This window comes from Rhinolophus ferrumequinum, chromosome X (assembly GCF_004115265.2).
Source record: "Rhinolophus ferrumequinum isolate MPI-CBG mRhiFer1 chromosome X, mRhiFer1_v1.p, whole genome shotgun sequence".
NCBI lineage: Eukaryota > Metazoa > Chordata > Mammalia > Chiroptera > Rhinolophidae > Rhinolophus > Rhinolophus ferrumequinum.
This window is the reverse complement of record NC_046284.1, coordinates 19,852,405-19,996,583: the sequence shown is the minus strand read 5'-3', so window position 1 is coordinate 19,996,583 and position 144,179 is coordinate 19,852,405. Positions and strand designations below refer to the sequence as shown.

General features: G+C 39.4%; 2 protein-coding genes, 2 non-coding genes and 1 pseudogene across 4 annotated transcripts; 2 read left to right on the top strand and 3 right to left on the bottom strand.

Annotated features, from left to right (window-relative positions):
• Window positions 1-15,644: 15,644 nt before the first annotated feature.
• TRNAI-AAU (transfer RNA isoleucine (anticodon AAU)) lies at window positions 15,645-15,718 on the bottom strand. Its single transcript has one exon. It is a non-coding gene; the product is annotated as a tRNA-Ile (tRNA).
• An 11,643-nt stretch (window positions 15,719-27,361) lies between these two features.
• On the top strand, window positions 27,362-136,062 carry ADGRG4 (adhesion G protein-coupled receptor G4). The gene is made up of 23 exons (XM_033125427.1): window positions 27,362-27,431; window positions 42,833-43,447; window positions 68,234-74,233; window positions 75,222-75,316; window positions 77,051-77,115; window positions 78,577-78,616; window positions 79,888-79,931; window positions 81,448-81,611; window positions 83,142-83,274; window positions 85,316-85,434; window positions 94,641-94,857; window positions 95,950-96,112; window positions 100,918-101,052; window positions 105,756-105,875; window positions 107,104-107,149; window positions 109,275-109,378; window positions 120,004-120,125; window positions 122,342-122,610; window positions 125,735-125,813; window positions 128,190-128,470; window positions 133,941-134,042; window positions 134,952-135,119; window positions 135,866-136,062. The coding sequence occupies exons 1-23, from the start codon at window positions 27,362-27,364 to the stop codon at window positions 135,991-135,993; spliced, it is 9,279 nt and encodes a 3,092-aa protein (XP_032981318.1). The 3' UTR covers window positions 135,994-136,062.
• TRNAV-GAC (transfer RNA valine (anticodon GAC)) lies at window positions 27,883-27,956 on the bottom strand. Its single transcript has one exon. It is a non-coding gene; the product is annotated as a tRNA-Val (tRNA).
• LOC117026240 (NADH dehydrogenase [ubiquinone] 1 alpha subcomplex subunit 5-like) lies at window positions 64,610-65,022 on the top strand. The gene has a single exon (XM_033112861.1). It carries the CDS (start codon window positions 64,617-64,619, stop codon window positions 64,965-64,967), a length of 351 nt encoding a protein of 116 aa, XP_032968752.1. The 5' UTR covers window positions 64,610-64,616; the 3' UTR covers window positions 64,968-65,022.
• Window positions 136,063-142,283: 6,221 nt separating the features above from the next.
• LOC117025794 (40S ribosomal protein S4, X isoform-like) lies at window positions 142,284-143,073 on the bottom strand (annotated as a pseudogene).
• Window positions 143,074-144,179: the final 1,106 nt, after the last annotated feature.

Here is a 144,179-nt window from a genome sequence, read left to right as displayed (position 1 = left end):
TGTGCTGTATCCTTTCCCATGGTCCTCTCCCTCTCCCCGATGGAATCCCCAAACCCTAGAAGGTCTGAGCAGGAAGATACCATTCGCAGAGAATTTCTAGGGCAACCCATTTCACAGTACAGAGGAAAAGTCTTTTGACCAACGTCACACAGGTAGTTAACACAGGCAGGGGTGACAGTAGATGGGTGCCAGAACTCTGAAAGCTCACCCAGAATGGTGCTTTGCAAAATCATCTTCAGAAGCAAATAAGAGCTCCTTGCTTCTGCCCAAGGAGCTGTAATCAATATTTCCATATTTAAGTTTTTTTTTAACTTTTATTTATTTAATGTGTTTTTCCAGGACCATCAGCTCCAAGTCAAGTAGTTGTTTCAATCTAGTTGTGGAGGGTGCAGCTCACAGTGGCCCATGTGGGGATCCAACTGGCAACCTTGATGTTAAGAGCACCGCGCTCTAACCAACTGAGCTAACCGGCTGCCCCTGATATTTTCATATTTAAAGGAAACCTTAGTCTTTCCGGTGGGGGAAGGAATGGCTGGTCTGTCCAGAAACCTTGAGGAACTGCTCTTGGGAGCTGTAAGCACTAGAAGGCGCTCTGTGGAGGGATGAAGAAAGGGCTCACTCACGGGGACGCCTGGAGGCCCCCAGCCAGGGAATCATAATCTTCCTAAAAGACATGCCCACCCTTGGGGAGCGTCCAGGGCTCCCAGTGCACCAGGTGTCATCATCTTACATGTTCCTCTAACAGCAGGAAAGAATATCAGAAGTGAGAGTGAAAGCTAAGGTTATTGTGGGTTATTTTGCATCTGCTAGAATGTATTTTTAAACATCAAAAGCTTTTACTACCGCGTTTCCCTGAAAATAAGACCTGCCCTGAAAATAAACCCCAGTTAAGATCGTCAGCCAGACGGACACATTTAGTATGAATGACAGAAGAAGACGACATGACTGTATTTGAATAAATGTAGATTGTTGTACATGAAAAAATAAGACATCCCCTGAAAATACGCCCTAATGCGTCTTTTGGAGCAAAAATTGGTCTAAGACCCGGTCTTATTTTCGGGGAAATACAGTATTACAATAAATCACTTGCAACAAACTCACAGCCTGTAGTTGAGATGATCCACTTATTCTTGTAATGATTCTTTGTAAGTCAACAACCTTTTATAATAATAATGGTTGACATCACCAAGGGCATCCATTGAGTCAGGGGCTTTACATTCATTATCTGATTTACATCTGACAAAAGCCCAATGAGGGAATCATTATTATGACCCTCATTTTACAGCTGAGGCTGGAGATCAGTTTACCCAGAGTCCCACAGCTCCCCCTGACTATCTCAGCCCTTAATCACTACCATGTACCACCTCCTCCCTGAAAGCTTGGCCTCCCAAATATTCTAATATTGGGGAGCAGGTGGTGCGTGTGTACACCCCTGCTAGTGGACAGGTACATTTCTATCGCTAGGAAAGGATTTCTGCCTCTTCACCACAGACCCCATTGTTAATGGGTACAGAGGCATTCTAGTAATACCACCGCTCCTTGGGGAACTCATCTACCAGCTTGGCAGGCTTGTTGCCTGTAGGGGGAGAGATTACCTCAGGAAAACATTTTCCCTAATTTACAAGAAATTGTTTGCTGGGCTGGCGTGGAGGGGGAGACAGACTGTAGGAGGACAGGTGACTAATTAAGGGGAAGAATTTTTGATTATGTGCTGTTTCAGCTTATCAGAGCAATTGCTTCTCTCTATTAACATGGATAATTGAGAATTGGCTATGTAGTTAAGTGATTCAAAGTTTCCTCTCACACACAAAATTCTCTTCAGTAATAAACAAGCATGTGCAGAATTATTCACTGAAAGGTATGAACCTCTTAACAGTGTTTGTTGTCAAATATGATCTCCTTTTCCTCCCATTAAATTATCAATTAAGTGAAGAGCTTCCTTAAACAAGGATCTATATCTATCTATCTATCTCCTAGCATCTATTACATATATATCTATGTAATAGGAACAGAATATACACAACAGTAATTTTACTCTTGCCCCAACCTTTTCCACTTTTGACATTTTTTTTGGTTTCTGAGTCTAAGAATACATGGTAAGGCTTATATAAAATTTTATGCTGTCTCTTTACAGTTTTTTTTTTAAAGATAGAGAATAATAAACAAGGACATTTAGAAAATGTGGACAGGAAATAGTTGAATACAAGCTGAGAATGCTGCTAAACAAGGGGAAGTGAGTCGGGGACTACAGGAAGTTTTCTGTTCCGAGAGTCATCAAAAAGGAAAAGGCCTATTTAAAAAAAAAAAAAAAAAGCTTCACCTCATGCCTAGACTCCAGGCACCAAGTCTGAACTATAGGCAGCTTTTTCAGCTGTGTCCCGAAATAATCCCAAGGCACAGGAGACCATAAGTTTCAATCTATGGCTTGAGATTCTATCTTATATATCATTAAATCCCCCCATGTTTTAGATACTCAATATTTAGTGAGTCAAATGGATGTTGTAATGAGGTTCCAGGCTTTAAGAATCAAGTCTTTTTTTTTTTTTTTTTTTTTTTTGGGTTAAACAGCCACAGAAATGTGAGGCTATGGAAACTATTTCAGAATGTGAAGGGGAGATTATAAAGATAGTAAATGTTCTCCTCTCATTTTATATGAATCATAACTGTAATAATGCAACCAAGCAGTACATATAGGCAGTTCTTCAGAGACTTGGTGCAGCCACCTTCTAATCTAGCTGTCTACCTTTCCAGTATAATTTACCGACACAATTTTTTAATTAAAAAAGTAAGCTCTGTGTGTGTGTGTGTGTGTGTGTGTGTGTGTGTGTGTGTGTGTGTGTGTAACCCAGAGAAGCTGGTACTGAAAAGAATTTTTAGAATTAGGGCAATTCTTACTATCAGAAATATGTGGTCTCTTACATGGTGTGGTGTGTGAGAAGTTCCCAAGTTCCCTCAGACACCCCCTTTGTTTCTGTAGCTCACGACCCCCGTGCCTTTAACCTCAAGTGTGTGACTGCTACTTAAAATCCCTGGGAGGAGGGGCGGCCTGTTAGCTCAGTTGGTTAGAGCGGGGTGCTCTTAACAACAATGTTTCCGGTTCGATCCCCACATGGACCACTGTGAGCTGTGCCCTCCACAACTAGATTGAAACAACTACTTGACTTGGAGCTGATGGGTCCTGGAAAAACACTTAAAATAAATAAAAGTTAAAAAAAAATTCTGAGAGGAGAGGTAAGGTTTTGTGTCTCAATGTCCTTTGTTATATTTGGGAAGAAGGGAGAAGAAACCACCTGAAAACTTGGAAGGGAGCAGTTGTTATATGTCAGGCAAAGATGCATATGAAAACATGCTCAACTTCATTAGTCACTAGGGAAATGCAAATGAAAGCCACAGTGAGACACCCCTGCATACCCATTAGGATGGCTAAAACAAAAACCAAACCAAACCAAACCAAACCAAACCAAACCAAACCAAACCAAACCAAACCAAGGCTGGCTCGGTGGCTCAGGCGGTTAGAGCTCCATGCTCCTAACTCTGAAGGCTGCTGGTTCGATTCCCACATGGGCCAGTGGGTTCTCAACCACAAGGTTGCCAGTTCAATTCCTCGAGTCCCGCAAGGGATGGTGGGCTCTGTCCCCTGCAACTAAGATTGAACACGGCACCTTGAGCTGAGCTGCCTCCGGATGGCTCAGTTGGTTGGAGCGCGTCCTCTCAACCACAAGGTTGCTGGTTCGACTCCCACAAGGGATGGTGGGCTGCGCCCCCTGCAACTAGCAACGGCAACTGGACCTGGAGCTGAGCTGCGCCCTCCACAATTAAGACTGAAAGGACAACAACTTGAAACTGAATGGCACCCTCCACAACTAAGATTGAAAGGACAACAACTTGACTTGGAAAAAAGTCCTGGAAGTACACACTGTTCCCCAATAAAGTCCTGTTCCCGTTCCCCAATAAAATCTAAAAAAACAAACAAACAAAAAAACCAAACAAACCAAACCAAAGCTAATGCTTTCAAATGTTGGCAAAGATGCTGAGTGTTTGGACCTCTCACATATTGCTGCTGAGATGAGAACTCTTCAAGGAAAGCAAGGTGAAAATGTGTAATAATTTGGTCTCTTTTCTAGAACGGAGTTTTCTTGTCAGGCACCGAAATAAAGTATTGTTATAAGCAGGTCCTGACAGGGGCAGGAGCTAAAACCAGTAGTGACCACATGTTAGATGGTGACCAAACCACTCCAGAGTAAAATGGAGAACCCTGGAGAAAGGCTAAGTTCTTCATCTCAGCTGGAAGCCTGGTCCAAAGAGGAGGGTTTGTTTGGCATTCTTTCTATTAAAATTACATATTTCTGGAAACCTACTTTCCACCACTGAGAGAATATACATCTTTCAATTTTAAGAAACTGATCACCTCTCTAGATCTTTCCTAGTAGAGAGGAGTTTGTAGAATGAGAGAGAGAGAGAGAGAGAGAGAGAGAATCCTTGGTGATTATGTGGTGTAACTTTTGTAGACAGACCTACTGTGCTTCCCCGAAAATAAGACCTAACCAGAAAATAAGTCCTAGCATGATTTTTCCAGGATGATATCCTCTGAACATAAGCCCTAATGCATCTTTTGGAGCAAAACTTAATATAAGACCCCGTCTTATTTTGGGGGAAACACAGTAGTGAGGCCCAGAGGAGAGGAGAAAGGTCTTGCCTAAGGTTACACTGTGGTGGAGGAAGGACCAGCTCCTGGGCCTCTGGGAGCCCAGTCTCATTCAGCACTTCCGCTAATGACTGCATCATGCTGCCTTTTAGTCCTCAGGTTTGTGTACAGATTTGCTGTGTTCCAAATTAGTCCTAGCAACCTGAGAGTCCCAGGATTGGCGACTCCTGCAGAACATCTGATAAGGGGATGCATGTGCTCACAGGATTTACTGTACCTTTCACAATTGATACTGATTACTTTTCTTCATTAATGGCTTCTGCTTTCAGCAAGAGTAGCGCACCTCCCCAGTTCTGTCATTTCCCTGACAATTATGAGTTACAACCATGGTTACCCTCTTATCTCCACCTGACTCAAATCACCCTCCTGGCTTGGGAGCTCTGGGCAGCTTACCAGACATATATTGCTATGTTTATGTTTGCCAGACTACCCACCAATTTGGTTAATGTAGGCAAATAAACTTCTGCTCTTTGCTTTTACTTCTGGAGAGGACCTGTCTGGAGTTCATTGAAACAGAGAGTATCAAATAATTTAGAATAAATATACATCATGTTACACAGGCAACTAAATCAACCTACAGACTAATCTAAAGTGATGAGTACTATGTGTAAGCAAGAGTCCGTGTTGTTATTACGTGCCGTAATTGCTCACGTGGAGGTCATTTTTTGGACTAGGAAATGACCGATGATTGTACAATCAACGGGACTGCCATCTGGTTGATTTCATTCCGGTTAGTTTGACTGAATACCATCCACTAGAAAACAATCCAGCCGACTGTGGTCATTTCTAATTTTTCTGACAGAATTGATTGAGGACTTTCTCACCCGTGGAAACAGACTTGTTTTTGTATGGTTTTGGTATTTGGGAATGTGGATCCCTTTCCCTTGATAAATGATTCAAAAGTTCCATTCTTTTTCTTAAATAAAACACACATCTGCCTGAAAGCTGAAAGTTTATAATATGTCACATGTTATTTGTATAATTAAATCACTAAACACTCTGAAAATGATCTTCCTTTAAAGTCCTGCATGATCTTGGGGGTGACTATATATCTATCTCATTCCCCATCGAGAACACTCTATGACTCCCAACAACTCCCAGAACTTATAGGGGCCTGTTCAAATGAGGGGCCCTGAAGTTTACCCGAAGCTTCACTAGCTTCTTTAGCTTTATATTAAAACTCTCGCTACAGAGCACCTATCTTAGTTTTTTAAGTTATGAAATCATTAATGTATCTATTTTATTAATATCTTCCTTCCCAGTAGACTAAGTTCCATGAGAACAGGGACCATGTCTAATTTTGCTCATTATTAAATCTTTAGTATTTAGTGTGGTGCCTGGAATAGAACAGGCTCTCAGTGAATACTTCTTTGCCTAGCACAGTGCCTGATGGGACTCAATGCTGAGCTGAGAAGCCCTACCCTTTCCAAACTTTCTGTAGGCAGAATACCAACATCAAAATAGTCGATGTAAACAAAGGTGTATGGGCATATTTATGAGAATGGGGGAATGGGGTAGGAAGCAAATAGCATGCTTAGGCTGGCCTAGACCAGCCTAGACTAGGAAGCCAGGTGTATTAGCATGAGTGGGGCTGGACCCATCACACTTTAGTGCTATCATTATCCCTCTAAGCCTCATGGGGGATGGGCAGAAGGCTATGCACAACAGCAAATAGAAGGGAAAAGGAGCAGGGAAATCGGAAAGCAGTCAGTGAGCATCATTAGAATGAGCTAGTAATAATCATAATAACTTCCATTTACCAAGTTTCAGGCCCTGTGCTTGATACTTTCCCATATATTATCTCATGTCTTCCTCATAATGTGTCGGTGAGAGGGATATTATCTCTATTTCATGCTGTGGAAACTAGCACTCAAGTTGGCACAGAATTTGGCAGTGTTCCCACAGAAGTCCAAGGCAGTCTAACCCTGGTCTTTCTAAATTCAGAGCCAGAACTCCTTTTTAACCACTACTGGATGAAGACACTGAAAACATGCAGAGCCTCCTGTGAGTGGGGGGCAAAGTAGCTTCTAGGGTGCACTTTTGTCAGTTGCTAAAGAACCAGACAGGAGAGAGAGATCTCATGCTCACTGGGCAGGGGACCTGTGGAAGCTGGATTTGGCTTGAATTGTGACTAGGATTGTAAGAAGGGTGGCACCAGGGAAGGACAAGGCCAATAATAAAGGGAAATATCCAGCACCTAGGAGAGCTCCAGGTTTGCTTCCCCTCAGTGGAGCAAAGCTGGACCTGGCAATGGTATTGACCCTCTCATTTTCCCAAGGAACTTTCCCAGGTCAAGCAATCTATTCAGCGATGTGACTGGGTGGCATATGCTACTGCTGCATGCAGCTCACAAGTGGGAGCTGTGTGTTAAGATGAGATGCATGCCAGACTTCTTGTGTAGCCCAGCTAAACCCCGGAACTGGGACCCTGGCCCGAGTTCTTGAGCAGCAGAAAAAAGCAGTGAGAGCTGCAGAAACAAGCAGCCCTTCTCACCTCGGTATTGAATTATAGAGCACATCATCATTGCAGAGGGAACCAGCAGCATTTGCTTTTCCTGGCCCTTACTTTACTTGTTCTAGTTATGCAGCCTTTCCATGTTCTCATTCTGTAACTACTGTATATGATGCAAAAGGGGAGTGAGAGACAGAGACAGAAAGAATGAGGGAGAATTAATTTACCACTGGGTGAAATGAAAATGCACTGAAGTGTAATGGAATTTCATTAACTTCGGAAATGATGATGAATGCTGTCCAAATAATTCTTACTAATGCATAATTCATAGCTGAAAATAGAGTCAAACTCTCCTAAAAAGCACATCCATTTATGCCCCCAAATTAATTTGGTGTGTTATTCAGGAAGGTTGACAGGATAAAAGATCTACGATGAAATGTAATCATCTATTAAGATTGGGAATCTATGAGTCTTTCTAGTTTAGTAGATGATGGTAGCTGATAGCAAGTGGCATCTTGAGAGGCAGACACCCACAGCCCTCATTCTCATAATTTAAATCTCCCCAAAGACATCATTTCAGACATAACCACAGAGAAGTTAGGATGAGCTTTGAGATCTCCATAGCAACCATGGCCCAATTCATATATATATCCCAAAAGCAAATTACAATGAGTTTAAAAAGATTCAACTGGGGTCAGGAAAAGGCCCATACATTTTCTGATAGGCAATGTTTTTACATTACATTTTTATATAGTATGTACATTATATAGATCATATATACATTTACATACAATTACTCAGAAAGATTTAAAAATTCCTTTCTTACTTTGTGTAATACTGTCTATCCTATTCCATAAACTCTCAGCGACATTTATCACTTAATGTCTCAAGACATAATAATCCCTTCATTAAAACTTGCTTATGCTTTTCATATACTCAAGAGAGAGGTAATGGGGAAGAGACCTTTTCACCTTTAGATCTAACACGAACCCCCACTGTGGTTGGCAGAGAAAGACTATTATTAAGTAGAAGGGTAGCTATTGGCTCAGCTTCCACCAATGGGAATATGTAGCTTCAGAGGACAGTTAACACCTCAGAATGGAGGCATCATGGCTCTTCTGCCCATGGGCCACTTCAGGCAATTAGAGAACACCTTGGTCAGATATGTGAATAGTAATGTCAGGGATGACTTCTGGAATACTCTGAACCACTTCCCCAGGGTGGATTGCACAAGGTGGAGGTGTCATAGGGGAATATTACTTTTCAACACCACCTCTAATTGTTTTAATGGTGAAATCTGATGATTTGGGGTGCTGCGGTAATAAACAAACACCTTGGCTTCTGATATTGTGAATGTGATTAAGTAGGAGGCAGCCACTGACCAGTTCCTACCAATGAGAGACCTTAGTTTGCCAGGCCGTGCACTCTTCGCAGTGGAGGAGTCATGGCTCCTCCTTCCTCTCTTATCACCCCCTCATGGGTCCATCAGTGACTCAGAGAACACCTTATGCTGACATGTGAATAGTGATGTCAGGGATGTTTTATGCCTCCCCCTATCCCTTTCCCTAAGTCAGGGTGCAGTATGCAAATATAGAAGTTATAGGGACCAGCACTACCTTCTAGGGCCATCCCTACTCCTCTTAACTGCCACATCTTATGATATGGATGCTGAGGTGTGAATGAAGTACATTGAATGCTGATAAAGAGGGTGCGATTAAGTAGGAGGCAGCCATTGGCCAGCTCCCACCAATGGGAGACCTTGGTTTGCCAGGCCATGAGCGCCTCACAATGGAGGCATCATGGCTCCTCTCTTCTCCCTCCTCCCCCTTTACGCCCCTCTGAGGGTCCCTCAGCCACTCAGGGGGCACCTTGTGCTGACATGTGAATAGTGATATCAGGGATGACTATTGCTACCCTCTCGGGTCCTTTTCCTAGGACAAGTCTGTTGAGTGGAATTAGATATATCATGGGGGAATACTAGCTTCCAAGGTCACCCCTATTGCTCCTAATGGCGTATTAAATGGGGTGATGAGATTGGAATCAAGCACACTGGCTACTGATGTAGAGGCCTTGATTAAGTAGGATGCACCACTGGGCCAGCTCCCATCAATGGGAGACCTTAGTTGGCCAGACCATGAACGCCTCACAATGGAGGCATCAGGGCTCCTTTCTCCTCACCCCCCACTTAAACACCCACGTTTGGGTCCCTCAGACACTCAGGAAGCATCTTGTGCTGACACGTGAATAGTGATCTCAGAGATGACTATTGCTACCCTCTCAGGTCTTTCTCCTAAGACAAGTTCTAGTGAATGGGAGTGGATGTGTCATGGGGAGCTGCCTGCTTCCAAAGCTACTCTTATTTCTCCGAATGGTCAGATCCTATGATTTGGGGCGCTTGTGTAGAAAATGAGCACATTGGCAGCTGATAGATTATGTGATTAAGTAGAAGGGCAGCCATTGGCCAGCTCCCACCAATGGGGGACCTTAGTTTGCCACAGGCCATGAACGCATCATAATGGAGGCATCATGGCTCCTCTCTCCTTTCTCCTCCTCCCCCATTAAACCCCCACCCTGTTGGTCTCTCAGCCACTCATGGGGAACCTTGTGCTGACATGTGAATAGTGATGTCAAAGATGACTATTTCTACCCTCCCAGGTCTTTCTTCTAAGACAAGGTCTAGTGAATGGAAATAGATGTGTCATGGGAACCATCTTCTTCCAAGGCCACTTCTATTGCTCCTAATGGCCTGGCTATGAAATGGGGTGCTGCTATTGGAAACAAGCCCATTGGCTGCTGATATAGAAGTCTTCATTAAGTAGGAGGCAGCCATTGGCCACCTCCCAGCAATGAAAGATCTTAATTTGCCAGGGCAACAATACCACACAATGGCAGCATCATGGCTCCTCCCTTCCACGTAACGGAATGTTCCTTTCCCTCTGAACCGCTCCCCTTGGCAGAAATGCAAATACAGAAATCTGTTTTTAGCTAGATGGTCCCTGGTGTCTCTGTTGATCCCATTTCCTCATCCTTGTCCCCTTGTATCTCTACCCAGTCTTTCTGCTGCTATTTTGTGGTGTCATCACCTCCTTACATCGCAGTAACCAGGTAACCCTTGTTAAAGACACTTGTCCTTGTTATTCCCATACGTAGGGATTTATGTGCAGTTCCACTGAATCGTAATACTTGTCTTTTTACCCAACATAGTTTCTAAGATATATTTTTAAGTTTTTCACATGCCAGAACTTTTGAAACATGAAGGGTGATTGCAAAGGATAATTTTAAAGGACGCCCATCTTCCCACCCATTTCCCATGGCTCCTCTCCATCGTCTCCACTCTAGCTACTTTACCCAGGCCTAGTATAGGCATGAATGCTCGCCCTTGGCCAAAATGTGTGATCTGTCACCCCCACCCATACAAATGCCACTTATCTTTCAAAGTCCCAGTTCGTTTTCTCCTTTGAATCCTTCTCCCTCCTAGTTTAATGCTTTCCCTTTGTTGCTGGTTTGAATTGGGACCCTGTATCAGAACTGGACCTTTACCTTGTTTCTGGATTAGATTACCTACTCTTATCCCTTTGCCCTCTATTTCTTACTTTATTTAAAATTTGTTTAGATTGTTATATTGAATGGATCCTATATACTGTCTCTAATTCTTTTTGGAGCAAATAAAATTAAATAAACAAACAAACAAGTAAATAAATAGTCTCTCTCAAAGAGTTTCACCTCTAAGCCCTAGCTTGGTGGCCACTCTACTACTTGTTCTATGTACCCCATCCACTGCACCTCCCATTACCTTGTTCTTTTTCTCTTTTTAGTCAAGCCTGTTACTTCTGATGGGACTTGATTGATATCAGGTGAAAGCACTGACCTGGTGGGTGGATGACTGTTGGTAATTCTCTGGATGTGAGCCTTGCCACGGAGGTGGGTTTCTGATGTCTTTATCTAGGTTCTTCTTCAGTGTCTGAGCTATCCCAGGGAGTGCCTCTGTATTTATACCCTGGCCTCACCCAAGTTGCCCTATTGTGTGTTAATCAACCTACTATGATGTGGCATGAATTATGACATAAATGTGCTAGGACTAGGTTATGCATTAATATATTTCAATGATTGATGACTATTCAAGGTAGAAGAAACATATTTATGTATAAGTACAAAGACTGGTATAGTAACTGTTTGCCACAAAATTTTTCCAGAACTCTAGATTCACAAGGTTACATCCCCTTTTGTTCATAATGTGTGAACAGGCACTAGGAATCCTGCCTTAGTTATGTGAAAACCATCAGAGGCCTATTGCTTATTTCAGTCTTTCATTAGACCCCGTAGCCAAAACATACCCCCCTTATTTAAGAGCTATATAACAGCAGTGACAAAACCTGTGAAACCTTTAGTTAGTTTAGTTATAACTAAACTTAACAGTTCTTCATGCTGTCAAACCTCTTGTATATAACAAACAATGCTTATCACTTGTTAACTTGTTAACTACCTCCTATAAAGTATTTTCTTTTGAACATCACCGTCCACTGCTGCAACACTGTAAACCCAACCTCTTTCTTTTGCCTGAAAAACTCCATAATTTGCTTACCTCTTTAAAAAATCCATACACTGCACAGACCTTCTAGAGACTACCTTGAGTAATGCTAATTTAATTGTGCTTATGCTTGTTCATTGTTCATACATAAAAAGTAAAACCAAAAATTGACAAACAGGATATGCTATCACAAATTTAAATTTACTCTTAAAATACAAACTTACAGAAATTAAATCAGTTTAGGTGGCTTAATTGATTGCCTTTGCCTAAGCTTACCAACTGACAAAAGATAGAAAAATAAGTATTTATGTTGATAGTAAGTACACAGCTTTAGGTTAATCAAAATGCTTTGAAACAAAGAGATTTTCTGACCTTGATTCAAACACTTGTAAAAATGGATAAATTAAAGAACTTTTAGATGTTGTTACCTTAAGGAAATAGCTATAATAAAGCCGGAGCATCATTCAAAGCACAAGGACCCAGAATCTCATGATAAAACCTTAGCTGACCACTATGTTGAACAAGCAACTTTCGCCAAGATAATTGCTCTTGTAATCACTCAGAAAGGAGAACTCTCAGAGGAATTGATAGATTCTTCTAAGACTGCTATTAACTGTCCATGATTATTGTTGACTGTCAGAGATAAGGCCCTAATTTGGAAAATAGATATCTGGAAAAAATTTGAAGGCATAAAAATAATATTTAGCACTCTCAGTATGGCTAATTGGTAGTGCGAAATCTTTTAAAATGGATTTTAGCAAGAATTCTTCATGATATTATCCACAACAGGGAAGATAAATTGGCTATGATATTACACTAACATTGTTGAGTAATTTTAGAAGTATTGTCAAAGATGTTTCTAAAACCTGGCTTACCTGCTAATGACACAATCCTGGTTAAACTATCAAGGTGGGTCATGGACAGAACCAAAGCCTGGAGGACCCTTTGAACACCTCCAAATAGACTTGAAAATGTGGGGGAGGAAGAAACTTTCTTCTACCTACCTCGGTTCTTTCGGCTGGTCTAATCATTATATCTACATGAGACAGATTAGATTAATAAGACAAAATGACCAAATTTAATTACATACATATGTATGGGAACCCCATGTAATGAGAGAATGGAGACCCCACATACATGAGAGAGGTTCAGAGACAGAGAGGGAAAATGAGGTGTATATAATATTCTGAGCTAAGGATGAGATAAGGCACATCGAGGCTTCAGAGGAGAGACAGGTCATTTGCAGGATGATAAGAAGAGCAGATGTTCAGTAATTAGAGGTTTGCCCTACCCTATAGATAGGTCATAAAAAGTTATTTCTGGTGATAGCTCTTTTTATGGGCAAGACCTCTAATTTAAATTCTTTAAGGGAGAGGTGAAAGTTTTTCATGAGCCCACAAGGTCTCTGTGGAGACAGAGCCCCAGAGAGCAGTTTCCAGGCTCTCGGCCTCACGGGAGGGGTGCTGGCTCGGGTAGTAGATGGCCGTCAGCTGTGGCTGGTTGGCCGTCAGCTGTAACCATTGAGCCATTGGCCACTAATATAACTGCTGCAGCTATGGAGGAGAGAGGAGGAAAGAGGAGGAGACTGAAGGAGAGTGGAGGAGAGTGGAGGAGAGTCGGTCAGTTGGCAGCAAAGCGGACAGCAGGTCACACGTCGTGTGAACCCAGCCTCCAGTGAGACCACAGTGGTATGACTCCCCTATCTACGGCTCCGTGGGTGTTCCTTTTTGGCCTAGCCATATCCTGCGTTCTTATGTGGGGAGCAGGAGCAGAGATCCCACAGGCTGCCCCGCACGACAGTCTCAGTTGCCTTCAGCTCAAAATAATTCACGTGCCAAAGTGGCACATCTTGGGGAGGCCTGTTCTGAAACTCTTCAGTACAAATGTCTCCTCAATAAGCTATAAATATGTCTGGTTATTGTTTGTTTTCAGAGCGGGTTAAAGCTTTTCCTGTCAGAGGGCTACAACCCTGCATTTGTTTGCTAGGATTGCTGTAGTAAAGTACCACAAACCAGGGGGCTTAAACAACAGAAATTTATTGTCTCACAGTTCTGGAGGGTAGAAGTCCAAAATCAAGGTGGGGGCAGGGTTGCTTCTTTTCTGAGAGTTGTGAGGGAAGGATCTGGTCCAGGCCTCTCTCCTTGGCTTGTAGATGGCCATCTTCTCCCTGTGTTTCTTCACATCAATTTCCCTTTCTGTGTCCGAATTTCTCCTTTTTATAAGGACACTAGTCATAGTGGATTAGGGATCACTCTAATGACCTCATTTTAATTTAACTAATTACATCTGCAAAGACCCTGTCTCCAAATAAGATCACATTCTGAGGTACTGGGGGTTAGAACTTCAACATATGAATTTTGGGGGTACATAATTCAACACATAACAGGTCCTAACTGTGGCAAAAATAAAATCTTGATTTTTTTTTTTTACCCTCTTTCTTGGGAATTCTAACTTATATCTCTACTGACAGGGTAACTCATTTTACCAGCACTGTTATGAACAAGCTCTGGAAGCTTCTCTCTTTTACCCAGAAACCCCACTGTCCTTATCCAGAAGTTTCATAAAAAGTAGAGAGAATTAATGGAATTCTGAAAGTAAAACTAGCAATGCTCCTAGAAACCCTAAAATTTTTATGGCCCAAAGGATTGCCATTAGTTTTAATGTCTGTAAAATCAATCCCCTCTGGGACACACAAGTTATGTATTAATAAGGGTTGACGAAATAAACTTATGTGTTCCTTTGTGGTTGGGAATTTCACCCTCAGCCTTAGATTCTACCCTATCACAAGCAGATATGATTAGTTAATACAAGAGACTCATAATATCTCCGGGTTTATCATCAACAGGTACAAGCCACATTTCTAAAATATCTACTTAAATAGCCTGTGCATGTTGCACTCTTGAGATTTTATCTTCTGGAAAAGACACTAGAGAACTGCTCTTGAGCCCCAACGGAAAGGACCATATCAGGTACTGTTAACTGTCACAGCAGTACAGCGCCAAGGTACATATCCGTGGATTCATAGTTCCCAACTCAAAAGATATATGCCACTTCACTTGATTACTGACATCTTTGGGGACTTTAAACTTTGGATTGTTAGGAATCCTCCAGAGGCTGCTGATGTCAGAGGTGAACAGCTTCTGCTCGAGGTGACAGAAAAAGCCACTGACCTCAAAAGTGAATGACTTCTGCCCAACATGACAGAACAAGATTAATTTTCTGATTGTTCAACACTTTTCTGTTCCTTTACTCTTCCACTAATCTTGCCTATTTTTCTACTTTGAAGCCCTCTAGAATACTAATGTGACATCCCATATCTCCTTCCAATTATTTTTGTCTCCCTGTGTTTCCTTCTACCACTTAAGAAGAAGCAAAAGTCTCTTATGTGTTTTTCGTGTAACCACTGCTTTGAATTTAACTGACTGCCACAGCTGTTACCCCTTACCTAATCTTGGTGACAAAAATTTAATAGCTGTTCGTTTAAACACTTCAGGAGGCAGCTTCCCTTTTACAGGTCCCTTCTGGTACTTGTTTCCCTCACAGAGTTAACCCCCACCTTTAGTCTTGTAAAAATTGGACCTTGACCTCACATCAACAAAATGCTCCTGCTGAAGTCATTATAATACTATCAGCAAGACCTAGTCAATCAGGAGTAGACACTAGTATTGGGGATATCCTGGTTGCAGTGGTCTGTTTGTTCTCTTCAACCTGCTTCACAGGAACTGTTTAACTCCACTAATGGGATTTGTCCATCATGAGAGACACAAATTAGCTCGCTGCTATTGTAGTAAATAATAGTTATATTTCTAACATAATCTGTACTCTAAGGGTACTATTTCTTATGTGGACATCAGCCTTATACCTTGAGAAGCCTCCAAGATGAGGTAAACACAGGTTATTCAAGAGAACTTCCAAAAGGGATAACTGATTCCTTCTTTTTTAGGAGGGCGCAGCTCACAGTGGCCCATGCGGGGATCGAACCGGCAACCTTGGTGTTATTAGCACCACGCTCTAACCAACTGAGCTAACTAGCCTGATTCCTCCTTTATGCCTGTACTATGAGCTGCAGTTCCCATGATGGAGATAATGCAACTAGAAAAGTGGTCTGAAATTTGTCTCTGCCACTAATAGGAGTCATGAGTGACAGACTTGTGCTCTGGAAGCCCAACAAACTAGTCTAAATTCATTAACTAGAGTTGTCATGGACAATAACATAGCCCTTGATTTCCTCTTAGCCAGCTGAGGGGGAGCTTGTGCTAAAGCAAATATTACTTGTTACACTTATGTAAGTACTGACTACAGGGAAAGCAGAAGAGTTTGTGACTAGGATATAACAAAAAGCCACCTCTTGTCTAAAACAGACCTGTTTGGATACTGACATGTTTTCGTTACCTGGGTTTCATAATCTAGGCCTCTGACTTTAAGACCTGTTACTAATGTATGTTTATGATAATTGCTTCTGTTACAATTGGTTGATGCAAACTGCCCAGAGTCTTTTTTTATTGACTTCTTACTGTGCAGCCATTTTCTTATTAGAGAATGCAACAACTCATCCTGCAGCAATCAGGAAAGACTACCCTTAGTCCAAGCACAGACTAAGTTTTCTAACTTTTACTTATTTTAAGTGTGTTTTCCCAGGACCCATCAGCTCCAAGGCAAGTAGTTGTTTCAATCTAGTTGTGGAGGGCGCAGCTCACAGTGGCCCATGTGGGGATCCAACCGGCAATCCTGGTGTTCCGAGCATCGTGCTCTAACCAAGTGAGCTAACTGGTCACTCCCGGACTACGTTTTCTAAACAACCTCCTGATCAGCAATGGGGAAATTTGAATATCATGGAGTAATGTCTTGCAGTCTGACTTCATCTGTCCCTGGCCAAAAGAGACTGAAAAGAAGCAGCCCTGACATCCAGGAAGTGGTCTGATGCTCACAGACAGGTCTCAGTGTTGGTAAAAGCTGGCTTGGTACTCACAGCTAGATCATGTTATATCTGTGTTAGACATAAACAGTGATACAGAACACCAGTGTCAGACAAGATTACTCCAAGACCATGATAAAGTAAGACAAAGCAAGGTCACTTCATAATTTTGTTAAGTTCAGACAAATACAAGGTCATCGTGCAGCCCACAGAATGCCAAACATCTCCCTCTCCTGGTTAATATGAGTGACTGCTGCTTTTCTACCAGTTATAGCTTTATCCTCCTTCTAGTCTGTTCTCCCTATAGATAAGATTTACTGAGATGCCCAATGATAAAATTGCCCTGCTTTCTGCCAGCACCTAATCTAAAGCAAACCCTTGCTTCCTTAAACCCTCTCCAAATTACCCAGTCAAAGCCCAAATCCAGTCATAAGTAATAATTTCCTCTTTCTGAGATACCTCATGGTTTCCCATGGTGTGTGTTCTCTTTTGTTGTAGCAAGTAATAAACTCAACTTGTTCAACTATAAATGTATTCCTGGTGCTCTTTGACTGGAGGGTGTTGACACTAGAGAACTTTGATGGGACCCAAGAGTTGCTCATGAGACTCATCTCCAAGACCCTGAAGGAAATGTTTCAGAAAGCTAGACCTTTGCAGGAGGACTAAGTTAAGGTATCTTATACAGTGTTCCAGCTTAAAGGGTATGACCTACTTGGACTACCTTAGCTCACTGTCAGACAAGAAAAAAGAGATTATTGTCGGGCTCCAATAAGATTTGGAGGGCACTAAGGGAAGGGGCACATTCTTATAGAAGCCTCAAAATTCAACTTAGTTGTGTCTTCTAGTTAGTAAAGCCTACCTCCCTCTTCCCTTGCCCCAGGTTCTTTGAATTCTGGCCTACACATATCCCCAGGGTTGTCTGGGGGCTTCTGCTCTCCCGGAAGTTCTACCACCCCTGTTTAGTCTTAAGGACTCCAGTACTTCAACCTGGGGGCTTCCTTGTGTGATGGGGACAGGCCTTAGGGAACCTGAGCTTCCTAGGGCCTCATACCAACAAGGCCAATCATTATCCTTGACACATTAGGACAAAAGGAAACTGAAAGGTGATTTTATCTCTCTTAGGAATCCAGAAAGGTGACTGAAGGAGAGGTACTATGTTCCCATGATGAAGGAGAGGTGATATCTTCCCACAATGGCCTGAATGATGACTTATACTTGGGATGGGATGTAAGTGTAAGGAATTGCTCAGGGAAGTCTTCACAGAGGAAACAAAGTAGCTGTGTTGAGTCTTGAACGATGATTAGAAAATTGTGAGATAGTCAAGGGATGAGGGGCAGTCTGTGGAAAGAATATTTTAGGGAAAAGGAAGAACATTTGCAAAAGCACTGAAGGATGAAACAGAATGGTGCATTTTGGGAACTTGAAACGGTTCACTATGGGCAAAATATAGAGGTTTTTTTTTCTAGGTTGAGTTCGCGAACTTTTTTTTTTTTTAATTAGTTATTGGGGTGACAACTGTTAGTAAAGTTACATAGATTTCAGGTGTACAATTCTGTATTACATCATCTATAAATCACATTGTGTGTTCACCACCCAGAATCAGTTCTCCTTCCATCACCATGTATTTGGTCCCCTTTACCCTCATCTCCCTCCCCCTTCTCCCTCCTGATAACCACTAAACTATTGTCTGTGTCTATCAGTTTTTGTTTCTTATTTGTTTGTCTTGTTTTTTTTTGTTGGTTTTGGTTTATATACCACATATCAGTGAAATCATATGGTTCTCTGCTTTTTCAGTCTGACTTATTTCGCTTAGCATTATACTCTCAAGATCCATCCATGTTGTCACAAATGTTCCTATATCATCTTTTCTTACTGCCGAATAGTATTCCATTGTGTATATATACCACAACTTCTTTATCCATTCATCTACCGAAGGACATTTTGATCAGTAGGGTATGTAAAAGAAGTCTGCAGGGACCAGGCCATGGAAGAGCTTTCTTTGCAAGGCAACAGGGTTTTAACTTTATAAATGATACTATCTGTTTAAAAGTTTTGGCAGAAGAGCCACATGATTAGATTTGCAGAGAAAGAACTCAACTCTGTCAACACTGATGCATCTTCCTACTTTCTCCTCAGTCCTTTTAGAGTCGATTTTTAGCACGGCAGCCTGAGTGAGCCTTTTAAAACATGTCAGATCACATTATTCTTATGCTCAAAACTCTATCATGATCCAGATCTTGGTTTCCAGATGCTATTATCCACTGAATAGAACCAGGGATCCTAGGAGAAAAAGTGGATTCTAGGTATGAGGAATGGAAAATTCAAGATAAACCTGGGCTATCTTGTGCAAGAAAGTAAGGAAGTACTCAAAGAATCATGGGGATGTGACAAAAGGACATGGAAGCCAGCTTGAAAGGACTCTTGTTGGACAGTTTGTTACATCTAAGACAGTTTGAGCATAAAAATAATAATAATAGATTGTAACCCACTGAATAAAATAAGAATCCCTGTGTCCATACTGACAAAAATGCATGAACTAACAAATGTGGGAGAAGGGAAAACTCTTTTTTGTAGAAAGCTGACTAATAAATGTAGGAAAACTGATAGAAACAGATAATTGCCATTTGGCAACCATCAGGCAAAGGTTGGCAGTGACTACTAAAACTATTATTAGTTCAAGGTTTGAGGAGTGCTATACACTGAATATTTGTGTACACCCAAAATTCATATGTTGAAACCTAGTCTCCAATGTGATGGTATTTGGAGGTGAGGTTTTTGGGAGGTGCTTGTGTCATGGGAATGGAGCCCTCATCAGTGGAGTAGTGCCCTTGGAGAGCTTTCTCACCACTGCTGTCATGTGAGGACACGGAGAGAAGACAGCCATGAATCAGGAAGCTGGTCCTCACCAGACACCGAATTGCCCGGTACCTTGATCTTAGACTTTCCAGCCTCCAGAACTGTGAGAAATAAATGTTTGTTGTTTAAGCCACCCAGTCTATGGTAATTTGTTATAGCAGCTCAAATGAACTAAAACAAGGAGGAAGAGGATATTTACACAGACTTTAATTATTTTCCCACAGATCACTTATGAATTACAAATGGAAAAATTGTATCTTTACAGTGAAAAAATCTGGTGGACATCACCTTAACCAAGTGATCAAAGTTAACATTTGCAATAATGGGACAAACTGACATCATGTGTATCCCGATGTGGTGAGAGTTCTTTGGACTTTTCTTACAACTCTTCTGTAAGGTTGATGATATTTCAAAATTAAAAGAGTTTTTTAAAACCCTGCAATGGCTCCCCATTTCTCCAGAGTATGGCCAAATTTCTTAAAATGGTCCACCAGACCCCGTGTGATTCAGCCCTTCATGAAGTCTCATACCTCTTCTCTCACTGCCTTCCCCTTAGCTCTGTCTGCTCCTGGCACATTGACGTCAGTACTGTTTCCAGAAAGGTTTCACGTGCTCTGTCTGTAGTACTCTGGGTATTTCTCCCTGTCTGGAATGTTCTTTCCTCAGGTGTTCCCCTGGCTCACTCCCTCGTTTCCTTCAGGTCTCTGTTTAAATGTTATTTTGTCTAGGAGAATAATGAAACACTAATTACTGAACATAAATTTATCAACTTTTTGCTATTGTAGAGGAACTAAATATATTTGGGTGTATTAGTAAACATGTCTTCTGCCACATTTCAATTTTTTGTGTGCTATGGGGAAACATATTTCTAGAAATTATTAGATATGTTTATAATTATATCAATGTAAAGAATCCTGGTGTCACTGCACAATTGCTTGCTTAGTTTTCACTACAGATTAAGATGGACATTTGGGTTGTTTATGTGTCTTTGCTGTTGTGGACAGCATTGCTGCAGATTCAGGTATTAGCTTTTCACCCCTGTTTTCAATCTGTGTCTGGGGGGTATATTCCTAGAAGTGGATTTATTGAACCACATTGTTTTTGGTTTTTTTTGGCGCGGTGGACATTTCAAAGTATTGTACGCAGAAGCCACACCATTTTAATTTTTTTCAAGCAATGTTTTAGGGTTCTAATTTCTCTACATTGTTGCTGTGCCTTGTTAGTTTTAGTTTTCTGGATTTATAGCGACAGTAGTGTGTGTGAGGGTGTATCACACTGTGGTTTTAATTTGCATTTCCATCATGACTAAGGATGTTTAACATCTTACTGTGCTTGTTGACCACTTGTATGTCTCATCTGGAGAAGGTTCTCTTATTCAAGTCTATTTTAAAATTTTTAAAAAAAGAATGTTATTTTATCAGTGAGGACATCCCTGATCACCTTATTTGCAGTTGCCTTCTCCACCCTCCTTCTAGAAACCCTTTCCAACTCCATTTTTCTCTATGGCATTTATCACCTTCTAATATATGTTTTATTTTTCTTGCTTACTGTTTGTCTTCTTCCATCAGAACATGAATTTTATGAGGAGAGAGAGTTATCTGTTTTGTTCACTGCTGAATCCCCAACATCTTAGAATTATCAAATATTTCTGACGAAATAAGTTGCAAAAGAACACCTATTAATAGCTAATACTTATACATTTATTATGTACTATGCAGTGTTCTAAGTGCTTTACATATATTATCTTATTTGTACCATAAAATCACTATGGGTGGATACCTTTATCATCATCATCATCATCATCATCATCATCATCATCATCATGCCCATTTTCCAGATGAAGAAGCTGAGACATTGAGCCATGAGGGAACACAAACCATCTGGCTTCAGAGTCTATCTTATTAGCTACTATGCCGTGCTGCCTCTCTTGTAGTATGATATCTTTTATATCACATTTAAAAGCATGCACACTTATGTGATATTTAAGAACATGTAGTATTATTATACAAAATATTGTTAAGGGATGCCCACATATGCAGCAAAGGTATGAAATTATGCATGGTAATGACAACCAGCAAGAAATTGGATGGTTGGGGGTCAGCCCGGTGGCTCAGGCGGTTAGAGCTCCATGCTCCTAATTCTGAAGGCTGCCGGTTCGATTCCCACATGGGCCAGCGGGCTCTCAACTACAAGGTTGCCAGTTTGACTCCCGCAAGGGATGGTGGGCTGCACCCCCTGCAACTAGAAACGGCAACTGGACCTGGAGCTGAGCTGCACCCTCCACAACTAAGACTGAAAGGACAACAACTTGACTTGGAAAAAAGGCCTGGAAGTACACACTGTTCCCCAATAAAGTCCTGTTCCCCTTCCCCAATAAAACTTTAAAAAAAAAAAGAAAGAAATTGGATGGTTGGTAGAGTTTAAGCTGGCAATCAAATATAATCAAAATTGTCCTTAAAGATCTCTTAGGAAGTCACCAACACAGATGAATTTCCCTCTAGCATCAGATCCTTTCACTGAATTCACATTGATCTCTGCATTCAATAGTGGGCTTGCAGTTGGAGGCCATGTTGCGTGGAAGTCATCAGACTCCCAGTTGGCCTGGTGGGATGCTCACACCAGGAAAGAGAAGAGGGAATGGTGATAGCCTGGACTGTCACCAGGTTAAGGGTTTCTTCTAGTGTCAGAAAGCAGGACATAATCTCGACAAGCTCAGCCCCCTCTCTCTCTGTGGGAGAACACATCAATCAGCAGAGCCATATGGCTATCTAGACCTTTGAGTTTCCAGGGCTGGATGGCTCATAACATCCCGTGATAGCCTTTTCTGGTGTTTACCAGCTCCTATCGTCAATAATGACTTATTTATGTTTAACTCACATCTCTCATTGCAATTTCAGTCCATTTCCTATTACTCTGTAGATATGGAGACCAGATGGTCAACATTCTCCTTATGACCTTTCAGAGAATGGAAGATACCCATTGAAGCCCTCACTCTTCAGGTGGTATTTTTTTTCCTGACCAGAATTCCAACCTCTTCATTTTTCTGCACATTTCATTTTCCAATTATTTCACTTATACTACATTGGATTTTAAAAAATAAACACAGTGCTTTTCTTTGAAAAAGTAACACATGCAGATAATTAAAATTCGAACAGTACAAAAGCACATGCAGAGAAAAGTAACTTTCCTTCCCATCCAAGACCTCTCAGTGTCTTTTTCTCAAATGAGCTATTCTCACCAGGGTCTCATTCCAGAAGATTTTCCTTTTTCTAAAAATTAAAGTTTTGACCCAGCAATCCCTCTCCTGGGTATCTACCCCAAAAATCTGAAAACATCTACACATAAAGACACATGTGCTCCAATGTTCATTGCAGCTTTGTTTATGGTGGCCAAGACATGGAAACAACCAAAATGTCCTTCGATAGATGAATGGATAAAGACGTTGTGGTATATATACACAATGGAATATTATTCGGCGGTAAGAAAAGATGATATAGGAGCATTTGTGACAACATGGATGGATCTTGAGAGTATAATGCTAAGCGAAATAAGTCAGACAGAAAAAACAGAGAACCATATGATTTCCCTGATATGTGGTATATAAACCAAAAACAACAAAAGAACAAGACAAACAAATGAGAAGCAAGAACTCAGACACAGACAATAGTTTAGTGGTTACCAGAGGGTAAGGGGGGTGGGGGGTGAGAGATGAGGGTAAGGGGGATCAAATATATGGTGATGGAAGGAAAACTGACTCTGGGTGGTGAACATACAATGTGATTTATAGATGATGTGATACAGAATTGTACACCTGAAATCTATGTAATTTCACTAACAATTGTCACCCCAATAAATTAAAAAAAATTAAAGTCTATTGGGGTGACAATTGTTAGTAAAGTTACATAGATTTCAGGTGTACAATTCTGTATCACATCATCTATATATCACATTGTGTGTTCACCACCCAGAGTCAGTTCTCCTTCCATCACCATATGTTTGACCCCGTTTACCCTCTTCTACAATCCCCTTCCCCCCTTACCCTCTGGTAACCACTAAACTATTGTCTGTGTCTGTGAGTTTTTGTTCCTTCATTTGTTTGTCTTGTTCTTTTGTTGTTTTCAGTTTTATATACCACATATCAGTGAAATCATATGGTTCTCTACTTTTTCTGTCTGACTTATTTAGAAGATTTTTTTAATGTATCCACCTACATATGAATATATTCTACTCTATATTCTTTTTCTATTCAGCAAATATTCACTTAGCACTTACTGCATGCCAGGCATTGTGTTAACTCCTGGGGCAGGGCATGAGGAGAACAGAGATGTGTTTCCCTGTCTTCAGTAAGTGCACGCTTTAATAAGGGAGAAAGGCATAGCCATTCATTTATCAAATATTGATTGAACACTCTCTATTTGCCAGGAATTGTGTGAACTACTGACTAACACCAAGCTCCTGCTCTTCCAGAGCTTATAGTGTTATGGAGGGTATGGGCAGACCAGTGAGCAGGCGTGGTGAGAAATATAAACCAATGCCAGGAAAGCGACAAGGTGATTCTTGGCAATTGCCCCATATCTCCTTGTAATTTGTGTGACCCCATGAGGGGAGCAGGTCACAAAAGCTAAGCCTGGCACCTAGTGGGAAGGGGAAGCAGTGGAGTTCTAGGCAGGAGCAGTGGCATTGGAACCTGTGCCAGGCCCTAGGCTAAGTCGTTTATGCACACTGTCCCATGTAATACTCACAGTGATATGAAGTGAGTGTCATTATCTACATTTTACAAACGAGGACACTGGGGGCTCCAGAGATGTTAGGGAACTGGCCCTAAATCACACAACTGAGATTCAAACTCAAATACATCTTTCTGTAAAGCCTGGTCTCTCATCCGCCATACTGATGACAGTTTCTGGGCTTAGGGTTGAGTAATGGGTGATTCTGATACACCTCCTCCATCCCCCCTCCCCCCTGAAAAATCGCTGGCCTACAGATAATAGTTTCACTCTCAGCCTTTTATTAGGCTGAATTTTTCCACTTAAGATGTGACATGGAGAGGAAATCATATTGGTCTGGGAGTTAGGAGCCCTCAGCCCTACTTTCTGCTCTGTCTCTCATAAGCTCTATGATCTTGAGCAAGTCGTTCTACCCTTGGGACCTCAGGATCCTGCTCTTGGAAATGCAGAGGCTGGTAGGGATCATCTCTGGATGCTTGATGGGATTTGATGATATTTCAATCATCCCAAAAGGGCTTTAATGACACTTTCTGAGGCTAAAACTACACCCCCCTCCTGAGAATGACACAAAACCAGTTTGATAACTATTTATTTTGAAAGCAATTTGAAGAATGGATCTACAGGGAATGTAAACAGCTGGCTTCACCTTGTTGACAGTGTGAGATGTGAACATGTTAATACTTCCTTGGCCTCTGCTTTTTATTCTTAGTTCTGAACACTCTCCTCCTCCCCGTTTTCTCAATAAAGTGAAATGAGCCTTAGTTAATTGAGCAAGTACCCACTTAACACATCCGATTGAATTAAAGTGATAATCAGCTAGCAACCGAAGATAATTCTTAATAAAAACTGGGCAAGAGTCCTCAAATTAATGGGTTATTGCAGGTATGTAATAACCTGAGGACTTTGCTCATGCTGATTTCATGCTCGGCAGAGCAATCTCATGATGTGCTGCAAGCCACAAAAAGAGGATCTGCCCTGGTCAATAAGCCCCATAAAGCAAAGAGCAGAGAGGCAGGTTTGATCCAGAACAGGAGGTGACTGAGGCATGGCCAGCAAATAACGAGCCTCCTGCTTTTCACTCGTTCCATTTCACATCAAACCTAGGGGTTTAGAGACCAGATCTGCTTATTGTAAAGCAAACTCTTCTTCTGGATCCCACAGTGACACGGAGGCGGGAAGTTAAAGGAATCCAATTCTCAGGTGAGTGCCTTACTTCTTCCTCCCTTTCTCCCATCCTTTCTGCTTCCTTCCCTCCCTCTTTCCTTCCTTTTTTTCTTCCTTCCTTTATTTTTTTTAAATTATAAAAGTAACAAATAGTCATCATGAAAGGACCAAATTGCATATAATTGTATGCGATATAATATAAAAGTTCTTAATACCTACTCTTCTTTCTCTCTTTCTTTCTTTTCCTCCTGTCCTTCTTTCTTTCGTTTCTTAAAAATTATAAAAGGAATGCATGCTCATTATAAAATAATCAAACAGTACAGAATGGTATGAGGTGTAAAGGAAACTTATTTAATTCCCATCCTTCCTTCCTATGTCTCTTGTCCCCTTCCTTACTGTCTCCTGTCCCCTCCTCCAGCCCTCCCTTTATTCCTTTCTTTCATTTTTAAAAAATTATATAGGTAACATATGATAATTTTAAAATAATCAAGAAATAGAGAATTGTACGGCACAAAAATGAAAGATCCTCAGTACCCACCCCCCTTCCTCAATCCACCTTTTCATGCCTGACAGGTATATGGATTTACCTTATTCCTTTTAATGGCTGCATAGTATTCTGTAGTGTGATTGCCCCATGATTTATTTATTAAGTGCCAGGTAACTTTCTGAAATATACCTTGCAATTGTTATAAAAGTTTAGAGAAAATGCAAGAAAATATAAGTTGGATCGTTTGCTGCTGAAAATTCCATTTTATAGATAGTAATCATATCCATTTCTATAGCACTTTATACTTTGAAAATTACCTTTGAAATCACCTCATTTGATCCTCTTCTATAGCAGTTCTGGGAAATAGGCAGATTATTATCTCCATTTTTACAGATAAGGAAACTGAGGCCCAGGGAAATGAAGAAACAGAAATACAGTCTCAAAGCTAGTTACGGATTCTCACTCTGGCCTTCTTACAGCAGTGTAAATTTAAGGTGCATTTCATCTTGCAACTCGCAAAAGATTTAGACATCCCTTTACTTTTAAGCTTGTAGTTTAGAAAATCCATCCAAGTCATATAAATTCCTTATTATTCTAATGAGAATGGCAGTTGAAGGCTTGGTAAACGTGAAGAGCCTTATTAATGGCTGGTGCTCATAGCAAGTCCAAGATTCATTTGGTTTCCTAATTGGCTTCTGTTACTTTAAATGTAAAGTGAGTCTATTCACTCCAAATCTCACTTAGAAGTGGAAAGAAATACAATATGTTGCATTATCCTATAGGAAAAGAAATGTTTAAATCAGTAGCAAATCATCAGAAGTATATTTTATTTAAAATCAGAAAATGCCCATTAGCACCCTACTGCCAAGCTTCTGTAATATATTTCCATCAGATTTGGAGTTTAAACACTGCTTTGGATAGAGAAAGGGGGATTTGAAGTGTGTTTTGCAAAAAAGCAGCTTTCGTTACAACTATTTAAGGGGAGAAGCTAGGTGAATGTAATGCATTGGTCAGGTTTCTCTAAACAGATCTGCTTTAAAAATAGAATAATTTGATGGGTTAGTTTTACCAATAAGGTCTTCTTGCATAGCGCTTCCTTAAAAAAGTTTAGGATAGTTAAAGCCAAAGGTTGAATTGAACTTGTGTGCATTAAGGTTGAATGCATCACATTTTGCAATTATGCATTTAATATTTGTCTTCCCTTCTGGGCTAACTGCCCCATGAGGGCAGGTATCTCTGTCTTGTCTTCCCAGCACTGTATTCCCAGTGTGTAACACAGTATCTTTCACATAGTAGTCAATCAATAAAATTTGTTGGACAGATATGCAAATAAATCAATCAGTGAGGTTTCACCCAGGCTGCATAACTCACTCAAGTGTCTAGGTTATGGCTGGCTGACATGGCTTTAAGAATAGCAAAAAACCTTGAGTGAAATGTGAAGGAGAAGTATGGTCACATACACTTAGAAATTGTTTGTTCTGAATCTGAGCTGGGAATATTTCTGACTTTTTCAATACAGGTTTAGACAATGAAAGGACATATCATATACCAGAGGCTTTATGGATTGATTCTCATGTCAAGTTTTATCTTTCTCTCAGGTAAGAAAATGTGTTCTTATTATCTTTCAATGTCTCATGTAGGTTACAGAAATAACCCATTTGTAAAATTGCTGGGATGCCTCTCAATGACTTCCTTTTGGTCAATATGGCTGTAGGACAAGCTGGAGCTTTAGTAAATGAATCCATTCACTCAGTATTATGCATGACTGATGGAGAGCTGGCCTCAAGTAGACTGTAGTAGCTTGGACTACTATTTTTTACCTTTCTTTCTTTTTTTCTTTCCTCCTTTCCTCCTTTCCTTCCTTCCTTCCTTCCTTCCTTCCTTCCTTCCTTCCTTCCTTCCTTCCTTCCTTCCTTCCTTCCTTTCTTCCCCTTCCTTCCTTCCTTCCTTCCTTCCTTCCTTCCTTCCTTCCTTCCTTCCTTCCTTCCTTCCTTCCTTCCTTCCTTCCTTCCTTCCTTCCTTATTTTTTAAGGAGGGCATAGCTCAGAGTGGCCCATGTGGGGATTGAACCGGCAACCTTGGTGTTGTCAGCACCAAGCTCTAACCAACTGAGCTAACCGGCCACCCCTGTTTTTTGACATTTCTTAATGCAACTCTGAATTGCAATTTGGTGGTTAATGGACACCTAACACAAACTTTGGGTTTTCTTTTGGGTCACTTTCTTTCATGCATAATGCTTTATTTAAAGCTCCCTGGAACATTATGCGACCATCTTTCTGTTTCCATTATATATACATGGCAACAATCACAGAATATAGACACAGAAATTGAGGTGTGCCAAACACTGGTCACTAATTCACAGTGACACACAGGCATGTGTTCTGGGGAGGTCCAGACCTTACTTTGACTCTGTGACAGGTATGGAGATAGATTCTGTCTTTGTTTCAATTCTGCAGCAAACAGATGATTAAAACAGTTCAACTGAAGTAGCTGGTAATTTGGAGACTTAAGGAAAATATTGTCTTGGAAAACTGCAATTTCATCCATATTAAGTAAACTCAATGGTTATCATTGCTTATTTAGCTTATCAGTCTTTAGTTAAAAGGTCATCCACGCCAGTGAGTGACAATTCGTGATGAAATAGATCTGGGGTTTAATTTGAACAGCTCTCAGATTTGAGAGCTAATCTTCTGCAAAAATACCAACTCATCATCACCATCAACAACAAACACTGACTGGCTTCCTGCTGTGTGCAGGGCCTGATGGGAGACGATGTTTCTTACACTAAAGCTTGAAATGGGACTTATGGGGCACACTGGCAACTCTGTCACCTGGCCTTGACTACCCACTAAGATGTTGATTTATCTTTTCCCTGTCTGTTTCCTCAAAGGCAAGAAACTGTGTTTACTCCATTTCTTTATCCAAAACATCCAGCATAGGTCTTGACACATAGGTTAGACATTCAGTACATATATGCTGATTTAATACATTAATTTAATTTGCAATTATAAAACTTTTTAAATTAAAGATTATTGGGGTGACAATGGTTAGTAAAGTTACGTAGGATTCAGGTGTACAATTCTGTATTACATCATCTATAAATCCCATTGTGTGTTCACCACCCGGAGTCAGTTCTCCTTCCATCACCATATATTTGATCGTTAAACACCTGTAAGGTGGTGGTGTATGTGACATAAACTCTAAGTGGGTTTTTTTTTTATGTGTGTGTTTGTGTGTGAGGGGTCATGGGTCATGGAATAAAGGGATCTAGGAATAGAGGGATCCAGGAGTCTTCAGTAGTCATGGAAGAAAAAGTGGAAGAGTCCGTGGTATTGGGAAGTTGGAATGGGTTTTGTGAGGAATGCTATTGGTGAGTGATTTTAGCCCTGCAGAGGTCACTTTAAAGCAGCCACAAGGTTTTCCAGACTCAGTTTTAAATCCATGAGTCAAAGTAATGATTCTTTTAGGTAATCAGTTAGTTCTAATTGTCCTTCAGTTGGTGAGAAATTCATCATATTCTTCTTGGAAAAAATATTCTATCCTTGAAACAATGGTTCAGCCCCCTTTAGGCTCTAGACAAGTCCCCAGCCTCCTAACTGTGTGGGTCATTGTGGTAGATGGGCGCTGGGGCCAAGCCTAGATTAGGCAGAGGGTGATTCAGATCTTCTAACTGGAGGGAGCCATGCACAAAACCATGTGCATGGAAGAATACTAAGGGTGAAACAGAAGAAACCAAATCTGTTATAAGGTCTAAGGGGTGAGAGTGGAGCTAGCAAGGAGTGAAGACTGAGGTCAGGAACTGAATAGTTGCAGAATGGAGCAGGAGGTAAGGAATAAAGCAAAAATAGCCTCCTAATGGGTTTCCCTGCTTCCACTCTTGCTCTGTATAGCCTGTTCCAGGCTATAGCAGCCAGAGCAATCCTTTAATGTATTAAGTCAGGTCATTCACTCTTGCCAATAAGTTTCCATCACAATTAGAATACAATCCAAATGCTTTAATAAAACCCAAAAAGTACTGCATGATCTAGTATCCCACTGCCTCGTGGGCCTCATTTACTACCATGCTTTCTCTCTTTCACTCCAACCTAGACACTCTGGCTTTCTTCCTATTCCTTAGACATGCCAAACACAGCCCTACCTCAAGGCCTTTGCACATGCTATTACCCATGTCTGAGTCGGTCTTTCTCCACATCTCTGTAAGCCTGCTCTTTTTCATCTCGTAGGACTAAGTTAAAATGGTTCTTCCTCACAGAGGCCTTCCTTAACTATGTTATCTAACGTAAACATTCCCATCTCTCCCATCCCTATCCCTCCCATCATCTAGCTCATCAGCCTGTGAATTTCCTTTAGAGCACTTTTCACAATTTGTAATTCTTTTCATTGCTTGTTTATTGACTGCCTTTCTCTCTGGAATGCAAACTAACTAAGGCCAGGGACCTGGTGTGAACATGAGTTCACTCTATCACTGTATTCTAGCACACATAGTCAGTACTCAATGACCACCATTGTCGAGTAAATGAATTTCCCAGGGTGCTTCTGGATTTATGATTAAGGACATCCATTTTGTTGGATAAGACATGGGCCTCGAACCCAATATTTGAAAGAACAATCACATTACCTATATGAGGGTAATTCCTCTGCCTCCAATTCTAAGAAGGGCTGTTGGTAGGCCACATACATGGTCAGCAGCCTGGGTACTGGAGAAGGGAATGTGTTGGATAACTCTGTGGCTCGTGACTGGTGACAGAAACAAGGCTCAAAGTTGGATATATGGCAGATCTGGTTTATCTAAAGATTAGTTGGTTACTCACAATACCAGTGGGAATTGTAGGCAGTGGGTGACAGATAGTAACTCCAGTTCTCTGTGGTTGTCCATATTATGTCCACAGTGATGTGGGAAATGGAGCTCCCCTGTGTCAAGCACCTATCTATTATATCTGTTCAGACTTGGTCTACAAAGGTTTTCAATGTTCCTGAACACTTATTTGCAAGACTTTGTGATACTAAGAGCCAGAAGAGCCCTTGCTGAGGTACAGCTTTCATATACTATGGGAATGAGTATCTTCCTTCTTCTCTTTTCTGCATGAGTAGTGACATTTCCCAGTTGAGGCAGGCATGCTGTATCCTCACTCTCAGAGTGGCTAAATTTTCCACAGTATAGACATAGCCAATGCCTCTGGTGGGCCCCTTCCACCAAATCTGTTTTGCCTCCTCTCCCTCCACTGATAGGAGGTATTGCCAGGTGGTTAACTAGGCCTTGAGCCTCACGCAGTATTATGAGTTGAATTGTATCCCCACAAACGTCATATATTGAAGTCTTAAACCTCAGCACCTCAGAATGTGACCATATTTGGATATAAGGTCATTACAAATATAATTACTTAAGTAAAGATAAGGTCATACTGGAGTAAGGTGGGCCCTTAATCTGATATGACTAGTGTCCTTATAAAAGGGGCAAATTTGGACACTGACACACACACAGGGAGCAGGCACACAGGTAGAGATTGAGATGATGCAGCAGAAGGCATGGAACACCAAATATTATAAATAAACAATCAGAATATAAGAAAGAGGGGTGGAACAGATTTTTCCCTCAGAAAGAAGCAACCCTGCCAACAATTTATCTCAGATTTCTAGCCTCCAGAACTGTGAGACAATCAATTTCTGTCGTTTAAGCCCCCCAGTTTGTTGTTCTTTGTTATAGCACCTTAGTAACTAATATACTCAGATACGGATGGTCAGTCAGGCGCTCTGGATCAGAAATCTTGGGTACAGTAGAGGAAAGCAGGTCATGTTATGGGGAAGAACCAGTGACCAGGTCACGCCCACACTGCCTGAACTTCATTTGTCTACTCTTCCTAAGATGCCTAGGATCTCAGTTCCCTAACCTTTGAAACACTTCAGCATTTCAAGGAAAAATTTTGCCGAGACAAAAACAGACACACACAGAAACCAAGTACAGAATACATCTGATGATTACTTAATGCTGTCTTCAGAAAATAAAGGGAAAAATCATTCAGAGTTTCTATCTCTTAGAACTCTAAACCTTTTACTCACTGACTTTTAAAATAAGTGTATTTATTACTTTTGGGGCCTGACAGAAAGAGGGAACTCTCACCTGATCTTTCGCCAAAAGTTCTCTAAAACAGAGGGCAGGGCACAAGTTCAGTTTGCAGTTTAGAACTTCTCATAATATGCCAAATGCTTCACCCACACCCCTGATACTTTTGCACAAGGGACAGCCCTCCATCTGCCCACCCATTGGCTTCCAACTCAGTGCCCTAATACATTTATTCAGTCAATAGCTATAAAGGACCTACTATGTGCCAATCATTATGCTGGGCACTGGAAATGGACAGTAGGCGCCAAGACCATTGTCCATTGACCATGCCATTGTCCTGAAAATCAGATAATACAAAAGTTGGAGTATTCTGGGGAAAAACTGTCATTGTTTAATGCTCAATGAATTCAATTCTGCTTAAAAGTTTCTTAAACATGGCATCACCAGGCAAAACATCTTTGGAACTTAGCAAAAAGCAACATAAAATTATATGAATCAAAAAACCCATTGTGGAAAAAGTTTTATTTCCCCCCAGGCTATGTCAGAGAAAGACGTGGGGCACAATGTCTTGCTATATCAATCTGCTAGAAAGTTAAAAAATGGTAGCTGGCAGACAAAGACATCACCAGAAAAGGAAACTACAGACTAATATCTTTTATGAATATAAATGCAAAAATTTTCAACAAACTACTAGCGGACTGAATCTGGCAGTATATTAATTAATCCAGCAGTCTATATGCCCTGACCAAGTGGAATTTATTCCAGGAATGCAAAGGTGTTTCAACATATAAAAACCGATCAAGGGAGCCAGGTCAAGATGGCTGAGTAGGTGAATGCTGTGCTTGCCTCCTCTTACGACCATGTCAAAACTTCAACTAAACTATAGAACTACCACAATTGAGAATCACCTGAAGTCTAGCTGAATAGAAGTCCTACAACTAAAGATATACAGGAGAAGCCACCTCGAGACCAGTAGGAGGGGTGGAGATGCAGAACAGGCTAGCCCCATACTCATGTGTGGTGGTTTAAAAAAATTCAGAGAGATATCTCAGCTGTGGAGACCCCCTCCCCGGGAGTGAGGGGTCCCAGCCCCACACTAGGCTCCCCACCTAGGGTTCCAGTGCTGGGAAATCTCCACAATTTCTGGCTGTGAAAGCAGTGGAGATTGTGGCTGAGTGAGACAGAGGGCTGATGGACTCCCAGGCATTCTTATTAAAGGGTCAGAGAATGGACATACTCACTGTTGGATTCTCTCACTCTGAGCTCCAGTGTGGGAGCAGCAGCTCGAAAGGCACCAGGGAAATATGGGGAGGAACTGAATTGTCTGGCTTTAGGGCAAGGGCAGGAGGGGTAGCTTTCTCCTAGACAGATGTGTTGGCAGAAGCCATAGTTTCTTTGTTGAGCCCTCCCCACACCCAGCATGCAGACACAGGCAGCCGCCATATCTTAGTCTCCATCAACCTAACTAACAGCATTGGCCCTGCCCTGGAGATTCTCTGAGAACCTGCCCCACCCAACTTGTGGGCCTATCAGTGGCTTTTCCACAAAAATGGCCTGCTGTGGACTGTCCTAAAACCTCTCAAAAATCCACAAACCCCAAACAAGTGTCATCTGGCCTCACCATGCTCCATACCTCTTGCTAAGCAGCCCCAAGTTCGGCACTAGCAGCAGCTGGCCTAGGATCCCAGCGTAGCCTCTCCCAGGCACCTCTAAGCCCAGCACAAGTGGCAACCATCTGCAGATCACTTTATAACTCATACCAAGTGGCCCCTGGCAGGGCACAAGCAGCAGCTGACTTGGCATGCAACCCCCGCCCCCCAAGAAACCCTGGTGTCCAGCTTCAGACCACACCAGACCACCACCCTTAAATGACACACCCAAAGGGCAGAATGGGCAGGCACCAGAGCCCCATTAAAGTGAATCCTGCTTGGTAGGGTCAGCTGCTGCACACCAGCTCCCCTATTGTAGTCACAGCCAGTCCTCAAAACCAATCAGCCTGAAGGTCAGGCCCTCCTATTGACGTGCAAACCTCAACCAAGGCTCAACTTCAACAGGAGGGCACACACAACCCACACAAGGGACATACCTGGAGCAGCCTGCTCAGGTAACCAGGGAGACTGTGCCATTGGGCCCCATAGGAAACCTACTACATAAGGCCACTCTACTAAGACTGGGAAACATAGCAGATCTACTTAATACATAGAAACAAACACAGGGAAGCAGCCCAAATGGAGAGACAAAGAAACATGTCCCAAATAAAAGAACAGAACAAAGCTCCAAAAAAAGAACTAAACAAAATGGAGACAAACAATCTACCAGATGTAGAGTTCAAAACACTGGTTATAAGGATGCTCTATGATCTCAGGGAGATCTTCAACAAAGAGATCGGAAACATAAAAATGGAGATAGAAAACATAAAAAAGATCCAGTCAGAGATGAAGAATACAATAATCGAAATAAAGAATACATTAGATTATTCTTTAGGGAATAATTAGGGAACCAATAGTAGATTAGATGAAGCAGAGGATCGAATCAGCAACATAGAAGATAAGGTAGCAGAAAACACCCAATGAGAACAGCAAAAAGAAAAAAGAATCCAACAAAATGAGGAGAGTTTAAGGGGCCTCTGGAAAAACATCAAGTGTACAAATATTTGCTTCATAGGGGTACCAGAAGAAGAGAGTGAGCAAGGAATTAAAAACCTGTTTGAAGAAACAATGACGGAAAACTTCCCTAACTTGGTGAAGGTAATAGACATACAAGCCCAGGAAGCACAGAGAATCCCGAACAAGATGAACCCAAGGAGGCTAACACTAAGACACATCATGATTAAAATGCCAAAGGTTAAAGACAATGAGAGACTCTTAAAAGCAGCAAGAGAAAAGTAGTTATCTACAAGGGAGCTCTCATAAGACTGTCAGCTGACTTAAGAAGAAGAAGAAAAAAAGTTCAAAAACATGAATAATAAAATGGCAATAACTACATATCTATCAACAGTTTCTTTAAATGTAAATGGATTAAATGTTCCAATTAAAAAGCATAGGAGGGCTGAATGGATAAGAAAACAAGACCCTTATATATACTGCCTACAAGAGTCTCTTCAGATCCAAAGACATGTATAGACTGAAAGTAAAGGGATGGAAAAAGACATTTCATGAAAATGGAAATGACACACTCACACACAAAGTTGGGATAATAATAGTTATACCAGACAAAACAGACTTTAAAACAAAGGCCATAACAAGTGACAAAGAAGGACTCAGTAATCATACTTCTGGGTAGTTATCCAAAGAAACCCAAAACACTGCTTTCAGGGGACATGTGCATCCATATGTTCATTGCAGCATTATTTCCAATAGCCAAGATATGGAAGCAACCTGGGTGTCCATCAATGGATGAATGGACAAAGAAGAGGTGGTGCATATACATAAATGGAATATTACTCAGTCATAAAAAAAAGAATGAAATCTTGCCATCTGCACCACATGGATTGACCTAGAGGGTACTGTGTTGAGTGGAGCAAGTCAGACAGGGAAAGAGAAATACCATATGATTTCACTTATATGTGGAATCTAAAGAACAAAATAAATGAACAGACAAAACAGAAACAAACTCATAGATACAGAGAACATTTTAATGATTGCCAGATGGGAAGGGGTTGGGGGACAGGTGGAAAAGGGGAAGGGATTAAGAAGCACAAATTGGTAGTTACAAAATAGTCATTTGGATGTAAAGCATAGCATAAGGAGTATAGTCAATAATATTGTAATAACTATGTATGGTGTCACATGTGTACTAGATTTATTGAGGTGATCACTTTGTAAGTTGTATAAATATCTACTAACTATGTTGTACACCTGAAACTAATATAATATTGTATGTCAACTGTAATTGAAAAATAAAAATAGTTTAAAAAATTGATCAACTAATGTAATACACATTAATAGATTGATGGGGAAAATACAAATGTATATCTCAATTGATGCAAGAAAAGCATTTAACAAAATCCAATACCTTTTCATGATAAAAACACTCAACACACTAGAAATAGAAGGGAACTTCCCCAACCTGATAAAGGGCATCTACAAAAAAACAGCCATGAATATCACACTTAATAGTGAAAGTCTAAAAGCTTCCCTCTAAGATCAGGAACTAGACCAGAATGACCACTTTCATCACTTTTACTTAACATTACACCGGAAGTTCTCGCCAGAACAATTTGGCAAGAAAAAGAAATAAAAGACATTGAAACTGTGTGTGTGTGTGGGGGGGGGGAAGTAAAACTATCTCTATTCACAGATGATACGATCTGACATAAAAACATCCTAAAGAATCTGCAAAAAAGATAGTTAATAAACAAATTCAGCAAAGTTGAAGGATACAAGATCATCACACAAAAGTTAATGGTATTTATACGCACTAGTAATGAAAAATCTGAAATTAAGTTAAGGAAGCAATTTTATTTATACATAATAACATCTAAAAGAATAAGATCTAAGAATAAATTTAACCAAGTAGGTGAAAGACTTCTACACTCAAACTACAAACATTGCTTAAAGAAATTAAAGAAGACCTAAATAAATGGGAAAGATTCTGTTCCTAGATTTAATATTAAGATAGCAAGATTTAATATTATGATGGCCAATATTCCCCAAAGATCTATAGATTCAATGCAAACTTTATCAAAATCTCAATGGCCTCTTTTTTTTTTCCAGATATGGAAAAGTTGATCTTATAATTCATATGGAATTGCAAGGGACCCTGAATAGCCAAAACAATCTTGAAAAAGAACAAAGTTGGAGGACTCACACATTCCAATTTCAAAACTTGCTACAAGGCTACAGCAATCACAACAGTGTGTTTTTGGCATAAGGATAGATATAGATCAATGAAACAGATTAATAAGAATCCAGGAAGAAACCCATACAAGTATAGTCAATTAATTTTCTACAAGGGTGCCAAGACCATTCAATGGGGGAAAAATAGTCTCTTCAACAAATGGTATTAGGACAACTAGTTATGTACACACATATCCATGTATCCATGTATGCATATGTACACATGTAAACACGTGTAAAAAATGAAGTTGAACCTTCACTTCCCGTCATATACAAAAATTAACGAAATGGATGAAAAACCTAAATATAAGAACTATAACTATAAAACTCTTAGAAGAAAGCATAGAGGTAAATCTTAATGACTTTGAATTTGGCAATAGATTCTTAGAAATGACACGAAAGAATAAGCAGCAAATGGAAAAATAAAGTGGACTTTATCATAGTTAAAAACTTTTGTGCATTAAAAAACACTATCAAGAAAGTGAAAGACAGCCTACAGAATGGGAGAAAATATTTGCAGGTCATATATCTCATAAGGTCCTATATCCAGAATATATAAAGAATTCCTACTACTCAACAACAAAAAGACAAGCAACCCAATTAAAAAATGGGCAGAGGACTTGAATAGACATTTTTCTAAGGAAGATATGCAAATGGCAACATGCTCATGAAAAGATATGCAAAGTCTTTAGTCATTAGGAAAACGCAAATCAAGATCTTGATGAAATATCACTCCACACCCTCTGAGATGGTTACTAATTTTTTTTAAAAAAAGGGTTTGAAGAGGAGGTAGAGAAATTGGAACCCTCATACATTGCTGGTGGGAATGTAAAATGGAGCAGCCACTGTGGAAAACAGTTTGGCTGTTACTCAATAAGTTATACATAGAATTACTGTATGACCCACTCCTAGGTATATACCCAAAATAAATGAAAACATGTTCAAATAAACAGAATGGCACAAATGTTCATAGCAGCACTGTTCATAACAGCCAAAGGGTAGAAACAACCCAAATATTCATTAGCTGATGACTCAATAAACAAAATGTGGTATGCCGGTATCCATAAGATGGAATATTATTCAGCCATAGAAAGGATTAAAGTACTGACACATACTATAGCATGCATGAACCTTGAAAACACTATGCTAAGTGGAAGAAGCCAGACACCAAAAACCACACAGTGTATGGTTTAATTTATATGAAATGTCAGAATAGGCAAATCCACAGAGACATAAAGCAGATCAGTGGTTGCTAAGGGCTGGGGAGAGGGGCAAATGGGGGAATGACTGCTTAATGGGTACAGGGTTTCCTTTGGGGTTGATAAAAATGTTCTGTAACTAGATAATGGTGATGGTCATACACCATTGTGAATGTACTAAACGCCACTGAATTGTATGCTTTAAAACGATGAAAATGGTGTCTTTTATGTTATATAAATTTTCTGAATACAAATAAAATGGTGCCTGGCATTCCTGAGGCTGTAACATAGCATTTTTTTCATTTACTGGGGTGACAATTGTTAGTAAAATTACATAGATTTCAGGTGTACAATTCTGTATTACATCATCTATAAATCCCATTGTGTGTTCACCACCCAGAGTCAGTTCTCCTTCCATCACCATATATTTGAACCCCCTTACCCTCATCTCCCGCCCCCCACTCCCCCCTTACCCTCTGGTAACCACTAAACTATTGTCTGTGTCTATGAGTTTTTGTTTCTTATTTGTTTGTCTTGTTCTTTTGTTGTTTTTGGTTTATATACCACATATCAGTGAAATCATATGGTTCTCTGCTTTTTCTGTCTGACTTATTTCGCTTAGCATTATATTCTCAAGATCCATTCATGTTGTCACAAATGTTCCTATTTCATCTTTTCTTACCACCGGATAGTATTCCATTGTGTATATATGCCACAACGTCTTTATCCATTCATCTATCGAAGGACATTTTGGTTGTTTCCATGTCTTGGCCACCGTAAACAAAGCTGCAATGAACATTGGAGCACACGTGTCTTTATGTATAAATGTTTTCAGATTTTTTGGGTAGATACCCAGGAGAGGGATTGCTGGGTCATATGGTAATTCTGTTCGTAATTTTTTGAGGAACCTCCATACTGCCTTCCATAACGGCTGCATTCCCACCAACAGAGTATAAGGGTTCGTTTTTCTCCACAGCCTCTCCAACACTGTAACATAGCCATTTAAATGAGGTTTATGGTAAGTTTTTCCTAACATGGAAAACACTTATGTCATAATGTTAAGTGAGAAAAGCAGGATACCCCATTTTTTGTACAGTATGGTTTTAGCTACATAGAAACAAGCAAAACCCATGCACAGAAAAAAAAGCCAAAGGAAATATACCAAAATGTTAATGGTGGTTGTCTCTGGGTAGTAGGACTTTGGCTGACTTTGTTCTTATCTTTTTACTTTCTAGTACTTTCACTTCTTCTAAAATGCATGCACAGTATCATTTTTATAAAGGAAAAAAACATTTTTTAAGTGGGGAAAACAATAAATGTAATTAAAAATAAAAGGAAACAGGATAGAGGCAAAGAGACACAGAGGAGACAAATAAAGAAAGAACATGCTTCAGGGGAGCAATCATGCAATTTGGACTTAAAAATTGCCAGGGAACAGATGGCAGCATCCAAGCAGACATCTGCAATGGATAGTTAAATCATGTGCAAAGACACAAGTGGTCTTTGAAGCAGACCCTAGAGAGGCCCGTCAGAGAATGCAGCTTGCCTGGTCAAACAGAAGGGCAAAGCCCCTGTCCTGCCTCATAACTGTGCAGCCTCCTCCGAGCCCTGCTGGGGGCATGGAGGTTGCAGCAGGGCTCAGTGCAGACGTGCTTGCATGTATGAGGGTGCAAAAGAGTTTGTTGGAGAAGAAAGAGGCTTCTAAGAATGACTATGGCAAACTTGGCAGCCAACATTTACATGGGGCTTTACAGTTTATAAACACTCTCACATACATAACCTAAACGTGAGTGATTATTGCATCATCTTTCCTAACGGCCTGTAAGGTAGGTAATTATTATTCCTGTCAAACCATAGAGGAATGAGACACAGAGAGAAGTGACGTGGGTTTATTTATTTAACATTCATATAGTACTCACTATATGCCAGACACTGCCCTAAAAGGTTTTCATGCATTAATTGTCCATGTTCACATAGCTAGTAAGGGGCAGAACTGGGACTCAAATATTGATTTTTGGACTCCACTACACCACACTTCTGCTCATATCTAAGCAGAGCTCACAGATATGCCCGCAGAATCTCAAATATAGCCACAAGTGGTTCTATCTATCTATCTATCTATCTATCTATCTATCTATCTATCTATCTATCTATCTATCTATCTATTTATCTAGCTAATCTATCTATTTTTTCTGGTTGTAAGTGTAACATATGATTGTATCAAAATACAAATATTACTGAAATAAATAACATAGAAAGTAAAAATCCTCCTAAATCTCACACCTAAAGATACTCATTCTTAACTGTTTTATGTGTGTTCTACCAAATTTTTTCTATACATATGCTAACAGACATATTTTTCTCTTATTTTACAAAATAGGATAATACTATATCTACACTTATGTAACCCCCATTTCATGTAATATAAAAACTTGAAAATCTCTTCATAACTATATAGATCTACCTTGTTTGTTTTAATATTCCATTATATAGAGGTAACGATTGCTTAACTAGTCACTTATTGATAGATGTATAGATTTTCCTATTTTCTCAATTATAAACAATGCTGCAATAAATATCCTATACTTGTGTCTATGTATACATGTACATTAGTTTAGAATGAAGTGATAGAAATGGAATTGCTGTATCAAGTATATATGCAGTTATACAAAATTAAAATTTTCATAAATATTGGCAAATTGCCCTTCAAAAAAAGAGAGACTGTATTAATTGGTACTCCCACCAGCAGTGTATTAAAATGACTTGTTTTCCCACAGGCCCATCAAAACTTCCTATTCTGTCTAAAATGTTGTCACTTTAAAAGGCAATAATGGTGTCTTATTATTGTTCTAACTTGTATTTTAAAAATAGTGAGAGGCCGTCGTTTTATATTTCTGATTTTGTAAGTTGCTGTTCATGTCCTTTGGCAACTGGTTTTGTATTAATGTTTTATATTGCAGAGAGGAAGGGCCTTTGTAGACCACATAAAATTATGGTACATTCTCTTTTAAGGGACAAATAAGCCCCGGAGATTTATGGTAACCATAAAACTCATTATTAAATGTTGTATTTGACGTCATTTTGGAGGGCTGAACAGAAAAGCAATATTAACATAATCAAGACTTGGGTTTCACAGCAATTGTCGCTTTGTGGGATTAACTCTTGATTTATTAGCCACAAGAAAGATGATAATATAATCATATAAGCCAGAGACAGAAATAAGCATTTGCTCATCCACCATGGGCAGTTCAGAAATAGCTCCCTGGCAGGTGGATGGTATGAGTTCTGGCACATAGGAGTGTGTGCGTGTGTGTGTGTGTGTGTGTGTGTGTGTGCATGCACGCGCACGCAGGCACATACTTCTTTGCTTTTGGAAGATATTCAGTGGAGGAATAGAGGGAGAGAATACTGTAGGGCTAGAGAATATCTAGAAGATTTTATTTGCGAACATCTCCCAGAAGCAAGGAAGTTGTCATTCCCTGCCAGCCTCTCTAGTGTGCTGTATGGCTGTCAGTTTTAGAGTGGTGGTCTTAATGTTACACTCTAATTTAGAGAGAGGTTGGAGTTCCGTTTTGCCATAAAGCTTTTTTGTTTTTCTTTTCTTTCTTTCTTCTTCTTCTTTTTTTTTTTTTGCCTTAGGCTGTGTGGGGACTGGAATTAGGCTGATGTTCAGCAATCATGATATTTACCTATTGGCCTGGGTTGTGAGGTTTGTAATGATGACAGTATCATGATTCATGAATAGCTTCCTATGAAACAAAGGATGTACTCAATTTAAATCTTCATAGATATTGTCAAATTGCCCACCAAAAAAACTGTACCAATGGACATGTCTTTCAGCAATGTTTGAGGGGGCTTTGCATCCATCATCTTTAAACATACTTAATCTTCAAACAGTCATGTAAGGTCAGTGGGTAGGGGTACCACCTGGCATAGACTGTAATGTGAATGGTGGCCCCTAGAGTTGTACACACATATAACACTGTGGCCCTGAATCCCCATTTTACTGAAGCAAATGTTGAGGTGTCAAGAGGTTAAGTTACTTGCTCAAGGTCACACAACTGATGAGTGTCAGGGCTGAGATTCCAACCCAGTCTGCGTGACCCCATAGCCAGTGATACGCGGGTCCATGACAATCTAGGGCCTCTTAAAGCTGCTGCAGCCCCCTTTGAGGAGATGGAAGGAGGGAATCAGGATACACTCAGGGAAGTGCCATTTCTCCCATTTTAGAGTGCAAACAGAAGCCCTGGCACTTTCGTATTGTCCAGCTGGTCATCCTCAGGCCCCTGTCATTCCCTTCCGTAAGAAACAGTCTTCAGAGACAGAAAAATAAAGCAGGTATTAGGTTGGTACAAAAGTAATTGTGGTTTTTGCAATTATTTTTAACCTTTTAAACCGCAATTACTTTTGCACCAACCTAATAATTTGGCTCAGGGAAAGGCACTGGAGGAATAAATTGCTGTTGCACCAGAAATTAATGAAGCAGTTGGGTAGATGGAAATAGTTATCTTTTGATTATATGATTCGGGATCATGTGCAGTAAATTTTAAGTCCAAGCTGTCTTCTCCTTGACTTCCCCCCACACCCACAACCACACATTTCTAACTGTCTCCTCAAACTGTTCAACTTGTATGTCCTCGGGGAACACTAATCTAAGTTTTTATATCAGCCCAGGCAAAATAGAATTAGGAAGAAACTTCTACCAAAATAGTCACACGCCAATGTCAAATAGAGATGACTTTTGTATGCCTACTATTTGGCTTATTTGTACCAGTATTGACTCATAATAGTATTGTATAATCTGTATTCGACTATATGGCTAATGTAGATGACAAAAATTTTTTGTGTGTGTCACTGAAATTTCACTTGTTTTCTCTTTCCCCTTCCCAAAATTTGGGCAGATGCACTTTCACTAAAAGGAAAAAGGCTGGATTTTTATGGAAGAGCTGACACATATGTAAGCCTGACCAACATCATTCCTGAACTCAGTCGATTCACAGCATGCATTGACCTGGTATTTGTGGATGACAAATCAAGTGATTGGATGGCCTTCTCCTATGTTACTGATAACACATTCCTGGGCAGAGAAGACATAGACCTTGGACTTGCAGGAGACCATCAGCATCTGATACTACACAACTTGGGCAAGACCTTTTATGTCCGCTACCACCTGACTCCATTTCAATGGCATACAGTATGCTTGATATGGGATGGTATGAAGGGCAGATTAGAGCTCTTCCTGAATAAGGAAAGGATACTGGTAATGATGGATCAACCACAAAACCTGACACCTAATGGGACTCTGGTTCTAGGACATTTTCTCAAGAACAGGGACAGCCAGTTTAAAAGCGTGTTGCCTCGCTTCATTGGCAGCTTGTACTACTTTCAACTCTGGGACCGCATCCTGGAAAATGAGGAGTTTATGAAGTGTTTGGATGGAAACGTAGTTAGTTGGAAAGAAGATGTTTGGCTCGTCAACAAGATCGTTCCAACTTTTGACATGAGACTGCGCTGCTGTGAGTAACTTATGAATTGTCCTCCTTAGCAAGGGTAGCAACGATGCAGTGCTCTTCCGCTCGCTACTCCAATAACCCACTCCAAGGTCAAGGCTCTGCCTTCTTTAGAGGGGCCCGAGGTTGTCACAGTTTTTATTTTATTTTATTGGGGAACAGTGTGTTTCTCTAGGGCCCATCAGCTCCAAGTCATTGTCCTTCAACCTAGTTGTGCAGGGCGCAGCTTAGCTCCAAGTCCAGTCGCTGTTTTCAAACCTAATTGCAGGGGGTGCAGCCCACCATCCCAAGTGGGAATTGAACTGGCAACCTTGTTGTTCAGAGCTCACGCTCTAACCAACTGAGCCATCCGGCCGCCCCCGGTTGTCACAGTTTTGTCATTTACTTTTTAATGTAGAGCAAATACTAATTTCTTTTGTCTTTTATTTTGATATGATTTCAGACTTACAGAAAAATTGCAAGAATAGGACATAGAACTTCTATATATTCTTTACCCAAATTCACCATGTGTTATATTTTCTTCATATGTTTTGTGATTCTCCCTCTCTCCTCTTTCACCCTCCCTCCTACACACACACCACACAATTTATTTCTTAATGATTGGAGAGTAAGTTGCAGGCATAATGCCTCATTATCCCTAAATATTACCTATAAATATCTCAGTGTGCATTTCCTAAGAATAAGTCCACGCTCTTACATAACCACAGTGTGATGATCAAAATCAGGAAATTTAACATTGATATAATACTAATGTCTAATTCATAGTTCATATTTAAATTTAGCCAATCATCTTAATAATTTCCTTTATAGCTATTTTTTGCTTGGTCCAAGATCCAGTTTAAGATCATGCATTGAATTTAGTTATCATGTCTCATTAGATTCTAATCTGGAACAGAATCTTAGTCTTTCCTTGTCTTTCACGGTGTCAATTTGTTCCATTACTAGTGATAACTTAGATCACTTGATTCTGATTGCTAGATTTCTCCACTATGTAGTTACTATTTTATTCTTTGTAATTAATAAGTAATTTCTGGGGAAACATTTGGAGGCTATGTAAATATCCTGTCCTTATCAAACTTTCACCCAGAGTACTTTTACATCTATTGATGACTGTGGCCTCAATCACTTATTACTATGATGGTTGCAAAATAATGATTTAAAAAAATATCTTTATTTCACCTTCATTCTTTTCTTGGGGGAAAGGGAACAGCACTTTTATTGGGGAACAGTGTGTACTTCCAGGACTTTTGCAAGTCAAGTTGTTGTCCTTTCAATCTTAGTTGTGGAGGGTGCAGCTCAGCTCCAGGTCCAGTTGCCGTTTCTAGTTGCAGGGGGCACAGCCCACCATCCCTTGCAGGAGTCGAAGAATAGAACCGGCAACCTTGTGGTTGAGAGCCTGCGCTCCAACCAACTGAGCCAGCAGCTCATTGACTTCATTCTGGTTGTGGAGGGCGCAGCTCGCTGGCCCATGTGGGAATTGAACTGGCAGCCCGTTGCCCAGAGCTCACGCACTCTAACCAACTGAGCCACCCGTCTGCCCCAAAATGATGATTTTTAAAACTCAATTTTTTTCTACACTTATTAGTTAGTATTCTGTTGTAAGGAAGAGTGTTCTCTTCTTCCACATTTCCTTATTTTTTCAGTTGTTTATGTGTTTATATCAGCATGAACTCATGGGTTCTTACTTTATTCAATGGGTCACAATCTGTTGCTATCATTTATTTTGATGTTCAAATTGGTCTAGGTGTGGCCATTGGGGGTCCTTTGCTCTGGCTCCCGTGTCCTTTTAAGGTGTTCCCATCATTTTTTGAGCACTTCCTTACTTTCTAGCACAACAAGATGTTACAGGATCATGCTGTACTTTCTCTGCTCAGTCCAAGAGTGGGCCATTTTAATTAAAGACCCTCAGTTCCCTTTAGTGGGAAACGGTATTTATAAGTCAATTCATTTTTCTTTTGAGAGTAATAATGATGTTGGAGAACTGCTTGAATGGAGTTCTTGTAAGAAAACTGGCTTTTTAGAATTCCACATGTATTTGTCCCCTTCTTTCCAGTTTTGAAGAGGAAATATATCATTGTTTTTCTCTGTAGAACCCTACTGTCCATGCAAATTCAATCTTCTCCACCATCAATAGCAATGAGCTAAACTGGGTAAAGTCAATGGTAACGGCATCAAGATAGAATTTTTTCCTCATTTCCTGAAATGTTCACTATTCTTAGATGAGTATTATTTACTGCTCTTATAGATTTGGGGTGGGGGGGTAGTGAAGGAATGGGGGCTAGATCCATGGCTAATAGTACTCTCACAGAATAGAGAGATATATTTTCACCAACAGTCTGGATGTTTGAGTTAATGGCACAGGCACATTCTAGGAGGTTTCGGTGTTTCTTTGAGATCAGACTAATGCAAAGGAACAGGACAGCTATTCCTTTGAGTTACCACCTGAAGGCATTTGTTTTTTTCTCTTCTTTGAAGCCTTGAAAATAAAAGAGAGTTGTCCTAGCTGGCTCTGATTACAAAACCAAAGTAGGGACAAATAGGTTAAGCCTGAACAGCTCACACAAAGCAGTTTAAACTAACTCTCTCTTTTTAGAAAAGTTTGTTACTTATTTAATTTTTCAATTATAGTTGACATTCAATATTATTCTATATTAGTTTCAGATGTACAGCACAATGATTACACACTTATACAATTTATGAAGTGATCCCCTTGATTAGTCTAGTACCCACCTGGCATTGTGACATAGTTATTACAAAATTATTGACTATATTCCATATGTTGTACTTTATATCCTCATCACTATTTTGTAACTACCAACTTGTACTTCTTAATCCCTTTACCTTTTTCAGCCAGCTCCCCAACCCCCCTCCAATCTGGCAACCATCAGTTCATTCCCTGTATCTATAAGTCTTTCTGTTTTGTTTGTTCATTTATTTTGTTCTTTAGAGCCCATGTATAAGTGAAATCATGTGGTATTTGTCATTCTCTATCTGACTTACTTCACTTGGCATAATACCCTCTGGGTCCATCCATGTTGTCACAAGTGGTAAGATTTTATTCTTTTTTTATGGCTGAGTAATATTCCATTGAATATATGTACCACATATTCTCTATCCAATCATCTATTGATGGGCACTTAGGTTGCTTCCACAACCTGGCCACTATAAACAATGCTGCAATGAAATAGGGGTGCAAATATCTTTTCGAATTAGTGTTTTGGATTTCTTAGGATAAATACCCAGAAGGGGAATTGCTGGGTCATAAGGTAGTTCTATTTTTTTATATATATATTTTTGAGGAACTTCCACACTATTTTCCATAGTCACTGCACCAATTTGCAATCCCACCAACAGTGTATGAAGGTTCCCTTTTCTCTGCATCCTCACCAACCCTTGTTGTTTGTTGATTTATTGATGACAGCCATTCTGACAGGTGTCAGATGATATCTCATTGTGGTTTTAACTTGCATTTCTCTGATGATTAGTGATGTTGAGCATTTTTTCATATGTCTATCTGCCATTTGTATGTTCTCTTTGGAGAAATATCTCTTCAGGTCCTCTGCCCATTTTTCAATTGGGTTGTTTGTTTTTTTGTTGTTGAGTTTCATAAGTTCCTTGTATATTTTGGATATTAATCCCTTATCAGATGTATCACTGGAGGATATCTTCTCCCATTCAGTAGGTTGTTTTTTCATTTTGTTGGTGGGTTCCTTTGCTGTGCAAACCTTTTTATTTATTTTGTAAATACCCATTTGTTTATTTTTCTTTTGTTTCCCTTGCCCAAGGAGATAGATCAGACAAAAATATTACTGATTAAGAGCTCCAAGATGGCAAAATAGATAAATACTATGCCTGTGCCCTTCTTTGAACACATTAAAATTACAACTGAATTACAGAACAGTCAACCTGGAGAACCATCTGAAGTCTAGCTGAACAGAAGTCCTATAACTGGAAATATAAAGAAGAAGCCACGCTGACGGGTAGGAGGAGTGGAGTTGCAGAAGGGTCCCCAAACCTCTATGTGCTGGTTGAGAATCAGGAGGATATCTTAACCATGGAAGTTCCCCCCAGAGGAGGGAGGGACACCAGCCCCATACCAGGCTCCCCAGCCTAGAGTACTGGTGCTGGGAAGAAGAGCCTCCACAACATCTGACAGTGAAAAACAGTGGGTATTCTGACCATATGGGTGGGACAGAAAACTGCAGGAAACCCAGACGTCCTGTTCACAGATTCACTCACTCGCAGGCACTCACCCTGGGCTCCGATGGAGTGATGGGGACTTGGGGGTGTTGGAGGCATACGGAGGGAAGACTGAGGTGTGTGGTTTTGGTGCAAGGGCTGGAGGACAGTTGCCATTTTCCCTGTGAGGAGTCTGCCTCCCATGCAACTGGGAGGCAGGCACCATTTTCCTGTGTTGAACTCTCCTCCACAGGCCAAATATGAATCTGAATTGGTCTGGTGAGCTCCACTGGGACCCCACCCTACCCAACTCCCCCAACACCAGAGGCACTTTCTTGGTGAGCAGCCAGCCGCACCCACACTGCACTCTTTCTTGGAAAACTATTGGAGTCTGGCAGGCTTCAGGTGGGTGGTGACTGGCCTCAGTGTGCTCTGAGACTTTTGCTCAGTCTCTCCAGGCTCAGCACTGGTACCAAACCAGAGTTTGCTTTAACCTGGAGACCACAACTCTTGTCACTCTAGTGATTCCTTGAGATCTGCCTCACCCAACTTGCATACTGCATGAGGCTCTATCAGTGGCTGAACCTTAAGGGAGCCCGCCGGTGGCAGCAGATCTCTGGGTGTCCTGGCTTTTTGTGGAGATATCCCAGGCCCAGTACTGGTGGCAGACATCTTTGGATCGCAGTGTGGCCTCTCCCACATGCCTCCAGATTTAGCACAGGCAACAAACAACTGCAGATCGCTTTGTAGCTCCTACCAGGTAGCCCCTAGCCATTCAGAGGCAGTGGCTGAACTGGGTCTGCAGTGGAGCCCCTCCCAAGAGGCCCCAGAACCAAAATACTTGGAGGATGGCTTCAGACCATAGCAGAACACCACCCAGTTAACCCCACAGATGGCATACACAACAGACACCAGAGCCTGCTGGGGCAAATTCCACTCTGTGACATAACCCTCCTCATACAGCAGACCTTAAACTGTGGATATGACCAAACTCCACAGCCAATCAGCCTCAGGGTCAATTTTATCCACTGATGTGCCAATATCAATCAAGTCTCAACTATAAAAAGAGGGTACCCACAACCCACACAAGGGACACTCCTGGAATACCCAGAGAAAGTGACCAGGGAGACTGTGCCAGGGCCCCACAGGGCACCTGCTACATAAGGCCACCTGTCCAAGACTGGAGACAAAACAGATCTACCTAATACATAGAAACAAGCACAGAGAGGCAGCCAAAATGAGGAAACAAAAAATGCATCTCAAATGAAAAAAAAGGAGAAAGCTCCAGAAAAAGAACTAAACAAAATTGAGGCAAGCAAACTACCAGAGACAGAGTTCAAAACAATGGTTATAAGGATGCTCAAGGAACTTAGTGAGAACTTCAACAAAGACATGGCAAGCATAAAACAGAACAGAGAAACCATTAAAAAGAACCAGTCAGAAATGAAGAACACAATAACAGAAATGAAGAATGCACTAGAAGGAATCACCAGCAGACAAGATGAAGCAGAAAATCAGTGATTTGGAAGACAAGGTAGCAGAAAACACCCAGTTGGAACCGCAAAATGAATCCAAAAATTAGGATAGGTTAGGAGACCTCTGGGACAACATCAGTCTTTACAACATTTACATCATAGGGGTACCAGAAGGAGAAGAGGGAAAGCAAGGGATTGAGAACTTATTTGAAGAAATGATGACTGAAAACTTCCATAACCTGGTGAAGGACACACACAGACAGAAAGTAAAGGGATGGAAAAAGATATTTCATGAAAATGGAAACAAACAAACAATCAAAAAGTTAGGGTAGCAATACTTATACCAGACAAAATAGAATTCAAAACAAAGTCTATAACAAGAGGCAATGAAGGACCCAGTAATCCCAATTCTGGGTATTTATCTGAAGAAACCCAAAACTCTACTTTGAGGGGACATGGGCAACCATGTGTTCATTGCAGCTTGTTTACAGTGCCCTAGGTGTGGAGGCGGCCTGGGTGGCCATCGATGAAGGAATGGATAAAGAGGAGATGATCCATATATACAATGAAATGTTGTGCAGCCATGGATGGGAATGGGTTCTTGACATCTCTGGTGGCATGGATGGGCCTGGAGGTTATTGTGCTGAGTGGAGTGTCAGACAGAGAAAGGCAGAAGCAATGTGATTTTGCTTATATGTGGAATCTAAAGAACAAAATGAACAAACGAAACAGAAACAAACTCATAGATACAGAAAACATTTTAATGGTTGCCAGGTGGGAAAGGCATTGGGGCTGTGGATAAAAAAAAGGGAAGAGATGAAGAATTACAATTTGATTGTCAAAAAGTGGTTATGGTGATGTACGGAATATAGTTAATAATATTGTAATAACTATGTATGGTGTCAGGTGGGTACTAGATTTGTTGAGGTGATACATGGGACAGGGTTGGGGGCAAGGTGAAAAAGGTGAAAGGATTAAGATGTACACATTGGTAGTTACAAAATAGTCATGGGATGTAAAGTAAAGCATAGGGAATATAGTCAATGATATGGTAATAACTATGTATAGTGGCTAGGTGGGTACTAGACTAGTCAGGGGGATCACTTCTTAAATTATATAAATGTCTAACCACTGAGCTGTACACCTGAAATTAATATAAAATAACACTGAATGTCACCTGTAATTGAAAAATTAAAAAAGAAGGAGAAAATAAAGGGGAATAAGAGGTCCAAATTTCCAAGTATAAAACAAATAAGTCATGGGGATGTAATGTACAGCATAGAGAATATAGTCAATAACGTGATAGTGTGGTACGGTGTCACATGGACTTATCATGGACTTCTTTAGATGTCTACATGTTGATAACTATGATATACTTTTGAAACTTATATAATATTATCTGTTAGCTATATCTTTAATTAAAATCTTTAAAAAATAAAGTAAAGTTTTATTGGAAAAAATGTTACAAAGAGTAATGACAGAGTTTACTGCCAATGTTTTCTTGTAGAAGTTTTATAGTTTCAGGTCTTATATTTAAGTCTTTAATCCATTTTGAGTTTATTCTTGTATATGGTGTAAGAAGGTGGTCTGTTTTATTTTTTTCATGTGTCTGTCCAGTTTTCCAAACACCATTTCTTGAATAGATTGTCTTTACCCCACTGTATATTCTTGCCGCCTTTGTCATAGATTAAATGACCATATAGACGTAGGTTTATTTCTGGGCTCTCTATTCTGTTCCATTGATCTAGGTGTCTGTTTTCTGGCCAGTACCATGCTGTTTTGATTACTATGGACTTGTAGTATAATTTGATGTCAGGTAGTGTGATACCTCCAACTTTGTTCTTCTTTCTCAAGATTGCCATTGGTATTCAGGGTCTTTTATGGTTCCACATAAATTTTAGGATTATTTGTTCTAGTTCTGTGAAAAATGCCATTGGTATTTTGATAGGGATTGCATTGAATCTATAGATTTCTTTGGGTAGTACGGACATTTTAATGATGTTAATTCTTCCTATCCATGAGCACAGTATATGCTTCCATTTATTTGTATCTTCTTCAATTTCTCTATTCAGTGTCTTACGGTTTTCCAAGTACAGGTATTTTACCTCCTTGGTTAAGCTTATTCAAAGGTATTTCATTTCTTTTGATACAATTGTAAATGGGATTGTTTTCTCAATTTCTCTGTCTGATAGTTTGTTATTGGCGTATTAAAATGCAATTGATTTCTGAATATTAATTTTGTATCCTGCTACTTTACTGAATTCATTTATCAGTTCGAAATTTTTTTTGGGTGAAATCTTTGGGGTTCTCTGTATAGAGTATCATGTCATCTGCAGATAATGACAGTTTTAATTTTTTCCTTTCCAATTTGGATGCATTTTATTTCTTTTTCCTGTTTTAATGCTGTGGCTAGGACTTCTGATACTATGTTGAATAAAAGTGGTGATAATGGATATCATTTTCTTGTTCATGATCTTAAGGAGAACACTTTTAGCCTTTCCCCTATTGATTGTGATATTAGTGTGGGTTTGTCATATATGGCCTTTATTATGTTGAGATATGTTCCTGCTCTTCCCACTTTGCTGAGAGTTTTTATTATAAATGGATGCTGGATTTTGCCAAATGCTTTTACTGCGTCTATTGATATGATCATATGACTTTTGTCTTTCATTTTGTTTATGTGGTGTATCACGTTAATTGATTTGCAGATATTGAATCAACCTTGATCAAGTGGGAATATATCCCACTCGATCATAGTGTATGATCTTTCTCATGTATTGCTGAATTTGGTTTGCTAATATTTTGTTGAAGATTTTTGCGTGAATGTTAACCAGGGATATCGGCCCGTAATTTTCTTGTTTTGTAATGTCTTTGTCTGGTTTTGGAATCAGGGCAAAGCTGGCCTTGTAAAATGAGCCTGAGAGCCTTCCCACCTCTTGAATTTCTTTGAGTAGTTTGAGAAGGATAAGTGGTAATTCTTCTTTGACTGTTTGGTAAAATTCACCTGTGAAGCCATCCGGTCCAGGACTTTTGTTTGTTGGGAGTTTTTTGGTTACTGATATAATTTCGTTAGTAGTAATCAGACTGTTCAGATTTTCTGTTTCTTCTTGATTCAGTCTTGGAAGATTGTATCCAATGGATAAATGGAATTTATCCATTTCTTCCAGGTTGTTCAATTTGTTGGCATATAATTGTTTGTAGTATTTTCTTATAATTCTTTGTATTTTTGTGGTGTTACTTGTCACTTCTCCTCTTTTATTTCTGATTGCATTTATTTGGGTTTCCTCTCTTGCTTTCTTGATGAGTCTGGTTAAAGGCTTATCAATTTTTTTTTATCTTTTCAAAGAACCAACTCTTGGTTTTATTAATGTTTTGTATTTTTTTAAAGACTCATTTATTTACCTTCTGATGTTTATTATTTCCTAACTTCTACTCACTTTGGGCTTTGTTTGCTGTTCTTTTTCTAGTTCCTTTAGGTGTAAGGTTAGATTGTTTATTTGAGATTTTTCTTGTTTCGTGAGGTAGGTCTGTATTGTTACGAGTTTCCCTCTTAGAAGTGGTTTTGCTGTGTCCCATAGATTTTGGGTCGTTGTGTTCTCATTTTTGTTTGTCTCAAGCTATATTTTGAGTTCTTCCTTGATCTCATTGTTGACCCATTCATTATTCAGTAGCACATTATTTATCTTCCAAGTGTTTGTATGTTTTTCAGGTTTTTTCTTGTAATTGATTTCTTGTTTCATACCATTGTGGTCGGAGAAGACACTTGAAATGATTTCAATCTTCTTAAATTTATTGAGACTTCTTTTGTGTCCTAACATGTGGTCTATCTTGGAAAATGTTCCCTGTGCACTTGAAAAGAATTTTTATTCTGCTGCTTTGGGTGAAATGCTCTGAAAATATCAATTAAATTCATCTGGCCTAATCTATCACTTAAAGCTGCTGTTTCCTTGTTGATTTTCTGTCTAGAAGATCTTTCCATTGGTTTCAACAGGGTGTTAAATTCCCCTACCATGACTGTTACTGCTGATCTCTCCCTTTATGTCAGTCAACATTTGCTTTATATATTTAGGTGCTCCTATGTTGGGTGCATAAGTGTTTACAAGCATTGGATTGACTCTTTTATCATTAGGAAATGTCTTTCTTTGTCTCCTGTTATATTGCCTTTGTTTTAAAGTCTATTTTATCTGTTATAAATATTGCTATCCCAGCTTTATTTTCATTGCCATTTGTATGAAATACCTATTTCTTTCCCTTTACTTTCAGTCTGTGTATGTCTACTTTTTTTTTTTTTAAGGAGGGTGCAGCTCACAGTGGCCCATGCAGGGATGGAACTGGCAACCTTGGTGCTACCAGCACCATGTTCTAACCAGCTGAGCTAACCGGCCACCCCTGTGTGTGTCTTTTGATCTGAAGTGGGTCTCTTGTAGACAGTGTAAGTATGGATCTTGTTTTCTTATCCATTCAGCTACCCTTTTTCTTTTGATCAAAGTATTTAGTCCATTCACATTTAAAGTGATTACGATTACTAAGTATGTAGTTATTGCCATTTTGTATTCATAATTACGTTTTTTCCCTTCTTGTTCTTAAAGAAGTCTCTTTAACAGTTCTCGTAATACTGGCTTCGTGGTGATGAACTCCTTTAGCTTTTTCTTGTCTGGGAAACTCTTCAGCTCTCCTCTAATTTTAAATGATAACTTTGCTGAGTAGAGTAGTCTTGGTTGCAGGTCCTTGCTTTTCATCTAAAGTAACTTTATCTTTGATCTAAGGAACTGAAAGCATGGCTCTACTGAATTTATATGTTTAGCAGTGGTCTTTGATAACCTAATTTGTCCAGTGAATTGCCATGACCTTTCCTACCGCTTTGCTGGTAATGTGCTAGATCTAACTATGTGTTAAAGTGTTAGACAACACTTATTTATTTTGCTCTTTTGTATACTTCTTAATTTACAATCTATCCTCTTGGTCTGATTAAGTCCTGGTGGGCATAATACACAAATAATACTACAAAACAAAAAAGTAAAACAAAATACAACCTGAAATGACGATCAACAAAAGGAGCAGAAAATATTACTCCTACTATTCTAGTTTCTTCTAATGTTCTTTCCAGACCTTAGGCCAGTGGCTTCTAACCTGATATCCAAAATGGCCTTAATGGGTGGGCAAAGCCCTTGAAATTGTATGCAGCATCCTAAAAATGCAAGGTGGATTGTTTTTCCTGAGGACAGAGTCTATAGTTTCCATCCTATTCTAAAATAATATGATAATTGCTACCTTTTGCTAAGTTCTTGCCATGTGTCAGGCATTTTATAGATGAAGAAAGAGAGGCTCAGAGAGGTTAAGTAAATTGCTTAAGTTCACCCATCAAATAAGTAGTGGAGCTGGGATTTGAGGAAAGATTTGTCTAGTTGCAAAGCCCATGTTCTTTTCACCCCCACATCATCAAGACTACCTTTAGGGAGTCTGTGGTTCACCTAAAAGGTTATGAATCACTGTCTTAGAAGCTGGTACTGATAACCTATCTGGGGAAATTAGGCTGCCAACTGCAGTCACTGCTTGCTCACCACTGAAGGAACTGTAACACCATAGAATTTCTTCTACCTCCATCTTGTCTGTATGACATCTGAGAAAAAGGGGGCAATTATATGAATCAATAGGAATGCTCACAACATATCTAGCTTCAGCTTTTCCCTAATAAATTGTTATTTATGGTCCATAGAAAGATTATGAAAATAAATTTTAATGAGCACATTACTATGTTACAAATCTCAATAAATCTATTTACACATAAATTATATATGTATATATTTATGTATTTATGAGAACAAAGCTTTTGGGGAACATTTGCTGAAAACTATGAAACCTTACCTGGGTTTACTAAACAAGTATTCACCGTAGTTGGAGTTGTCTCAGGAATATTTAAATAGCACAATGATAAATAATAGTAAGAGCAAAATTGCTAGTCATTAGCAATTTAGTTTTGGAATAGTTTTTAAGCACCTTTTCTTTAATTTTAAAAAATTACAAATATAATACATTATGATTGTGAATAAAATAAATTCTAATTATACAAAAATACATGATGTATAAAGTAAAATCTATCCCACATCCTCTCCATAGAGGTATCTTATATTTTCAGATTTTTCCTATGAATTTATAATAAGTGTGTATATATATGTGCATGGATGTGTATGGGTGTGTATAGTTAAACAAAAAGCAAAAATAATGTGTGCATAAATACATATTGTTCTACAATTTGGTTTGTTTTAATTTAATATTATCACGGACACATCAGTACATATAGCTCCACCTCATCCATTTTCGGGGCTGCATTTATCCATTGTAGAGATATACTATAATTTATTTAACTAACTCACCATTGATAAGCATTTAAGTCACTTTCAATTTTTTGCAGTTATAAACAATACTACAATAAATTTCCTTGTATACACATCTTGGTATCTGTAGACATGTAATTTCATAGGACACATCCCTTTTCATGGGAAAAGGATATGAGCTTTTACAATTTAGATTGATTTACCATTATTACTAGTTATTTTATTAATTTAACTATTCGTTAAGAGTTGATTTATTTTTTAAGTTAAAAGTTATAGATACACATGGTAAAAGTTCAACCAATGCATAAAAATATAAATTACAAGTAAAAGACTTTCTCTTCAACCCCTTACTTGACTCTCTCTAAAGGTAATGATTGTTAATAATTTCTTATGCATCCTTGTAGAAACAATTTAAAACTTGAATTTACATGTACATGTTCTTTGTTTTTCTTTTTCACAATTGGGATCGTCATTACTATATGCATAGTCTTCTGTATCTTTTCTTTACATTTAATTATATATTTTAGAGATATTTCCATATCAGAAAATACAGAGCTGATTATTGGAGTGATGCTGATTAGTATGATAGAATAAGGGTATACTATAATTTATTCAACACACTCAATTTGAAGGGCTTTTGGTTTTTTATCAGTTTTTAGCTGTGACTAAATTCTACAGTATTATTAAAAGGAATGTATGGTGATAGCAATTTCTTGAAGTAACTGTTAGGGACTGATCATGAGCTAAAATTCCTCTCTAGGTATGTTGAACATAATTTCCTAATCTCAGCTCAGACACATGATACAACAAAGGATTTGTTCTGACTTGTGAATATATGAAGATGAAGAGTCTTCCTAAAGATATGCAGATTAAATTATTCTTAGTTATACACCTACTGTGTTTCCTGAAAATAAGACCTAGCCAGACGATCATCTCTAATGCATCTTTTGGAGCAAAAATTAATATAAGATTGGGTATTATATTATATTATACCCGGTCTTATACTATAGTAAAATAAAACCGGGTATTACATTACATTACATTACATTACATTACATTACATTACATTACATTATATTATATTAAAGACCTGGTCTTATGTTATAGTAAAATAAAACCGGGTCTTATATTAGTTTTTGCTCCAAAAGACACATTAGAGCTGATTGTCTGGCTAGGTCTTATTTTCGGGGAAACACGGTAAGAAATCCCCTCTTTGAAAAGAACGAAATAACATGAATTGAATCCATCCGGAGAAATCTATTATACAATATATCAAACCACAGGGTCTCTCTATCTGTGGAGCTATTGATTTGCTAAGATTTATTAATTGATCTAATCCTCCAGCTGCTTTGAATTACTTTATGAACTCAACATTTAAAAAATGTGTAGAGATTGATTACATAGTTTATGTACTCTCTAAGGCCTTTGGTCCACTATTAAGCCCTCTATCCAATTATCAGCTCTGATAGGAAAGGTTTGAAAAAAATTTTTTCTCATCATTTTAAAGATGCTCATTTCATATTTCTTCTACCCCACAGGCAGATCTGTCTGTGGCAGTTTCTGGTCACCATTATCTCTTATAAATCTAATAAACACACTCTGAATTATATTTACAGAGGTCGTGATTGAAAGAAAAACCAGATGTGATATGTACGCTAGAAAAACACAAAGATTTCATATGAGGTGATATACCCAAATCACAAGCAGAATTTGGTACCTTAGCAAATGTTCTACTTAATATTCTGCTGGCAGGTACATCTGCAACAAAATGCCTCATAAATATTCAACTACTCTATACCTCTGTTCTCCAGCTCCCAATGATTGCAATAATACAATTTTGTCTAGAGTGAAGGAGCAAATGGCAATTAAGCCCAAAGGCCCCTGTGAATTAGCATGGATTATCCCCACTTTAAAATACAGAGACAGCAAAGCTCATGCAAATCATTTGTGCAAGTGATCACTTGTTCACAAATGGGAACAGATTGAATGTGGCAAAACATGTTTGTGAGCCCTTCAAAAATGGAGGCCACATTCCATGGCTTCTGTGGTCCCTCCAGTAGGAATGGACACTTAGTTGTTGCTCAACTACCTACAAAGTGTGGGCTTTTGCATTTGCTTTTTTAAATTGAATTTTTATTGAGATCATTGTAGGTTCACACGCAGCTAGAGATCCATTGTACACTTTGCCCAGTTTCCCCCAATGGTAACATTTAATAAAGCTAGAGTATGACAATTGGAATATTGACATTGATAACATTCACCAATCTTATTCAGATTTCTCTAGTTTTACTTATAGTCATTTATGTGTGTGTATTAAGTTCCATACAATTTTCCCATCTGTGAAGGTTTGTGTCTCCACCACCACAATCAACATATTGAACAGTTTCAACACCACAAGGATTCCTCATTTTGCCCTTTTATAAACATACCCACATCCCTTCTATCCTTTCCCCCCACTCTACTCTGCTCCCCACATCCTAACTCTTGACAACCACTAATCTGTCCTCCATTTCTAAAATTTTGTCATTTCAAAAATGTTAATAAGTAGAATCATACAGTATGTAACCTTTTTGGATTGGCTTTCTTTTTACTCAGCATAATTCTCTGGAGATCCAGCTGGGTTGCTGCTTGCATCAGTAGTTTATTCCTTTCTATTCCTGACTGGTATTCCATGGTATGGATATATTAGAGTTCGTTTAGCCATTCACCTGTTAAAAGACATCTGGTTGATTCCAAATCTTGGCTATTAAAAAGAAAACCTGCTATGAACATTTTTGTATGGAATATTGTGTGGACATAAGTTTTCATTTCTCTGGAACAAATGTCCAGGAGTGCAATTGCTGGGCCATATGGTAGTTTCACATCTAGTTTTATATAAAACTGTCTGTTTTCCAAAGTGGTTGTACCATTTTATATTCCCAGCAGCAATGGATGAGTGATCTAGCTTCTCTGCATCCTTGCTAGCATTTGGTGTTGCCACTATTTTTTATTTTAGCTATTTTGGTAAGTGTATAGTGATCTTTCATTGTGGTTTCAATCTGCATTTTCCTGATGCTTAGTGGTGTTGAACATCTTTTCCTGTGATTATTTGCCATCCATATATCCTCATTAGTGAACTGTCTATTTATATCATTTGCCCATTACAAAAAAAAATTTACTGTTGAATCTTGAGAGTTCTTTATATATTCTAGTCCTTTGTTGGATATATGTTTTGCAAATATTTCGTCCTAGTCTGTAGATTGCTTTTTTTTCCTGATTTCATACAGGGATATTTATTTGAGTGTTGGGAGAAGGAAGTATTAAACTTGCTTCTGGCCCTTAAAGACAGTAAAAAATATTATTATTGTTTTTTAATAAAAAATGTAACACCAAAAAAAGACCTTAAAAATTTCCAACTTCAAGTTTTAGTAAGGATTTCTATATTATTCTAAGTAAAATAATTCAGGGAACAACAAGGAAAAGTATGAAAGAAAATCATTTGTCTTAGAAAGACATTCTTCCTTTTTTTAAAATTAAAGTTTATTGGGGTGACAATTGTTAGTAAAGTTACCTAGGTTTCAAGTGTACAATTCCGTAATACATCATCTAGACATCATGTTGTGTGTTCACTGACTCTGGGTGGTGTAGATTGCTTTTTAGCTTTTTCACATAGACTTTCATGGAGCAGAAGCTTTTAGGTTTGATGAAGTCCAATTTATGAATTTTTCTTTTTGTGGATCATGCTTTTGGTGTCAAGTCTAAGAACTCTTTGCTTAGTGTTAATTTTGTATCCTCTAACTTTTACTGAACTCACTTTTAAGTTCTAGGAGATGTTTGTTTTTATTTGTTTGTTTTTAGATTCTTTGGGACTTTCTTTTTACAAAAATTTGTTATGACTTATTTATTTTCAACAAGTAATAATATGAGGGAAAACTACAAATACATATTTCATGCATTCATGTCATTTACATTTATAATTATAATGTGTATATAATGTATAATGTATATCAAATTATATCAAGCTTTGGGAATTATTTTACAAACTTTGGGAAATACCTTACATTGCATTAACTTTTCAGAAAATAATCACGAGCTCTTCAAATACTCGTTGTACAAAGGCTTCAAACAACACAATAGGAGGAGAAGCTGAAAAATCTCAAGAAATATGTTTTCCTTGGAATTTTGTCATTGTAGCTATCTCTTATGAATGCTGCTTTCACTATAGTACAAACTAATATGGTATCAAACCATCCAAAGATTTTTATTAGTTTCAGGTGTACAAAGCAATGTAATAGTTAGACATTTACACCCCTCACAAAGTGATAACCCCCCAAGTCTACTACCCCTCTGACATTGTATATAGCTGTTACAATACCATTGACTATATTTCCTATGCTGTATTCCACTTCCTGTGAATATATATATATATAGCTAATTATAGTTGGCATTCAATATTATTCAACTTCAGCTTCAGGTGTATAGCGCAGTGGTTAGGCATCTACACAGTCTATGAAGTGATCTTGGGATTTGATACATGGACACTATGTAATCTCTAATGCCTTTTATTTCGTTGTCTTTCCTTACTGGAGTGCTTCTAACTTCTAGTACTATGTTGGGTAAGAATGGTGAGAGTGTACATCCTTGCCGAGTTCCCATCTTTAGTGGGAAGACATTCAATCTCTCATAATTATAGTTGATGTTAGCTGCAGGTTTCTTGGTGATGTTCTTTATCAAGTTCATATAAATACCTTCTATTCCTAACTTGCTTAGAGATTTTACCATGAATGAACATGAGATATTGTCAGATGCCTTTTCTGTATCAATTGAACATGTTTGCTAACCCATTGTAATTCATTGCTAGATTTAAGGTTTGAAAGAATCCTTAATTCTTATGGAGCCTGGTTACAAAGTTACTGACATTTGATTGGATTGTCTATATTTAGGAGATGGATGATGCTTTAAGGCAAATTTTGTTTCAGGCATAGCTGTAATTTGGGATTCCCATTGGGCTTCAATCCTTAGGCTTCCAAGGGCAACTTCATATTTTGGTTTAGCACTGTGATGCTCTCCTCTAAGGTTTATGTCTCATTATTTTGAGTGTTTGTTTTTTGTCAAGCTGTTCAGCATTTGTAAAACTTGGCTTTTATTATCTAGGCTTGTCTCTCATTGGTTCTTTTAGGTAGAGTCTCTTCATTCTTCTGGGTTTTTGGTGATTCTGTGTAAATTGAGGGCATGCACTTATGGGTAGTAAATAACTGAGGCACTGGCACACATTGTCATATTTCCTTTCTACATCTTTTACCTGTGGAAATCTCATCTTCTCAACACTGCACTTCTCTGGGCCTCATCTTTAAATGAGGGATCTGAACACAATCTCCAAGACTTAGTTCTAAAATTCTGTGATTTTAATAAAGGGAGATTTTTTATTAATAAAGACTTTAGAGGAAAACTTTGATACACTAATCCCTCTGGAAAAAAAAACACAAAACCTTTCCTCTGAAAGATTCAATGAGAGGTTTACTGAAATATATAAATCCAAGCTTCAGTTTAAAATGAAGCAATGTAAATTGCATTATTTCCGAAAAGATATCTGGTACTTAAAATATCACCTGCTTGCAATTTTTTTTCTACTCATTCGTTTTTCTAAATCTTACGCTTCCTTTTGACATTCTTACTGGAAGTGCTAATAACAATTAACATCTCTAGCTCAGCCCTCTCTAGATAAAAATATCATGCCTAACTCTGATCTTTTGTGTTCTAGAAGAGTTTCCCATTACTCATTAGGATTCCTCTAACAGTGTTCTTTGAATGCTGCATCAAAGAAGATAACTTAGCCTTTTGTGGTACTTAGTGTTTTATTGTTTTCCTAAAAAGTGAATGCAGCTCAATCAATCATTTGTAAAGGAGACGGAATTGTGAACTCTTCTCTCAACAATTAGCGCATTCATAGAAAGCGGTTCAGGCTGTAGGATGCCACACTCCTCCAATGTGATATAAGTGACACTTTAACAGGTTTGCTAAGGCTGTGATAAAACCATCTGCAAAAATGGAAACCAAGATGGTGACAATTTTTCTTTTATTTGTAGTTATGGACAAATTTGAAAACAGAAAGCTTGAAATAAATATTATGCTGCTGAAATATACATTTCTTGATAAGGCCTAACACGAAGTGAACCGTTGATAATTGAAACAATGTTGTAAAATTAAATGAAAAATACTTCTTATATAACTTTGACTTTTCTCCTTATAATGTGTGTACTTTTGTCAACTCATCTTCACAATCAGTGGTAGGCTTCTGGTTATCACTCATTTTACTTGCTAATGATCACAAAATCCTAAAAAAAATCTACAGAAAAAGTGGGGATTCTGACCATCTGGGTGATATGGAAGACTGCAGGAAACCCAGATGTCCTCTTAAAGGGCCCATACACAGACTCACTTGCTGGAGGGACTCACCCTGGGCCCTCATAGAGCGAAGGTTATTTGGGAGGTATCAGAGACATACAGGGAGAGATTGGGTTGTGTGGCTGCATAGCAAGGATTGGAGGGACAGTCGCCGTTTTCCCTATGTAGAATTTTCGTCTCATGCAACTAGCAGGCAGACACCATCTTTCCTGTGTTGAGCCCTCCCCCACACAGCCAAATCTGAATCTGCACTGGCCTGGTGAACTCTGCTCACTCTACCCTGGTGACTCCCTGAGACCCTGCCCCCATCCAACTCGCACAACGAGGGAGGCTCTTTTTCAGCCAGTAGCCAGCCCCAACCATGTTGTGTTCTTTCTTGGACAACTCTCAGGTGTCCATGGGCCCCAGTCAGGCAGCAGCAGACTTCAGTGTACTCTGAGACTTTTGCTGAGTAGCTCTAGGCTCAGCACTGGCATCAAACCAGAATCTATATTAACCTGGTGAACATCACTCGTCCTACCCTGGTGACTCCCTGAGACCCCACCTCACCTAACTCGCATGACACATTAGGCTCTAAAGAAAAAAATAAATGAACATACAAAGCAGAAACAAACTCATAGATACAGAGAATAAGCTGATGGTGGCCAGATGCGAGGGGGGTTGGGACACTGACTGGAAAAGGTGAAGGGTATTAAGAAGTCCAAGTTAGTAGTTACAAAATAGTTATGGGGATGCAAAGTACAGCATAGGGAATATAGTCAATAATGTGGTAATAACTATGTATAGAGCCAGGTAGGTACTAGAATAATGGAGGGGGATCACTTCATAAATTGTGTACATGTCTAACTACTGTTCTGTACACCTGAAACTAACATAAATAACATTGAACATCAACTGTTAGTGGAAAAATAAATAATTAATTATAAAAAAAGAATAGAAAAACATCTGGTAGGATTTGACATTTAGGAGGATAGCACACCCCCCACCACTACCGTGGGTCTTCTGCCTCTCAGTTATTAACTAAATATTGGAATTCTTGTTTCAAAATCTTTTGCTTTGAGTTTCTCCCTCTCAAACTTGGCTAAGTAAAAATGTAATGTTTGGGGTTTTGGAGACCAATAAATAACACTTTTCTTTTCCCCAAAAGAAAATTCTACACACGTCTCAGTATTTCTATATATGAAGTTAAAAGTAATTTTAGTGTGAAAAAACTTAGTAGATTATCTACTGTTACTAGCATTCAGGTTCTTGGGTTTCTCAAGATAGAACCTGAGAGGAAACCCCAGAAGAATTTCTAGACAAATTTTATGAATTTATGCTCTATCACAAGTAAGACAGCACAGAGGAAAGGAAGGTCCTCTGAACCGACTCTGGGACTGCTTTTATAGGTTGGTGACAAAGCATGTTTACATGAAAAGGCAGGCTTTTTGAAAGTGGTGGACTCTTTGAAAAAGGCAGGCTTTCTTTACAGGCTGCATTGCCTGGTAACTATATTTGCACCTGTGCTGTGGGAGCAAGATGGCAGACTGTTCATTATCACCACCCCAGGAAGATTTAAAGTGAACAAACCTTGATCAACTGCACATGCACAACAGTGGTTTAGACACTTACATGGAAGTAAACTGGTAGAAGGGAGATAACAATCAGCTACTTATGCATTTTTGTGTAGAGAGTGATGGAGTGGTGGCAGTCTTGTGGTTAGCTTATCCAGCATTCCTCACGGCCATCTGGCATTCCTTTGGCCCTGGGCCCAAGTCCCTATGCTGTCTCACTACCATCATAATTATTTCTACATGGTAAGTAATATGCACCCCAGGTAAATAAATTCAAAATGTTAATTTCCCAATGGTAAACATACATGATTTCATTTTCGGTGATTTGAACTGGACAAAAATTATGACTCAGTCTTGAATTTTTCTACCTATGCACAATTTTCATTGGGATGTTCTACCATTACCCCAAATTCCCCTTATCCAAGTCTGAACTGGATGTTTTTCTTAGTGAGGCTGTCTTTCCAATTTTCCTATATTCATGAATATTGCCACCATTTGCCAAGTTGCCTAAAAGCGAAATTTGAGTTCTCTGTCTTCTTTATCTCTTAAACCTCTTTGTTACCATATCCTGTCAATTCTTCCTTTCTAATATCTATAGGATTCCACTCATCTCATTCCAAGCCCTTATCATTTCCACTTATTCAGTTAGCCTACAAATATTTATTGGGTATCTATCATGTGTCAGGCCCTGTGCTAAGCACTGGGGATACAATGGTGAGCAAAGAAAGATGAGATCAATGCCCATACATTGTAGTGAGGAAAGCAGACATTAATAAGCACATACAAATATAAAACTGCAGTTGTGACAAGTACTATGACAAAGAGGTATAAGGTGTCATAAGCACCTAGAGTAGATTGGTTTGACTTAGTTATGGAGACCGAGGAAAGTAGGCTTTTCTAAGGAAGTGATGTATGAGTTGAGATCTGAAACATGAATTAAAGAGGCAAAGAAACGTGGGAAGAATATTCTATGTAGAGGTAACATATGCAGTGAGTGGCCTTATGGTGGGAAAGAGAGTGCAAAGTGTTGAAGGACTGAAGCCCAGAAAACAAGGGAGAAACTGCACAAATTAAAGCTGGAAAGGAAGGTAGGGACAAAACCATGACTATCTTTATGGGCTTTATTAAGAAAATTTTTTTTTGTTTTTAAATCCTATGAATAATGGAAGGCCACTAAAGGGAGCTGGGTATAAATGTGTGAGTGACATGATCAAATTTGTATTTCAAAAAGATCAGAGTCGGCGCTGTCATGGCGGGCGTGCTGAAGAAGACCACTGGCCTTGTGGGATTGGCTGTATGTGAGAGTCCACACGACAGGCTAAGAATATTGTACGCAAAGATTCTTGATGTTCTTGAGCAAGTCCCTAAAACTGCAGCCTATCGAAAGTATACAGAACAGATTACAAATGAGAGGCTGGGTATGGTTAAAGCGGAACCAGATGTTAAAAAACTAGAAGACCAACTTCAGTGTGGCCAAATAGAAGAGGTGATTCTTCAGGCTGAAAATGCACTAAGTCTGGCAAGAAAAATGATACAATGGAAACCATGGGAGCCTTTAGTGGAAGAGCCTCCTGCCAACCAGTGGAAATGGCCAATATAATTATGATTAAATGACTTGTGTGTTGACAGGAAAATGATATAATTAAATGTTCTGTTGTATCAAAAAAAAAAAGATCATTCTGATTTCATTATGGAACAGATTGGAGGGGACCCAAGAGTAGAGGAAGAGTCCATTGGGAGGTTACTGCAGTAGTCCCGGTGAGAAATTGATAGTAACTTGATCAGGGTGGTAAGTGATAGAGATGATAGAAGCAGACAAAATCAAGAGACATTTAGGATATAAGATCCAAAGGACATTATGGGTTGGCTATGGCCAGTGAAAGAGAAAATGAAGGAGACAAAGGGAGAAGATTTTGGCTTGTATAACTGAATGTATGATGGTGCCATTCACTGAGGGAATACTAAAAGACGACCCAGTTTGGAGAGAAGATAATAAGTTCAGTTAGGTACATTGAGTTTGAGGTGTTAATGAGATATCCAAGAGATGATATGAAATAAAGAGTTGATTGTATAAACGTGGAGCTCAGAATAGAGATCTGGTGTAGAGATATAGCTTTGAGATTCATCCGTGTAAATGTGTAAATTGGAATTCTAGACGTGGAGAAACTATAGAGTGAGAAGAGAAGAGGTGCTGGGACCAAGCCTTGGGGGACTTTAATATTCAGTAGCCAGGTAAAATAGGATGAGTCTGCAAAGGAGATAAAGGAGTGGCCAGAGAAGTAGGAGAAAACCCAATAGCACATTATGTCATGGAAATCAACAAAAAGAGTATTTAAAGAAGGATGGAGTGGCCAACATTGTCAAAAGTTGTTGAGAGGTTAAGTAAGATGAGGACTAAAAAAGTATCCGTAATATTTGTCTATATGGAAGGCATTGGTGGTCTTAGTGAGGGCTGTGCCATTGAATGATGATGGCAGAAGCCAAAAGAATGGGATAGGGGAGCAGGGAGACAACTAGTATAGATAAACTTTCTTTAAAGAAGTTTGGGTGCAATGGCGAAAAGAGAGGTAGGGCAGTACCTGCAGAGGAATGTGGGGTTATTTATTTATTTATTTTTATTGCAGGAGATTAGAATATGTTTTAAATCAGGAGGGAAAGGCTCCTTGGGGAAAGGAGGGATAGATGACTGCTGATGTAAGATTTCTGAGACAGTAGCACAGCTAAGTTTCTATCCATGGACTTGAATTATTTTTTCCTACGAAGTAAGAGGCATGGTTACTTGATAAACATTTGGGGATAGAAGTTGAGAATGGGAAAGGTTTTTAAATAGATAGTGCAGATAGTAGGAGCATAAATTGACCAGAGAAAAGTGGTAGGATGTTAGGGTAGTGTGAAAAGCTTATTTGAGGTTGGTGACCATGAATTTATAGAAATATTAATTCATCCTCTTGTGTGACTGAGTCCGTCAGTACTTGACTGCTCAAGTGCAGGTATGAAGGCGATGGCACGTTGGGTTGGTCCAGAGTTAGCGGGAGTGAGGTAGGGAGGATAACTCTACCAGCCCCCTAAAAGGACTCCTTGCCTTAATCCGCCCCCCCAATTCCTACCCATCCTGTACACTGCCACAAAATGTATCTTCCTTAAAGGCTACTTTTTATCAACTCATTTTCCTTGCTCAAGAATCTATACCCTTCCAAATGGTGTAGTGGTTAAGAGCACAGATGATAGACCTTGGTTTAAACTCCAAGTGTGAACTTGAGCAATTCATGTAAAGTTTCCGACATTCTGTTTCTTCAACTTTGAAATGGGCGTAATTGTAATATCTATCTTATAAGTTTGTTAGGTGCATAAAATAAGATAGCATGCCTAGTCTGACATTCTTTCTCACCCCTATCCATCATGTTCCCTCCCAGCTAGACATTTTTTCACTGCCTCCATACTTATTGCCATGTGCCTTTGCTTCTCTACCCAAGCCTCACAATTTCTCAAAGGCCTGCATCTTCTAAGAGAAAGGTTCCTCATTAACTTGAAGCCAGTGTTGCTCTCTCACCCCACTGATCTCCCATTGATTGCACTTTAGAGATATTTGGAACCCGATTGCATTCCATAGTTCACTTTATTATAAATGGTATTATTATTTATTGTGTTTTCATTGTTTTGTTTTTAAAATATTATGTGATATTTTGTCTAAAATATTTCAGGTCTATAAGACTTTTCCAATAAGAATGCCAGCTATTTGAGGGAAGAAATCATGTCATAAACTATATATTTCTCACGGGACCTAGAATAGTATTCATAATATTTGTTAAATTTAATTGACTTGAATTGAGACATAAGGTAGGCCCCAGTGGTCTTCAAAGTGGAATTCACAAATCTAGGAGGTACACAGACAATACATTAGAGTGCAGGAAGAAAATATTGTAAGACTTCTGTTTATACTTATTTTTATCGTATCCTTTGACACTTCTATTTTTGTGTATGTATAATGTACATAATACAAATTTATTATATATACATTATTGATAAACAAATATATATATACATAAGTGGTGCATGTTAAAGAAATTTTAATCTTGGGGTTCCTGATCAAAGCATTTTTAATCTATAGTATTTAGAAGAATAATAGAAATTTGATCAAGTCTAAAATAGCAAGCCTTAAAAAAAGTAATAAATAAATAAGTAAATAAAATAGCAAGCCTTTACTCACAGCAGTTAATTATTTTTGAATACTTAATGTTTGCCTGGTACTATGCTATGTCTTTTACATGCATTAACTCAATTCTCAAAACACTTTTATAAGGTAGGTGTTATTATCTCACATTACAGAGGAGGAAATTGAAGTACGGAGAGGTTAAGTAATTAATCCAAGGCTACATAATGAGAAAGTGATGGAACCAGGATTTAAAACTACATCTATGTGAATCCAAAGCTGGTCCTATTTTCTGGAAGATTTTGAACCACACAATTCAATTTCTTTAGTAGATATAGGACTACTCAAGTTATCTCTTTCTTCTTAAGTGAATTTTGGTAACTTGTGTCTTTCAAGAAATTGGTCCATTTCCCAAGCTAGTCCTCTTAATCAGTACACTACTCTAGCATGTATACCACTTTCAGGAGTGCCTAGACATTTTTATGGAGACTCTAAGGAATGGACGTCCTCCTACTTGTTGCTTAACCAGGGCATTATGAGTATGATGTATGTTTTAGAAAGTAGAAAATCATCATAAGTAATTAAGTGATTTGATTATATCTGATACTTACCTTCTTTTAAAAATATGAGAAAAAAACTATAGAGCTCTTTCTTAAAGAATCACCTCTGATTTCTAAATCTGAATCCAAGGTAACATATGCTTTCTATTTTTTCAGTTGTTTCTGAAGATATAGCAATTCAAGAAACAAGTACAACACTGTCACAACAAATAGATTTGACAACCCCATCCCAAGTTACTGGACTAAAACCACAAAAGACTGTGTATTCTTCTACAATGATGTCTAAAAGCATGCCTATATTTGCAACTGATTATACAACCATATCATATACTAATACAACATCTCCACCTCTGGAAGTAATGACTGCACCAATTTTTTTAAAGACATCCATAGCTGAGACAGCTACATCTGCAGCAGGTATTTTGTCTACTTCAGCAGCCATTGCTCTACCTACCAAGAGCACCTCCATAGACACTACAGCCAATTCCATGAAAATAACTAAATCCTCACCTTCAGAGAGCACAAGAACAACAAAAATGGCTGGAGCCATTGCTACTGAGGCCCTTCATCCAACTACAGCTACTAATTTCCTATATACATCCAGATTTACCAAGAATTCAATAGTATCCAAAACTTCAGTGACTGTATCTCAGCCAGCCATTATGAAGACAACATCTTTATTCTCATCTATTGAGTCAATATCCACGTCTACAACATCTTGGCCAAAACACAAATCCACAGATATTGGAGTACTCCCTATCTCCACAGCTAGCCAGGAGTTTCTTGCATCTACAGCAGCTGGAACTGTACCTTGGTCCACTGTGAAACAGACTTCAGCTGCAACTACTCACATTGGGACTGCATCAGCATCCCCACCTGAGTCTGTGATCATCTCCAGAGCTACTCCAAGAGATACTGTATTTCCTAGAAATCAGACAGCATCTACATTGGCAACGACTGATACAGAAGTATCATTTACAGTTCATTCAATGACGCTCCCAACTAAGCCTATGGAGACAATTCCTGAGCTAAGAACAGCTGAAACAGAATTGACATCTACAAATTTCCAGGATGTCACTTCACCCAGAGTAGAGGATACAATATCTACCTCCATGCCAAAAGAGGCCTCTTCTATGGCCCTTTCTTTCAGTACATCCTCTTCATTCATTGGAGCTCAGAGTGTACAGACAGTTATTGATGCTGAGACTACACATACAACCTTGACTCCTGGAATCACACTTGCACCTACAGCGGCTGAAAGTATGTTTTCCCCCACAATCACTGGACAAGTATATACCCAGAATACACCTACAAGGGGTGAAAACATGTTTCCTTTGATTTCCACTAGATCAGCTTCCACATCTAAGGCATCTGAGTTGGGTCCCACATCTGAGCCACATCTATTCTCCACCAGTGAGATCACTTGGACTTCCAGTCCAGACCAGACCCTGTTGACACCCATATTTCATGGGAGTACTTCAGATACAGAACATTCATCCACAACTACTAATATTATTATCCCACCAGAAGTATCCACAGAGAGTGAGGCTATCACTACTGCTGAATCTTTTGTTACTACTGATGCTATCAGAGACAGGTATACAACAGCTCTACCTAATTTGACATCTCCATGGTTTTCCAATTTCTCCACAGTTTCTGGAATAACATCTGTAACGAAACTGCCTGAGTTTAAACCTACCACCTTACTACTAAAATCCACCCCTATGTCCACAGTAGTTGGAAACGAACTTCTTTCAACATCAAGGGAGACAGTAGTTCCATCAGTAGATATATCTACCTTTGCTGATGTTGAGCCAAATTTTTCTACTGAGGAGAGTGCTTCTGAGACCACACAAACAGAGATAAAAAGTACAATTGAATTTGGAGGGACAACAATCCCTGTACCAGAGTCTGCAACAACACAAAGATTCAATGCTACTGTGACAAGGAAAGAAACAACTTCCCCTTATCTTAAGGGAAAATCCACTATAGCGGTGACAACTGAGCTTTCTCCATTTGCAACAATGCTGGAAACAACAGATGAGTCTGCACAAATGGTGACAACTTCTGTCACCATTTCTCATTTTCCTGATTTAGAAAAGATATCTACCTCACTGGATAGTAAAACTGCAACTACTGAGGTGAGAGAAAGTTGGTTTTCTACAAAATTGGTGAGAACCACACCTAAGAGTTCATACAATGGAACGACAGAAATCTTTAATTCCACCCCCATCTATACAGCACTTCGGACTTCAGAGACTCCACCTGAGGGGAATCCAACTCCATATCCCACTTCTGGGAGTACACAGACATTCCCTGAACCCCTGGGTGCTTCCACTACAAGGATATTGGAGAGCAGTTCTGCCGCTATCCCTACAGACAGGACAGCTATGTCCTTGTCTGCAAGTATCTTGCATCCACAGCCTACAGCTACCCATTCCTCAGCAACCCCTGTGCCTATTACCCATATGTTCTCACTGCCAGTTAATGTCTCTGCTGTCACCTCTATGTTGATATCTGAGGAGACTAAGGTTACCATGTCTGAGCCTTCTACACTGTCCAGGGCTTCCTCCACATCTATACTCTCAGGTGTCTCAACTCTGCCGTCAGCTAATGTGACCACAGCATCAGTGCCATTGTTGGATCAGGCTGCTTCCATTACCAGCGACATTGTGCCTACCTACAGAGTCTCAGCTCATACCACTTCAGAGGCCACAGTGATCTCTGTCAGGATGACACCCACAGCAGTTCCCTCTCTGACAGAAACTCAAGTTCCCTCGCTGAGACCTAGCACTCTTGGGGCAACTAAGGCTGAGACCACCCTTTTCTCCACCTCAGCTGACACAGTAACTCCATCCACACCCACTCTGGCCTGCTCTAAATCTCTCCCTGATACGTCCTCCACTCATATGATCTCAACTATGTCTACACCAGTAGCAACCCACTCAGTATCTCAAGTGGAGGAGACTTCTACCCATGCTGTAAACTTTTCGTACACTTCCAGTGGTAGTGGAGATGTTGTTAGTTTGGTTACTGGCACCACAGAAACTTCTGTTGTTGATAAGACCATGTCCTCACACGCCTCTGCCAACAAGCTTACTACTTCAGTAGATGGTCTCATTTCACAATTTTCCACACGTCTTGCAAACACACTGGTCCCCACCCTACCAGTGACTGACTTTTCTACTTTGTCTTCTGGCAAAGAGCAGATAGCCACCTCCCTGGGAAACACACCTGAAACTGTGGATGCAACAGAAATATCCCCATCAAAGAATCCTTTCATTTCAGAGTCCCAGGGTACTTCATCCTCAGAAATGACAGGCACAGGATTTGCCGAGATCACAAAAATTTCCAGTCAGCAAACACATTCACCTTCGGAGATTCCACTTGCAAGTTCACGTGATAGGATTTCAACTTCATCTCCCACTTCTAGGAGTACTCCGACTACACCTACCTGGACCTCAAGTAACACAGATATTCACATTCCAGAAATGTATACCAGTCTTGGGAAAACAGTTCTCCCTTCACAAACTCTGACAATTACCACATCTTTGTCTCCTGAAAAAGAAAGTTTGAGTGCCCTTTCAGTATACACTCCCAGGACTGAGAAAATGATAGTAAGCACCAGCTCTGTGACTCACTCTTTCTCATCCAGCCAGAATACTTCATTTGTAGACACTGTAACTTCCAGAACAACGAGAATATCAAATCCTGTAAACATCAACACAACTCTTTCACACTTGCTTTCTTCCAGGACTCAACCTGAGGTGACTTCAGTTGCCTCTCCCATTTCTGAAAGCACACAGACCTCCCCCGAGTCCCTGTCTCTTTCCACAACTGGACTATCTAGTGCCAAATTTACAATTATCTCTACTGATGGGATCACTACAGTCCTTCCTGCTCCAAATGTAACTGCAGCACTTATTGGGAACACCTCTATGGGAACATCCATTCCTATCGACCAGATGTCCTCACTGCCAGTTAGTGTCACTGCCTTCACCTCCAGAAGAGTTTCTGACACTCCCGCAATACTAAAGACTAAATCTCCTAAAACAGCACACCCAGATTGTTTGAAAAGTCCCTCTCTAGCCACTTCTGGGTCTGTCTCTGAGGTGTCCTCAATGTCGGTTCATGACTCTGCTTTCTCACCTCCAGCTGTTTCTTCTGATACTTCCACAAGAGTTGGGTCATTCCCTACATTATTGTCTTCAACTACCCCTAGGACTACTATGACCATACAAACATCTACATTGGCTATCACACCTGTGACATATGCTGGACCTACTTCAAAAAGCACAATGGTTTCCTCTGCTTTTACTACTTCAGAAATGACAGAGATGTCCTCCAGGATCACACCTACATCCTTTCCCTCTCCAACAGAGCCAACTTTTTCCTCTGTGAAAACCATTCCAACCACTATTATTACTAGGGTGGTGACTCCATTTGTAGGCACCGCTACCTCCACTGAAGCTATTTCTTCCACTCCAAAGACCACATTTTCACCATTTCTATCAACAACCCAACAATCATCGCAAGGATATGAGGCTACAACTATAGGCATATTATCTGGAATTACTAACAGCTCCCTATATACTGTAAGCAGTGGTAGAATAACAGTTCTCACAAATACTTATTCCAGAACTGCTGCCCCTGAAAGTGTGCTTTCATCTACTCCTTCAGATAGTCTCCAAACTTCCTTAAATATTCAGGTTTCCCCATCTTTGACTAGTTTTAGGAGCACTCCTGGACCCACAAAAAGTATAAAAGCCACCACTTACTTTTCTTCAAATACAAAAAAGGCGACTTCCTTGTCAGAAAATACTTCGACAGCTGAACTAATAAAAGGTGCCACATCTGTGAATGCCCCTGTTTCGTATCCTTCACGGATTCCATCCAGTGCAACTCTGCCATCTTTGACATCATTTGTTTTTTCACCTCATAGTCCTGAAACTGAGTTCTCTACTCCAAAGACTTTTTTCTCTCCCACATCCCAAATGGTTGAATTTCCAGTTCTGGGAACAAGAACTCCATCTAGTAACACCCAGTCTCTTCTTATGACTTCCTGGAACACATCCAGAGCTGAAGATTCTCAATTTCCAATTTTCACCACTACTCCTGTACCTACACCCAACAAGATGGAAACAGAGACTCCACGCCTTGTTCCTGGGTCTTTGTCAACATTCACAGCCCCTCAGACTGCTCTTGTATCTGAAGATGTTATGGCAATGTCATCAATTTCCACATCAGGAATTCTTCCTACCTTGGGGATGTCTGAGAGCCCTTCATTATCAATATCTTCAAGATCTATCCCTACCACTTTGGCTGAAATTAAGCAGACATTTGAGAAGACAACCCCATCTGTAACTCCTGGGACTACACTCCCATTGAATCCTTCTGGTGCTGCTTCAGGATCTATAATTTCAAAGGCTACTACTTCACCCATGCTAACTTGGATCTTATCTAGTCTCCCTTCGGATTCCCCTCTGGCAACTGTATCTAATACTCCTCACATCATAACTTCCTCTACAGGAGAGGTGTCAAAATCCACATTTCTGACTTTTAACATGACACCAACACACCCATTCACTAACTTTACAACACTACCCTTTGCCACTGTAAGCACCATACTCACCAAAACCACTCCTATGTCTACAGTGGGCAGTGTCACTACTGCCTTCCCAACTTCTCTCCCTATGTCTATGAAAATCACAGATGGCAGTGTATACATTTCCATATCCCCTGAGGCTTCTTCCAGAACCACTGTGACTGTCAACTCCAGGACTGTGTCTCAACCTTCATCTTTTAGCAGAATGAGTAGGTCACCTTCTACAACTAATCCCACCCTATCTATTGGTTCCATGCTTTGGCCTAGCTCTACAATAACATCTGCACGGAGCAGAATTCCAGCTGCATCAACATCTCCTACTTTAGTTTTTCCTAAGCCTGCACTGGACTCCCTTCCAAATACAACCACCAGCACCACATCCACTGCTACTGGAGCCTCATTTCCACTCATATCCACTAGAGTAACATATCCTTCTACAGCAACTGTGTCTTCACTACTGTCTTCCTTTTTTGTGACAACCTGGCTGGACCCCACCCCTTCCTTTCTATCTACGGAAACATCGATTTCACCTATTGCCACTGAGTCTACAGGTACGTTCCACAATGTGTGCAGTGTATCACTAATGGAATGCATGCTCAACAAGCCATGTGTTTTCCAAGGTGGTCAGTTCTCTGAAGGCAGAAAAGTATAAAGAAGGGCACAGGGGTTTCTTATCTCCTTCAGACAGTGGGTACTGTTGGTACCTTATCCAAATACAGAATTCTCTAGCCATCTTGCTTATCTTGGCTTTATTGGAATATAATGCACATATATCTTTTCCCTCAGTATGACATTTCTAAGCCTCCTTTCCACTTATTTTGTTTCTGATGCTCTACCTCTGATTCTGCCAATATGAACACGGATCAGGAACATCATCCCTTCCCAATAACAGGATTATATAGTGTTAGGTCCAGCATATTGACCACATACCAGAAAACACCAAAAGATATTCTAGCCTGCCTTTTTGAATTCCTCTTATACAAGTCTCAGCCTTCTCCAATCTTCGCCTCCAGCTACCAGCTTGGAATGTTTATCAGAGGCCAGGGAGTATTTGGCTTGCATATTGCTCAAATCTTGGATGTTCCTTCAACTTTTCACATTCCAAAATTGAAATTTGATAGGACAGATGAGAGAGAGGGAACCACAGAGAGAAAAACCTGAAGCAGAAAGGCACAGGAAAAAACAAATATTTTCTCAGGACAAATGATCCTGTGAGATAATATTCGGCTTGGCCATTAAATGGACTGGAAATCTTTTGGCCAATGAAAATTGAGGATTTGGGAGATTTGGAGAATGTCTATCAACTGCATAGAACTGCCCGAGTAATTAAAGCAAAAATTCGATGGTATGTCCTGTTTTGCTTTTAAATATGAAGGCAAAAGTGCTGGTTCTTGACCTTGGAGTTATATTAAGCAAAGTTTAAAAGTGAGACTTCATTGTTTGATTTCTTTAAAACGAAGAGCAATTATGACCAAATTGACAGAAGTTAAATTTCTTGAACTAAATGAATGAAATTAATCTCCTTATTTTTAATTACAGTTTCCTTTTACAATATTGAAATGAGCTTCTCTGTTTTTGATGAAGAGCCAGAAATCCCTATTACCAGTGTTGTAAATGAATTTGCAGAAAATTGGGTAAGATAATCTTTTGAATATTTATGGCACATATAAACTATGTGAATATATATATATGTATATATGTATATGTGTATATATATATATATATATATATATGAAAGACTGAATAGATTAAAACTAGGCTTTACTTTTTCTACCCATAATACATTTCACAGCTAATTGGTTTTGATTTTTTTGCTGCAAATCTATCCACTCTGTAATCAACACCATGAGGATGTAAGAAGTTTCTCTTTCACAGTGTCAATGTTGAAAGCTTTTATGGAATGTTAATATTTTAATTTGTCTAGAACTGTACATTTCTCTCCACTGACATGAATTCTGGGTCTTTGCCAAATTTTCCTATTTGTGGAAAGTAGGAGAGCTGTGATAACGAAGTCTATGCCATTGTTATTTAAATATTTTTGCTTTCTGCATTTTAATTTTTTCTCTCCCACACAATAAATGTTTTATTTGCCCTTACATTTTTCTGATATAAGAGTACCACATACTCTCTGTAAAAATCCGGAAACTGAAATCTGAAACCCAGAAAATAAATGTCCTCTCTAATACCAATTCTTGTATTAACTCCTCTTCAACAGTTTGAGGTATAGTCTTTCAGATTTTTTCCTATACATATAATAACATTGGTGCATGTATGTTCTTTTATGAAAATAATTGGAGTCATACTAATTATGCTGTTGTGCAACTTGCTTTTATTCACTTAACCATCTATCTTTGAGCATATTCATGATGATAAATATAGATCTACCTCATACACTTTAGTAGATGCATAAGATTTGACTAGATGGTTGTAATGCATTTTTTAAAAATCCAGGTATTATCCATTGGTGAACATTTATGTTGTTTCTATTTTTTCACTATTTGGAAACAATGCTGACAATAATGCCCTTGCAATAAAATCTGGGGTGCACTTGAGTATTTCTATAGGATAAATTTCTAGAATTGGAATTGCTGAATCAAAGGACATGAACATTTTAATGGCTATCGATAAGTGACTTTCCAGATGGATGATACCAACTTGCACCTGCACGGACAGTAAATGATCATGTCTGTTTCCTTTCTCTTCCCATCAACATTTATTTTCAAGTGTATATGACATAATTATAAGTTCTTGAAAGTGGGTGAGTACAGTCATCCACTAGGGTTGCCATAACAAAGTATGACGCACTGAGTGGCTTAAACAACAGATGTTTATTTTCTCATAGCTCTGGAAACTGAAAGTCCAAGATCAACGTCTCAGCAGGATTGGTTTCTGGTGAAATCTCTCTCTTTGGCTTGTAGGTGGTCACCTTCTCGTTGTGTCCTCACATGGCTTTTTCTCTGTGTGTATGTGCACAGAGAGAGAGAGAGAGAGAGAGAGAGAGAGAGAGAGAGAGAGAGAGAGAGGGAGAGGGAGAGGGAGAGGGAGGTGGGATCTCTGGTGTTTCATCCTCTTCTTATAGGGACACCAGTCTTACAGGATTAGGGCTCCACCCTTATGACCTCGTTTAGCCTTAATTACCTCCTTAAAGGCCCTAGTTCCAAATACAGTCACATTAGAGGGTTAGGGCTTCAACATATAAATTTTGGAGGGACACAATTCCTCTCATAACAGTAGGTAAAAACTGGAGCTGATGGAAATGTTGAATCAACTGAAATAATGAATGCAACTTAATAATCACATCATCTCAGGTAACTTTGCTGAGATAGAGAAGTGGGAATACTAAAACTGATATGTTTTGTCTTTTACAGTTGAATTCTATATTTCAGGATAGTGAATTTGCTCTTGCTAATCTGGCTATTCAAATCAAAAGCAGGTATGTGAGTGTCATCTACGGTGGGTTGAAGGGCAGTTTGAGGGCATTCTGGGTCTCTTCCTATCCAGAGGGGATTTCCTTTGCTTTTGTCTGAGATGTAGGAGATGCTGCATTTTGAGTTGTGTCTTTGCTTCTGAATGGATGTTCTCTTTGGAATGAGAAAGAAATTTGTATTATTACTGTAGGGTATAAAGCCAATGGGAGAACAAAACAGAAGAAAATAAGTAGAGGAGACAGTGGAATTGGACTCAGTTACCTCTAATGCCCTTTTTAGCTTTAAAATGCTATAATTCTGTGACTTAGGAAAAAAATCAAGCATTAAAGGGATGAAAGGCTCAGAATGGCCAATGCATGAGGATTTATAAGTCTTTTTAATTTTAGATAATGCAATTTCAGGAATTTAGAAATTCCAATGGGAACTTAAAATGTTAAAGTAAGAAACACTGACTAGTCCAAGACTTGCCTGGGGCAAGTCTTTGGAGAGGTGACTGCAGTGAAATGGGCAGGCACTGAGTAGTATCAAGGAGACCATGACAGAAGCAACTGATCACCTGAGAAATGTTTCCTCTGCTCTTGCCCTGCACATATATGGTACTAGTCCTCTGTTAAAGAAACATCCAGAAGAATTTCTTTGAAAAATAGGCATGGCTCTAGTATACCACGGAAAGCTGATTTTTAGAACAGTAAATGTGACTGCCTTTCTTCCACACACTGGAGTTTTGGTTTCTATTGTATATTTAAATATAAATAGGTTCAAGAATGTTTATAGAAAGTAACAGAAATAAATTCATGGTAGGTTATTAAAAGAAAATTGGGGATGTCTGGAGTAGAAAACATTCTTTCAAACAATTGTGTCAATTATTTTTCCTTACTACAAAAGTAATATGTGGCCATTGTAAAATCTTAGAGCTTTACAGAAATATATAACTTGGATAGCAAAAGTCTCCAGAAACCTGCCTTGCCCCATGCCCTCCAATAACTCTGGTTAACAGCTTATTTTACATATTTGTTGCCATGCATTTACAAGAGAATGAGATCCTACTCTACATACTGTTTTAGAACTTTCTTTTTTTGCTTTAGAATACGTCATGTACATCTTTTCAGGCCAGCTTATTCATTTCAATGCCTGCATAGGATTCTTTTGTATGGGTGTGCCACGGTGTATTTATCCAATTATCTAGTAATGGACATTTCAGTTACTTCCACCTTTATACATATATTTTTATACATCCTTGCTTTGACTATTATGAGAGATTTCTGAGTCAGAGGCTTATCATCATTTTGGTATGTAAATAGTGACCAAGCTCTTTTGAAGTGTCTCCTTGGAGCCCTAGTATTATTTGAGTTCCAAGCTTGGGGATTCTACTGTTTTGACTCAGAGTTATCTTTCTCCTGAACTTGTGTCTTTGTGTTTTTGGTACTCTATTTCATTTTTCTATAAATTCTGATGCTTTGATACAGAGACACTTCTGAGGAAGAAATAACCATGGACCAAGGTTTTGTAAGTAATTTTTGAAAATAAATGTACTTGTAACCAACCCATCCTGTACCTAATTAGATGTAAGTAAATAGCTCTTCCACCCAAGTGTATATTATCAGTCAATGCTCTATTGTGATCATTGAGGGTCAAAATAAATTAATTTCTTTGGAATCTGCACAAGAACCAATTAAGGAAACCATCCTGTGCTTTTACTGAACTAGCTATGTGGCAGTTTTTTGAGGTACATTTTGTGGGCTATGGGAATACGGAATGACTTGGGGATTGTAAATGGTGAATGGAATTTCTTGGTTGTGGACTTCTTGCAAAAATGTCCGGTTCTTGCAAGAGTGACACAGTGGTTTGTAAGACTGTCATTTATATAATAAACTTACCCTCTATTTGTATATATTTGAAGTCAGAGTGTGTCAAAACTATCTCCCATCATCCTTGTTGCAATTCTCAGTACTTATTCCAGTGCCTGAAAGCTTTACAATGTTAGACTCTGAAAGGATTAGTAAGCACACAGCTTTTAAGATATTTAAATATGAGATAAATATTTTGACTATGCAAAATACAATCAAGCCTACAGGGCATTCCAAATCATGTGCCAACACTTAAAATACTTAATGTAAATAGCTGAGTCAGAAATTTTTAATTTACTACATGATAAATAACATTACATAACTAAAATCCCTTTCAAATAATAGGTGTAAAAGCTTTTTGGTGATAATGTTGTCCGCAGAGTCAGGCTACCTGGGTTAGAATCCGTGTTCTTCCACTTCCTGACTGTGAGACCTTGGGCAACTTAACTAACCTGTCTGTGCCTCAGTTTCCTCATCTGTGAAATGGGGATAACAATATTACCATTCCTCACAGGGCTGTTGGAAAGATGGAATGGGATAATTTGTGTAAAGTGCTTAGTACGGGACATAGAGTATAGTAAATACTTGGTAGTGTTTACTGTTGTCATCACCTTGTTAAGCTTCAGATCCAGAAGGCTTAGATTCTGCTCGCAGTTCTGAGACTCATCAGCTGTGTGATACTAGCCAGATCATTAACTGCTCTGAGACTTAACTTCCTCATGTAGAAAATGGGGTGACAATCCCTGGATTGCCCACCTTACAGAGTTGGTGTGAGGACTAAATGCATTGATGTTTTTGACGGTAACTTGAAGATGACAGTGGGTCACAATAAATATAAAGTATAATTGTGATTGTTGACAATAAGCCATGTACTCAATTGTGATAAAGATTTCAGTGGCTATGTCCTTTCTTTTCCATTATTTGGAACAGAGAGAAGGGCAAGAGACGGCTGCAATTTCCCATGTACAATACAGGTAGGAGCTGAGTTTATTCATAGCTGGTACATTTAGTTCTGATTTTCCTTCCATTTAATTCTCTAAGTGCAGCTTGTTGGTCAGAGTTGTCAGAAGGAGATCAAAGTACCTAGTGGGGATTTTACAGAGGATGTAATTGAGCTCTTGTTTTCATGAAATAAGTTGTTTCAGTTGGTCACAGCACAGCCTAGCAGTCTGCCTGTTGCTTCTTTGTAGTGAAGAGAAAATGGGGTCCAAAGTGGTCATAATTTGGGGGTGGGGGAATGAAGTGTTTGTTGTCATCAAAAAAGTCCACAAAATACTGAACAGGGAAATTGAAAACACAACATGGAAAGCATCCTTGATCCTGTTCAGACTGTGGTCCAGCTCCTCCCTGAACACTGGCTATTTTCTGTCTGGTTGATGCAACTCAAGAAGGACATATAGCCAAAGAAGATTCATGGAAAGGTCATAGAAGTGTTCAGGGTGTTAAGAATATAAGGTCTGTTGCAGTAAGAGGGGGAGTTTAAAAAAGAGGAGCCCTCTTCAGACTGGAAAGATGAAAGCTGAGAAGAGGTAGGCTCCAAATGAAATGTGTAAAATGAGTAGGTACTTCACCAAATATGGATAGATAGAGGGGTAGGCATGACTTAGATTGGGCACAGAGAGACATTTTGAGTAAACACAGGCACATATAATGTTCCTGTAGGAAACATAGGAAATGTGTTCTTCAAAAAGATGCATCTACAAATGGAAATAAAGAAAAAGCATAGGTGCATTTTTTATCTGAAATGTGCTCTGTAATGCAATAAAGGGATTTAAAATGTTTGAGGACTTCGCTACAGAGGTTGAGGTCAGGGACAGCCCTATTCTTTCATAACATATCTTTTAGTGGAAGGAATACTCAGAAATTAAATACTAGGTCTTTGTGACCTTGGCTAAGGCTTAGTTCCCTCATCTGTAGAATGGGGATAACAAGAGCACTACCTCTTAATGTTGTTGTGAGGATAACATGAATAAAAACATGTGGAACAAGAGCTCTATAAATGTTAGCTACTATAATTATCATCATCATCATTATTATTTTATTATAGAAATAGGCTTTCTGTAGAACACATCTTTATAGACTAATTGAGCATGTGCCTATTTGCCTTATTGCAGTAATGATGGCTAAATTGGAGACCAGAAGGATAAAAGGTTTTCTCTGAAGTAATAAATCCTGAGTACTTCATCTTCTCTATTAATTATCACAAACTCCTAGAGAAATAACATGGCTAGTCAATTTCAACATAATGCAAATGTTGCTGACTGTTCTTCTGAAAATGAGTTTTGAGTTGTTTGTTTTGAATATGAGAAAATTTATCAGAAGATTTCAATATGCTGTCTTACATCATTTCTTAAGACTTGCCACTAAATAACTGTAAACTGTTTGATATTTATGGACTACCAGTTAAGTGATCTGTGCAGAATTTCATCACAACAAAGTACACTCTGTTGACAGAACTGCAACATCTTTCTTTTTTGTTCTATCTTTTAGATGTGCTTGTCAGGTCATCATAAAAGCCAATTCTTCTTTAGCACCCACCGAATTGATCGGCAGGATCAAAAGTAAAATACATGGCAACTCCATGCATGGAAACTTCACACAAGATCAACTGACGTTATTAGTAAATTCTGAACATGTTACAGTGAAAAAACTAGGTAATTGTGTGGGGGGGATATTTCCATATGCATTCACTTTTCTTTATTATAAAGCTCGTAATGCACACAAAGTAAGAGATCCTGAGTTCAGAGAGGGAGGGAAATGGTCTTCATGTTCCTTTTCACATCCTCAGTACCCACTTGCCCTGACAAGCTTTCTACCTTTAAGAACTTATTAAAAAAAAAAAAAAAAAGCAGAGTTCCAGAAGGGTTACCAGAGACTGTTGGTCAGCTCTGGATTTCAGCAGTGGCCAGTCTGTCAATGGAATGGAAGGATTGTCTCTCTGGCATAAATACCCAGAGACCTGGAGAGTGTCCTCATTACACATAATAGCTGCCTGATAGATACTTGCTAATTTATTGATTGATTTAACCAGCCTGTTCATCTTGGAAAGTGATCTGGGAACAGTCCAGAATTTCTCTCAGGGGAATTTTCTTTTTAGATTAGCAAGGTTTTAATGGTAAAAGAGAAAGGCTATAGGGCCACGCCACTTCCTTCCCATTGCTGCCAGCTTTCTTCCCTTTCTCCGATTGACTGCGGTGAAAATATTGAGCTAACTCAGATAGCACACATAGGCATTAGAATGCACAATCCTTGGCAACAAACTAATTAGGTGGTGGAGGACAGGCTGTGATTGCGAATGAAAGTGAGATGGAAGGCAGAGAAGTGTTGAAGCCACAGACAGAGCCGCCATGCAAATGATGTTAATGAACAGTGTACTGAAAGTGAGTGGAAGGCATCTTTCCTCCTCATTCAAAGGAGCAGACTGGGATGGCTGGGCAAGGCTGGATGGGCCACTTCTTGGACCACTCTCTGAACATTTGAGGGAAAGATTTCAGTATCAGGGTCACAAACCCACTGAGTGGTCAGTAAAAACTGGGAACTTATCACATAAACTTAGCCTAGGTTGCATCTCCCTTAAGGTGACAACACTTGGCAGCAATACTTTGCCCTCAGCACCAATATCAGAACAGAGATCCCCTGTCTATATTGGTGATGGTGGATACATTGAGTTTATTAAAACCAAATCCACTCCAGAGTCCCTTAACAAGGGAGGAACCATCCAGAACGAGAAGTCAGCCTTTAGTCTCCTGTCATTGCACCTCACACTATTAACAGTGGGTATCTCAGAAGTTGGGCAATTGGCAGGTGGGGAGTTTTGACTTTTACTTCACACCTCATTGTGTGGCTTGAATTTTTTTCAAGGCATGTGTATCATTTTTTAAAACAACAACAACAACAAAACCCAAAACAAAACAAAACAAAACAAAAAACCTGTCCTGTCAACCAGTAATTTTAATGAAAAGGACTAAATGTGAGGTTGTAGTGAGAGGCTTGTTTAAAAAAATAAAAAGATTCCATTTTATGCTACTTTCAGTGAAGCCTGCTTTAAATGGCCTGGTAGAAAAAGTTTCCTCTTTTATTTGCTGATGTTTGTGTGCAGGGTAAAAATGATGGGTCATAATGGATGTTCATGTTACTTTTAAGTGCCTTTTGCCCTTTAAAATGTGCATATGTCTTTTCTATAGAGCCAGGAAAGTGCAAAGCCGATGAGACGGCCTCTAAATACAAAGGGACATATAAGTGGCCCTCAACCAACCCTACTGAGATAGCCCAAACTAGATGCCTGAAAAATGAGGCTGGAAACACTACTAGAATCTGGTATGTAGCAGCCAAGTTCTAATTACTAGTTTAGATACACAAATTGGTTAACTGGGGGGCATGGTTCTGTGTCATTTGTCTGAGTATGCTTTCTCTCTCCCCCTCTACTTTCTTTCTTTCTTTCTTTCTTTCTTTCTTTCTTTCTTTCTTTCTTTCTTTCTTTCTTTCTTTCTTTCTTTCTTTCTTTCTTTCTTTCTTTCTTTCTTTCTTTCTTTCTTCTTCCTTCCTTCCTTCCTTCCTTCCTTCCTTCCTTCCTTCCTTCCTTCCTTCCTTCCTTCCTTCCTTCCCTTCCTTCCTTCCTTCCTTCCTTCCTTCCTTCCTTCCTTCCTTCCTTCCTTCCTTCCTTCCTTTCTTTCTTTCTTTTTTTCTTTCTTTCAACCTTTTGGACCTACTTAAGCATACAATGCAACCTAATAACATTCCAGGAAAATTTTCAAGAAGACAAAAGAGAAAAAAGTCACTTGTGATCCCACTACCTGAACACAGTTGTTGTCAGGTTGGCATATCATATTTTTTTTTCATCTAGCCTTTTACTGCATTCCTTTCAGTTTTATGTAGTGGTAATCATTGTCTTCATATCAATAACCCTTTAACTCAGTGATTTATCAACATTTTCTATGTTTCACATTTGTCTTCATAAAGACCACTTCGAAAAACTGCCTCAGAAGCTACCTCCTGGATGGGCCATAATAATTTACTAAGTTACTTTTCCATTGTTGACTTTGTCATTTTTCTTCTTAAAATCATCATTCTTTCTTTTTCTTTCTGCTTTTAATGGTTTGTGCCATTAAGTTAAGTGGGCAGACCAGAGGGGCAGCAGGTTTTTGACAGAGGCTTAAAAGCTCTCTTTTGGAGGGCAACATCTTGAACTGTAGTCTACCTCTTTCTCCCTACGTCTAATTAGTCAGCAAATTGTGTGGCTTTTATGGTCACAATCAGAGCTCACATCTAGCTTTTCTTTTCCAACTCCACTGCTACTGCCCTGGCTAAGGCCCTTACTGTCTCTTGCCCACTTTTAGAACAGTCTCCTTGCCTTCTAACTGTCCACTAACCCCCAGCTATACTCCATACTGCTGCCAGTGTGATTTTCCTAAAATATGCTTGTGGTCACATCACTCTCTCACTCTGGTTTCACACTGACTCAAGAATTAAGTCCAAACCTCTAAATACAGTACTCAAGACCTGCAGGCTCTCTTCTTTACCACGTTCCAGGCATAAAAGGCCATTTGCCCTTGTGGACTCAATGGGTACTTTCTCCGTGTCTTTCTCTGCTTGCGCTCTTTTCTCTGCTTAGCGGGGATGGGGCACTTTCTCCATCTCTGTTCTTTCAGCAACCAGCTTAGCTCAAGAGTTGCAAGTAAGTGTTCCTTACTTGGTGGTTTGATATTTAGTTTTGTTTATAAGGCTTTCTATTTCATATCTTGCCTGTTAAATGTAGTTATATTTACAGTCTCAAATCAACAATTTACAAGCTCCTCGAGGGACCAGACCCTGCCCTATTTGTCTTCACTGCCTACTATCAGTCTTAGAAACATAGTGGGTGCTCAATAAATGCATTAGCTGACTTGAAAAGAATTGGTTTGAATTGGATGAGGCATAGGGGAGGGTGGATGATGACGGCCAACGAGCTACAGGGGATGCTATATTAATTGCCTTGAGTAAATTAATATGCTAAGATAGAGACCACAGTCTAACAGGAACAGGGGTAAGAAGGAAAAGTGAGGGTAAGGAGTCATGTCTAGATGGGCAAAATCTCTGCCTTGACTCTTGGTCTGCTGGACATTGTCATGCCCCATCTCAGGCTCTCTTGCCTTTTTATACCTCCTGTATGGAGATCCTAGATTCACTTCCTCCCCAAGGACAAAGTTTTCTTCACTTTCTAAACACTGGACTCCTTTGCTCTCTCAGCCAGGAGACTGGGAGTGGATGAAAGGGAGGTGTGCCAAAGATAAAACTTGATCCTTCACCATTTGCTTTAAGGCTATTCTGGCCCCATCCTCCAATAAGAAAGCTTATTGATCCTCTCTCCTCTCTTTTTCAGCTCAATCAGTATGGACACAGGCAAATCTCAGTGGGAAAAACCAAAGTTTAAACAATGCAAATTGCTTCAAAGGCTTCCTGATAAGATTGTGGATCTTGCTAATATTACTATCAGTGATGGTAAGACTGTTCTGTACACATTGGAGAAATAATGGAACCTCAGTTAGTCTACTTGACCTGAGACCATAGAGAGTACAGGCAAACCCTCACTTAGGAAAATCCACCCTACAGAAATCCAGTTTCAGAAAATGTTGATGGAGGTAGGAGTGGGGCATGACAAGTTAAGACTATCAGTATTTTTCGTTGTTTTTTTTTTTTATAATTTTCAGCTAATTGTTTTTCATTTTAATTTTTAAAAGTTTTAATAAATAATACTTCACATAGTTCAGTATTGAAAAAAAATAATACACAGTCAAACATCTCTTCCACTGCTGATAGCCACATTAGCTATTCAGCTAATATCCACAGAGATATTTTATGCTCTCTAAAGGAATTTATATGTGTGTGTATGTCTGTCTTTCTGTGTGTGTGTGTGTGCATATTCATATAGATACACAATAAATATACATGGTTATGTATGTTCTCCCTCCCTTTTTGTACACAAACTGGAATCTGCTGTACATGCTGTTCTGCACCTCGCTTTTTTCTCTTAATAATATATTGGATAAATTATCATATTGTACATGAAGAGCTTCCTCATTCTTTTTTTCACTGCATTGTATTATATTGCATGGATATGCCACAGTTTATTTCTTTAACTTGTTTCCTATGGATGGATATTTAAGTTGTTGATAACATTTTGTTTTTAGAAAGCTGCTTTAATGGGTATCATTCATATGTCATATTGCACAAATTGGGTATTCTTGAAGCATAAATTCCTAAAAGTAGAATTGCTGGCTCAGTCGTGCTTTTAAAAAAAATTTATTAAATTTATTGGGGTGACATTGGTTAGTAAAATTATAAAGGTTTCAAGTGTACAATTCTATAATACATCATCTATATGTTGCATTATGTGTTCACCACCCAGAGTCAATCAAACTTTTGATGGTGTCAAAATGCTCTCTGTAATAATAGCACCAATTTCTAAACCCACTTTCAAGGTATGAAAGTGCCTGTTTCAGAACACCTTCATCAACATAGCATGTTATCAGACTTTTGGATCTTCGGTGATTTGATAAGCAGAAATTGCTATCTCAATGTAGAATAAAATTTTTTATGGAGATATTCATATATCATAAAATTCACCCATTTAATGTGTAAAATTCCATGGTTTTTAGTATATTCTCTAGATTGTGTGATCATTACCACTAATTCCAGAACATTTTAATCTCACCAAAAAGAAACCCTGTACACATTAGCAGTTACTCTTCATTCCCCGCTTTTCCAGCCCCTGAAAACCTCTAATCTACTTTCTTCTTTTAATTTTATTTTGTTGTTGTAACAACACTTAACATGATGTCTACCCTGTTGATAAATTTTCAAGAGCCTAATACACGACTAATGACTATAATAGGTACAATATTGTACAACAGATTTCTAGAACTTACTCATCTTACTTAATGGAGACTTTATGCCTGTTGATTAGTAACCCCCATTTCCCCCTCCCGCAGCCTCTGGCAACCACCATCTACCCTGTGCTTCTGTGAGTTCAACTATTTTTTTTAGATTTCACATGTAAGTGAGATCGTGCAATATATATATATTGTGTGTGTGTGTGTATGTATATGTGTATGTGTGTGTGTGTATGTGAGATCGTGCAATATATATATATATTGCACGATCTCACATACACACACACACATACACATACACACACATATATATATACATGTAAGTGAGATCGTGCAATATATATATTGTGTGTGTGTGTATGTATATGTGTATGTGTGTGTGTATGTGAGATCGTGCAATATATATATATATTGTGTGTGTGTGTATGTATATGTGTATGTGTGTGTGTGTATGTGAGATCGTGCAATATATATATATATATTACACGATCTCACATACACACACACACATACACATACACACACACACACATATATATATATATATAATTTTCTTTATCCATTTATCTCTTGATGGACACTTAGGTTATTTTTATATCTTGGCTATTGTGAATAATGCTGCAATGAACATGGGAGTGCAGATATCTCTTTAAGGTAGTGATTTCATTTCTTGTACCTATATACTCAGAAGTGGGATCGCTGGATCATATGGTAGTTCTATTTTGAACTTTTGAGAAACCTCTATGCTGTTTTCCATAATGACTGTACCAATAGTGTACAAGGGTTCCCTTTTCCCCACACCCTTGTCAACATTTACCTCTTGATTTCTGATAATAGCCATTCTAACAGGTATGAGATGACATCTCATTATGGTTTTTCTTTAACTTTTTTATTTATTTCAGTGTGTTTTTCCAGGACCCATCAGCTCTAAGCCAAGTAGTTGTTTCAATCTAGTTGTGGACGGCACACAGTGGCCCATGTGGGGGTCAAACTGGCAACCTTGTTGTTAAGAGCACCGCACCGTGCTCTAACCAACTGAGCTAACCGGCCACCCCTCATTGTGGTTTTGATTTGCATTTCCCTGATGATTACTGATGTTGAGTACCTTTTCATATATCTATTGGCCTTGTGTATGTCTTCTGAGAAATGTCTGTTCGAGTCCTCTCATTTTTAAGTTTTAAATAAGTTTTTATTTTTCAATTACAGTTCACATACAATATATTAGTTTCAGGTGTACAACATAGTGATTAGACATTTATATAACGTACAAAGTGATCACCCTGGTAAATCTAGTATCCATCTGACACCATACATAATTATTACAATACTATTGACTATATTCTCTATGCTATGCTTCACATCCACATAACTATTTTGTAACTACCAATTTGTACTTCTTAATCCTTTCCCCTTTTTCACCCATTCCTCCAAGCCCCCTCCCATCTGGCAACCATCAAAATCTTCTCTGTACCTGTGAGTTTGTTTGTTTGTTTATTTTGTTTTTCAGATTCCATATATAAGTGAAATTATATGGTATCCTGTGTCTGGCTTATTTCACTTAGCATAATACCCTCTAGGTCCATCCATTTGTTACAGATGGCAAGATTTCATTCTTTTTTATGGCTGAGTAATATTACATTGTATGTATGTACCACCTCTTATTTATCCATTCATCTCTTGATGGATTCTCAGGTTGCTTCCGTATTTTGGCTATTGTAAACAATGCTGCAGTGAACCTATGGATGCATATGTTTTTTCAAATTAGTGTTTTGGGTTTCTTTGGATGAATATCCTGAAGCAGTATTACTGGGTCCTTCTTTATCTCTTGTTATAGCCTTTGTTTTAAAGTCTATTTTGTCTGGTATAAGTATTGCTACCCCAACTTTATTTTTCATTTACATTTTCATGAAATGTCTTTTTCCATCCCTGTACTTTCGTTCTCTGTGTGTCTTTAGATCTGAAGTGAGTCCCTTGTAGACAGCATATGTAAGGGTCTTGTTTTCTTATCCATTCAGCCACCTGATGTTTTTTGATTGGAGCATTTAATCCATTTACATTAATTTAAATTAATTGTTGATATATTTGTCCAGTTTTCCCAGCACCATTAATTGAATAAACTGTCTTTACCCCAGTATGTATTCTTGCTTCCTTTGTCACAGATTAAATGACCATATGAACATTCGTTTATTTCTGGGCTCTCTATTCTGTTCCATTCGTTTATATGTCTGTCTTTATATGAATACCACACAGTTTTGATTACTGTAGCTTTGTAGTATATTTTGATATCAAGGAGTGTGATGACTTTGTTCTACTTTCTCAAGATTGATTTGACTATTTGGGGTTTTTTTTTTTGTGGTTCTGTATGAATTTTAGAATTGTTTTTTCTATTTCTGTAAAAACCAAAAATATCATTGGCTAAGCTAGTTCAGTGAAATCTAGTTCTCCTGCAGTGTACATCCTCTGATGCTCCTCCTTAAACAATGCAGGGTTCAGCATGTACACAGTTTCCCTGACCACCAGGGATGATTGTTTCTAGCTGGGTTCTCTCTGACTATCTCTTTCTCTGTTCTCTCTGCTAAGTTTCTGGCTGGTCTGCTTCTATTGCTATCACTTCCAGCTGTTAGTGTCCTAATTGCTAGTTGATTACTCTGTTGTTTTTGACAAAACCTTGGGGCATAAATTGCTCCATGATCTTATCCAATTAAAGTCTGTCCCCCTTGGCAGGGGCAGAGTGTTGCCAGTCTTTGAGGCTTTCTCCTATACTCATATGGGCAAAATATCTCTTTTATGGGGCAAGAGCTTGGGGTGGTGGTGGTAGTGATTAATGTGTCCTTTATCAGATGTGTCACCAGGGCCTTCCCTATGGAGCAGGCGCTGTGTGTGTATTTAGGAGGAAGGGGGACTTATGTCTGACACTCAACTGCTGCCACTGCCCAGTATGGATCTTCCACAACCCAGTGTTGGAAAGATGGGAACTGCCAATGTTCACTGGCTGTCAAATCTACCCCAGGGACCTGAGGTTGATGGTGACTACTACTTGACTGTCTAGCCCAATGGAACAATTCTTCCACAAGCAGGGCTGTGGGGGATGGGTACAGTTCCAGGCGCAAATGCCATGGCCTTCCACTGTTCTTATTACCAAGTTTCTATAGATTTTGTTGAATAAATGCATCGCAATTTGTTACAAGATCTCCCATTAATTTCCAGAGACTTTGGATGATTGTCTTTGCTAATTTTGACCAGAGTAATAGATGTCTCTCTTGGTGATCTTATTCCCAAGCTCCTCCTTACATCACCATTCTGAAAGTCCTGCCCTTCCTTATTGGTGTTTTTCAAGTACACATAAAAGTTTTCCTCGTAGAGTTTCAGTTTTTACACAACTTCTCAGGCATAGCTCTACAGCACAAAGTGGGTCCACCCCACAATGAATAGTTGGAAGTTGAGGCACAGGCATTGCAGGCACTGCAGAAGAGCCAGAGCATTGCTTTGAGGCGGTGATCTTCTCAGACTCGTCTTCCTTCCAGAAGATGTAAATTTGAGATCCTTGCCAAGGCATATCTAGAAGAATTAGAAAAGCAAGCACAGCTCTGATGGTTTCTAGAACTAAAATAATGAGTCAGGGCAATAGGGAGTGTTGCAGCTTGAAGTCAGTGGGCGGCAAGAGAGACAGAGAGAGAGAGAGAGATCTGTGTTTCACATTGACCTTCCTCCTTCTGAGTGACACATTTTTCTTAGACATGCAAATGGAATTTTCTCTGTGGAAGAAAAAGTTAAAAAACAACCATAATAACAATAAAAGCATTGCATTAGGTTGAGATTTTTAGAAAATTAATGGTCAGAAGTCACTTTAAAAAAAATCTGCAGAAGAAGAGAACAGTTGGATGGTGGCTGTAAAGAATAACTGAAAAATAAACTATTAAGTTTATTAGCTTTGGAGGAATCCTTCTTTTCTCCTTGTAAGTTAGAAGCTTAATGAAAAATGAGTACAATGTAAAGGAAAAAAAATACATTCATTTTGAAATAATTTTTCTTTTGCTTTCAATCTTGCTGACAAACAGATACCTTGGTTGGAGAAAACTCTTCAATTTCCCATTTAAGAGTTCATTTCTTTTAACTCCTGAATATCACAGAGTTAGAAAAGGTACCCTTATTTCAAAGGTCTGTGGGTTCTTTGCTGTGCTCATTTTTTTTTAACCTCCATGATATTGAAGATGCATCACACTCTAATGAAGTTGGCTGAAACCTTTCACAAAACTGTCTCCTGTCTGTGTCCATCCCACTGTTGGGGCAGGATAGTGTGTGATTGAGACAGAACAATGTAATTCCCAGATGTCAGGGAGAACTGCAAAGCACTGGTGTTTCCAACCCCCAAAACCATAGAGAAAAGAGATTAAAGAACAGATGCTGGAGTAGAAAGTGATATTGAGGAACACTAGCTTTGAAATCAAACAGGCCTGGATTAAATCTGGGTTAGAACCTCTGTGTCTTTATTTCTTAATCTGTAGAAAGGGGATAATATTAATACATACCACGTGGTGTTATTGTGATGGTTAAATGAGAAAATGATGTATAATGCCTTGCTGTGGTATCTTGTCTCCCAAATGCCCACCATTGATTCATTCCCTCCTTGTCAACTGGGAGTTAAATCAGGGCTGGCTTGTGTCGGTTTAGCCCAATAGAATTTGTCAGTGGTGACACTGCGCCATTTATGGCACTAACTTTCAAGAGGACTGGAAGTTTCTGCCTCCTTTTTCTTGGCACACTCTCATTTGGGATTCTTCCTCTCAGAGCCCATACACCATGCCATAAGAAGCTCAAACAGCAGTGTGCTGGAAAATGTTTAAGAACCAGCTCTATCAAAAAAAAGAATGATTCATAGCATTTGCTGATTTCCTTGGTGTAATACTTCACTCCGGCTGCATACAAACTACAACATGTAGTCATGGAACATGAAATTGGTAAGACATGCACAGATACAGCAGATATAAAAAAATAATAAGAGCATAGATTATTAAAATGTGGCAAAATAATTAAGAAGTGGTAAGTTTTGAGTATCACCATCATTTTTAATATACTTTATTTAATTGCAAATTTATATAATTTAGTTTTTAATGATGGCTGTGTTTAACAACCAGCTCACAAAATTCCTACAATTTAACAATTGGTTTTCACACAATTGGTGATACATGCTAGCTCCAGTACACCACAAGCCAGATCCAGCATACCACTATGCCTAAACCACTGAGAGAAGCCATGTGTAGGGAACAGCAACAACTGACCCAACTGACCAGTCCATGCTAGCATCAACTGACAGCCAAGTGAGGGAGCCATTTTGGACTCCCCGTCCAGTCTAGCCTTAAGGTGACTCCAGTCCCAGCTGCCATCTGATTGCAACTGCTTGAGAGAACCCAAGTGAAAACTGCTCAGCTGATCGCAATCAATGCAGAGCACCACAAGGGATAATAATAAATTGTTGTTTTAAACTATTAAATTTTAGGGTGGTTTGTTATGCAGGAGTAGAGAACTGGAATACTTGTTCATAAAAATTGTACGATAAATAACAGATATTGTTTTGATTGTTGCAATTACTATCAGATTAATTGTAATCATTTTAAGCAACAGGGATCTATTTATTTTACACCAATTAAGGGAAGATTCCTTTTATTGCCTTTGCTTGGGGACTTAGATTTTTACACAGAGTGTAACTTGTCCTGAATTTTACTTAAAAACCATATAACTCTAGATGAAAAGTCTAGAATTACTTTCTACAAAATAGTTAGTCTCCTAGGGGCCTGTTGTTTACTTTCATTCTGCCACAGCAGAGATTGCATGAAGTGAAATCACACCACTGCAGCCCAAAGAATAATGACCCCAGGTAGGCAGCTCGGCTATCCCATTTACAAGAAAGCCTGAACAATTTAATAACAGCAGTGGAAAGACCTGTGAATGAGCATGCTATACTTTTCTTCCATCCCTAGTCGTATATTTTTCTCAGTTTCTTTAAGTGATCAGAAGATAGATGTAACAGGGACAAAATGTTAATTTGGATGTAATTAGTACAGTCTTGTTCAATCTCCCTGCTTCCCTCCATCTCCTCAGAGAGAACTCTCTGTTGACTCAGTTCTTATGTAAGCCATTGTTGGGCAGAGTGGGGTCATGGTTAGGGAGGGGGAGTTGAGAGGATCTCAGTTAAGATTGCTTAATTTACATTGACAATGACAAAGAATTGTTGAGAGAGAGAGAGAGAGAGAGAGAGAGAGAGAGAGAGAGAGAGAGAGAGAGAGAGAGAGAGAGAGAGAGACAAAGAGAGAGAATGCATATAAAGCAAAAAAATTAGATGAAAAGGAAGAAAGACAAAAATAGCCTGTATAGGCTGTGTTGGGGATAAACTTGGTGGGAGGCTTGGGGTAGGACAGAGATTTGGGGAGATACTGCCAACTGCGAAGCACACTAAAATAGAGGGAGAAAGAGAGAAAGAGAAAGAGAGAGAGAGAGAATGATGTTCATGCTTTATTATTTTGTTTTCCCAGAGTTGTTTATTTGTAATGTAACCTGGGTTAAGTGTGTTATGAGTGTAATATCTCTCTGGAATCTTTCTCAACAGATTGTATTTTTCAATTATTTTCCATTATATTTTGATTACTGGACTTGAATGTGAGTACTTTAAGCTAGGAGGGTACCACAAGGGAGCTCAGCTTTATATGTGTTGTATTGAACTAAAATCTAATTTGTGTTGTATTTGTTTAACAAGCTCTTAACTTTAAAAGTAGGCAATGAGGGGTGGCTGGCTAGCTCATTTGGTTACAGCGTGGTACTGGTAGCACCAAGGTCGCTGGTTCGATCCCCGCATGGGCCACTGTGTGCTGTGCCCTCCTTAAAAACAAACAAACAAAAAAACAAACAAAAAACCGTGGACAATGATTCAAACAACAACAATAAAAACAGTTTTTAAAAAGCATTTATGAGACAGTTAAGGACGTTTGAGCACTGACTGGATATTTGATGATTTTGAATATTATTGCTAAAATTTTAAAGATATGATATTGGTATTGTGGTTATGACAAACAAAGGTCTTTTGTTTTAGAAGTGCATACTGAAGTATTTATGGATGAAATGATATGGTATGTGGGATTTACTTTAAAATAATCTGGAGTTGGGGGGAAGTGGGTGGGAGTGTAGATAAAATCATATTAGCTCTTCATTGACACTTGTTGAAGTTAGGTGATTCATGAGGTACATGGGGATTCATCAGACTATTCTTTCTGCTTTTGTGCATGTTTGAAAATTTCCATAATAAAAAGTGAAGAAAAGGTGGGCGAGTTAATATCTATTGTTCTTACTCTCTAGAAAAATCTAATGAAGTTGCTTTTTTTTGTTATGTGGTCCATATTTGCTTTTTTTTCTGTGGGCTGCTGGTTCTTGACAGAAAAACATAATCACCACCCTTGATTATGAAAACATAGACCGAGTGTTTGCTGATATTTGAGTACAAGTGGGATCTACTTAACTCAATCCAATACTCAAAAGTCTTGACTTAATTAGAATCTAATTGCAAGATAATTCTTCAGTGACAAAAAAGTTTCCCTGGTGTATTAAAAAAAAAAAGGATTTTAATGACTAAAAACTTGATTTGTGTGCTACTTTCTGAGACTCCATCTATTGTAGAAATTGAGGTCCAGCATTTTTCTTCTGTAAACTTTGTTACCTTGCTATGTATTTGCATTTCACTACTTTACTTTTTAAAGGAAAGGAAACAGAACAGCATGGCCCCAAACTAACTAATGCAGGTTTTATATTTTGATTTTGTTTCTCCAGAGAATGCAGATGATGTTGCAGAGCACATTTTAAATTTGATAAATGAATCCCCTTCTCTGGATGAAGAAGAAACAAAGATTATTGTTTCTAAATTATCTGATATTTCACAATGTGATGAGATAAGTATGAACCTAACCCAGATTATATTACAAATAATAGATGCTGCTTTGGGAAAGCAAACCAATTCAGCTTCTGATCTGCATGAAGTAAGCAATGAGTGAGTATTAATACTTCGGTAAAATAAATTATTTCATGAAATTTAAAATATTTGTTATTATTTTTTTTAACATACAGTAATCACCAATGTTAAAAGTCAGGTAGTGGTGTATTGAAAAGTCAGTTAGTACCATACAGTGGGGTCATCCTACTCAAATCCCAAGTGTGAAAGAATGCATTCAAATTATAACTGAATCTTAATGGTAATGACTTTCCAAATAAATAATTACCGCAAACCAAACTTCTGATCTATTTCCCCAGCCCTGGTGCTTCTCTAATGTTCCCCATTTCTATAAAATGCATCCACTCAATGCTCAAGCAAAAAACTTGAGAATAAACCTAGTTACCTCCTTCTACCCCACAACCAATCAATAACCAAGACTTGCATGAGGCACTGTACATAGTTTTCTAATCCCTTAAATCTTCCTGGGATCCATCTACTTCTCTCAATCTCCACCACCATCACCCTAGTCCTAGCCCCATTTCTCCCAGCTAACTTTCTATATAACCTACTAATTGGTCTCCCTGCTCTGCTCTTGCCTCTCTATGGTCTATTTTCTACACAGCAGCCAGAATGAACTTTTAATGCATATATCAGATCATGACATCCTCTTGCTTTTAAAACCACTCAGTGGCATCTGTTATGTTGCATTGTACACCTGAAACTAATAAAAAAACAAACAACCAAAATGAAAAACCACTCAGTGGCTTTCTGTTACACGTAGAATAAAATCCAAAGTTCTTGACCTATGAGGTGCTGCAGGATCTGGCTTTATATGCAATAATTTCATTTAATCTTGAAGACAATCTTTTGAGATGAGTGCTAGTATTACCTCTGACTTTGTAGGTGAGGAAATGAAAGCTCCATGAGGTTATATTATTTGCCCAGTATAATTAGAAATTAGAGGAGCTAAGATTTTGACCTCAGTCTGTCTGACTCCAAAGCCAGTGCTCTTGTCTAATAATTCCTAAACAAAATAAAGATAGTGATTAAAACTCAAAGAAAAGTCTCACATTGAGGAACTCTTGTAAGGAGGATGGGTTTTACATTTAAAAAGTAGAAATGTTCTCCTCTACCTGTGTTCCCTTGCAGAATTCTGAGGGTAATCAAGCGTGCTGGTCACAAGATGGAGTTTTTTGGGAGGACAGCAAATCTGACGGTGGCCAGCCTGGCTTTGGCTGTCCTGCGAGTGGACCACACATTTGAAGGCATGGCCTTTAGTATTCGCTCCTACGAAGAAGGCACAGACCCTGAGGTGAGTGCAGCTCAGGGAACGGAGAGCCAGTCAGCCAAGTCTTGTTCTAGGTCTCCATTCATTTACTCCTTGGGAGGGAGAAGAGGCACTTTTTGTAAGGTTTTAATCTTCAACAGACCTTATGAAAATACAAATATCCCAGGGAAGATTCATATATAACCCGTAGTAGCCTAACATCTTGGTTAGAATGGTGCCCGTAAGATGTGCAGTGATACCACCTTTGGCCCTGTGACCCGAAATCATCTCAGGTGTCCGTTTACTATTTGGTATCATTTATGGAGCACTTATTATATGCTGGGCATTGTGCTACTGCCTCCTTTGTACAGATAAGGAAATAGAGAAGTTAAGTAACTTGCCCAAGGACACACAGCCTAGTGGCTCAGCCAAACTGATGTCTGGCTGGCTTTAAAGCCTGGGCCCTTTCCACCACACCACAGTATCTCAGCCTTTGGTAGGCCATAGGTTGCCGACACATGCTCAAAACAATTTGAGAGAGCAGCATTTTTAAACTTACAGTTTAAAAAATCATAAAGTTTACATACAGGGAAAGGCACCAATTATAAGTATACGTTCTCTGAATTTTGACAAATGTGTACATCTGTGTAACTTAAACCCCTATCATGATATAGAATTTTACTATCACTCCTAAAAGTCCCATCATGCCTCTTCCCAGCCAATCCCTGAAACTACTGCCTCCATTAGCAACCACTATTCTGATATTTTTTCACCATAGTTTTGCCTGTTCTAGAACTTTATCTAAATGGAATTATATAGTATGTACTGTCTTGTAGAAAGTTTCTTTCATGTAGCGTGCTTTTTTGTTGTTGTTGAGATTCATTCTTTTGTTTCTATTATTCTTCTTTATTGCTTGGTAATATTATATGGATATATCACAGATTTTTTTGTGTGTCTATTCTCCTATTGATGGACGTTTGGATTATTTCCAGTTTTTGACTATTATGATAATGCTACATTGGACATTCATGTAAAAGTGTTTGTGTGGACATATGTTTTCATACATCTTGACTAAATACCTAGAAATGGAATTGCTGGCTCATACGATGTATGTTTAAATTTGTAAGAACCTATCATATTGTTTTCTAAAGTGGTCAGTGATGTGATTTTTCATTTTATTTTATTTTATTTTATTTTATTGGGGAATATTGAGGGACATTGTGTTTCTACAGGACCCATCAGCTCCAAATAGTTGTCCTTCAATCTAGTTGTGGAGGGCGTAGCTCAGCTCCAAGCCCAGTCGCCGTTTTCAATCTTTAGTTGCAGGGAGCGCAGCCCACCATCCCATGGTGGGAATTGAACCGGTAACCTTGTTGTTGAGAGCTCGCGCTCTAACCAACTGAGCCATCCGGCTGCCCCTCATTTTTGTCCTGGCCATTTGTATGTCTTCTTTGGTGAAGTATCTGGTAAAATGTTTTGCCCCTTTTTTAATTGAATTTTTGTCTTCCTATTATTGAGTTGTAAGCATTTTATTTTTTTTACATATTCTGGATATAAGTCATTTATCAGATATATGTTTGAGAATATTTTCTGTGTGGCTTGCCTTTTCATTTCCTCGATGGTGTCTTTTGATGACCATAAGTTTTGTTTTAGTTTTTTTATCTTTTTTTAAAATTAAAGTTTATTGGGGTGACAATTGTTAGTAAAATTACATAGATTTCAGGTGTACAATTCTGTATCACATCATCTATGTATCACATTGTGTGTTCACCATCCAGAGTCAGTTCTCTTTCGATAACTATATATTGGATCCCCTTCACCCTCATCTACCACCTCTCCCCCCTTACCCTCTGGTAACCACTAAACTATTGTCTGTGTCTATGAGTTTTTGTTTCTTCATTGGTTTGTCTTGTTCTTTTGTTGTTTTCAGTTTTATATCCCACATATCAGTGAAATCATATGGTTCTTGACATTTTCTGTCTGACTTATTTCGCTCAACATAATAATCTCAAGATCCATCCATGCTGTCACAAATGGTACTATTTCATATTTTCTTATGGTAGAATAGTATTCCATTGTGTATATATCCACAACAGAATGGGAGAGGATTTTTGCAAACAATGTCTTTGTTAAGGGGCTAATATCCAAAATATATACGGAACTCATACAACTCAACAACAACAAAAAATAATCCAATTAAAAAACTGGGCAGAGGACCTGAATAGACATTTTTCCAAAGAAGACATACAAATAATCAATAGACATATGAAAAAATGAGCATAAATTTTAATTTTGATGTAGTATAACTTATCATTTTTTTCTTTTATGAATAACAATATATGGCTTGTCTAAGAAATCTTTGCCTACCAGCCTGTCATGAAGATATTTTCTTATCCTTTCCTTTACAAAATCTATAGTTTTAGCTGTATGTTTAAGACTATAACCCTAACTAATTGGACTAAATTTTGTGTATAGGGTGAGGTGTGGTGTGGTGTATGGTTTGGAGTTCATTTTGTTCTATATAGATGTCTAGTTATTCCAGCACCATTTATGGAAGACTTTTCTTTCCCCTTTGGCTTGCTTTGGCACCTTTGACAAAAAAATCAAATACTCATGTAAATGTAGGTCTATTTCTTCACCATCTCCTCTTCTTTCCTTTTGGGACTCCTATTACACATTTGTAAGATTTTTTGCTGCTGCCCCATAGTTTCCTGAGACTCTGTTCATGTTTTAAAATAACTTTACTACCTATTCTTCTGATAACATTATTTCTATTGATCTTCAAGTTCATTAACTGTATCTTCATGTTAATACTGAACATATCCAATAATTTTAAAAATTTTGATACTGTATTTTCAGTTCTAGAATTTCCATTTTGTTCTCTCTTTGCTTCTGTTTCTCTGCTGTTATTTCCTCTTTTTGCATTAATTGCAACCATATTTTATTTTAAGTATCACATACTTATACTAGCAGCTTTAAAATCCTTGTCTGCTAATTCTAACATCTGAGTCATCTTAAAGTTGATCTCCATTGTCTTTTCGTTAAAAATGGGTCACATTTGTTTGTTCTTCACATATTGAGTAATTTGGGATTATGTCCTGGATAGTGTGAATGTTATGTTGTGGAAACTCTGTATTCTACTATGTTCCTCTGAAGAGTATTGATTTTTGTTATACTAGGCAATTAACTTGGTTGGAATCAAACTGTAGATTCTATCTTTTTTGAACGGCAGCTCAAATCTCAGTTAAGTTCCTTTATCTTTATTTGGAGTCTGTCCTGTGCATATGTGGTTTAGAGGTCAGGCAGAGTGGATACACAGAATTTTGGCTCCCCCTATTCCACCTCTCTCTTCTCCAAGATTTACCCCTGACCTTTCAGTGACTGTGATTGTCCTGACCTTTGTTTTCGGTTCTTTATGCCAGAGAGACTGCAGGTTTTGAGCATCCTTCACAATTTTAGTTTCAGCATGCTTGATGGCTAAAAGCTGCAAAAAACAGTTAACTCACCTTGTGATGTTACCTTTTTCCAAGTGTCTACTGTTCTGCAGAATCTGCCTCCTTTTGTTTATTTTCCAGTGCCTGAGAGTCATGGTTATTTTGTATAGTTGTTCTACAGGAGGGTCAAGTCTATTAGGAGTCACTAGGCCATACTGGAAACAGATGTTGACTTCCCATTGTGTTTTGGTTACATATATGGAATTCTATTATAGATCTTGACAGAGAACCAAACCAATTAACCCCAATCACATTCTTGGTACCAGACTGCTTACATGTTGAAGCTAAATCATAACCTCTCCATGGTACCTGATTGCCCTAACAGAGTTCATTTGTGCCAGGAGAAGAGCCATATGGCTTTTGGGCTCACAAGTCATTTTTAGAAATATTATAAAATTTCATCTCCCCATGTTGCACCCAGCTAGATAATAGCACCTTGAGAGGCAGTATGGATAATGGGGAAAATGTGAGCCAAAATCACATATATTTTTGTAAAAATATATCCCAGCTGTGTGACCCTAGACAAGTCACTTAACCTTTCTGACCTTCCATTTCCTGACAGCATAATACAACATACCTCTCAGAGTTGATAGAAGGATTAAGTGAAAGAATGCATATAAGAGTTCCATATACCTTGTTTTGCCTGGGAGAGTCCAGGTTTACAACTGTGATCCTAGTGTAATTACAGGTAAAGCCCCCTTTCACAGTCAAAAATGTTCCAGTTCTTATCAAATACTATTACCAGTCAAATCAGCAAATTCTTCTGATAGTGAGCTTTCTAGAAGAATTCTTAAGGCCTAACACGTCACTTTCTTGCCCCACTTTTTAACAAAAGCATTGCTGAATAAACTATGGGGCAAGTGTCTAATGCCATTGTATTGGATTTCTGTTCTGTTTTTCCCTTCTCATAATTACGAGTATGTTGAAGAAAGTGGCCTGCTTTCAAAGAGTGGCCTTTATTTTTGAGAATCGTGGCAAATCACCTAATTTGTCATTCCCCTTTCCACCTCGATGAATACCCCGGTGGAAGCAAATCGAAAGGAGAGAAACTCAAGGATAGATTTAGAAAGGAAAGAGTGATATGTGTGTGTCCATGTCTATGTGCACCAGGTCACGTCTTACCTTGTGATTTGAGTGTGTGCATGTACACGAGCATGCACCTGAGAGTATACGTACTGTGTGTGTGTGTGTGTGTGTGTGTGTAGAAGGTGGAGCATAGCTTGTGGAGCTACTTTGCACCCTGCAGCCCTCCACGTGATACTCTGGGACTGAGGCTAGGGCTGGGGTGGGAGGTGAGGAGGATTTCAAGTTCATGGGTGATGATTCCAGTTTTCATTTCCTGGCTTTTCTTGGCAGATTTACCTAAGCGAAGTCCCTCTGGGGAGGGTTTTGGCTTCCATATATTTGCCTAAATCACTGAGGAAAAGAATCCCACTTAGCAACTTACAAACCATCTTGTTTAATTTCTTTGGCCAAACTTCACTCTTTAAGGTAAGTTCTTGCCTCTGGTAACTATCATAGATTGGCATACAGTGACTCATAGTAATTATGAACTCTTGCTATTTTCATAGTGTTCTGTTTATTTTAGAATATGCTCTCTGATTTATTCCACAAGTTCTCCCAGCACAACCCCTGGCCTTCAACATGAATCAACATCTACTTTAATTATGTTTCACAGTTTTTAATTTTCACAGCTTTTCAGCTTTGGAAGGGACCTTAAGGATTATCTAGTGACCAATCAGGGGTCTCAGGATGTTTTAAGGCCAGAAAAGAATAGCAAGTTCTACTGAAGAAAGGCCGTTTCGGCTTGTCAGTGTTTTCCTCCCTAATCTCGCTGGCTTCCTCAAAGCCAACATGCCCACTCTCTCAGGCCAATTTATTTGAAGCTGAGTGGTATCTAGCAGGACACTTGCCTGCAGGCATTTGTTGTTCCTTCTCATCACCTCCATAGCACTTTCTCTGAGGGCTCCAGTCCTCGCCCATTATTAATACAGAGAGACAGTGTGATGTAGTGGTTAAGAGCATAGGCTCTGGGGCCAGACTGGCTGAACTTAAAACTGGCTATGCCATAATCTACTTGTGTAATCTTGGGCAAGTTACTCAGCCTCCATGTGCTTTAGATTCCTCCTATGTAAAACAGGATAATAGAAGCACCTCACTGGGCTATAGAAGGATTAAAGGAATTAATACATATAAAGTGCTTATGATATTGCCTGGCACATAGTAAGTGCCATGTGTTTGTATTGCTATTATTATTTTCCTGTCTTGGGGCTCTACCTACCAAAAGGCCCATTCCTTCAGCCTGCCTCTGTCCAATCTAACGGTTAGGAAGACAGTAATCAGAGTTGGCATGAAGTTGTTGATGACGATCACCGTTAATGATTAATATTTACACTTATTATCTCATATACTTCTCACAAGAAACTGAGACTCAAAGAATGCTATGGTCTGAATGTTTGTGTCCCCTCCAAATTCTTGTGTTGAAATCCTAACCCCCAAGATGATGGTATTAGAAATGGGGTCCTTTCGGAGGTGATTAGGTCATGAGGATGGAGCCCTCATGAATGGGATTATGTCTTTATAAAAGAAGCTTTAGACAGCTCCCTTGCCCCTTCCACCATGTGAGGACACAGCAAGAAGGTGTCATCTATGAACCAGAAATAGAGCTTTCACCAGAACCCTACCATACGGGCACCATGATCTTGGACTTCTGGCCTCCAGAAGTATGAGGAATATATTTTTGTTGCTTATAAGCTACCCAGTCTGTAGTTTTTTTCTATAGCAGCCTGAACAGAGTAAGACAAAGAGGTTATGTAATTTTGCCCAAGGTCAAACAGCTAGGAAGTGGCACAGCTGGGAATCAAACCCAGGCTGTCTGACTCCAAAGTTCAAGTATTTAATAGATCTGTATATTAACTTGCCCAGGTGTGTTTGTATTTTCTAAAGAGGCTATCCAAAAGAATGAATTTCTAATGGTTAAATATTCACAGAGTTATTTTGGGGAGGTTGTACTGGGCCAACTTAAATATACCATATACCCATACCACATACTAATTGAAATATATTACATTATCTCCAGCTATGTCTGTAGGATATTCTGTTCTACTGGAAATCTCTAGCCACTCCCCTCTATATCTAAATTCTATTTATTCCTGTAAGCTTAGCTCAAATCTCACCTAGGAAACCTCCCTGGAGTTCCAGAGCCCCTGCTCTCCTCCCCACCCCCTGCTTATATTCTTGTCTTAAACTTCTGCTTAGTTTTCTAAGTAAGTTGTGGCATATGTCATGGCTCAGACATGTTTTCTTTTCATGGCATCCAGCACAGGACTAAGTACCCAACATGTTTTCAGTAGATATTTATTAGATCTTTTTTAATGGAAAAAAATTAGGTTGGATCCAGAACAAGCCAGGTGATAACAAAATTTTAATAAAAATTCAGATTGTGATTCATAGCACTCTGACCATTTTGGTAGGCTTGTAATTTCTCTCTATCATCTGAGATGCCATTATTTTGGTAATTTTTCTCTTTCTTCAGAGGGATGTGCTTGTCTCATGGAATAAAAGATAAACTTGTTTTGCATAGATTTCACACCTAATAAGTAATTTTTATTCACTAACACCTTCCACTGAAAGGGATTAAGGTTCTTTGCCAAAATTAGGCTACAGACGTCATAGCACCAGATGAAGAAGGATTAGAACTAGCATGTCATCAAATTCAGAGCTGGAAGCCTCTTATAATTCATAATGTCCCATCTCCTCATTTTACCAATAAGGAAATTGAGACCCAGAGAGGGGAAAGAACCTGCTGGAGGTGACACAATTTATTCATTTATTCATACAGTTATTTATTCAGTCAGCAAATATTTACTGAATTCCTACTATGTGTTCTGCATGGTGCTGGATGCTGGGGATACACTGGTAAGCAAGAGAGACGTCGTGCCTGCATTCATGGAACTTACAGTCTGATAGGGGAGAACGGAGACCTAAAGGTTCTAACATTGAAGGGGGTGACACGAGAATGGGACCTGTGCCACTGGTTGTTGGGGAGTGAGCACTTACAATAGATGCCACCCTTTAACTACCTTTTCCCCCCTGAGTCCTGATTCTCACAGCCTTACTTTCACACTGCTTCCTCTCACATCTTTTGATCAAAATCTTAACTGTCATTACAACATATTACTTTTAAAATTGTTGATCAGATACCACTCTTGGAAAACATGTAACTCCTCCTCCACTCCCCCACTACTGGCAGTTCAAAGGGAGAGGGACAAAGCATTAGGCAAGTACAGTACGGTAAAGGGGCTCTGGAAGCATAGAGGATAGCACCTACCCTTGTCTGGGAGATCAGGGAAGACCTAATGTAAGAGAGGTGTCAGCTGAGATCTGAGGTTGAGTAGGAGCTGGAAGATGAAAGACAGTAAGGAGAAGGAGGGAAGAGTGTTTCAGGCTGAGAGAACAGCTTCTGTAAACATTCCGAAGTGGGTGGCCAGTTAGCTCAATTGGTTAGAGCATGGTGCTAACACCAAGGTTGCTGGTTTGATCATCACGTGGGCCACTGTGAGCTGCGCCCTCCTTAGACAAACAAACAAACAAAAATAAAACAAAAAACATTCAGAAGTGAAATAGGTAAAACTTGAGCCTAGAGCACAAAGGGTGGAAGGGTGGAAGAGTGAGAGATGATTTAGTTTCTTTCCCTGCACAGCCGCCATTTTGTATGTAAGGGAAATAAAGCCAGAGAACAGGTGAATTAAGTCCTGGGTCACTGTGTTTCTCCTCCTTTGGCCTTTCTACTACAGAAAACTGTATCAACTGTATCTCTTAGACTAAGTTAGGAGGGCTGTTAGATATCACCTGGTCCACCTTCCTTCATGTCAGCAATGTCCCAGAAAGGGGAAGGGACTTTCAAGGAATAGGAGGGCTTGGGCTCACACTTGGTCTTTTGACTGTCAGCCAGGGCCCTTTCCACCATATCCACCTTTACATCAGGCTACTCCAGGGGAATTCCTCTTGGAAGGGAGCTGTGAACCATTAGGCTGGCTTTAGATGAACAGAGCTGTTCAGGAACAGGAAGTGAGGACCTTCCTAGTGGAGACCCAGGCTGCGATCACAAATATTCAGTTCTCAGTGGCCACAGGGTTCAGAAATATGAGGGCCTGGCATCTTGTAAAAGTGGCCCAGTAGGCTCCCCAAGGGACATCACCTGGGCTCACCTCCTCTAAGCTTTCTTGGCAAGTCCTCAGAGGATTTGCTCCCTCTCCTTCCTGTCTTACACCTGCCCTATCTCTCATCTCTTCACGTGTGCCCCAGAAGAGGCAGTCTCCAGTTGCCTTCCCTCCTGCAGCCTTAGCATGTGGCACTTTGGCCCTGTTAATTAGCAAGATCCATATCTCAATGGCTACATTCTAGTTTGTTTCCTTTAAACCAACATTTGTTAAGCATACCTGCCCTATATCACTCCCTAGCCGTCTGAACTTTGTCCAAGTTTTTGAGCTTTCCCAAGCCTCAGTTTAACTGAAAAATGCCTATATTGGACACTGAAGATAGTGGATGTAGAAAGCACTTAACAAAGTTACTGACTCACTGTGGGTACAAAATAAAATACCTGCTGTGTGCTAGGCCATGTGGGGGACACCAGGACACACAACATCTATGCTCTGGCCTCAGAGTTTGTGGTACCTTAGGGAGGAGATAAATGCCCTCAGAGACTTGTTCCAAGCTGGATGTTGATCAACCTGCTTCCACCTCCAGTGAAAATGGAATAGGAAGCGACTTATAACTCACCCATGATGAATTTATGTTCCTTATCAGGAAAGGCTCCCTAAAAGTAAGTAAGAATGATTGAGGGTTAGAACTGGGGTAAGTTGGGATATATCAGGTCCAGTGAGTTATCAAAGTAGGGAATAATTTCATTTTGTTGCAGTAGTGAGTAGCAGGCACAAAACCAATGCTCGTTGGATACATATTTGGATATATGGATGGATTAATGAATTGTTCTAGTTTGGTATTATTGAGACCTTATGTGAAGACAGGAGATGAGATAATGACCTCTAAGAATTCTTTCTTAGTTTGTGATTTTGTTTTCCATATTTCTATACTTAATGCTGTGTAGTACTTCAAAATTCTAGATTGATTATTAACACGCCAAAATTAGAAATTTAGCACCTGAACTCCTCTTTCTTATGCTTCATCTATAGACCAAAAACATCACTAAAGCATTAACCACTTATGTTGTGAGTGCCAGCATTTCAGATACATCCATTCAAAATTTGGCTGACCCAGTGGTCATTACTCTGCAACATATTGAAGGAAACCAGGTAACATATCCATTTTCATCTCAGAATAAAAACGCTTCAGAATTCCTCCATGATTTTCCCATTAAAAATAATTGGTTAATTAACAGATATGATCTAAGACTTAATGAAGATTATCCCATTCCGGGTAGCTGAGGTGTGTTGTAACTGGGGCTTTGTAAGAAATAATGCCCTTAGCCTAATGGGATAACTAATGGTGGGCTTCTAGCACTGTGACAGATTAACAGGAGAGTGGCTAGGGCCAGGTGGATCTTTTGGTTGTCCCATCATACTAAATGGCATTTAATTCCATTTATTTTTTTTCCCATTTATTTTTGAGTGAGGCAAACAACTCAATTCAAAATAATTGAACATTTTTATCCTTTGAATTTCCATCAAGAGCATGAAAATTTGTATTAAATATCACCAAAGGTTTAAAACCATAGTCATATGGCATAACATAAGGTATATATTACTAAATGATCAAATTTAATCATAGTGTAAGAATGAACTACTATTACACTTTTTGATGTTAATGTATGTCCAGTGTGAAGTTTTAATAGCTTCCTTCATTCCCAATCTAAAAGATCATATGGCACAGCATACTTTTCATAAGTCTTACTTCTAGAAGGGAAGAAGGAAGAGTGAGAGAGGGAAATAAAACAAAACAAAACAAAACAGATACCAAATGAAACATGTTAGATGGTTAAGATCTCTTAATTCCAGCTGGGACACAGCACTCCAAGCATTCCCTCAATAACCAATTTCTTATTGTCTCCAGTCCTGGAGATTGTAGGAGATGGTGAGGCCTCAGGAATGCTCATTAGGCCTAATAAGAAGGCAGCTCAACCTTGTGTCTATAAGGCTTGATGTCATCTGTGGGCCCCAAATTCCAAAGTTCCACAGGAACACCTACTACACATCAGACCTGCACCGACCATCCACAGCCTCCTCCTGGGCCTAGCACCAGGAGGGTGTGGAAAATACCTATATTACCAAATATTTTAAAGGACACACACCAGATCACCATGCAGTAACATGCTATTTCCTCACTTGTAAATCCCAAGTCACTTGGGGTTAGTCTTAAAACCAACTCACAAATGGTGGGTGTGCGTGCGTGAGTGCGTGCATGTGTGTGTGTGTGTATCTACTGTTTGAAAAAACATTGAGAAAAAAATACCTCTGTCTAGTTGTCATTGTGTGGTAACTATCACAAAGAAAGGTGCTTATGTCTAATTTTTCTTTTTTCTAGAATTATGATCAAGTTCAATGTGCATTTTGGGACTTTGGGAATAACGGTAAGTATCTTTCTTAGTAAGCTTTGTCTTTGGCTCTAAATGAGACTTTGCCCCTGACCATTCTCCTATTTGGCAGTTGTAGGGAGGGAGTTGCATGGAAACTACTGTCTTATCAGACCCTACAGAGAACTCTGATACAAATATGAGTTTTATAAGTAATTAGAGCATGGGAGTTTAAAAAACACTTTCTTTTTGATAAGAGATTTATTTGGTATATCAAAACCTCACACAACTCGGAGATACGCAAAGTTGGAAGAAAGTTGGAAGATCCAATGCAGAGTAGCCTCGAGCTGTTTGAAGACAGTTGAGGAATGAACATCGTGGTTTCCCGCGGAGATTTGCAACGTTTACTAGCTCCTTCCCTTGTTTTCTTCATCTCTTCTAGCCTGACTTTGTGTCCTGGGATAGTCCATTTACTCTCTTGGGGCCCCAATCTTTTTATCTGTTCAGTGAGGGTTATCCTGGTTGGTCTCTAAGGACCCTTCCTGCTTGAATCTTTGGGTCAGTAACAGAAAGGGTTGGGGATGGGATTGCTGAATGAGCTTGCCATCTCCACTGGAATCTCTAGGGATATTGACAAATCTCAGAGAATACTCACACAGAATCAATTTCCAGGAAATGCCAGGAGTGGCTATGTGACCAGTCTTTCCACCTGTGAAAGCTGTGCCTGGAAACCTGTGCCTGGAGAAAAGGGACAGTCTCTTCCCATTCGACTCCATGGGATGTGGAAATACTATTCCATTCCTACAACAGAGATAGCACTGTCCTTTTCTGATCTCCTCTAAATCTCCCAGGATAAGAGTCCTGTAAAATGATGAGCTTTGCCCTCACAGCCTCAATAAGTTGATCTGTGTGTTCATTAATGCCAATTCCTGGGCTCCTTCTAGATTACCCTTTGCCCCCAACCCTCCATGGATTCAGGTCCATGGATTCAGAACCTCTGTAATCTATGGAGTCATTCTGGATGGACAAATTTTGGCCATACTTAGCTGTCTGCCCTAGAATAACTTCTCTGGTCTGGTGTTACCCTGGAGGTTCTACTCTAAATCTGGTCTGGTACCTGAGATCTATAGGTTATGAAAATTTGAGGGTTGGTTTTAGAACCCCGAATATGCTCAGGAGTGAGAAACTCAGCAGGTCAAGTAGACCAGAGGCTTTAATTGGCCCTAAAGAGCTCCAGATCATGACCTGACTTCAGTGCAAAGCACTTGAGATCATTTGAATTCTGGGTTGAAGTGGCTGTTTCAGATGTTTGTTCCAGTCCCACCGAGTAGGCCCAAGTGTAAACCTATATTCCATAGCTCATGTCTTTTAAAAAGTTCTAAATCTCGGGGCCGGCCCGGTGGCTCAGGCAGTTAGAGCTCCATGCTCCTAACTCTGAAGGCTGCTGGTTCCATTCCCACATGGGCCAGTGGGCTCTCAACCACAAGGTTGCCAGTTCAACTCCTCGAGTCCCTCAAGGAATGGTGGGCTCTGCCCCCTGCAACTAAGATTGAACATGGCACCGTAAGCTGAGCTGCCTCCCGGATGGCTTCTTTGGTTGGAATGCGTCCTCTCAACCACAAGGTTGCCGGTTCGACTCCCTCAAGGGATGGTGGGCTGTGCCCCCCTGCAACTTTCAATCCTCCACAACTAAGATTGAAAGAACAACAACAATTTGACTTGGAAAAAAGGCCTGGAAGTACACACTGTTCCCCTATAAAGTCCTGTTCCCCTTACCCAATAAAATCTTTAAAAAAAAAAAGAAGTTCTAAATCTACCTGTTTCCTATTTGTGTTACTTAAAAACAAAAACAGAAACAAAAACAAACACACAAACAAAAAAACCCAGTCCTTACTCTGTCATTCCAGCATGGTTGCAGGACTATTGCTTGTGACTAGTCTGTCATAATCTGTACAAGAATGAGAAAAGTGAGAGCCAAGAAGTTATGGCATTTATGAAGTCTCCACAAAATCAATTTAACCTACTAGACTTAATTTAATTTCACTGTTCAATTATACCCCTATCTTGCTGTCTTAAAAAACAATACTAATTATAAGACACGTTTGGAAGGTGCATGTAATAAAAAGTTACATATTTCTGAGAAAAACAAACTCGCTTTGAAATTTCCTTCTGTCTCCTACAGATGGGCGAGGTGGATGGAATTCATCAGGCTGTAAAGTAAAGGAAACAAATATAAATTATACAATCTGTCATTGTGACCACCTCACCCATTTTGGAGTCTTAATGGTGAGTTGTCTCTTAATCACTCCTTGATAGAATTTTGACAACGTTTATTAGATTACAGGCCAGGAATATATGTATGAACTAAGTTATGGAAAGGTGGCAGGCAAGTGGAAAAAAGCTCCCCATGTGTTCACTTACAGTGGAACAGATTGAAACAAATATTTATTTTTATCCCTATAATAAAATTAATGCCTGCTCTTCAAAATTCAAACATTACATAAAAGCTTCCTACAATCTCCCTCCCAAGAGCTCACCATCTTTAACACTTTTATGTATACTTTTTCAGAATCTTTTATGTGTATATTAATATGTTTTGTTTTATAAAAATGAGATCAAATTATTAATACTGTTTTTACCACTGGCTTCTCACACAGCAATACATACTTGACACCTTTCAGGCAAATACGTACTTGTCTGCTTCAACTTTTTTTTTTTTAATTTATTGGGGTGACAATTGTTAGTAAAATTACATAGATTTCAGGTGTACAATTCTGTATCACATCATCTATAAATTACATTGTGTGTTCACCACCCAGTCAGTTCTCCTTCCATCACCATATATTTGATCCCCCTTACCCTCATCTCCCAACCCCCAACCCCCTTACCCTCTGGTAACCACTAAATTACGTTCCCCAGATTAATTTTCAAAACCCCGTGGCCATCTTGTGGTTACTGATTGTTTTATAATCCCCTCACCCTCCCCCTTACCCCCACCCCCCTCGCCCATCTAGCAACCCTCAGTTTTTCCTCTTTGTCTCCAAAACTGTTTCTGATTAGTTCATTCACTTATTCTTTTCCTTAGATTCCACATATAAGTGAGATCATATGGTACTTATCTTTCTCTGTCTGACTTATTTCACTTAACATAATGTTCTCTAGGTCCATCCATGTTGTTGCAAATGGTAAGATTTCTTTCTTCTTTATGGCTGCGTAATACTCCATTGTATAAATGTACCACAGTTTCTTAATCCAGTCATCTGCCGATGGGCATTTCGGTTGTTTCCATGTCTTGGCTATTGTGTATAGTGCTGCAATAAACATAGGAGTGCATAAAGATTTTTGAATTGGAGTTTTGGATTTCTCCGGATAGATACCTAGGAGTGGAATTACTGGATCATAGGGTAGTTCCATTTTCAGATTTTTGAGATACCTCCATACTGTTTTCCATAGTGGCTGCACCAATCTGCAATCCCACCAACAGTGCACAAGCCTTCCCTTTTCTCCACATCCACGCCAGCACTTGTTGTTTGTTGATTTATTGATGATAGCCATTTTGACTGGGGTGAGGTGGTATCTCATTGTGGTTTTTATTTGCATTTCTCTGATGGTTAGTGAGGTTGAGCATTTCTTCATATGTCTGTTTGCCATCTGTATGTCCTTTTTAGAAAAATGTCTCTTCAAGTCCTCTGCCCATTTTTTAATTGGGTCGTTTGTTTTTTTGGAGTTGAGTTGAGTGAGTTTTTCATAGATTTGTGATATTAATCCCTTATCAGATATATCATTGGCAAATATCTTTTCCCATTCAGTAGGATCCCTTTTTGTTTTATTGATGGTTTTCTTTGCTGTGAAAAAACTTTTTAGTTTGATATAATCCCACATGTTTATTTTTTCTCTTATTTCCCTCACGCGAGGGGATAGATCAGTAAAAATCTTACTCCGGGTAATGTCTGTGAAGTTTCTTCCTATATTTTCTTCTAGGTATTTTATGGTTTCAGATCTTACATTTAAGTCTTTAAGCCATTTTGAATTTATTTTTGTATATGGTGTAAGGAGGTGGTCCAGCTTGATTTTTTTGCATGTGTCTGTCCAGGTTTCCCAGCACCATTTATTGAATAGACTGTCTTTACCCCATCATACCTTCTTGCTTCCATTGTCGTAGATTAAATGGGCATATAGGTGTGGATTTATTTCTGGACTCTCTGTTCTGTTCCATTGATCTATGTGTCTGTTTTTATGCCAGTACCATGCTGTTTTGATTACTGTAGCCTTGTAGTATAATTTGAAGTCAGGCATTGTTATACCTCCCACTTTGTTCTTATTTCTGAGGCTATACAGGGTCTTTTATGGTCCCATATAAATTTTAGGATTATATGTTCTATTTCTGTGAAAAACGTCATTGGTAGTTTGATAGGAATTGCATTGAATATGTATATTGCCTTAGGCAGTATGGACATTTTAACTGTATTAATTCTTCCTATCCATGAACATGATATGTGTTTCCATCTATTTATATCTTCTTTCATTCCTTTCTTCAGTGTCTTATAATTTTCTAAGTACAGATCTTTTACTTCTTTGGTTAAATTTATTCCCAGGTATTTTATAGTCTTTGGAGCAATTGTAAATGGGATTGTTTTTTTAATTTCTCCTTCTGATGTTTTATTATTGGTATATACAAATGCAACTGATTTCTGAATATTAATTTTGTATGCTGCTACTTTACTAAATTCATCTATCAGCTCTAATAGCTTCTTGGTGGAGTCTTTAGGGTTCTCTATATATAGTATCATATCATCTGCATATAATGATAATTTTACTTCCTCCTTACCAATTTGGATGCCTTTCATTTCTTTTTCTTGTCTGATTGCTGTGGCTAGAACTTCCAGCACTATGTTGAATAGAAGCAGAGATAGTGGGCAACCTTGCCTTGTTCCTGATCTTAGGGGGAATGGTTTTAGCTTCTCCCCATTGAGTATGCTGTTAGCTGTGGGTTTGTCATATATGGCCTTTATTATGTTGAGATATGATCCCTCTATTCCCACTTTCTTAAGGGTTTTTATCATAAATGGCTGTTGGATTTTATCAAATGCTTTTTCTGCATCTATTGATATGATCATGTGATTTTTATTTTTCATTTTGTTAATGTGGTGTATCACATTAATTGATTTGTGGATGTTGAACCACCCTTGCATACCAGGGATAAATCCCACTTGATCATGGTGTATGATCTTTTTAATATATTGCTGAATTCTGTTCACGAATATTTTGTTGAGGATTTTTGCATCTATGTTCATTAGAGATATTGGCCTGTAGTTTTCTTTTTTTGTGGTGTCTTTGTCTGATTTTGGGATCAGGGTGATAGTGGCTTCGTAAAAAGTGTTTGGGAGTGTTCCCTCCTTCTGGATTTTTTGGAAGAGCTTGAGGAAAATAGGTGATAATTCTTTTTTGAACGTTTTGCAAAATTCACCTGTAAAGCCATCTGGTTCAGGGCTTTTGTTTGTTGGGAGACTGTTGATTACTGATTCAATTTCCCTGGTGGTAATCAATCTATTCAGGTTTTCTGTTTCTTCTTGAGTTAGTCTTGGAAGGTTGTACGCCTCTAGAAAATTGTCCATTTCTTCCAGATTGTCAAATTTGTTGGCATATAGTTGCTCATAGTAATTTCTTAAAACTTTTTGTATTTCTGCAGTGTCCGTTGTCACTTCTCCTCTTTCATTTCTGATTTTATTAATTTGGGTCCTCTCTCTCTCTTTTTTAATGAGTCTGACTAAAGGTTTGTCAATTTTGTTTATCTTCTCTAAGAACCAGCTCTTGGATTCATTGATCTTTTGTATTGTTTTTCTGGTTTCTATTTCATTTATTTCTGCTCTGATCTTTATTATCTCCTTCCTTGTGCTCCCTTTGGGCTTATTTTGCTGTTCTTTTTCCAGATCCCTTAAATGTGAAGATAAACTGTTGATTAGTGATGTTTCTTGTTTCTTTAGGTAGACCTGCAAAGCTATGAATTTCCCTCTTAGGACTGCTTTCGCGGCATCCCATAGATTTTGGGTCGTCGTGTTTTCATTTTCGTTTGTCTCGAGATATCTTTTGATTTCTTCCTTGATCTCCTGCTTGACCCATTCATTATTTAGTAATAAGTTATTCAGCCTCCATGAATTGGTGTGTCTTCCAGTTTTTTTCCTGTAGTTCATTTCTAATTTCATAGCATTGTGATCAGAGTAGACAATTGGTATGATTTCAATTTTCTTAAATTTATCAAGACTTGTTTTGTGGCCTAACATATGGTCCATCTTGGAAAATGTTCCATGTGCGCTTGAGATAAACGTGTATTTTGCAGCATTGAGGTGAAATGTTCTGAAAATATCGATTAAATCCAAGTGGTCCAATGTATCATTTAAGGCTGTTGTTTCCATATTGATTTTCTGTCTGGAAGACCTGTCCCTTGTTGTCAGAGGTGTGTTGAAATCCCCTACCATGATAGTGTTACTGTTGATCTCTGTCTTTATGTCAGTCAGTACCTGTTTTATATATTTAGGTGCTCCTATGTTGGGAGCATAGATGTTTACTAGGGTTATGTCCTGTTGTCGGATCGATCCCTTTATTATTATATAGTGCCCATCTTTACCTTTTAATATGTTCTTCATTTTAAAGTCTATTATGTCAGATATAAGTATTGCAACTCCAGCTTTTTTCTCATTTACATTTGCATGAAATATGCAAACCTTCATTCACTTTCAGCCTGTGTGTGTCTTTTGTTCTGAGGTGAGTCTCTTGTATACAGCATATACAAGGGTCTTGCTTTCTTATCCAGTCAGCCACCCTATGTCTCTTGATTGGAGCATTTAATCCGTTCACCTTTAAAGTGATTATTGATAGGTACATAGTTATTGCCATTTTAAAATTTGTAGTTAGGTTGTTTTGATCTTTTTTCTATTTACAGAAGTCCTTTTAGTATTTCTTGCAATGCTGGCTTGGTGGTAATAAATTCCTTTAGCTTATTTTTTTTCTGGAAAGCTCTTTATCTCTCCATCAACTTTAAACGATAGCCTTGCTGGATAAAGCAATCTAGGTTGTAGGCCTTTGTTTTCCATCACTTTGAGTATCTCCTGCCACTCCCTCCTGGCCTTCAATGTTTCTGTAGAAAAGTCATTTGATAGTCGTATGGGAGTTCCCTTGTATGTAACCCTCTGTCTTTCTCTTGCTGCTTTTAGGATTCTCTCTTTGTCTTTAAGCTTTGCCATTTTAACTATAATGTGTCTTGGTGTGGACCTGTTTGGATTTATCCTGGTTGGAACTCTCTGCACTTCCTGGGCTTGTATGTTGGTTTCCTTCATCAGGTTGGGGAAGTTTTCGGACATTATTACTTCAAATATGTTCTCAATCCCTTGCTTCCTCTCTTCAACTTCTGGTATTCCTATGATGCGCATGTTGTTGCGCTTGATGTTATCCCAGAGGTCTCTTAAGCCATCCTCATTGTTTTTTATTCTTTTTTCTTTCTGTTGTTCCGTTTGGGTGATCTCTGCTACCTTGTCTTCTAAGTCGCTGATTCGATCCTCTGCTTCATCTAACCTGCTGGTAATTCCCTCAAGTGAGTTCTTAATTTCGGTAATTGTGTTCTTTAGTTCTAACTGGTTGTTCGTTATGATTTCTACATCCTTCTTTATGTCTTCTCTAAGCTCCTTAAACATTCTTATCACCAGTTTTCTGAACTCTGTCTCTGAAAGTTTGTTACCTCTGCTTCATTTGGTTCCAGTTGTGGAGGTTTCTTCTGTTCTTTTATTTGGGAAGTGTATCTTTGTTTCCCCATTCTGGCAGACTCTCTGTGTTTGCTTTGATGTATTAGGTAGATCCCCTAGATTTCTTAGTTCTTGCTAGGTTATCTTATGTAGTATGTGTCCTTTATATTTCACTTGCACTACATCGTTCTTCTCCTCTGCGTGTGCTCCAAAAGTGACTCTTGTGCTGTGTATATTGTCCTGTCCAAGAAGATCTTTAATTGCTTTTTGCTTGTGAGTAGGTGGGGTTAACTTCTAGGCTGACTCGTTGTGAGACTTGTCTCTGCCCACCGCAGGGCGTTCTGCTGCGTGAGGGTTGACCACTTAAATGTGGTTTGGCCTCTATGGGCTCTAGTGCCTGCAGAGAATTCCCTCTGGGTGTGTGACTTGTAGGTCAAACACAGTAGTACTCTGGTTTGGTCTGGAATTGGCCTCTGGATATGTTGAATCTTGTGCCTCTTAAGGTGGACCCTGGTAGGGCAGTTTCAGAACAAAGCAAATCACCAAGCACAACAACAACAACAACAACAAAGAAAAAAATCAAATACATTCACATGTAAAAACACCCGATAACCCCCACTCGACACAGGCAAAGATATCAAAGATATAAAGACAAAGCAAAACAAAACAAAACAAAGCAAAACAAAAAGCAGTGCCAGTCTTGGCTTAAGCCCACCAAGTAATGTCCAGGTTGTCCTCTGCTGTACCAAAGAGCCCCCTGCCCATTGCGCAGGCAGAGCCGGTCACCTGGTGCCCAGAGTGACTTTGGGACTGTAGATTTAAATGCGTGGACCTGAGGGGTCTGGATGATAGTTTTCACAAAGTCAGTGCAGTTTCTGGCCTTGCCTGAACATATGCACACTGAGAGTAGCACCACCAGCCCCGTGTCCAGTACTCCTGAGTCTTAGGGCACTTATTCAGTGTGTGTGTGTATGGGGGGTTTTGGGCGGGAGATTTCTGAGCTGCTGAAAGCCCAGAGCTGAGTCCGCTGCTTACTGCTGATCCCTGGGAGTGTCTCGGCAGTTGCCCTTGCCCCGCCCTAGGCAGGCCAGAAAGGGTGCAGGCTGGGGATGGAGGGGTCTTCTCTCTCCCAACCCAGCCGCGCATCACCCTCTTCCCACAGGCCAGAAAAGGTGGTGGCTGGTGGTGGAGGAGTCTCTTCTCTCCTAGCCCAGCCAAAATCACACTCTTCCCAACCTCTTCCCTGGGTCAGGGCTGCCTGTCAGTCTTCCCAGAGCCTGAGCACTACTACGGCTCCTCTGTAATCTGACACTACTCCTCAGTTCAGGGGCCAGATTAAGTCTCTGGAAAGGCGGGGGTAGGATTGGAAGAGCCGGGGGGAGGGGCCCAGGTATGGAGTCAGTGTTCTTTGTCTGCCCTAGGGCCCACTAGCTGCCCTCCGGTGAAAGAGATCAGCCGTGGGACGCAGGGAAAGAGCCCACCTCTTGGTCTCTGTGCTCTCCGTTCCACCCTGGGATCCCCTGCGTGCCTGGAACTGCGGGTGCCACCGCGGGTTTTCGCTGCTGCCGCCGCCGCCGCTGCCCGGGGACCCTGCCACGGGCCCACGCGGTTTCACTCCGCTCCCTTCCTTCCTTCCCCTGCTCGCCTAATTAGCGCATCTTCAAGTAATCCTTCCACGGGTCTCTTATCTGTTCTGTGTGATGAGCAAAGAGTTCTTTGATGGGTTATAGGTCCCGTTTGTAATAAGATCTGGAAGAGAACTCAGAAAGTGCACCCCGCTGCCGCCATTCCTATGACGTCATTCGACAAATGCTTTCTTATGGTCATATATGTGGTTGATTAAATTCCTTATGTGGATCCCCTTTGCTCTCAGAAGGAGATTCGTATTTCCTCTTATGGCTACAAGTCATACATGATCAACGGAATCACTCGCTGAGCTCCAGCGCTGGGGCAGCAGCTGCAAAAGCAGCAGGGACAAACGGGCTGCTTCAACTTTTTCATATCTGTATAGTATTCCATTGTATGGATTTAATGCAATGAATCTAACCAATCCCTTATAGGTAGACATTTTTTTTAAAATTAAAGTTTATTGGGGTGACAATTGTTAGTAAAGTTACATAGATTTCAGGTGTACAATTCTGTGAAACATCATCTATATATCACATTGTGTGTTCACCATCTAGAGTCAGTTCTCTTTCCATCATCATATGTTTGATCCCTTTTACCCTCATCTACCACCCCCACCCCCTTTTACCCTCTTGTAACCACTAAACTATTGTCTGTGTCTGTGGGTTTTTGTTTCTTCATTTGTTTTTCTTGTTCTTTTGTTGTTTTCAGTTTTACATCCCACATATCAATGAAATCATATGGTTCTCTGCTTTTTCTGTCTGACGTATTTTGCTTAGCATGATAATCTCAAGATCCATCCATGTTGTCGCAAATGATACTATTTCATCTTTTCTTATGGCAGAATAGTTTTCCGTTGTGTATATACCACATATATACCACATCTTCTTTGTACAATCATCTATCGAAGGACACTTTGGTTGTTTCCATGCCTTGGCCACCATAAATAAAGCTGCAATGAACATAGGGGCACATGTATCTTTATGGAGAAATATTTTCAGATTTTTTGGGTAGATACCCAGGAGAGGGATTGCTGGGTCATACAGTAATTCTTTTCTTAAGTTTTTGAGGAATCTCCACACTGCCTCGTAGGTAGGCATTTTAGTTGTTACTCTTTTCTCCTTTATGAACAATGTTGTAATATACATTTGTTCTGTGTTGGGTATTTTTTGCTGTTGTTATTTTTTTTTATTAGTTTCAGGTGTACAAAACAATGTAATAGTTAGACATTTATCATTTATATCCCTCACACAGTGAGAACCCCTCCCCCATCTACTACCCCTCTGACATCGCATACAGCCATTACATTTCTCTATTCCTAATGCTGTACTCCACTTCTTGTAAATATATATATATATATATATATATATATATATATATATATATATATATATATATATAAATAAAATTGTAGTTGACATTCATTATTGTGCAGCTTCAGCTTCAGTGCAGTGATCAGGCATCTTTATTTATCTTCTAACACTGGTGTAAATATTTCTGTTGATGAAGTATAATTGCTAGGTAAAGAGAGTGTAGTCATAAAATTTTTTAACAGTTATTGTTAAATTGTAGTGTAGGAAAGATGTATTTTTTTAAAAAATGCTTGCAGTAGTTGACCAAACAGGAGTTATCTGGTCAATTCACATATCCGGGCTTAGAGCTTCAGAGTTCTTTTTCTTTGTCTTTTGTCTTCTATCTCCTTTGTTCCTATGTTCTCCCTAACATTGGGACTTCCTGAGTTTTCCTTCGAAATGGATCTCAAATGTGTTCTTTCTTCCATGCCCACCCCTGAGTACTTTCATGTTCTCTTAAGTTACTTTATTATATATTATATACTGTATCTGAATGTGTCGTGTATGAGTTGCTTATTCTAATGGTAAGCTTCTTGAGGGCTGAGAGTCTGTTTTACATTTCTTTTCTTTTTATTAAAATCATATCTATTCAACAAATAAGAGGTGCTCCACTGATATTTACTGAATTGTAAGAATTTTGTTTAGCTCCGTCCAAAATGGTTAGAACATTACAATTAAAAGACCAAAGCTCATAATCTGGCTCTGTCACTAAGCTACTGATGTGATCTTGGTCAAGTTGTTTCACTTGTTTGGAACCTTGGATTTGTCTTCTGAAATGTGAAAGATTGGAGTAGACCAGGGTTTCTTAACCTTGGCACTATTGATATTCTGGACCAAATAATTCTTTGTTGGGAGGTGGGACTGCTCTTTGTATTGTAGGATATTTAGCAGCATCCTTGGCTCCCACCCACTAGATTCCGGTAGCACCCTCCCCAGTTGTGACAATCAAAAATGTCTCCAGACATTGCCAAATGTCCCTAGGGGAGGGACAAAATCAATCCCAGTTGAGAACTACCAGGATAGACCAGTGCTTCTTAACCTTTATGAGTAATGAATCTCTATAACCATCTGGTGAAAGCCATGGACCTTCCTCCCAGAACAATGCACACAAATATGAGGTCTGACACTTAGGTTCGTGAACTCATCCTAGAAAAAATGCTACATACCTCATTGCTGAATATCACTATGGTCACCTTCAAAGTACTCCCCTTGGGAAGCTATGCATTGACGCCAGCACCTAGTCCACCCTTCAAAGCAATTTTGGAACTCTTTTTCTGGAATGGTCATCAGAGCTGTCATCATATTACTCTTGATGTCCCGAATGTCATCAAAATCTCTTCTTTTCCATATTTCCTTTATCTTCAGGTGAGGAAAGAAGTCATTGGGGGCCAGGTCAAGTGACTAGGGAGGGTGTTCCAATACAGTTATTTGTTGACTGGCTAAAATCTCCCTCACAGACAGTGCCATGTGAGCTGATTTATTGTCGTGATGCAAGAGCCATGAATTGTTGGCGAAAAGTTCAGGTCATCTAGCTTTTCATGCAACTTTTTCAGCACTTACAAATAGTAAACTTGGTTACCTGTTTGTCCAGTTGGTACAATTTCATAATGATAATCCATCTGATATCAAAAAAGGTTAGCAACATCGTTACAGCAATTTTGTGAATGTAATTGTCAGACCTCATATTCAAAAAATTTTGTATGCCATTTCAGGTCATTTATGGTCCTCAGGTTAAGAAATTACTGGATTATGTGATCTCCAAGGTCCATTTTGTCTCTTAATTTTATGAAAATTATTTAAGGTCTAAGGAAAAAGTGTATTTGTTTTTTGATGTTCTGTGCAGTGTTTTGGGACACTTGGTTCAGATAATGATTCACGTTGCATCCCCAATCACATCTATTAGTTTGGTTATATTTTAAGTGTGGAACATGTTAATAACAGTAAAATCAAGGACTAAGTGTTCTTCCAGTGCTGTTGATGGCTCTCTATACCCTATACACAGTAAGTTGCACTAGGTATACTCAACAAACAATTCGTATGCAGTCTTGTCATATATCCATCCACATACTCTAGTTTAATAAGAGCTGTAGCAGAGATGCTATATATCCTGGGAACCTCCTGTTAGTGTGTACTGGAAGCGTTTTACCATAAACTTCCTCTGGCGAATATATAAAATACAACACATTGTGTTTCCTAGGATTTATCCAGGTCTGCAGTGGATGTAGTGAATGAAAGGATATTAGTGCTTATAACATACACTGGATGTGGAATCTCCTCCATTTTCCTCGGAGTTGTGATGGTGACATACATAGCTTTTCAGTAAGTTGATGGAGTCTTGCTCTGAGTAACCTCTCTAATTTCATAAAAGGTTCCGATTCATCACAATAGGAAGAAGTCAAATCCATTAGATTATGAAGTGGGCAGGTTAAAAAATAAAACAACCAAGGCTCTTCTAAAAAAAAATTGTAATTGCATTTTTTTTAAAAAAAAAAAGAAAGCAAGAGGGTTGGGTTAGGAAAAGATTTTTCTAACAGGATACAAAAACACTAAGCATAAAAGAAAAAGTTGATAAATTGGACTTCATTAAAATTAAGAACTTCTTTCATTAAAGGACACCATTAAGATAGTGAAAAGGCAAGCCACAGATTGGGAGAAGATATTTATAATGCATATATCTGACAAAAGACTTGTATACAGAATGTATAGAAACTCTTACAAATCAAAAAGTAAAAGACATAAAATTAAAAATGGGGAAAAGACTTGAACAGGCACCTCACAAAAGAGGATATACATACCTACCTCTAATCCTTACCCAAATGGCTAATAAGCATATGACAAGGTTCTCAACATCATTACTCATTAGAAAAATGTTAATTAAAACCACAATTATACTTCTGTGCACCCACCAGAACAGCTAAAATTAAAAATGTTGATAATAGCAAGTGTGGAACAACTTGCTGAAACTCTTATACATTGCTGGTGGGAATGCAAAAATAGCACAGACACTTTGGAAAATTCTTTGACAATACCTACTAAAGATGAGTATACATCTGGATGTTGACCAAGAAATTTCACTATTAGAGAGAAATGAGTGTATATGTCCACCAAAAGATATATACAAGAATATTCACAGCAGCTTCATTCACAGTGGCCCAAAATTGGCAACAGCGCTAATGTACATTAACAATTGAATAAATCGTGGTATATTCGTAAAATGGAATGCTTCACAGGAGTAAAAAAATAATGAGCTACTTCTGTACAATACAACATAATATTTAATTCTCATAGATACAGAGTTGAGCAAAGGAAGCCAGGAAGAGAAGAGAGCATATTGAATGGTTCTATTTATATGAAGTTCCAAGTACAGGCAACACTAAACCTATGGGGATAGAAGTTAGAATATTGGTTACCTCTAGTGGAGAGTATTGAACAGGAGAAGGAATCAAGGAGTATCTGAGATGAAAATATTTTACCTCCAGATCTTGATGGACGTTACTTAGGTATATTCATATGTATAAATTTATCGAGTTGTGTTCTTAAGATTTGTGTACTTTAAAGATACATGGTACAACAAGGATGAACCTTGAAAACATTATGCTAAGTGAAAGAAGCCAGTCACAAAGACCACATATTGTACCATTCCATTTATATTAAATGTCCAAAATAGGCAAATCTATAGAGACAGAAAGTAGATTACTGTTTGCTTAGATCTGGAAGGGGCTAGGGAATAAATACTAACAGCTACAAGCTTTTATTTGGGGGGAGGGGTAGAAATATTCTAAAATTGATCATGGTGATGATTGCTCTACTCTGTGAACATATTATAAATCATTGAACTGTATTCTTTAAATCAGTGAATTGTATGGGATGTAAATTGTACCTCAACAAATGAAGCCCGTATTAAAAAAGCAAAATAAGATTTGTGTACTTTACTATTTACCTCAATTTTAAAAACACACATATACACAAAATGGAAATAACAAAATTTAAATCAATAAACATTTAATAGAAATAAAAAAGAATCAAAAGGAAATATATATTTTTCTAATTTGAAAAATACTGGGTCAGTTTTCACAAAGTACAATTGTGATCACTTAGTGAAATTTAAGGTCATATTTCCATGATGCCAAATGCCTGGATGTTTGGAAATATCCAAGTAACCACTTGAAATGGTTTCTATAGTCATCCTGTTATTTGGTCATATGTAGATCTGCCCTTGAGTCTGCTGAAGTAGTGACGACAGAATTGTATATCCAGGATTCTCCTTCTTTCATTCTCTCCCAAAAAGAAAAATGAAAAAGGGGACTGCTTAGCTGAGAGGCTATTATTAATCCTGTTAGTGAAGGGCACTATAATTAGGCTACTTTAATTCTTTCTGGAAAGAGGATGGGGAACTCTAATTCTCAGTGCATGTAAGGTGATATGAGTTATTTAATTTTGATAGGCAGTTCTTTCACTTTTTATGCAGCTAAGATGTGGCAAGGCTTGATTAAAAAGAGACCCTACCTAACTAAACATTGTGTTTTTTCTTTCAGCAAACTTCGAAAAGATCATCCTTCCAAAATCCTGATCAACCTGTGTACAGCATTACTGATGCTAAATCTGGTATTTCTGATCAATTCTTGGTCATCATCATTCCAGAAAGCAGGCCTTTGTATCACAGTAGCAGTGGCACTTCATTACTTCCTGCTTGTTTCTTTGACGTGGATGGGTCTGGAGGCGGTCCACATGTATTTTGCTCTAGTCAAAGTCTTCAATATATACATTCCCAATTATATCCTTAAATTTTGCTTAGTTGGTTGGGGTAAGTATATCTTCCATTTTCCTTGATGTCAGTTTTAAGCCTGTGTGTTTTTCTTATTCTAACTCCGTTAGACAAATTATTCAGGACCAAATTCTGTTATTACCATAGGTAAGGAATTAAGGATTGTTTCACTGGTGTTTGGGTGTACATCTTTTTTTCTGCCTATATTGCTCTAGGAATTCAACTTTTAACCTCTACGGCGAGGAATTGATCTACAAATACTTAGTGACCATCTGTTTGTATACCGTGTTAAATGCTGGTTCTATCGTAGTGAGCTGTCAGATTTTATCTTTCCCTTTGCGGAAGTTAAAGTCCTAACAAATGCTTACTGATATAGCAGCCAGCACTTAGGGTAGCACTTATATGCACCAGAAACTGTTCTAAGTGCTTTACATAGTCATGTAATCTTCACAATATCTCTATAGAAAGGGTTCCCATCATCATTCCCTTTTAATAGATGAGGACACTGAGCCACGGAGAGATTAGGTAATTCGCCAAAACTCACACAGCTAGTAAGTGGCAGAACCGGGATTTGAAGCAGAGTCTGTTTCCATAATTTGGACTTTTAACCTCTGTGATCTAATCATATTGCTTAAGGGATAGGGAAAGGACTTGCAATGTGTGAAAGGGTGCGCGGTCAGACATGCCCTGATTCTCACCACATTTCAGAACTGTCACTATCACTGCTGCCCTCTGGAAAAAGCCAGGAATGGAACTCAGCATGAATATTTCCTAAATTAAATGTCATTTCATTGGCTTGCTGTCCTGTATTTCTAACTGACAAGATGAGCTCAGCTCCTCCCACCCCTTCCCCACTTTGCCTATTCAAAACAGATTTTTGGGTTCAGAAAATGTGTTGGACACATACATGTATCTTAAGTGGGATACATAAGATACATAGGAAGACATTTTAACTTCCACTGCCTTTCTAAAGACAATAGATTCCCTATTAGCTACTCATCCTTTTAATGAGCTCATTAACAGTACAAGCTTTCATTGGATACACAGTATGTGCTGTTACCTATGCTAATATGGGGAGTAGAGACAGGCAAACACCACATAATCTAAAAGATTGGTTTAGTACACTTTGGAATCCATCAGAAACACAGCCAAAAGCAATCAATCAATACTGTCCACTTTACGCCTGGCATCCTTTATCTTTAGTCAACTGGAAGACTGAAAAATGTTGTGGAAGAGCCTTCACAAATAATCCAAAGAGCCAATAACCCACATACGGCTAACTGTGAAGGGGCTGTAAATATCACTCGATCCTGGCCTTCCTCCTCCCTCATCATCATTCAATCTCAGCTTCTTTTTCAGACCCTTCGTCCTTCACTTTCTCCTTAAATATTGGTGTTCTTTAGGGGTCACTTCTTATCTCTTCGATCTTCTCAGGAAAGGCTAAGGCTTGGTACTTTGGAGGCAGGAAAAACTTGGGGAGTGTCAAGTACACAAAAGCCAAGGCCAAGGCCTGAGTGGTTTGAGCAGGTTTGATACAATGAGTCACTTTCAGATTCAATTTATTACTTGCATAGATGGTGAAAGGAAGAAGAGCTAAAGGTGCCCACTCCCAAGTTCTTGTCCCACACACTGTGAAGAATGACACCAAAACAAAAGGGAACAGATGGCTGCCACACGAGCTGTGGGATTCCTTGTTTCTGAGGAGCCAACTCTAAAACTGAAGCTCTGCAGTTTTATGTCCTGCAGCTCTGTGCCGAGGGAGCAGGGTGCAAACCTCACACCTCCTCAGAACCTGGGAGGCATGAGAGACTCTCATGACAGCCTCCCAGAGGAGGTAGGGAGGTGAGTAGGAGATGGCCATGGAGCACCCCCTCACATGCCTGTTTTCTTCTGGAATTCATTGAGGATCATAAGGATTCCGCCAAAATTCAGATCAGCTGTGTTTCAAGCCTTTGCCCACGTGGATACCTGCAAGGTCACCAGGGAGCCCACGCAGAGCCGTCCCACTATAGGCACTTTCGGAGCATTTAAGTACTAGACAAATGCAATCAGTTGTAAGGGAAATGAATATTAGTGTCTGTTTATGTTTGAAGTTCTGTCTTCCTAATGCCAAAACAACCTTTTGAAAAAGTTTTATTCCTTTATTTAAATCCCTGTCCAAGGCAGTAGATTTGTCCACATTTAAAAAATAACAACTGGTAGGGATCTTTTCTGTTTTAATTGTCGAAGTTTAAACACAGCTTGGAGACTGCCCTACAACTTCTGTCCTAAATGTGAGGTCTCCCTCCATCCCCCCTTTCTGGCCTCCAACAGGTATTTTTTCAGACATCTGTATCACGCTGAGCACTGTGCTAGGTGAGCAAAATACAGATCTGAAGGGATTGTCCTGTGTATCACAGAATAGGACAGTGGAGGGTTTCTCAAGATGCTTGGAACTCTGGGATTTGGAACAGCTTTTTACAAAACTCCTAAAATGTATGCAGGTGTAATAATGGTCTTAGTTTAGGAGAAATACACTGTTAGAAATAAAGAAGACATTTATGTTTTGCAAATGTGCCTGAGATTGGATTTTTAAACCCTGTATCTATACTCACGTCACGTTTGACCACTTTGACTGAACTGATTGCTTTATTATAGTCTGGCTGAATTGACTGGTCGTTAACTGGTCGATCTAGTCCAATTGTCAAACTAGTAACGTGTATGGAAACAGCTCCCCTGTCAGAAAAGCAAGAAGGCCGCAGCTGATTGCCGGTGCCCTTTGTCCAAGGTGACCAAGACAAAAAGATACCAGAAAATAAGGGGCAGTATTGAAACAGAGAAAAAATTGGCAGCCCATCATCTGAGAAAAAAGGCTTGATGTGAACTTGCATTCTGATGAATTAACTACTTCTATTGCCAAGTTGATTTTTGGTACTTGAGCTATTTTTAATAACTAGTGGGTGTTGTATTGGAGCCATTGGCATGCTGTTGAGCAGATCGGAGAACTTCTAGAAATGTTAAACTTGGAAGAATTTACAAACATTTTGCAAACAATGGTATTTTGATGCCCGCACATCTGTGGCTCATTTCAACAGCATCTTAACGCATCAGTGCCCAGAGTCCTTGATCAGGATCTTTCAACTGCTTCCTAATGGGATGTTCTTGGCTTGCTTCCCCACTCTAGGGATCCCAGCCATCATGGTGGCAATCATACTCAGTGTGAAGAAAGATCTGTATGGAACTCTGAGGTCCACGTCTCCATTGTAAGTACCAGCATGTCTGCTTCTCAGATGATGATGCTCTCGACTATCAGGGTGTGGCAGGGTGTCCCCAGCCTGAGGCTTGGTCTTGACACTGGCTTTAGGGAAGACTCAACCTCATCCTTTCTGGCCTAAACACAGTCACAGGCACACTCATACAATGGTTAGGTGCCTGGGTTCTGCATGACCTCAGGCAACTTACTTTACCTGTTCTGGAAAATGGGAATAATAATGTTTGCTCTCAATGTTGTACGCAAATTAAAATGATATTATGTATATAAAATACTCAGCATATGGCCTGTACCATGGTAAGTGCTATGTAACTGGCAGCTATTATAATTAGAAAGCTTGCAGAACTTGGAAGGTGTTGGAGTAGCCATTATAAGGAAATAGTGAGACAGGTTAGAAAACAGTTTCTACGTTTTAACAGCAAAGGCCTCTCTGAAGAAGACTGTACCATTTGCTTTTGTAAATTGGCTCAGCTTTGTTGTCATATCATATTCTTTTCCCTCCTTCCCGCCCTTCCTTCCTTCCTTCCTTCCTTCCTTCCTTCCTTCCTTCCTTCCTTCCTTCCTTCCTTCCTTCTTTCCTTCCTTCTTCCCTCCTTTCTTTCTCTTCTTTTTGAGCTTTAAGCCTATTCACTTTGCTCTATCTTTCCAGAACCTTCTTTTATAGGCCTGTAAATCATTATCGTATAGTCCTTTAGACTGCATAATCTCATTTCTGATTGTTTTTTATTCACCCACACCCATTTTCTTTAGCATTTTCCCTCAAGTACTTTTTCACTATACGTTTCCTCTCCCACTGGACTGGAATCAAATATAGGAGGTCTTGCCCCCCAGACTCCTCCGTTTTTCACATTGAGATGACAGTTTGCAGAGGGTCAAAATTCTATTGCCCTTTCCAGCAGATGCCTTCTAATTATAATTCCTTGTTATCCTTTCTTTCTCTCCCTTTTCTCTTTCTCCTCATCTCATCCTCCATCCTCCCTCCTTGCCTCTTTTGTGACTTAAAGTGCCCCCCCATTATCTATGCAATGGTTATTCTTCTTCAAAAAGCAAAAGCACACTAGAACAAAACCAACTCCACTCCGCCTGAAAATAGCCCTTTCATATGCGAAGTGGTTAGTAAAAGCAGACTACTTTAAGAATTTTTTTTATTATAGTTTGAAGAAGTAATACATGCACATGGTACAAAATTCAAATGTACAAAAGGGTAGAGGATAAAAAGTAAGCTCCACTCCCAACCCCCAGCTACCCAGTTTCTCTCCCTTTGATGCAACTTTTATTACCAATAGTCAAATCGGTATAGATATTCTCTTGTACACTTTGTTACCCAAATGGTAGATATACACTATTTGGTACTTAACAGTATGTCTTGGAGATTATTTTCTACCCAGACATATAGCGCTGCCTCTTTTTAAAAGTTTTCTACAGCCTCCTTTAAGGCTGAAGATGATATTCAGAAAACCCTAACTACTAGACTCTATTGGGGAAATTAGATGCTTTTTCCCCCCACTCCTTCCCAAGATGCACAAACTCACATATATATGAAAGTATCCATATGCTTATATTGATAAGCAATATGATCACAAGAGATTTTACTGGTTCTGGAAAAGAGGTCTCAGCTAAGTTGACACATAGTTAAATTAACGAAGTTTGTCTATGTTCAAAAATCAGAGGCAATACCTCCAATAATTGCAAATGTTATTAGATAAAGTATCTCTTCTTATGAATCACCACATATTTCTTCTTTAATAGAAATGTTAGAGCCATTAATCACCCCAGTGGCCAGTGTTGCCTTCTGTGTCCAAACCTGTCGCTGTGGTGGGAGGTTTAAAATATACATCCTATCTTAAAGCAAAAAATCCAGAGCTGTCCTCTTTTGTTGCATTTTCATTAACTCTGATAATCTCACCATTGTTTGATATAACATTCAGAAAGCCAGTCATTGCTCATGTCCTTTTACTGTGATATTTATCATGCAAAGCAAAATTTATCCTGCAAATAAAAGCTCAGGTGTAAGGTGGGGGTTGGCACTTTGGGGGAAATATATAATTTGTTTTTATGCTGTTGAGGAAGAGAACAGCCTTTTACAGAATCAGAGTGAGAAGTTTCCACATATGTAGGACAGAAATATCCTCTGGGATTTCTGGCTCAACACTGGAAAAAAGCCTGGACTGGGGCTCAGGAGATTGAGGTTCCAGTCCCAGCTCTGCCCTGGGAGTGTGAGTGAGGTCGGTCAAGTCGGCCCAGCTCCCTCATTCTAGGTGTTCTCATGTGAAATGAAATGGACTAGGGAATCTTCAGAGTCTCATGGAAAAATATGAGTTTGTGTTTCTCTACTTCACAATGGTCTTCTCTGTTTTGTCTCTTACAGTTGTTGGATTAAAGACGATTCTCTTTTTTACATCTCAGTTGTGGCTTATTTTTGTCTCATATTTCTCATGAATTTCTCCGTGTTCTGCACTGTTCTCGCTCAACTGAATTCCATGAAATCCCAAATCCAGAAGACTCGGCGGAAGATGATCCTGCATGACCTCAAAGGCACAACAAGCCTGACATTCTTACTTGGCCTTACCTGGGGATTTGCCTTTTTTGCCTGGGGACCTGTGAGGATCCTTTTCTTGTATCTTTTTGCCATTTTTAACACTTTGCAAGGTAACTGCTACCTCTTTGTACTTTCTGTGGCTATCTAGACCTCCACCAAAGCTTTTGCTGCTTTGGAAAATAATCACACCTTTCAGGGACTCAAGGGAGGGAAAGATACTCCAAGAGGTCTCTGCTGTCAATGAGTCGACAGGCAGCCACTGGAAACATTAGCTAGATATTAGAACTTCATTAAATGAGCCCAATCTCTCTTACTCGGGGTTGCAGAGAGAAGCCCAGATAGCTAATTCAACTCCAGCTAGTTGGCAATGTCTATATCAAATGCTGATTGGCAACACTTCTTACAGCATTATATCAACACATTATGCTTATGAGTGTATAGATTCACACTTGTGTTGACATTTTGATGTGCACATTCTAATTTAACATAGGAATTACTAGACAGTAGAAACATTAAGACCATGGCTACATCAGATATTCTAACATTATGAAAAGGAGCTAAGCTAGGAAATTATAGAGTCACAGAGGAATGAAAGTGAATAGCAAAGATCAGTGGGACAAAGCAACAGGCTAAGGTTCTAATCTTGGTTTTGCTATAAATCAACCTTGAAAAAGTCACCACAGCTGGTTGAATTATATGATCCAAAACTAATGATGTTATAGCTCTGTAATACTTCCTACTTTTTGGTGAAAGGAACAAATGATAATGAAGAGATTAAATGGTAGGCCAAAGATGACATGAGAAGTGAAAGCTAGGGTTCTGGTTAATATACCTCTGAGTAATTGTTAATGTTCATTTTAACCTGATTTTGCCTATTAAAAAATATTGGGAGGAAAAGGCATGCAGAGTGATTTTCAGGGAGTCTCAAAAATGCTCTTATCCTCAAGTTTGGCTCAGGTGATTTAGGCTACTGGGGCAGGCTGTATTGAGTTGGGCAGTCCATTGAGTTAGGGTCTCCCTTGCTGCTTTGAACTATTTATTCATTTGATAAACCTTTTACCAGAGCACAGTCCACTTGTGGTCCCACAGGGTGTTCCAGAAAGAAAAGGGTTCTATGGTCAAAGAAGTTTGGGAAATGCAGCAAACTACATTTCCCCATTTTTGCAATGGCACAGCATACATTTTGCATGGTGAAAGTTCTGAGAGATTCTGTTGGGGAAAAAAAATACCTTTAAAACTGCTTTAACCCAGCATTTGAAAAACTTCAGAACATTTTGTCATTGTGGTTGTTAACCCCTGAGGAACCTTCGGAAATATGAATTGGTATGCCAGGTACTTGCAAGGTACTGCAAGGCTCTGTTGGGGGAAAAATACCTTTAAAACTGTTTTAACCCAGCATTTGAAAAACTTCAGAACATTTTGTCATTGTGGTTGCTAACCCCTGAGGAACCTTCGGAAATATGAATTGGTATGCCAGGCATTTGCAATGTACTGCAGGGAGATGGGGGAACAATCTAGAATAAGGTAGAGTTTTTGCCATTATGTCTTATGATTCAAGAAACCATCTCATTTTGGAGCAAGGAAGGGTATCAACTGAAACTTTCTGACTCACCAGATCATGCTAATCTTATATAGCCATATTCTAATAGGCTTGTGAAAAGACAAATAATGTGTTGTTCTTCCTTCACATGCCATTTTTATTCCTTCAGGTAGCGAGGACAGAATTTTTGTGAGCTCTCTACCCCATTCTCACTTGGTTCCCTTTGAGGCTACCAGCACTTCATTGTATCCTAGATCATTGACTGAAGTCCTGGTGATGATTCTACACTTTACCTCTTGACAGAACTACCCAGCCTACACTGAGAAACCCTGGTCTCAGTATCATGATGCTTTAAGAACTAACCAGCTTTGGTGTAGAATGTCCACAGAAGTGGTTTAGGAACCAGGTGCCTGTGCAGATTTCTTCCTCAGCAATAACTCTAGACTACTTCTGGGTCACTCATTCTGAGGAGAAATACACTCACTCTATGGAAAGAGAGGTTAAAGGCAAAGCTGACAAAAGAACCAGAAAGCAAAGCAGTTTGGAGCATAAAAGGGGGAGGATGTTTTCAAAACAACAAATGCTACATTCCTATGGTGAAAGGGAAAGTAGAATCTAAGCAGGAAACCTACATGGGTAGAAGCAGAATCCAACTGGGGATCTCCTGAGGACTAAAACCAAAGTCCTGTAGATCCATCATCAACAGAGCCAAGCTATCTCTGCCTGTCAGATATGCTTTATGTCAATAAGCACCAAGCATTCCTAGTTCCTAGTCCTGCCTATAGATAGAATATGCCATCTTGCAGAGAGGGTGTTTTCAGAGCCCTGAGTTTCAAACTCAAGTCACACACACACACACACACACACACACACACACACACACACCCCAAATACTCAAAACAAGAACACAGTGAAGTAGTGAAGAAATTAGCTATTTAAAAAACAGATGACAAGTTTGCAATTCTGGCTGAAAGGGGATGCCCTGTGGTCCGGTGTGAAAACAATTATGCTTACGATGAGCCATTTCTGAAGGAGGGATGCACAAATAAAAATACAGGTGACAAAAACCTGGCATCTTCCCTCATGCCAATGCTCTAGTGAGTAAGCAGATCAATCTGTTATTGGAAAGAAAAAGGAAGGCTGTCACGCAGAAAGGGAGAGCTGGCAGGCAGCTCATTGGAATTCACAGAATAACCTTTAAGTCCGTGAACTAACTAAACTCCATGCAGGAAATCAGAGCAGTAATGGGTGGTTGTTGTCGTTGTTGCCCATTGTTTGTGCTGAAGCTAGAGGAGTTTTTACCTGCTCTGAGACTAGGGTTTGCTCTCATCCTGTTGCTGCGCCACCCTCCAGGTGGCTGCTACTCAGAAAAGGATGCTGGATTCATCACCATAGTTGTTTGGTTACAAATGGAGACAAAGACCTGGGGGAGGAGGGGGAGACTTGTCGTTCCATTTGCCTCCAGATTGCTCCCTCCCACCTGGAATTAGAAAGACTAAGGGCTGGGGCCTGGGAAACAAGAGCTTCCCAATACAACTTGATGTGAAGTGACAGGAAGTCATGTGCCTCTTCCTGAAACTTTCCAGAGATAGAGAGCTCAACATTCCATAGAGCAGAGCATTTAACATCTCTTTTTTTAATTGAAATGTATTTGACACATAATGTTGTATAAATTTAAGGTGTACAACATGTTGATTAAATACATTCATATATTGTAATATGATTGTCACTGTAGCTTCTAATCAGCCCTGAATTTTATCCAGGTCATCCTTTCCTGAGGGTAGTATAGTGCAGTGGTCAAGCCCTTGGGCTCTGCAGCCAGACTGCCTGCGTGCAGTCCTGACACCGCTGGCTCAATATTAATTCTGTGCTGGGTCAAGTTTACTAGACTTCTGGACTCTGAGGTCTCTCATCTATAAAAATGAGACTAATAGCACAATGCCTATTGTCTAGTCATTGCTTACTAGTAAACACTAGCTGTGATTTGTTACTATGTGGTTGTTCTTCCCATTGCTTCCTCCCATTGCTGCTAGTTCTAACCTTCCTCCCATTGCACCCACACAGAACAAGCCTAATTTGTCCTTTTCATGATAGCCCTTTCAGATCTGTGACTATAGCTACCATCTCTCCCCATCTGATATTCCCCACTCCAAGCTTTCTCTTATGCAAATATAACTCCCAGGCTCTTTCACCCTTTCCTCAAGTCTTTCCCTGTTCTTGTTTGCTCAAAGTATTCTTGAATTCTTCCATTTGACACCATCCTCTTAAGACAAAGCTTCCCAAACTGAGCACGTTGCTGGTAGGAGGAAGGGGCAAACTGGGGCAGATGGCAGGAGACTCTCACCTGCCTCAGTCAAGATTCATTGTTCCCACTAATGCCCTAGCTGAAATGAACTTTGGAGGCATTTACTATTGACTCATGCTCAGCTTGCAGTGAGTTGAGACCGCTTTGATCCATCACGAATCATTAACCTTCAGGACAACTGGCCAATGAGGAGATGAACTAAACCTTGTATAGAGAACAAAGGTTTTGAAATTGCACTTGGGCCCAAAGCAGTATTTTGAGGCCCAAGAAGGTATTACTAAAGTTGCAGATGGCTGTGAGAATTTGTGTATCAAGTGCCTTGGAGTTCAAGTCAACAAACATCTATTGAGCTGCCACACATAGTACTGGAGGCGCACAAGGAGACGAGATATAAAGATGAAAAGGAAAGATACCTTAGCCCCCGAAGACATTACAGCTAGGTGGAGAAATGAACAATACATGGAAAATAATCTGGCCAAACGTAGCAAATATTGCAAGGAACAAAGTGCTATGGGAGTTTAGAAGTAGGAAAGATGAGTTTCAGTTTGAGGCATGGAAAGGCTTTGTGGATAAAAAAAAAAACTTTTAGCATGGACCATAAATAAAAGTCAGGCTGTTGACAGGAGTTATTTCTATCCATTCCACCACCAAACTTTAGGAAATCCAGTTGGCCTTCCAGGGCATTGTAATCAGGACCATCATGAATCCTACTTTTATCCCCCAAGGAGATATTTTAGAGGGTCCAGATGAGAAATGGCCAATATTGCTGGTAGATACCTTCAGCATCTCTATCCCACTTGCAGGACAAACTCAGGGCTGGCAGTGGAAAAAGGGGGCACCAAATCTGTGGTCTGTACACAGTGTAATTGTGCCAAAGAGCATGTGCATTAGTTCTGTATTCCTGTGTAACAAATTACCCCCTAAATTTTAGCAGCCTAAAACAACAAACACTTATCATCTTACACAGTTTCTGAAGGTCAGGAATTCAGGAGAAGTTTAGCTGGGTGGTTCTGGCCCGGGGACTCTTATGAAGTTGCAGTCAATCTGTCAGCCAGAGCTGCAGTCATCTGAAGACTTGATTAGGTCTGGAGAATCTGCTTCCAGGAAGGCTCACTCACATGGATATTGACTGTAAACTCAGTTCCTCACATGTGGGCCTCTCCACAGGCTGTCAGTGTGTTCTCAAGACATAGCACTTGGCTTCCTTCAAAATGAATGATGAGAGAGACAGAGAGAGAGAGAGAGAGAGAGACAGAGAGAGAGACAGAGAGAGAGAGAGAGAGAGAGAGAGAGAGAGAGAGAGAGAGAGAGAGGAGAGAGAGAGAGAGAGAGAGAACAATGTCTTTTATAATCAAATCTTGGAAGGGACATACCATCACTTCTGCAATATCTTATTGGCACAATGTGGGAGGAGACTATGCAAGGATGCGAATGCTAGGATGTGGGGATCATTGAGAGCCATCTTAGAGGCTGGCTAATATTGCAGGCCTGATCTCTCAAGCTCTAGGATGGACAGCAGCCCAGGGGGAAAACTGTGGTTGACATGAAGTCTTGATACAGACCTTCTTGCTGTCACTGCCTTTGGGAGGGAGGATAGAAAGATGAGCTCAAAAGCCAGTAATGGTCCTGCGTTCCTTAGGAGGAGTATCTATGGTGACGAGTAGACCTGAGTCTGGGCATTGGTGACAGTTAATGAAATAAGCTGAAAGAGACTGACCTTTTTCTCCTGGCATAGGATTCTTCATTTTTGTGTTCCACTGCATGATGAAAGAGAGTGTGCGGGAGCAGTGGCAGATACACCTCTGTTGCGGGTGGTTACGACTGGACTACTCTTCTGGTAAGATGTCAGTTTGGGTAAGTTTTTAAATGTCACAGGTTTTAGAAAACAAACCAGATTAACTTGTCTCCTTACTTGAGTTCATACAGCATCAGCATCAAAATGGAGGCTGTTTCCATGTCATGAAAATGATTTGTACTTCTGTGCTGAGATGAATGAAGTCAAGTGAAGGATGTGACTTGGGACATATTTTAACTTAGTGAAGCTTCTCTTTTGGCCCAGATTCCTTGGATTGTTTGCCCTCACTGTCACCTGAGTCTTGATTCAATTAAAAGAACATTGATTGAGTGCCTAGTGTGTTCCAGGCACTGGGTCACAGGGGCTTTCTGGCCCGTAGCCAACAGTGGGTTGAGTGTATGTAGGAAGCAAGGAATGATGGTGCAGGTGGAGCGAACTCGTCAACATCCCTAAGATGCCTGGCTAGTGGGCTGCCTGAATGGACCTATGGCCCTTCCTGAACAGTGGGAGAGATAGTGGACTCTGATGTCCTCTCCAGAAATAATATCTCCAGTCCAGGCAAACTGATTTTCTATGTATCAAAAGTCTCTTCCATCCAATTCAAGCAGCTTCACTCAGTCTTGATGCAAAGATCCTTCAGGTGAAGGCAGGGCTTAAACTCGAAGATTCTGTGAGTAGCACAGGGATCCCACTCCTTTATGCTGGGCACGTCAGTAACCTGCTACATATAGCAGGCATCCTTGGTAAGTGAATTGGCTCTGCCTGTACCACACATTACAGTTCAAACTTCTCACAACTTCATACAAAATCTGACTCCTTGAGGTACCCAGAACAAACACTCCGTACATTGGATATTTTCCTTTTTAAACAGGATTTTGAGGTATAATTTACCCATCTGAAGTGTAGAATATGATGAGTTTTATGTTTTTAACATTTTTGGTTTCATTTCAGATGGGAGCAGCAGGTGTGAGCTAAATGTTGGATATAAACAGGAAAGACTGAAGGAAATCTTTGAGCACAAATTGTTGACACCATCCCTCAAGTCAACTGCAACTAATTCTACTTTCAAATCTTTAGGCTCTACACAAGGCACTCCTTCAGAAATACACTTCCCAAATGGTGAGGGAAAAGGCTATGTTGTCTACACTTATATTTCAGAGATACTGTATTAATGTGAGGCCACATACGTGGTCTTGGGAAATACTTCTTCCTGAAAACTAAAAGCACTTGTAGATGCATATACCTGAGTTCATTTGTGGCTTAGAAAGTGTATAGAAGCAGCTAGTGAACTTAGTATGTACAAATTTGGTGGGTTATTAAGCTAATGGAGTAGAGAAGAGACTGAAGGTCAAAAAAAATTCATGGGTAATTAAAAACAATTGTCATAGATTGTTAACACCAGAAGGAACCTTAGACATTGTCTAGTGCAATCCCCTCAATTTACAGATGAGGAACCTTAAGCAGGAAAAGGGAAATGCCTTATGGACAATCACTCAGCCCATCAGCAGAGAACTGGGGCCAAAACTCAGGTCTCCTGGCTCTCAAGCTAGTACTCATCACAGCCCATCAGAAATATCCACTGAGCTGCACAACACTCTTAGATGCTCCCCTTCTTCTATAGGAAGCCAAATTTCTAGATATAGAGACAGATGTGGAGGTGGAGATGGGTGTTGAGAGGGAAAGTATAGGAAAAGGATTTGTCTAAAGGCCTCAAGTGAAAAGAAAGGCAAGGTGAGCAAGAGCTTAAGAACTCAAGTTGATGTTGTGATGACTATTTTGTGCTAGCACTTGGATGATGGTGTTTCTTACTATTTGCAAAGTCCCCAATGCCACGGTTGAAAATGTTCTTTTTTTCGTTAATGCAGATGACTTTGATGAAGATCCCTATTGTTTCTCTCCCTTGAGTTGTGACGCTGTGCCTAATTGTGTGAGAAGAATATTACCTGTGGAAATCAAAATGAATTCTATTCACAAACAAAGCTTTCTTCAATAAATCCCAGCAGAGATACCCACCTTTCCCTCACCCCCAGATTGGGGAAAACATTGAATTTGTGAAGCCCTCTGCTCCAACTTCGTATTCTAAATATTATTTTGGAAGGGACAGATAGTATTTAGTGAATATTAAAGTCAGAATAATTCTCCTATTTATCGTTACAGGTGTTTCATTTTTTAGATAAGATTTGAGATTACAGTTATGATATATTAGAGGAGAAAAGTCTACAGTATTGGAGATTGTGTTTCAAAAACACTAAGTGCCCACATTCTGAAAGGAAAAAAAAAAACCAAGATCAGGGTACTTACTGCCCTGAGAGTCAACCAATTTCAGGAGGCCAAAGTTTCCAGATACCCAATTGGCCTGACTCCCACAGAGGAAGCAGATAGGAAGAGCCACAAGGTCATACCTTTGGGGGGAGAAAAACTGCTATTCTGTTGGGTTGTCATGACAAAGAACCTGAAATCCCCATTATTCAAGTCACTCTTTTTATTGAAACCCCCTGTAAAAATGTAAACATGTTTTGTGAAAAGGGTTGCTCATCAATCCACAGACACACATGAATTCCTAAGTGGCGATAAATTTCTCAGCCAAGACAGCCTGTGAGGGAACAGCAAACAGGGTCCCGAGGAATGTAACAGAACAGGAGCTGTCTGAAGCTGGTGGTTTTCCCTAGGAAAGAAAGAACAGGCCAGAATAGGATAGTAGGGGGATGGAGATGAGAAGAGTCGCCCAAAAGCAACGGAATGAGCATTGAAGATGAATTTTGCCTACTTCACGCTAGCACGATTGGTGGCCTTCTTAATCCCATCCCAAATACTGCCACCTAAGCTTCTCAGCCTGGCGGGCTGCTCACATTTGGCCTTGGAGAGAAATGAGTAAAGAGATGAACATTTTGGAAGGATACACAGGCAACTGGTATCAGGGGTTGCCTTCAGGAAGTGTAACTGGATATCTGGGAGGAAGAAAAGGAGGGAGGTTTACTTTTCACCCTCTGCTTCTTTATATCTTTCAAATCTTGTACTGAGAGAATATATTACCTCTTCAAGCAATAAATAAATGTGTACATAAATAAATGAAGACAACTGGACCCTTCCAAAGATAAAGAAAGATAAACTCCTGGGTTTCAATACCATACTTCTCGTCCCCCTTTGCACTTGTGAATATGTATGGTGCAGTAGGCTGTGGAGACAGCAAAGCTGGGTTCAAATTCCAGCTCTTGATGGAGGTATGACCGATTCCTAGATGTGAGACTTGGGGAAGTAATAATAATAGTACATTCATCATAGAGTTGAAGTGAGGCTTAAATGAGATGAGATCTATAAATTTTCTAGCATAGTGAAACACTGTATGTCTTAACCCCTTTCTCTTTCTAACCTCCACCCACTGACCTCTCACCTCCTCATGGCCCCACCTACCATGTCTACCCCATGAAAGGTACCACATCGAATCCTCTAAGCAAGATTTAACACTGACTACTAGACTAGAGCACTGGTGCCAGTCATTGGTATAAAGCTCTTAGATTTCTCTTTGCCCCCTCTGCTATCCCACATATCATAACAAAGTAGGTAAGCTCTGAGGCCCCTGTATATCTGCCTCAGAGTCAGTGTTCTGCCTATTAATTTTTGCTCTGATGAAATCTTACATCCATTGTTCCCCATAGAGCTTTATGTGTACTATTTTTGTAGGGGAAACTGAACGAGTAAGGACGGACTAACATAAATAGTGAACAAAGTGTCATGAATGTTAGAAAATGCCTTTGAATTGATAATATTGTCACCTTCATTCAAAAACAGATTTAAGGACAAGACTTGGGTGTGATTAGCAAATCTGCATATATATATCTTCTGCAAATGCTTTGATTTAGGGGATCATTTTTGGTGAAAATGCCCATGATTATATTTATTTTCAGCGAGTAATAGGACTCTGATTGTTCTGCTGATGCTGGAGTGATGAATATACAGCCTGTTTCTAATGACCTGACATGCTGCCAAGAACAGAAACACTATTTTATAGAAAAGTTCATAATTCCCGTCATGACTCCTTGCTAATTAGTAAAACATGGGTTTATCGCTAATTAGACAAAATGAAATTGCAGGGAGAACACTGATTAAATACCTTTCAGACATCTTTGGTTTGCTCTTCCTGGGCCCACAAAATGGCTGACACTTGTGTGAAGACAGACCCAAGTGATTATGGAAAAGAGACCTTAGAATCTTTGGGCTGCTTTCAATCAACCCCCAAGCACTCACTGGGCCCTGAAATGGAGAGAAAGATCCAGACATGTCATACTTGCGCCATTACCTCCAGCAGCTTTTTTTTTTTTACCTGGAAGACCAGATATACACATTCATATAGTGAGTGATTGAAACAAGGATATGGTGGAAGAGGAGTGCTTCACCAGCAAGAAATGTTACAGTATTTAGTCAGGCTGAGAGTGGGGTATTCCAGATTTGGGGGTGAGGGGAACAGTTTGGTTAAGGCAGGACTCCATTTCTCAATACCACAAGCAAATTCTCATTACTAAGTACTGGTCAACAAATTTTCAAAGCCCTGTGGAGCTTTCAGGGTACAGACTCTGATGGTTCATTCTCGGATGTGCTCTGGGTACCCTGTGGGCAAGCTGGCAAACAGTGACTAGTACTAACTCTCTCTGGGGCAAGTCTGAGGAAGCTCCCACCCAGTACCCTAATCCTTACTGTTTTTTCAGAAGTCCCCAAAGTGACAGGGACCATCTGTGATGGCTCAACTTCCCCGTACTCAGGGATATGGGAAGGTTGGAGGGGTAGAAGGATACGAGAAGGTAAGGCTTTTATCTTGAACAGCTCAGGCCTGTAGTTAATTGATGTGTTTCTGGTCCTGACCTTCAACAATTTAGGGGACATAAGGATTTTGGAGCGATGAAGGAAGGGTCTAGTTATACCTCTGCTGAGGCAAAACAAATGAAATGGATTAAATTCATACTTATAATGTCTGGCACCTTGTAGGCTCACCATAAATATTTGTTGTGTGCATGAATGAATGAATGAATGAATGGTCTAAAATACATAAGTATATGAAAGCAATGGCTGACTTTTCCTAATTTAGGGTTTCTTATCTTAGTGCTGAATAAATCTATGTTCTCCACTAATATTTAAGGAGAGAAAGGACAGGCCAGAGTAAGTAGGACAGACTTTCCAGCCCTTTGTGAGGGCTGGAACCTTGTTTGTCTTGTTGACTGCTGTACTCTTAGTGTTTAGCATAATGTTTCAGTCAAGGTTCTTTGGTTGCCAGCAACAGAAACTAAATGTCTTTGAACTGACAATATTGTTGGTTCCAGTTACCCAAGGAAAAGGAAATTGGTTGAAAGGGTTTTAAGAACTCAAATAATTTATGGGAAGGTTAAGGAACAGGGTTTGAAAAAGGACAGAGTTCTACCAATCAGAAACCATAGGGGTAGTCTCCTAGCAGGGACTTGTGAGGGCACCACTACTTGGAAGAATAAACTGTATTTTCTTCTAGCCTAATGTTACCAGCTTAAGATTCAGAGTCTCATAAGACTGTTTCTGACAGGCTGAGCTTAAATTGTGTGCTGTACTGAGTAGTAATTGGAGGGATGTGGCAGAAGAAACCTTCAGGAAGCCCTTTGGTTTTGGCAGTAGTAGGACAGGAGCTTGGATTTACCTTCCCACCAAGAATACCCATACTGGAGGAGAAATCATCCTGCAAAAACAAATTAGGGTGCTGTTAGGAATGGACCAGTAGGTGGGGGAAAACCCCACATATGTCCACTATATGCAATACAGGACTGAATGTATTTTGGTTGAATGAATGGCTAATTCAGTAACATGCTTCTGTTTTTTTTTTCATACACAACATTTATTATGAACGTAGACTTGGACCTTAAGAGCTGAAATCAACACTAGCACAATGGTAAGCAAATGGTAAAGACCTTAAAAATACTGCTTGGTGGACATTCCATGATGCCAGGGAGAAGCATTCACTTCCTGCAACTCGAGCCCAGTAACAACATACTTCTTCAATGAGGGTACAGTAATGCTTAGAAGAGGAGGTCTCTCCCCCAACCCACATGCCTCATTTGTGTATTCACTTATTTTTTAAAGGCTAAGGTATATCAGGATGTTTTGAGAGAGCTGAAGAGCTCAAAATAAGCATCCCAGAATGATAGAGAAGAATGCTATTAGAAATGTGATTTTTAGAGATCGTGGGTACACAGGTTGAACCTACTCTAAGGAAAATCAGTGTATGAAAATGAGCTTAATTGTTTGTCTATGGCGTTGCCACATCTCTCCAGAAGAGTTCACAATTGATTACATTATTTTGTGAAGGTGCTTCACTATACAGCTTTCTAAGAGTTCCCCCAAATATCTGAAAATATAGTTTGATTCCACTTCTAGGACCCTTCAGCTCTAATTATGGAGGGCACAGTTGCCTGAGAAGAAAGAGGTGGAATGCTACTTACATTCTCCATCTTACCATGCTAAAGACATGGCATTAAAAAAATGAGATCCATTGAAAAGGGGGAGGCATATGACATTCAGGGCTTTGCATTGGAGGACTCTGGTATGAATATAAAAAAGAAGACCCCAAAGAAATCAATAAGTGGTGACTCCAAGTAGTGAAAAAAAATTCATATCCTCTTAATGCAGAAGAAAACTACAGATGTTTCTTTAACATATGCAGTACTATGCAAATTATTATGTAAATTTTTTTAAAAGTTAGTACTGGCAAATTCCCAAGTTTCCAAGATTTACTTATGTTAACCTAGTATTCATCACAGAAATAAGGTTGATATTTTTTACTTACACTCCAGGTCACTTAGTTGTGAGAAGAGACAAGATTGAAGGATATGCTACATAAATAGGGTGAACACACTCAAATCAGGGGACATGCCAGATAGATGGCTAGATGGATAGATAGATAGTTTTCACCTTCAAAATCTTAGCCAGATCATCCATCATGCTTAGTTGGTTGTGGAGAGCAATGGGACTAGAAATGGAAATGAATATGAGTTTCAGTGAATTTTCATGAAGGCCTAGTTCATGCAAGAAAGATTTAAAAAAAAAAAATCCAAGGCCCACAAATTCCCAGAGGAAAACTTTAGAGGCAGTTACAGGGAAAGAGTAAAGACCTAGTATAACAGGCTTCAGAAGTCTACAGACACTGGCCCTTTCAGGGGTTGAAACATAGGAGTGTACTTTATAGTGGAGCTGACTTCATCAGCTGGCATCACCTGGGTCTTTTAGTGGGCCTCAGAAATCAGGTTGTAAAGGCTGACAGTGAGCGGGATTAGACTCCAGCTGTCTTCCACTTAGAAAATGTTCTTCCCAGTCTCCCTCCTTTATGAAACTCTAATGGTAGTATAATATACAACTCTTCTGTACCTTGACTTTATTTTTTTTATTATTGTTGCTTTGTATTTAACAATCTATCAGGACATAAAGAGCTTCTTTTTATTAAAGGCTGCATTGTATTCCATTGTATGGCTATAACTTACCTTTTTAAACAGTTTTCCTAATGATGGTTTCCAAACTTTTGCTATTTTAAATAAGTGCTGCAATAAATAGTCTTATATAAGTCAGAAAAGAAACAAGAAACCAAGTTGTGGGGTTGAGGTTAGGGGAATATTTCCTAGTATTGAGGCCAGTGGCTGTGCACTTAGTGAACAGTAGAAGAGGCTCCCTTGGGCTGGCCCGGGGGCTCAGACGGTTGGAGCTCTGATCTAACGCCGAAGGCTGCTGGTTCGATTCCCACATGGGCCAGTGGGCTCTTAACCACAAGGTTGCTGGTTCGATTCCTCGACTCCCACAAGGGATGGTGGGCTGTGCCCTCTGCAACTAAGATTGAACACGGCACCTTGAGCTGAGCTGCTGCTGAGCTCCGGGATGGCTCAGTACGTTGGAGCACATCCTCTCAACCACAAACGTTGCAGGGTTCAACTCCCGCAAGGGATGGTGGGCTGTGCCCCCTGCAACCAGAAACAGCAACTGACCTGGAGCTGAGCTGTTCCCTCCACAACTAAGATTGAAAGAACAACAACAACAACTTGACTTGGAAAAAGTCCTGGAAGTACACACTGTTCCCCAATAAAGTCCTGTTCCCCTTCCCCAATAAAAACAAAAATAAAAAAAAGAAGAGTCTCCCTCTCTGCCTCCTTTTGATCTGAGTCCAGAAATATGAGCAAGTAAAGGTTTCAGGAAGGTTCGACATTCTCTCTCTTTTTCTTTTCATGCTATATTATTTTTCATTAAGTACAAAGACTCTTCCAATCGTGTCACCTAGAGATCGTTTCACCCACTGCTCTGTTTGGCCGCCAGTCTCTTGTCTATCTCTCCAGCAATGGTGAGGCACACACCCTTTCCACGGAGAAGAGAAATCCATGGTTCGTTGCCTTTGCCAATAACAAAAATGTTGGAGAGCCTGGTGGTACAGCTGTTGCCACTGGCATCTCTCACATGAACCACATCAAAAGAACCAAGGGTGTCTCTCTCTCTGTTGGTGATCACATCAATTCTTCTCAGGTTGGCACCTCCGGACACCATGCACAGGTTACCAGTGTCAAACTTGATGAGATCAGTAATTTTGCCAGTCTCCAAATCCATCTGAATGGTGCCGTTCACTTTGATGAGGGGAGCAAGGGAGCGGATGGTGTGAGCATCATAAGTCACTAGATGAGGGATTCCATTTGTACCCACAAAGACCTTTCTCACTTTGCACAATTTGTACTTGACCTCCTCAGGTGTATATGATGAACAGCAAAGCGACCCTTGGTGTCGCAGATCACACAGACACTCTCTCCAGTCTTGTCAGTTCTGATGACATCCATAAAACCAGCAGGGTAGGTTATATCACTTTGGACCTTGCCACCTTAATGAACCGCTGCACGCAGATTTTCTTCACTTCATCTCCTGTCAGGGCATACTTCAGTCTGTTCCTTAGGAAGATGATGAGAGGGAGACATTCTCTCAGCTTCTGGGGACCGGCAGATGGACGAGGAGCAAATACACCCATCAGTTTATCCAGCATTCAATGCTTTGGAGCTGCTACATGCTTCAGATGCCTCTTGGGATCACGAGCCATGGCTGTGCTAGGCACGGAAAGCAGTTCGACATTCTTTTAATCTGTTATCTAACCAAGTGCAACATGCTGGTCATTATAGGTGCTTTATCTGTGCCCAGTCCTATGCCATAGAAGACACAACAGTGAATAAGCTACAGTTCCACCCATAACAAATTGAGACTGTCCTTGGGGTAATAAAACATCCACACTATAACAATTTGTCCACGGTAACATATGTTAGCTGTTCAAATTGTGTGGTAGAGACTTTAGGCATAATAAACAGTAGCCAGTTAATTAAGAATCTAATTTCACAAACACTTATTGAGTATCCAGTATGTTTAAGGTAGTGAACAAGACAGACACAGTTACTACAATTGTCTGGGGAGACAGAAAATTAAATGTGCATGGACCGGCCCGGTGGCTCAGGCGGTTGGAGCTCTGTGCTCCTAACGCCGAAGGCTGCCAGTTCGATTCCCACATGGGCCAGTGGGCTCTCAACCACAAGGTTGCTGGTTCGAGTCCTTGACTCCCACAAAGGATGGAGGGCTCTGCCCCCTGCAACTAAGATTGAACATGGCACCTTGAGCTGAGCTGCCTTCCTGGATGGCTCAGTTGGTTGGAGTGGCGTCCTCTCAACCATAAGGTTGCCAGTTGGACTCCTGCAAGGAATGGTGGGCTGCGCCCCCTGCAACTAACAACAGCAACTGGACCTGGAGCTGAGCTGCACCCTCCACAACTAAGACTGAAAGGACAACAACTTGACTTGGAAAAAATCCTGCAAGTACACACTGTTCCCCAGTAAAGTCCTGTTCCCCTTCCCCAATTAAATTAAAAAAAAAGAAAAGAAAAGAAAATTAAATGTGCAATAACAATACAGTGTGTGATACTCTCATACATTATTATTGGAGGTTCCAATTTACACAACTGGTGGGAGGACAAACAGGTATAGCCTCTTTGGAAAACTGTTTTGTAATTTCTATTAAAAAATTAAACATATCTTAGAAAAATGTAAACATGTGCCCACAAAAAGACTTGTACACAAATGTTGATAGTCACTTTTTTCATAAAAGCCAAGAAAGTGGAAATAACCTAAATACTCATCAATAGGTGAACGGATAAACAAATTG

What these genes read in the sequence shown, in the direction of transcription:
- ADGRG4 (XM_033125427.1), top strand. Translation starts at nt 27,362, where the DNA reads ATGAAAGGACATATCATATACCAGAGGCTTTATGGATTGATTCTCATG. An exon ending in AACATATTGAAGGAAACCAG is followed by an intron (nt 105,876 to 107,103) that starts GTAACATATCCA and finishes TCTTTTTTCTAG; the next exon opens with AATTATGATCAAGTTCAATG. An exon ending in CCCATTTTGGAGTCTTAATG is followed by an intron (nt 109,379 to 120,003) that starts GTGAGTTGTCTC and finishes TGTGTTTCCTAG; the next exon opens with GATTTATCCAGGTCTGCAGT.
- LOC117026240 (XM_033112861.1), top strand. Translation starts at nt 64,617, where the DNA reads ATGGCGGGCGTGCTGAAGAAGACCACTGGCCTTGTGGGATTGGCTGTA.